At 38.2% G+C, this 144,179-nt stretch overlaps 7 protein-coding genes and 2 pseudogenes across 9 annotated transcripts; 1 reads left to right on the top strand and 8 right to left on the bottom strand.

Annotated features, from left to right (window-relative positions):
* Window positions 1-16,791: 16,791 nt before the first annotated feature.
* LOC308678735 (olfactory receptor 14A16-like) lies at window positions 16,792-17,598 on the bottom strand (the record flags this gene model as incomplete). The annotated part of the gene is made up of 1 exon (XM_081345967.1): window positions 16,792-17,598. The coding sequence occupies one exon, from the start codon at window positions 17,596-17,598 to the stop codon at window positions 16,792-16,794; it is 807 nt and encodes a 268-aa protein (XP_081202093.1).
* Window positions 17,599-25,081: 7,483 nt separating this feature from the next.
* Window positions 25,082-25,888, top strand: LOC308678734 (olfactory receptor 14A16-like; the record flags this gene model as incomplete). Its single annotated transcript, XM_081345966.1, has 1 exon — window positions 25,082-25,888. The coding sequence occupies one exon, from the start codon at window positions 25,082-25,084 to the stop codon at window positions 25,886-25,888; it is 807 nt and encodes a 268-aa protein (XP_081202092.1).
* Window positions 25,889-31,823: 5,935 nt separating this feature from the next.
* On the bottom strand, window positions 31,824-33,504 carry LOC308678733 (olfactory receptor 14A16-like; annotated as a pseudogene). The gene has a single exon. The product of its transcript is annotated as an olfactory receptor 14A16-like (transcript).
* A 3,581-nt stretch (window positions 33,505-37,085) lies between these two features.
* On the bottom strand, window positions 37,086-56,986 carry LOC308678732 (olfactory receptor 14A16-like; the record flags this gene model as incomplete). The annotated part of the gene is made up of 3 exons (XM_081345965.1): window positions 37,086-37,176; window positions 40,840-41,388; window positions 56,628-56,986. The coding sequence occupies 3 exons, from the start codon at window positions 56,984-56,986 to the stop codon at window positions 37,086-37,088; spliced, it is 999 nt and encodes a 332-aa protein (XP_081202091.1).
* Window positions 56,987-66,379: 9,393 nt separating this feature from the next.
* On the bottom strand, window positions 66,380-67,531 carry LOC308678731 (olfactory receptor 14A16-like; annotated as a pseudogene). Its single transcript has one exon. The product of its transcript is annotated as an olfactory receptor 14A16-like (transcript).
* Window positions 67,532-69,455: 1,924 nt separating this feature from the next.
* Window positions 69,456-104,510, bottom strand: LOC308678730 (olfactory receptor 14A16-like; the record flags this gene model as incomplete). The annotated part of the gene is made up of 2 exons (XM_081345964.1): window positions 69,456-70,035; window positions 104,152-104,510. 2 exons carry the CDS (start codon window positions 104,508-104,510, stop codon window positions 69,456-69,458), a joined length of 939 nt encoding a protein of 312 aa, XP_081202090.1.
* Window positions 85,426-86,340, bottom strand: LOC308677216 (olfactory receptor 14A16-like; the record flags this gene model as incomplete). Its single annotated transcript, XM_081343432.1, has 1 exon — window positions 85,426-86,340. One exon carries the CDS (start codon window positions 86,338-86,340, stop codon window positions 85,426-85,428), a length of 915 nt encoding a protein of 304 aa, XP_081199558.1.
* A 12,046-nt stretch (window positions 104,511-116,556) lies between the features above and the next one.
* On the bottom strand, window positions 116,557-117,471 carry LOC308677215 (olfactory receptor 14A16-like; the record flags this gene model as incomplete). Its single annotated transcript, XM_081343431.1, has 1 exon — window positions 116,557-117,471. The coding sequence occupies one exon, from the start codon at window positions 117,469-117,471 to the stop codon at window positions 116,557-116,559; it is 915 nt and encodes a 304-aa protein (XP_081199557.1).
* A 15,948-nt stretch (window positions 117,472-133,419) lies between these two features.
* LOC308677212 (olfactory receptor 14A16-like) lies at window positions 133,420-134,340 on the bottom strand (the record flags this gene model as incomplete). The annotated part of the gene is made up of 1 exon (XM_081343428.1): window positions 133,420-134,340. One exon carries the CDS (start codon window positions 134,338-134,340, stop codon window positions 133,420-133,422), a length of 921 nt encoding a protein of 306 aa, XP_081199554.1.
* Between the last annotated feature and the right edge of the window lie 9,839 nt (window positions 134,341-144,179).

Below are 144,179 nucleotides of genomic sequence, written 5' to 3'. Positions count from 1 at the left end.
TAACTTCCTATCTAATGAGATTTACTTTTTAATGTTCATCATAGCATTATATTAAACTTAATAGAATCATACTACTTTAGCTTATTTGTTTGTACAGATAAGTCAGAGAAAATAATATTCTTGGGATTATCATGTTTTCATTAAATGCTTGTGGTCCCAGGAGCAAAATTATTATTTTTTTCCTATTGATTAATCTGAGAATGCTGAAATGTATAACGATGAAAATCATACCTAAAAAAAGAAAAGTAATACTTTCAATTTATAAAATGTAGAGTAGCTCCAATTTTTTTCAACTAACAAATATCCATTTAATTCCAATTATTTTATCACTGACATAGATTCTTTATATACCATCTGACTTCTAATAATGTCTGTATAATGAAATAACATGCAAGGACTGTGTTAAATTTTTGAAATATTCACTTTGGCGAAGAATCTGGAGATAGTTGGAAAATTTTAAGTAATGTCAGGAGTGTGTGTGTGTGAAAGAAAATGTGTAATCAAGTCATTTCTTGGTGATGGGAGATACAAACACAGTAGATGGATAGATAGATAGATAGATAGATAGATAGATAGATAGATAGATAGATAGATAGATAGATAAATAGATAGATAGATAGATAGATAGATAGATAGATAGACAGATTGACAGATAGAGATAGATACAGATGTTATAGATATATAGCTATATATACATAGATATAGATGATATATAGCTATACATATACACATACACATGCACATAGATGATACGGATATAGTTAGTCTTTACTTAGCATCCTTAATTGGGATCAGGACCTCCATTGTTAAGTGGCATGGTTGTTGAATATGATGCCATGTGATGATACTATTTTACCACATCATTTGCAACATTTTTAGTTGCAGTCCTTAGCAAGGATGGGACAGATCATTAAGGAAGTATTTCATATGACTGCTGTTTTCACTTTCCTTCTGGTTTCCTCACTGACTGCTTGTAGGAAATGGCAAAGAAAGACAAAAATGAAATAAGAGCAGCTATGGATAAAGTGTTCCGTGTTAACTCATGGATTGCCAGACAGAGAAAGTTGCCTAGAGATGTGGTGGTTTACTTTGCAAAAAGAGAAATTAGAGATGAAGTTATACAAGCTGCCTATGATGCTAAAGTTGTGATTGCTGATCAAGAAGTCTTGGTTTTAAAAGAAATCCCTCCAAAGATTTTAAGGAGAAGGAAAGACTTCACATTTCTTGTTCAAGAGCTCAAGCAACGAGATATAAGGTTCAGATGGGAGATTCCAGATGGGCTGATGGTGATGTATGAAGGCAAAAGGTATCGGTTGATTACTGTGAAGCAAGCGCGTGATTTCTACAATACTGTTTTAAAAGCAACCCCATTAACACTTCTGGAAGCTGCAAAGGGATCTGGAGAAGGTGAAGGAGAACATCAAGAGGAGGAAACAGAGGAAAATGGTGCTGGAGGAGATCAAGCTATAACTTCTTTGGATGATCCTAGAGAGCAAAGGGTAACGCGTGCTGCTTTAAAAAGAGCAAAGAAAATAAAAGAACAAGACCAGCAAAAGTCTTCAGAATCTTCACAACGTACTCATAGCCAAGCAGTGGGAGGAGCACGGCCTAAAGAAGATAGTCCTATCAAAGCAGTGCTTCAAGAGCTTTGGGAGGATATGCATGGCAACTAAATTTTTGACTTGGAATGTTAATGGACTAAATTCACCACAGAAGAGAAAGAAAGTTTTTCAATATTTAAAACAATTCAAGATAGATGTTATATGTTTGCAAGAAACGCATATTAGGGCTATGGACCAAAAGTTTTTATTGAACTCAAGACTGGGCACGCACTTTGTTGCCTCTGCAATGAATAAGAAAAATGGAGTGGTTGTTTATGTTAAAAGTGCCATAACAGCGGACTTAATTGAAGCAGACAAGCATGGAAGATACGTATTGATAGATTTGTTGCTAGAAGGCAAAAAGACGCTTTTAGTTGGACTGTATGCCCCTAATAAACAACAACAACAGGCTGACTTTTTTAGTTTACTTCATACAAAACTTACCCAGTTGGATTATAAATCTTTTATTTTTATGGGGGACTGGAATGGTGTTTTGGATGTACAGATGGATAAGGCTGGAGCTTTTAAGCGCATTCCAAGTCATGCTAGACTGCCTAAATCTTTTTTTGAAATGAAGGATGACTTGGAATTGCGAGATATTTGGCGTGAGAGACACTTGCGGGAAAAGGATTATACTTTTTATTCTGATAGACATCAATCTTTTTCGAGGATTGATTTTATTTTGGTGACTAATGACTTTTTTTTGAGGACTAAAAAGGTGAAGATTTGTGCAAGAACTATCTCTGATCATAGTCCAGTTTGGTTAGAGATTGATAAGGAGAAAAGAGATAGGCGCTCGTGGCGCGTAAATGAGAATTTGTTTAGAAATCAGAGAAATGTGGAAGAATGCAAACAGCGGATGAAGGATTTTTTTGTAACTAATATGAACAAAGGTACTTCTATGGATATGGTGTGGGATGCTAGCAAGGCATACATGAGAGGGGTGTTGATATATATGAATAACAGACATAGACGTGTTGTGGAAGCTAGGAGGAAAGAACTGGAGAACGAAATAAAGGAAAAAGAAAAGGCTTTGATTTTGAACTCAGAGGATGTGAAGACTAAGGAGGCTATTAAATTGTTAAGAGGACAATTTGATAAATTAATGGCTGACCAAGTGGCAACCAATCTGCGGTTTGCCAGGCATAATACTTTTTGCAACGCTAACAAACCAGGTAGGTGGTTAGCTTATAGATTGAGGAAAAAACAAAGGGCTTCTAATATAGACAAGATTGAGCATAAAGGAAGGGTTGTGTTTCAACAGGACCTTATCAAGGACGCTTTTGTGGATTTTTATTCTAAATTATATGCTAAGGAGAAAATTAATGAAAAAGACATTGATATATATCTGGAAAATGCTAGCATCCCGGTTCTTACGCAAGTACAAAAAGAAGGGATTAATCAACTGATCACAGAAGAAGAAATTTTTACAGCAATTAAGGAATTGAAGGTGGATAAAGCACCAGGTACGGATGGCTTGACTGCGGCCTATTACAAAAATTTACAATTAGAAATGATAAAACCGTTAAAGGAACTGTTCCAGACAATTCAGAGGGGGGGAAAGGTGCCACCGTCTTGGAGAACTGCTTTTATTTCTTTGATTCCGAAGAAAGACCAAGATGCTACTCAAGTTAAAAATTATAGACCGATATCGCTTTTAAACACGGATTACAAGATATTTGCTAAGGTTTTGGCTAATAGACTGATGAGGGTTCTGCAACAGGTGATTCATGGGGATCAAATGGGGTTTATTAGTGGTAGGCAAATGAAAAATAATGTGAGGCATATAGTTGATGTGTTAGAGTTTTTGGAAAGGAACAACCAGATTGCTGCGGTGCTAATTTTTTTAGATGCTGAAAAAGCTTTTGATCAATTGAATTGGAAATTTTTGTTGAAAGTTTTAGAAAAAATGGATTTTGGGGAAAAAATTTTACAACCGATTAGGGCATTATATCAAAAACAAACTGCCCGAATTATAGTTAATAATAGCTTGACAGAAGCATGTAATATTGAGAAGGGCACAAGGCAAGGGTGTCCGTTATCGCCCTTGTTATTTGTGTTGACATTAGAGATATTATTGGTTAAAATTCGGAATTCGGAAAAAATTAAGGGGATTCAAATTGGAGATCAGGACTACAGATTGAGAGCATTCGCAGACGATCTGGTTGTTACAGTGACCCAGCCAGAGAACTCTGTTGTGGACCTGATGGAGATAATAACACAATATGGGAAGGTTTCTGGATTTAAGGTTGTTGTTGTTGTTAGTTGCGAAGTCGTGTCCGACCCATCGCGACCCTATGGACAATGTTCCTCCAGGCTTTCCTGTCCTCTACCATCTTCTGGAGTCCATTTAGGCTCACGCCTACTGCTTCAGTGACTCCATCCAGCCACCTCATTCTCTGTCGTCCCCTTCTTCTATTGCCCTCAATCTTTCCCAGCATTAGGCTCTTCTCCAGCGAGTCCTTCCTCCTCATTAGGTGGCCAAAGTATTTGAGTTTTAGCTTCAGGATCTGGCCTTCTAAAGAGCAGTCAGGATTGATCTCTTCTAGGACTGACCGGTTTGATCGCCTTGCAGTCCAAGGGACTCGCAGGAGTCTTCTCCAGCACCAGAGTTCAAAGGCCTCAATTCTTTTGCGCTCAGCCTTTCTTATGGTCCAACTTTCACTGCCATACATTGCAACTGGGAAGACCATAGCCTTGACTATACGCACTTTTGTTGACAGGGTGATGTCTCTGCTTTTTAGTGTGCTGTCTAGATTTGCCATGGCTTTCCTCCCGAGGAGCAAGCGTCTTTTAATTTCTTGACTACAGTCCCCATCTGCAGTGATCTTGGAGCCCAGGAAAATAAAATCTGTCACTACCTCCATTTCTTCCCCATCTATTTGCCAGGAATTGAGAGGGCCGGATGCCATGATCTTGGTTTTCTTAATGTTTAGTTTCAATCCAACTTTTGCACTCTCCTTCTTCACTCGCAACAAGAGACTCTTCAGTTCCTCTTCACTTTCTGCCATTAGAGTGGTATCATCTGCATATCTTAGGTTGTTGATATTTCTTCCAGCAATCTTAATTCCAACTTTTGACTCCTCTAGCCCTGCCTTTCTCATGATGTGCTCTGCATATAAGTTAAATAGGCAAGGCGACAGTATACAGCCTTGCCGGACACCTTTCCCAATTTGGAACCAATCAGTGGTTCCGTGTCCAGTTCTCACTGTTGCTTCTTGGCCTGCATATAGGTTTCTCAAGAGACAAATAAGATGTTCTGGTACTCCCATCTCTTTAAGAACTTGCCACAGTTTGTTGTGATCCACACAATCAAAGGCTTTAGCATAGTCAATGAAGCAGAAGTAGATGTTTTTCTGGAACTCTCTAGCTTTCTCCATGATCCAGCGTATGTTGGCTATTTGATCTCTAGTTCCTCTGCCTCTTCGAAATCCTGCCTGTACTTCTGGTAGTTCTCGATCCACATACTGCTGAAGTCTAGCTTGTAGGATTTTAAGCATAACTTTACTAGCATGAGAAATGAGTGCAATGGTGCGATAGTTTGAACATTCTTTGGCACTGCCTTTCTTTGGAATTGGAATGTAAACTGATCTTTTCCAATCCTGTGGCCACTGTTGAGTTTTCCAAATTTGCTGGCAAATTGAGTGTAGCACTTTTACTGCATCGTCTTTTAAGATTTTGAATAGCTCAGCTGGAATACTGTCACCTCCACTAGCTTTGTTGTTGCTCAGCTTTTCTAAGGCCCACTTCACTTCACATTCTAGGATGTCTGGCTCGAGGTCAGTGACCACCTCATTGTGATTATCAGGGACGTTAAGCTCATTCTTGTATAGTTCTTCTGTGTAATTTTGCCATCTCTTCTTAATCTCTTCTGCCTCTGTTAGGTCCCTGCCATTTTGGTCCTTTATCATGCCCATTTTTGCATTGAACGTTCCCTTCATCTCTCCAATTTTCTTGAAAAGATCTCTGGTCCTCCCTATTCTATTGTTTTCTTCTATTTCTTTGCACTGTTCATTTAAGAAGGCATTCTTATCTCTTCTAGCTATTCTCTGGAATTCTGCATTCAATTGGGCGTATCTTTCTTTTTCTCCCTTGCCTTTTGCTTCCCTCCTTTCCTCAGCTATTTGCAAAGCTTCCTCAGACAGCCATTTTGCTTTCTTGCATTTCTTTTTCTTTGGGATGGTTTTGGTTGCTACCTCTTGTACAATGTTGCGAACCTCTGTCCATAGTTCTTCAGGCACCCTGTCTATCAGATCTAATTCCATAAATCTATTTGTCACCTCTACTGTATATTCAACGGGGATATGATTTAATTCATACCTGACTGGCCTGGTGCTTTTCCCTACTTTCTTCAGTTTAAGCTTAAACTTTGCAACAAGAAGCTCATGGTCTGAGCCACAGTCAGCTCCTGGTCTTGTTTTTACTGACTGTATAGAGCTTTTCCATCTTTGGCTGCAGAGCATATAGTCAATCTGATTTCTGTGTTGACCGTCTGGTGATGTCCATGTGTAGAGCCGTCTCTTGGGTTGTTGGAAAAGAGTGTTTGCTATGACCATCGTATTCTCTTGACAAAATTCTATCAGCCTGTGCCCTGCTTCATTTTGTACTCCAAGGCCAAACTTGCCTGTTATTCCAGTTATCTTTTGGCTTCCTACTTTAGCATTCCAATCCCCCATGATGATAAGGACATCGTTTTTTGGTGTTAGTTCTATAAGGTGCTGTAGGGCTTCATAGAACCGGTCAATTTCATCCTCTTCAGCAATGGTGGTTGGGGCATAGACTTGGACTACTGTGATATTGAATGGTTTGCCTTGGATTCGAACTGAGATCATTCTGTCATTTTGAGGATTGTATCCCAGTATTGATTTTCCTACTCTTTTATTGACTATGAAGGCTACTCCATTTCTTCTGAGGGATTCTTGCCCGCAGTAGTATACCTGATGGTCATCTGAATTAAATTCACCCATTCCTGTCCATTTTAGTTCGCTGATACCTAAGATGTCGATGTTCAGTCTTGTCATCTCTTGTTTGACCACGTCCAGCTTTCCTTGATTCATGGATCTTACATTCCAGGTTCCTATGGAGAAAAAATCTTTACAGCATCGGACTTTCCTTTCACCACCAGACATATCCACAGCTGAGCGTCCTTTCGGCTTTGGCCCAGTCGCTTCATTCTTTCTGGCGCTACTAGTACTAGCCTTCTGCTCTTCCCCAGTAGCATATTGGACGCCTTCCGACCTGAGGGGCTCATCTTCCAGCGTCATATCATTTTGCCTTTTGGTACTGTCCATAGGGTTTTCATGGCAAAGATACTGGAGTGGGTTGCCATTTCCTTCTCCAGTGGATCACGTTTTGTCAGAACTCTCTGCTATGACCTGTCCGTCTTGGGTGGCCCTGCACGGCATAGCTCATAGCTTCATTGAATTACGCAAGCCCCTTCGCCACGACAAGGCAGTAATCCATGAAGGGGGGATTTAAGGTTAATGTACAAAAAAAAACAAAAACAAAAATTTTGGCCAAAAATATGACATCACCGCAAAAGGCCCTCTTAGAAGGATTAACTGGATTTGAGATTGTTAAAAGGGTTAAATATCTGGGGGTGATTTTGTCGCCCTCTAATACAAAGCTATATAAAAATAATTATGAAAAGCTATGGGGGAAAATTCAAAAAGAATTGGAGAGTTGGGAAAAATTGCAATTGTCTTTGTTGGGACGGATTGCAGCAGTAAAAATGAATGTCCTGCCTAAATTTTTATTTCTGTTTCAAATGATACCGATTCTTAAGAAAGATTCTAATCTGGAGGAATGGCAGCGAGGTATCAATAAATTTGTGTGGGCAGGGAAAAAACCACGAGTTAAACTTAAGATTATGCAGGATACTCGTGAGAGAGGTGGCCTTAAATTGCCTAATTTTAAATTATATTATGAAGCTGCTGCATTAGTAGGAATAAGTGACTGGATTAATTTGACGCAAGGGAGGTTATTAAATCTTGAGGGCCATGATTTGTTGTTTGGCTGGCATGCATATTTGTTGTATGATAAGAAGGTAGACAACGTGTTTAGGGTGCATATTTTAAGGCAGGCATTGCTGAGAGTTTGGAAGAAGTATAGACATAAGTTAAGTTGCAAGATACCATTGTGGGCAATTCCAAAACACGCAATAGAAAATATACATGCTGGCTTTAAACATGATGTGACTACGTATAAGGAGATCCTCAGTTTGGAAAGAAATGTTTGGTGTTTGAAATCATATAGCCTCTTGCGAGAAGAGAAGGTTGTTCAAAATTGGTTTCAATATACTCAGTTACGGGCCAGGTGGAAAGAAGACCAGAAAAATGGATTTACAATGACTGATGAAAATTTGATAAAGCAAATTAGAAATCAGGGACCAGCACATATCAAACGGATATATCTTGCATTGATAGAGATTGACTCAGAAACAGAGCTTGTTAAGGATTGTATGATAAAATGGGCCCAAAACATCCAGGAAGTTATCACAATGGACACGTGGGAAAAGATTTGGGTGAGGAACGTGAAATTTACTCAAGCTCAAAATCTAAGAGAGAACTTTTACAAAATGTTTTATAGATGGCATTTAGATCCTAAAAAGCTTGCAAGTATGTATCCGAATTATCAGCCTAAATGTTGGAGGTGTGGTGATGAAGATGCAACATATTTTCACATATGGTGGACATGTAAGAAGGTTAAGGCTTTTTGGATAAAAGTCTGGTGGAATATGCAGAAGATTTTTAAACAGAGGATAAAGTTTTGTCCGCAACTTTTTTTGTTGGGAATAATTGCAGACGCTACAGTTGTGGACACCAAGTTGATGTTGAACTTAATCACGGCGGCAAGACTTTTGATAGGCCAATATTGGAAGAAAGAGGAACTGCCAACCATAGAAGAGTGGACTTTAAAGGTTTCAGACCTGGCAGAGATGGCGAAGATTTCGGCCTATTTGAAAGATCATTCTCAAGAACGCTATATTATGGAATGGACAAAATGGATTGAGTTTATCCAGAACAAGTATAGGGTTAAGAAGTTTTATGTAGCATTTGAATAAGTCTTCTTTCGTTTTTTTTTCTTTTCTTATCTTAGTTTCTTTTTATACATATTCAATATTATTAAGGCTTGTTTTATCCTTTATAAGCTAGAGAGTGATGGATTTTAGAGTTTATAGTTGTTAGTATATGATTGTTTATGATTGCTTTTTATATATATACCTTGTATTTAGCTCTGGGAAGTCGGGTGGGGGGAGGGGGGGAGGTAGGGGGGGGAGGAGGGAGGGGGAAGGGGGGATTCTTAAAGGAAAATTGTATTTTAAAACTTTTCAATAAAAAAAAAAGAAAGACAAAAATGGCAATCATATGACTGAAGAATACTATGACAATCAGGAATGCATCCTGGTAGCTAAGGACCAAAAGCATGATCTTGTGGTCATGGGCATTCTGCAAAGGTTTTAAATCCGGGGCCAGTTGTAACTACCATTAATTCAGCATCATTGTAGCTTCAAACAATCACTGAATGAGTGGTTGTTAAGTGAGAACTACCTGTATAGATATATAGAAACAGATACACATACCCATACAGCTATGCATACAGATATACCTACAGATAGGATCTGTGAAAGTTATCTTATTTATATTCTTCATATGATTTAAAGTTATGACATGATTGAACAAGTCATTCTGCAGATTGTTGTTTTTATTTTAAATGTTACTGCTCTTCATAGCTTTAAATATGATCTAATATAGATTTTCCTCACAATTTAGAATCTTCAAACTATTATAATAGGTTCTAATTCACACATCAGTAGATCAAGATGATTCTGTGGTCTCTGTCTTGTCTCTGGTATTTCATGAAAAGTTCTTGAATTGTAAATATAATAGAGAAAGAGTTCAGGAGATAAACAATATTTTTTGCTTCATGGAGTTTTTTAAAGTCACTTTAAAAAGGGGAAAAATAGGAATTATTTTTTTAAAAAAAATCTTTTTAACATTATTGAAATGTCATTATACAGATGTGTCTGTGCTCATGCATGTGTGTGCGATTGGGTGTGCATACATACACAGATATACATGAAGGAAAATGATCTAAAATAATAAAATTATTTAATTATGTAATTTTATAAGAACTGGGCCTCACTGTTAGCAATGAATTGTATTAAAAGAATATTTTTAATTAAGAAATTTATTTATTTATTATCATTTAAAAATTTATTTATTTATTACTTAATTGGTGAAACTCTCTTCTTCTTATTCCTAGTGTTTAACTGAAAGTGCAGGATCCACTTTTTTGTGCTCAGCTAACTGTTGCTCCATTGGTTATGACAGAAATTGACCAATGGCTGTCATCTGAGCTTGACATTGTGGACTGAGAGAGAATGACTGGCTCAAAGTCACCCAACCAGCTTTCATCCCTAAGGTGGAACTAAAACTCACAGTCTCCTAATTTATAGTCTGGTACCTTAACTTCTTTTTGAAAACAAACATGTGGAACTAATTCTGTTGGTATTCTTCCCAGTCAGTGGGTTGTCTTATGAGAGTTAGATTTGGGTTAATCTTTACATTATTCTCCATGAGACCTTGAAATGAGAATTGAGGGAAGAATTAAAAGACATTATTGGCAGGCTTGATGAAGTTATTCAAACAGTCTGAATTCTAAGTCCAGACCTAGTTCTAACAGATAAAGGAGTTCTAGAAATATTTTGAGTCTCATAACATGCATTTATTCCCACCATTATAATATTGTTTGTTTGTTTAAGTTAAGTTGTGAGCTCTGGGGAACAGGAATGATGACATGAAGTTGAGTACAGGAAAACTCATTCTTTTATTCTTGCTGGAACTGTACTGGGGCTTGGGCCGCAACCAGCCACAATATATAGCCTAGCCCCTAGGTGGCAGCCAATAGGTTTGAAACTATGCTTGATGCCTGGGGCTGACCAATTGCAGGACCAGAGACAGCCTGTCTGGGTTGCTGGAGAGCCATTAGCTCCTTCAGCAACACACGTGGTGTAACACCACAAACGCAATACATAACACCTTAGATCGGACTATGACAACTTTTAAATAGCCTTAACTGTCAAGACTTATTACTCACTCCCAACAACCATAATGAAATAATAAATAAATAATACTTATAAATTTGTTGTGGCTACAATGACATAAAACAACGTCTGAACAAGCTTACAAATGCAGTAAGGACTACAATGAGATTAAACAACATCTCATGAACATGCTTACAAAACAGTACTGGCAGTTTCAAAATGCCCAAGTTTCTGTAGGTAGTGGTACAAGTTCCACAACCCTATACATTATTTCACAATATAGTCTTTGAGGTACACAGGAGGCTTGTGTGGCCTAGAGGAATGTCTTGGAGTTCCCCTCACTTTGTGGTTCACCCGCTTACCCAGTGGGCTGGGTGGACCCATGACCCCTTGTGCTCCAGTGTCCAAGGGAATCGCAACACTCTGGCTGGCCTCACCAGGTTGGCCCACCCCAGAGTCAGTCTGTTCTGCAGAGTAGACACAGCGGTTGCTGAGGTTCAGCTGGCTCGCTTGGTCAGGGGTTCCATGTTGCTCTTCCGTGCTTCCCAGTTCTTCCTCAGAGTCCACTTCTACTGAGAGGTGAAAACTCTGGTGGTTCTAGTGTGGGCTGGCTTGGCTACCAGTTTGAGGACCTTGGGAGGGACTTACGCCACAGTCTTCACTTAGTGACCATTCAGGAAACCTTTTCCTGAGTTGGTCGATGTGTCTTCTGACCAGTCACCCTCCCTCCAACCCCACTTCATAAGATAGGGGTCCGGATGCCTTGGTTATTTGACCAGGAACCCATAAATTTCCTGGCCCATAGTTTCTGGCCCAAACCCAATCACCCATGTGCAGTCCCCTCGGGGGTTTTGGTCAAGAGGCTTCTGCTGCCACTCTGTCTGGATGCAACCTGTCCAGTTTAGTAATTAAAAGCCTTCCCCAACATAGTTCAGCAGGACTTTTACCTGTAGCAGTGCAGGACGTAGAATGCTGGCAGAGTAAAAAATCTGCCAATCTGTGATGCCAGTCACCTGTGACAATACACTTGAGTGCCTCCTGTGTTGTCCTCACCATGCGTTCGGTTTGTCCATTCAAAGAAGGATGAAATGGTGCAGACGTTGCATGTCTGATGAGGTTAGCTCTAAGAAAAGCCTGAAATTCAGCAGCAGTGAATTGGGCCCCATTATCAAAAACTAAGACATCAGGCAACCCATGAGTTGCAAAGAGTTTTCTCAGCACCTGGATGGTCCTAGCAGTAGTCACATTAGGAACTGGAATTACTTCCAGCCATTTTGAGTGGCTATCCACTACTATCAGGAAAAGCTGTCCCTGAAAAGGCCCAGCGTAGTCTATGTGAATCCTAGACCAGGGAGTGTGTGTTTCCTCCCACCTGAGAACTGGGGCCTGAGGCATTTCAGGCCTAGATTGCTGGCATGTATAACAACCATGAACTTGATCCTCTATAGTGTTATCAAGGCCAGGCCACCAAAAGTAGCTTCTAGCTAAAGCTTTCATTCTGACAATGCCTGGATGGCCTTCATGTAAGGAGTGTAAGACCCTGTTTCTTAATGAAGTGGGAATTATGGCTCTGTTCCCCCATAAAATGCAGTCCTTATGTGCAGCTCATGTCTCCTGACAAAATAACTTTGAAATTCAGAGCCTGGACTTTTATCCAACTAGCCCATGTATACCCATGACAACACTCTACTCAGAATTTTATCTGTGGCAGTTTCAGCAGCAATATCCCCTGTTTGGAGGGGAAACTCAGGTAAGTCCTGTATGGACAGTATTCTAGCAGCAGGAGCTGGATCAGGATACATTAGTGGCAGTGGTAGACTGCTGAGGCCATCTGCATGGCCCATTTCCTTCCCTGGTTTATGAATTAACTTAAAATTGTATGCAGACAAAAAATAGACCATCTCAACATTCTTGAAGATAGTATGTGGGGGGTTTGTTTGTCTGTTGTGAACAATCCCAGCAGAGGTTTGTGGTCAGTGTAGACAGTGAAATCCCTGCCATATAAATAATCATGAAATTTCTTAACTCCCACAACTATGGCCAAGGCTGCTTTATAAATCTGTGCATAGTTGCGCTCAGCAGAGGATAGGGTCCAAGAGTAAAATGCTATAGGAACCTGTTTCCCATTTTTCTCTATGTGACTTAAGACTGCCCCCACCCCATAGGGAGATGCATCACATGCAAGACATACAGGTTTAGACTCTATGTAATGTGTTACTGTGGACTTTTCTGATAGAAGGCTTTTCAAATACTGGAAACTTTTTTGTGTAAGTTAGTCAATTTCCAAGGGGCTTTTTTTTTAATCAAGCAGCCTTTGGAGAGGCTCTGCTATTGCTGACTTATGGGGTAGGAATGTGTGATAAAAATTTAGGAGGCCCAAAAATGCTTGCAGCTCTCCTTTTGATTTTGGCCTAGGAGCCATTTTGATGGCCTTCACTTTAGAATCAGTGGGGTGAATCCTGCTAGCACCGATGCAGAACCCCAAAAATTCTGTTAATGAGACCCCAATACTACATTTGTTCTTCTTTAATTTGAGGGCCGCTTCACGAAGCCTCTGCAAAACAGCCCTGACCCTCCTGGCCAAAACTTCTGGGGATTTCCCAGTAATAAGAACATCATCAAAATAAGGGCAGATGCCCTGAATACCCTTAAGTGTACATTCCATAATCCCTTGGAAAATACCCGCTGTAACACTGAGTCCAAACTGTAAGCGTTTGACTTTGAATGCCCCTCTGTGAGTCATGATTGTTTGAGCCACGGCTGTGGCCTTGTCAACCAGCAATTGCTGATAAGCCTGTGCTAAATCAAGTTTAGCAAAAATGGTTCCCCCTTGCAAGTAGGCTAAAATATGGTCGACTACAGGAACCGGGTAAGCATGCTGCTTGAGGACCTTATTCAATGTGCATTTATAATCAGCACAAATGCGAATTTCCCCATTGGACTTCTGTGGGGTGACAATAGGAATTTCCTATTCCCCCCCCCCCATCAACAGGCTGTAACACTCCCTGTTCTACAAGCTTATCGATTTTGGAATCAATTTTGTGCTTTAAGGCAAAGTGAACCCTGTGAGGTTTACCCTAATTGTAACAATGTTAGGATCTAACTTAAAAGAAATTGATGGACTAGTGTATGTCCCCAGGGTTGAATCAAAAACATCTGCGTATTCTTCGCAGTCATGAGGTCTGTAGTTTGTGTCCGGTTAATGCCAGTAATCTGAATACCTAAAGCATCAAACCAATCAAGTCCAATAAGACTCGTTCTTTGGCCCCCTACTACTATTACATCCAGGTGCCCCAAAAACCCTTTAAATTTTACCAATAATGTGACTTCACCCTTAACGTTAACATTTGTGTTCTGAAAATCCGTTAAAATGATATCTGAGGGTCTTAGTTTAGCCCAATTTTTACTGCGCCTACACAAAGTCAAATGTGTCTTGCGAAATGATCGATACTGCAGAGCCAGAGTCAAACTCCATCTTACATGGAACTCCTTGTAGCTCTACCAAGAGCTTAAGTTTAGGTTTGAGGGGATGTCGAGCCCCGGTGTGGCAAACGCTTCTCCGGCTTCTGAAGAACCCCACACTGACTGGACCCTGGGCCCCAGTACCTCTCTTAGTCGGTTCCTCTGACTGGTGTTTGGGTGGCCTGTCTCTCTGGCGAGCTCTGCAAACCACCGTGATGTGGCCTGTCCTTCCGCAAGCTCTACACGTGGCCGAGCAAAATCTGCAATTGGTGCAAAGATGGTTACCTCCGCACCCCTTGCATCTAGGTAAGAGGCCTGCCTTATAATCATTCTCGTGCTGGTGGTTGCCGTGGTTTTGAGCATTTGTTTGCCTTTGGAGCTTGTTGATTTCTGGTTCTTCATCTTCTGACAATTCTCCAACGTATTTGGCGACCTCAAAATGCATGGAATCTTCAACCTTTGAAGGTTTGGTGGGCTGCACTGTCTGCACTGCACCCCCGGCGGCTTCATCTGCCATGACCTTGTCCTGTGCCTCAGAGAATGTGAGATTGGGTCTAGCAAACAGTCTCTGCTGAAGGGTTCTATCCTGAAGGCCACAGTCGAGCTGGTCTCTTAGACATTCTTCTAAATTTGAGAACTTGCAAAGGCGTGCAGACTGCTTTAGGCCTGTGATAAACTCCAAAGCTGTCTCCCCGGGTAGCTGCACTCTTTGGTCAAATTTGAAATGCCACGCCATCTCCAACATCTTGGGCTGGAAGTGCCCAGTCAGCTTCTTCTTAAGGTCTGCATATGATAGCACTTCGATGGGCGTCAGTGTGAAAAGGTTCTGTGCTAGGTCGAAAGTTGCTGGGCCGCACATGCAAAGCAACGTGGTGGCCTTTAGGCCTTCCTCTGCAATTTGATTTGCTCTTAGGTAGTTCTCTACTTGCGAGAGGTAAGACGGCCATTCTTCTGGATGCTTCACATCAAACTCTCTTAGTTTGCTGACCTTCGGCATCTTCCTTAGATTCCTGCATTCTTCAGATCCTGCTTCGAGGCTCAGGGAATGCGTCCTCTGAGCATGTGGCAGCTAGCGTGGCTTACTAGCTGGCCTAGAGAGGGGGGGAATGCCTCTTCCCTCCAGCGTGTACTGCCAACCCCTCATTGACTTCAGCCCTTTAAATGGCGAAGCAGGATCCCACCCTTGTCACCACTGTTAAGTCATGAGCTCTGGTGAGGAGGAATGATGACATGAAGTTGAGTACAGGAAAACTCATTCTTTTATTCTTGCAGGAACTGTACTGGGGCTTGGGCCGCAACCAGCCACAATATATAGCCTAGCCCCTAGGTGGCAGCCAATAGGTTTGAACCTATGCTTGCCGCCTGGGGCTGACCAATTGCAGAACCGGAGATGGCCTGTCTGGGTTGCTGGAGAGCCATTTGCTCCTTCAGCAACGCACATGGTGTAATACCACAAACCCAATACATAACAGCTTAAGTTTCAAAAATTAATTTGAATTAGGAAATGGAACTTACTGTAATTTTTTGAGAATACTCCATAAAATTATATTGTCCTTCCCATGTTCACTGGAGGGACATTATAATTACTATCATTTAAATGGCTTGAAACCTAATACATTTAGCACAATTCATTATATATATATATTCTTAATAATCTTAAAAATATGAATCCCAGGCATATTTACTTAAAGTATAAAATCTTTGAATACTGGGATGGATAAAAAACAGTCATTTATTGCTAAAAGATCATAATAAGCAATAAAAAGTAACCGTTTAAAGCATATGTACCTAATCTAAGCTTTCGCTGGTCCTCTGCCAGCGTCAACAGAGAAAGCATTAAAGGTTTGAAAAACCGTTGTTAAGCCTGTTTGGTTCTGTGCTCTGCTCATTGGCCACATGATGGACCTTGCTCTAGCCAATCATGATTTGTATGTATGTATGTATGTATGTATATGTATATGTATGTGTGTGTGTTTGTGTGCATATATACTTGGTTGAGACTCACATTTCCTTTTTTCTCATAATTAAAAACAACATTTTAAGTATTATTATTTTTGTTTAAAAAACAAAACAACCCTTTAGCATCTCTTATTTTTTTAATTAATCTTTTAAGAGACAGTTCAAATTAATTCAATTTTTAATATTTCATAGTGGAGCCTAACTAACACAGTATGAATGCACTAGACAGACTTTGAAGATTTACCTCTGGCATGTCTGAATATGCCCAAAGCATTCAATTTCCTTGTTTATATTAAGAACATAGCAACATTCATTTTCAAATGTCAAAGCAAATGTGACACATAAGTTCAGATACGTTTAGTGTTTTTTTTAAAAAATTGTGAAAAAGGAAGAATAATTATAAATATCACATAAGACTACCAAAACTACATGTGAACAAGGTCATCAAAGAAATCCATATCTAGCAGAATCATATACAGGCTATACAGTTCTGAAGCAGACTCTCATTATATTAGAACACTTATTTATAGAGTTGCATTAATACAATTCTAATACAGAACTGAACTCCTTGCAGATTTTCATCTAACACATTTCATTGCCTTAAATGGATTACACTCTTACTGAAACAATATTGGGATGTTTCTTTTAGCCTTTAAATATATACATAACTATGCACATGCTATCAGTAAACTGCATTTAAACAAACTCTTTAAAAATGTCCCATTATCTCCAGGCAATGAGTTTGCACAGTCCCTGCTTGATATCTGTATTCTTCATGCTATATATCACTGGATTCATGCATGGTGGCACCACACAGTAGGCTATAGCAGCCACTAAATCCATCTGGGATGGAGTCCTGTTGATTGGCCGTAAGTAAGCAAAGATGCCAAAGAAAAAGAACATGGAAACCACAACAAGGTGAGGCAAACAGGTAGACAAGGCCTTCTGCCTACCTTGTACAGAGAGAATTCTTACTGTGGCTTTGAAGATCTGTCCATAAGAATTAACAATGAAAACAAAACAGGCAAAATGTAAGCAGCCAGTGAGAACAATAGCCCCAATTTCAATGAGATACATATCAGAACACGAGAGCCTGAGCAGTTGTGGGATTTCACAAAAGAACTGGTTGATCACATTGGAGCAAAAGGTGCTTGCAAATGTGGCACCAGTGTGCAATGTTGCTGTTAGAATGCCAACCATCCATGCACAGCTTGCCATTTGGATACATCTGTGTGTGTCCATTAAAGTTTCATATTGAAGTGGATGACAAATAGCAACATAACGATCATAGGCCATAACTGTCAGTAGAAGGAATTCAGATGCTGCAAAGAGGACAAAGGAGAACATTTGGGCAGCGCAGTGAGAATAGAGGATTATCCTTGTTCTCATTAAGGAATTGGCTATGGCTTTGGGGATGGTGACTGTGATATATCCCAGGTCAATAATTGATAGATTTAGGATAAAAAAATACATTGGGGTATGAAGATGAATATTGAGAATTACTATGATCACGATAAGTAGATTCCCCATCACACCTGAAATATAAATTAGAAAAAAATACCAAAGCATAGAAATTCTGCCACTCTGGAACATCAAAGAAACCAACCAATACAAAATATGTTACCATGCTTTCATTGGACATTATTTAGGCAAAAGGATATATTGTGATTTTTAGAAAGCAAGTGAAAAGAAAATTGCTACTAAGTTTTACAGAAAAAAAATATCTTCAGAAAAGAAAGTTTGCAGTAAAATATTATCATAATATAGTTCAAAGACGTTCAGGTGTCTTTTTCTGTTTATTCCAAGATATAAAGTACAGATGTAACTTTAGTACATAGATTTAAGTATAGTGGTAAGCTGTAGTAGATGGATTTAACAAGCATAACATAATGTCAGACAGTTTGTTAAGTTCATCTATTACATTTTTTAAAAAAAGATTCTTATGAAAAAGAAATATTTTATTTACAATATATGATCCCTATTTATTCCTTTGTTCATCAAAACTAATATAATCATAAATATCTTAATCATTAATTTGACTAACTACAAGTCCAGAATCTTAATATAATCAATCCTGCTACCCCTGAAAAATCTTTATAATTATGACTGGAAATTCATATTTGTAATTTTTGAGCTCTATATTCTAGTTTTTATTTGTTGTCCATAGCTTTCAATATTTTAGTTTGGCACTGGTAGAGAATAATTTTCATTAAATTGACAAAGACTAGTTTTCAGTCATGTTGCAATTGTATAATATTTTTATTGTTATTTTTCTTATTGTTTCAATGGGTTGGTTTCTTCTCAAAAATCCATTCCAGAGAAGAGGATCAACTGACCTTATTAAAGTAGGAAAAAAAGGATGATGCGGAAAGGACTGAAAGAAGGAAAGCAGTACTATGGAATCTGGCTGCTATTTAATACCCATTTAGCTGAGAACAAGCTGACTGACCTTAAACAAATTTAATTGTTAGTGGAAATGCATAAGAAGTAGAAGAAGTTTCATCCATATCCTTTAGATTGAGATGTTTGGAGTTTCTTCCTTGGAGAACTGCATCACGTTGATCATATACATACACATATGCTCAATAAATAAAATAGAATAGAATAGAATCAGATGTGCGTGAAAGCTGTAATGTCCAGAGGGCAATAAAAATAAAATATCAAAAAAAGATTTAAAGGTTTGTTTTTTCCTGATGCATCTAGATAAACTGCAGGCAAGCATGGAAACCAAGTTTGGCTATTGGATATCTGGTTCTGTAACATTTGACTATGTAAGATGATTGACGAAAAATCACATGAAAAGTTTATAGAGCACATCAGCTACAACAAGAATGCTTTCTTAAGATAATGAAATCTGTTTTCCCTTCTGTAAGGGATTACATAAAGTCATGCATAGTGTAATGCAGAAGCAGAAATCTTTTGCATGTTATACATTTTGCAGGTAAAGAAGGTAGATTTTAAAGAATTACAGGTATAGAGTTTATGTCAGTTCTGTGTTAATATCCCTGGAGGGCACTTTATGACCCATCCCTGATGTAGTTCAATTTCTCTGAAGGACTTTAGGTAGATTGTTGAACTGTGAACTTAATTCCAATTCCCTGCTCAGGTACAATGCTCAGTGGTAACATGAATTTATAAATTTCAGTATAAACTATTTGGCAAGTTGGTTATGCTAGTGAGCAACAAAGATGATTGGGGGACTGGAGGCTAAAACATATAGGGAACGGTTGCTGGAATTGAGTATGTGTAGTTTAATGAGGAGAAGAGTGAGGGGTGACATGATAGCAGTGTTCCAATATCTCAGGGGCCGCCACAAAGAAGAGGGAGCCACGCTATTCTCCAAAGCACCTGAAAGCAGGACAAGAAGCAATGAATGGAAACTAGTCAAGGAGAGAAGCAACCTAGAACTAAGGAGAAACTTCCTGACAATTAACCAGTGAAACAACCTGCCTCCAGAAGTGGTGAATGCTCCAACACTGGAAGTTTTTATGAAGAGACTGGACAGCCATTTGTCTGAAATGGTATAGGGTTTCCTGCCTGAGCAGGGGGTTGGACTAGATGGCCTCCAAGGTCCCTTCCAACTTCTTCTTCTTCTTCTTCTTCTTCTTCTTCTTCTTCTTCTTCTTCTTCTTCTTCTTCTTCTTCTTCTTCTTCTTCTTGTTATTATTATTATTATTATTATTATTATTATTATTATTATTATTATTATTATTATTATTATTATTATTATTATTATTATTATTATTATTATATTGTTTGCAGATCTGTTTTTTTGATTATTTTTTTGAGGATTTTCCCAGGTATTGATGTTAAACTAATTGGTGTGTAGTTCCCTGGGTCTTTCCCCCCACCTTTTTTGAAGATGGGAACCACACCAGCCTCTTTCCACTCCTCCAGTACTTCTCCAGTGCTGCAGGATTTATGAAAGATGTGGTGTAATAGTTCTGAGATAACCAGTGCTTTTTTTGTAAAAGAAAAAGGTGCCGGAACTCACACATGTCATACAACCCGCCTTGCCTACCCTACAAGGTTCCATCCAAAAAAGGTGCTGGAACTCCGTTCTGAACATTCTATATAGAAAAAAAGCCCTGGAGATAACATCGTCAAGGTTGGATAGGTATTATCTTACCATTTTTTGGTTTATTTTAAATTTTTTTCTACTTTGTCTTTTGCAGTGGTTTTTTGTATGGTTTTTTTAGTATAGTTTCTTTTTGTGTGAAGACTGATGCAAAATATGAGCTAAGCAGCTCTGCTTTCTCCCTTTTGCCTGTTAATTCCTTGCCATCTTGTCTCTTTAGTGGACCTACAGTTTCCTTGACTTTTTTCTTGTTATTAATACATTGGAAGAAACTTTTTTTATTCTCCTTGATTTCTGTTGCAAGTCTTTGTTCATGCTGAGACATTGCTTTCCTGATTTTATCTTTGCATGTTCTGGCTGTCTGTTGAAAATCTGCTTTAGTTATGTGCCCCTCATTCCATTTTTTTGTATTTTTTCTTTTTGTCTTTTAGTTTGTCAGAGAGATCTTTGTGCAGCCATGCTGGTTTCTTCTTGAATTTCTTTCTTTCTTTCTTTTTCAGTGGTATTGTGCTGGTCTGTGCTTTTATGACCACATTTTTCAGAGTTTTCCATGCTTCTTGATTGTTTTCCCCTTTAGGATTTTTATCCATGGTATCTTTCCTAGGTTCTCTCTGAGTTTGTTAAAGTCAGCTCTTTTGAAGTTTAAGGCACTGGTTGGATTGTTTTCTATTCCTAGAGTTGCATTATATTAAATTTCAGTATGACATTGTCATTTTCAACCAAGGTTTGGGCAATTCCCTCTATAACTTCTTCTCTATTAGTAAGAATTAAGTCCAGTATAGCTTTACACCTAGTTAACACCTACACCTGGAGCCGAGGAGTTTAGTCGATTTCTGTTGGACAAAATCGCTCGGATCCGGACCGGTCTGGACTCCGACTGGGCAGAGTCTGACGATGAGGATACGGGCAGTCTTGTCGATGTTATCTGGGAGGAGTTCGATCCTGTGACTCCTGATGAAGTGGACAGGATCATGGGGAAGCTGAGCTCCACCACGTGTTTGTTGGACCTGTGTCCCTCCTGGCTGATTTATGCGGCCCGGGATGGGACACGAGGCTGGCTCCAGGCAGTGATCACTGCCTCTTTGAGTGAGGGTAGCTTTCCCGCCGCCTTGAAGGAGGCAGTGGTGAGACCCCTCCTCAAGAAGCCTGCCTTGGACCCAGCATTATTAACCAACTTTCATCCGGTCTCCAACCTTCGCTTCCTGGTGAAGGTTGTTGAGAGCGTGGTGGCGCAGCAGCTCCCTTTGTTCTTGGATGAAGCTGATTATCTAAACCTGTACCAATCGGGTTTCAGCCCCGGGTACAGCACGGAGATGGCATTGGTCGTGCTGGTGAATGATCTCTGGCGGGCTCAGGACAGAGGTTGCTCCTCTGTCCTAGTCCTTTTAGAGCTCTCAGCGGCTTTTGATACCATCGACCATGGTATCCTGCTGCGACATCTCAGGGGGTTGGGAGTGGGAGGCACAGTCTTTCAGTGGTTCTCCTCCTACCTTCTGGGATGTTCGCAGTCGGTGTTGGCAGGGGGCAGAGGTCGACCTTGAGGCCTCTCATCTGTGGAGTCCCTCAGGGATTGGTCCTCTCGCCTCTCCTGTTCAACATCTATATGAAGCCGCTGGGTGAGATCATTCATGGTTTTGGAGTTGGGTATCATCAGTATGCTGATGATACCCAGCTTTTTATTTTGACCCCAAACCACCCGTGATGCACTCAATGTGATGTCCCATTGCCTGGAGGCGGTCCGGGTCTGGATGGGGAAGAACAGGCTTCGGCTCAACCCTGACAAGACTGAGTGGCTGTTCGTGCCGGCATCCCGGGAAATTTTGATTATTCCATCTCTTGCCATGGGGGGTGAGTTATTACCCCCCGTAGATAGGGTGCGCAACTTGGGGGTCCTTCTAGACTCACAGCTCTCTTTAGAAGAGCATATTGGAGCTGTGACTAGGGGGCCTTTGCCCAGGTTCGCCTGGTGTGCCAGTTGCGACCCTATCTGGACCGGGATGCCTTGCGTACAGTCACTCATGCGCTCGTGACCTCTCGTCTAGACTACTGTAATGCTCTCTACATGGGGCTGCCCTTGAAGTCCACTCGGAGGCTCCAACTGGTGCAGAATGCAGCTGCGCGGGTTGTGCTGGGAGTCTCCCGATACTCCCATGTTACACCTTTGCTCCGCAAGCTGCATTGGCTGCCGGTTGTCCTCCGGGTGAGATTCAAGGTGTTGGTAATGACTTACAAAGCCCTACATGGCATGGGTCCGGATTGCCTACGGCAACACCTGCGGCCGGCATCAACTTCCCTCCGTCCAGTGCGCTCCCACAGAGAGGGCCTCCAAAGGGTGCCTCCAATCAAAGAATGTCGATTGGTGGCCCCCAGGGGGAGGGCGTTCTCTGTGGGCACACCAGACCTGTGGAACTGCTTGCCGGTTGAGCTCCGGATGGCCCCCGACCTTCGTTCCTTCCGGCGCGATCTAAAAACTTATTTATTTGAGCAATCTGACCTGGTTTGATGGGTTAGGGTTGGGGTTTTAATATGTTTTTAATTACTGTTTTAAACTTGGGCATAATATTTAATCGTTTTTTTAACTTTTGTATTTTGTTTTTATATTTTTTGCCCTGTACACCTCCCTGAGTCCTTCGGGAGAAGGGCGGTATAAAAATATAATAAATAAATAAATAAATAAATAAATAAATAAATAAATAAATAAATAAATAAATAAATAAATAAATAAATAAATAAATAAATAAATAAATAAATAGTTCCCTCCTCCACCTTTTGAGTGACAAAGTTGTTGGCTAGGTTGGTGAGGAATCTGTTTGATTTCCCACTCATTGCAGAGTTTGTTTTCCAGTTGATATCTGGATAACTGAAGTCTCCTATTACTACTGTGGTATGCTTCCTACATATATTTGTTAACTGGTTGGCAAAGAGTTCATCTATTTCTTCTGATTGGTTGGGTGGCCTGTAAGATACACCTATGGCAATGTCACTTTTTATTTCTTTTATATTGACCTATTTCTTTTGAACAATTTGTATCCATCCATCAGTCTGTTCCATTCATGAGTTTTATCCTACCAGGTTCCTGTAATGCCTACTATGTCGTACGCTCCCTTGTGTACCATTGCTTCTAGTTTGCTCATTATTATTTATTTATAGTTCGCCCATACATTGTTACACAACTCCTAGCTATACCTAAAATGGTATAGGGTCTTCTGCTTGAACATGGGGTTGGACTAGAAGACCTCCAACGTCCTTTCCAGCTCTATTCTGATTGATTAATTACTCCTTATTTCACTAGCATAACCAACTTGCCAAATAGTTTATACTGAAATTTATAAATTCATGTTACCACTGAGCATTGTACCTGAACAGGGAATTGGAATTAAGTTCACAGTTCAACAATCTACCTAAAGTCCTTCAGAGAAATTGAACTACATCAGGGATGGGTCATAAAGTGCCCTCCAGGGATATTAACACAGAACTGACATAAACTCTATACCTGTAATTCTTTAAAATCTACCTTCTTTACCTGCAAAATGTATAACATGCAAAAGATTTCTGCTTCTGCATTACACTATGCATGACTTTATGTAATCCCTTACAGAAGGGAAAACAGATTTCATTATCTTAAGAAAGCATTCTTGTTGTAGCTGATGTGCTCTATAAACTTTTCATGTGATTTTTCGTCAATCATCTTACATAGTCAAATGTTACAGAACCAGATATCCAATAGCCAAACTTGGTTTCCATGCTTGCCTGCAGTTTATCTAGATGCATCAGGAAAAAAACAAACCTTTAAATCTTTTTTTGATATTTTATTTTTATTGCCCTCTGGACATTACAGCTTTCACGCACATCTGATTCTATTCTATTCTATTTTATTTATTGAGCATATGTGTATGTATATGATCAACGTGATGCAGTTCTCCAAGGAAGAAACTCCAAACATCTCAATCTAAAGGATATGGATGAAACTTCTTCTACTTCTTATGCATTTCCACTAACAATTAAATTTGTTTAAGGTCAGTCAGCTTGTTCTCAGCTAAATGGGTATTAAATAGCAGCCAGATTCCATAGTACTGCTTTCCTTCTTTCAGTCCTTTCCGCATCATCCTTTTTTTCCTACTTTAATAAGGTCAGTTGATCCTCTTCTCTGGAATGGATTTTTGAGAAGAAACCAACCCATTGAAACAATAAGAAAAATAACAATAAAAATATTATACAATTGCAACATGACTGAAAACTAGTCTTTGTCAATTTAATGAAAATTATTCTCTACCAGTGCCAAACTAAAATATTGAAAGCTATGGACAACAAATAAAAACTAGAATATAGAGCTCAAAAATTACAAATATGAATTTCCAGTCATAATTATAAAGATTTTTCAGGGGTAGCAGGATTGATTATATTAAGATTCTGGACTTGTAGTTAGTCAAATTAATGATTAAGATATTTATGATTATATTAGTTTTGATGAACAAAGGAATAAATAGGGATCATATATTGTAAATAAAATATTTCTTTTTCATAAGAATCTTTTTTTAAAAAATGTAATAGATGAACTTAACAAACTGTCTGACATTATGTTATGCTTGTTAAATCCATCTACTACAGCTTACCACTATACTTAAATCTATGTACTAAAGTTACATCTGTACTTTATATCTTGGAATAAACAGAAAAAGACACCTGAACGTCTTTGAACTATATTATGATAATATTTTACTGCAAACTTTCTTTTCTGAAGATATTTTTTTTCTGTAAAACTTAGTAGCAATTTTCTTTTCACTTGCTTTCTAAAAATCACAATATATCCTTTTGCCTAAATAATGTCCAATGAAAGCATGGTAACATATTTTGTATTGGTTGGTTTCTTTGATGTTCCAGAGTGGCAGAATTTCTATGCTTTGGTATTTTTTTCTAATTTATATTTCAGGTGTGATGGGGAATCTACTTATCGTGATCATAGTAATTCTCAATATTCATCTTCATACCCCAATGTATTTTTTTATCCTAAATCTATCAATTATTGACCTGGGATATATCACAGTCACCATCCCCAAAGCCATAGCCAATTCCTTAATGAGAACAAGGATAATCCTCTATTCTCACTGCGCTGCCCAAATGTTCTCCTTTGTCCTCTTTGCAGCATCTGAATTCCTTCTACTGACAGTTATGGCCTATGATCGTTATGTTGCTATTTGTCATCCACTTCAATATGAAACTTTAATGGACACACACAGATGTATCCAAATGGCAAGCTGTGCATGGATGGTTGGCATTCTAACAGCAACATTGCACACTGGTGCCACATTTGCAAGCACCTTTTGCTCCAATGTGATCAACCAGTTCTTTTGTGAAATCCCACAACTGCTCAGGCTCTCGTGTTCTGATATGTATCTCATTGAAATTGGGGCTATTGTTCTCACTGGCTGCTTATATTTTGCCTGTTTTGTTTTCATTGTTAATTCTTATGGACAGATCTTCAAAGCCACAGTAAGAATTCTCTCTGTACAAGGTAGGCAGAAGGCCTTGTCTACCTGTTTGCCTCACCTTGTTGTGGTTTCCACGTTCTTTTTCTTTGGCATCTTTGCTTACTTACGGCCAATCAACAGGACTCCATCCCAGATGGATTTAGTGGCTGCTATAGCCTACTGTGTGGTGCCACCATGCATGAATCCAGTGATATATAGCATGAAGAATACAGATATCAAGCAGGGACTGTGCAAACTCATTGCCTGGAGATAATGGGACATTTTTAAAGAGTTTGTTTAAATGCAGTTTACTGATAGCATGTGCATAGTTATGTATATATTTAAAGGCTAAAAGAAACATCCCAATATTGTTTCAGTAAGAGTGTAATCCATTTAAGGCAATGAAATGTGTTAGATGAAAATCTGCAAGGAGTTCAGTTCTGTATTAGAATTGTATTAATGCAACTCTATAAATAAGTGTTCTAATATAATGAGAGTCTGCTTCAGAACTGTATAGCCTGTATATGATTCTGCTAGATATGGATTTCTTTGATGACCTTGTTCACATGTAGTTTTGGTAGTCTTATGTGATATTTATAATTATTCTTCCTTTTTCACAATTTAAAAAAAACACTAAACGTATCTGAACATATGTGTCACATTTGCTTTGACATTTGAAAATGAATGTTGCTATGTTCTTAATATAAACAAAGAAATTGAATGCTTTGGGCATATTCAGACATGCCGGAGGTAAATCTCTAAAGTCTGTCTAGTGCATTCATACTGTATTAGTTAGGCTCCACTATGAAATATTAAAAATTGAAATAATAATAATAATAATAATAATAATAATAATAATAATAATAATAATAATAATAATAATAATAATAATGTTGGAAGGGACCTTGGAAGTCATCTAGTCCAACCCCCTGCTAAGGCAGGATACCCTATACCATTTCAGACAAATGGCTGTCCAGTCTCTTCTTAAAAACTTCCAGTGTTGGAGCATTCACCAGTTCTGGAGGCAGGTTATTCCACTGATTAACTGTTCTGTCAGGAAATTTCTCCTTAGTCCTAGGTTGCTTCTCTCCTTGACTAGTTTCCATCCATTGCTTCTTGTCCTGCTCTCAGGTGCTCTGGAGAACAGCCTGGCTCCCTCTTCTTTGTGGCAGCCCCTGACATATTGGAACACTGCTATCATGTCACCCCTCACCCTTCTCTTTATTAAACTACACATACCCAATTCCAGCAACCGTTCCCTATATGTTTTAGCCTCCAGTCCCCCAATCATCTTTGTTGCTCTTCTCTCTACTCTTTCTAGAGTCTCAACATCTTTTTTACATCGTGGTGACCAAAACTGGATGCAGTATTCCACGTGTGGCCTTACCAAGGCATTGTAAAGTGGTATTAGTACTTCACGTGATCTTGATTCTATCCCTCTGTTAATGCAGCCTAGCACTGTGTTGGCTTTTTTGGCAGCTGCAGCACACTGCTGGCTCATATTTAAGCGATTGTCCACTAGGACTCCGAGATCCCTCTCACACTTACTACTATCGAGCAAGGTACCACCTATACTATACCTGTGCATTTGATTTTTCCTGCCTAAATGCAGAACCTTACTTTTTTCACCACTGAATTTCATTTTGTTAGATAGTGCCCAGTGTTCGAGTCTGTCCAGATCCTCCTGTATCTTAAGCCTATCTTCTGGAGTATTGGCTATTCCTGCCAGCTTGGTGTCATCTGCAAATTTGATGAGTTCCCCATCTATCCCCTCATCCAAATCATTGATGAAGATGTTGAAGAGCACTGGGACCAGAACAGAGCCCTGGGGCACCCCACTACACACTTCCTTCCATGTAGATGCAGTTCCATTGATGACCACACACTGAGTACGGCCTGTCAGCCAGCTACGAATCCATCTGGTGGTGATGCTATCTAACCCACATTTTTCTATCTTATCAAGTAGTAGGTTGTGATCTACTTTATCAAATGCCTTACTGAAATCCAAGTAAATTAAATCTACAGCATTCCTCTGGTCCACTAGTTTTGTCACTTGGTCAAAGAATGCAATAAGGTTTGTCTGGCACGATCTGTTTTTGACAAACCCATGTTGGCTTTTAGTGATAACTTTGTTCACATCAAGGTGTTTGCTGATTTGTTGTTTGATTATCTTTTCCAGAATCTTCCCAGGTATTGAGGTCAGGCTGATAGGTCTGTAGTTTTCTGGATCTGTTTTTTTCCCTTTTTTGAAGATGGGAACTACATCAGCTCTCTTTCAGTCCTCTGGTAGTTCCCCAGTGCTCCAGGATCTTTGAAAAATGTAGTTCAGTGGTTCTGAGATCACGTCTGCCAGTTCCTTGAGAACCTTGGGGTGTAATCCATCTGGTCCTGGTGATTTGAACTCGTCTTGGCTGGACAGGAGCTCACTTACCATTTTCTTGCCTATCTTAACTTGTGTTTCTATTCTGTTTTTTATGGCACTGGTTTGGGTAGGTTGCACTGTTTTTTTCCCTTTGTGTAAAGACACATGCAAAAAACGAATTAAATAGTTCTGCTTTCTCCCTGTTGCTTGTCACCTTCTTCCCACTTTCCCCCACTAATGGACCAATCATTTCCTTAACTTTTTTCTTGTTTCTTATATGTTGAAAGAAGCTGTTTTTGTTATTTTTGACTTTGGTCGCAAGCCTTAGTTCATTTTGCGCCTTAGCTTCCCTCACTTCATCTTTGCAGGCACAGGCTGTTTGCTGATATTCTGCCTTAGTTATGTGCCCCTCTTTCCACTTCCTATACTTGTCCCTTTTATCTTTCAGTTTGTCAGAGAATTCTTTATGCAGCCATGCTGGTTTGCTTTGAAAGCTGTTATTTTTCTTCTTTGTTGGTATTGTGCTAGACTGGGCCTTTATTATCTCAGTTTTCAAAATTTCCCAAGCTTCTTGAGTTGTTTTCCCCTTTAGGATTCTCATCCATGGAATTCTTCCCAAGGTCTCTCTAAGTTTATTGAAATTAGCTCTTTTAAAGTCCAAGACTCTAGTTTGGCTGTATTCTATTGCTTGTGCTTCCAGAATGTTGAATTCCAATATTGCATGATCACTTCCCCCCAAGGTTCCTGTGGCTTTGACACTTTCTATCATTTCATCTCTGTTAGTGAGAATTAAATCCAATATGGCTAATCCCCTAGTTCCCTTCTCTACTTTTTGGGAGAGAAAGTTGTCTGCTAGGTTTGTCAGGAATCTGTTAGATCTTCCACTTGGTGCAGAATTTGTCTCCCAGTTGATATCAGGGTAATTAAAGTCCCCCATTACTATTGTGATGCGCTTCCTACATACCTTAGTTAACTGACTAGCAAAAAGTTCATCTTTTTCCTCTGTTTGGTTGGGCGGCCTATAGTATACACCTATGGCAATGTCATTTTTTCTCCCTTTTATATTGACCCAAATACATTCAGGTTTACAGTTTTCATCATTGTTGTGCTCTATTTCTGTTGAGATAAAATTATTTCTTATATATAGAGCAACTCCACCTCCTCTTTTGTTTAGTCTATTTCTTTTAAATAATTTAAATCCCTTTAGCTGTGTGTTCCATTTGTGGGTTTCATCCCACCATGTTTCTGTAATGGCAACAATATCATATCTGCCCTCATTTACCTGAATTTCTAGTTCACCCTGCTTACTGTTCATACTCTGCGCCTTGGTGTAGAGACATTTGAGTCCTTTATGACTGACCCTGTGTTTACTTGCTACATAACGTGTGGTGCCTAAGTTCCCCTATTTTCTTAGATTGCCGGGGACAGTGATGTTCTGTATCAATTAACTCACTGTCCCCGTTGTTTAGTTTAAATATTCCTTCAGAAAAGCTGTGAATTTATTGCTAAGTAACTCAGTCCCTTTCTTGGATGGATGCAGACCATCTCTTTTGTACATTTTTTCATTGGACCAGCTACAGACATCGTGACTAATATAACCAAAGCCTTCTCCTTTACACCACTCCTTTAGCCACATATTAAATTCTGCTATACGCTGGCCTTTTCCATTTTGCTCCTTATACACTGGTAAGACCTCTGAAAAAGTGATCCTACAGCCTATTCTGCTAAGTTCCTGCCCCAAGCTCTGGAAATCATTCTGCACAGAGAGTACATCATTTTGGGACAGATTGTTAGTGCCAAGATGTACAATGGCATCCACATCACAGTCTTTGCTGGCATTGTTGACTATTTTGAAAATACGCTTCTTGTCCCTACTGGCAGTAGCACCTGGAAGACACCTGACCTCTTTTGAAACCTCTGTATCCTTTCCTAAATTAACATCCCTTATAATTGAGTCACCAACCAGAAGGTGGCTTCTCTTTTTGGGTACCTTTCTTTTCTTGCATGACTGATGTGTAATACCTGATTCGCACTTCTCCCTGTCAGAAAAAAGTTCATCTCGCACCATGGTCCCCTGCTTATTTGAGTTATCATCACAACTACCTTGACCTGTTTCCTTAATGTCCCTGTTAAGGTCAGCAAGGGCACTGTATCTGTTATGCAGGGACACAGCTAAAGCTTTGGGTTTATGATTCACAGCTCTCACTCTGCCAGATCCCACAGTTGTCCACACTGCCCTTCTCCTGCAGGATCTTTGCGGTAGAGGGGGCTGATAGTGTAGAGGCTCAGTAGAGTAGGAGGGCTTTACTGAACACCTAATTTCTGCCTGAAGAGCACAGATTAAAGACCCTAGATGAATAATCTGTCCTTGTTAACTAGTAATTTGTGTACATATAGGACATTTTCCCAGTTTGAAAAGAGTGCTGCGAAAGACAGCTGCAAAACAAGTGTTGCACTGAACTAAGCCAGACATGCTGAGATGAAAGGAATCTCAGATGCACTTGCCCTGAATATACCACCACTATTTTTATTTGTTATATGATCCAATCAAGGACTTAGCTACTGTGCCCCTCCACCCACTTCTCCTTAACTTGCAGTTTTGTAGCTTTTCCCAGCAGCCTCTGGCAGTTTAAAAGCAAAGAGGGTCCAATCAAGTACTAGCTACTGTGCCCCTCCACCCACTTCTCCTTAACTTACAGTTTTGTAGGCTTTCCCAGAAGCCTCTGGCAGTTTAAAAGCAAAGAGGGTCCAATCAAGGACTTAGCTACTGTGCCCCTCCACCCACTTCTCCTTAACTTACAGTTTTGTAGGCTTTCCCAGCAGCCTCTGGCAGTTTAAAAGCAAAGAGGGTCCAATCAAGGACTAGCTACTGTGCCCCTCCACCCACTTCTCCTTAACTTACAGTTTTGTAGGCTTTCCCAGCAGCCTCTGCAGTTTAAAATCAAAGAGGGTCCAATCAAGGACTAGCTACTGTGCCCCTCCACCCACTTCTCCTTAACTTACAGTTTTGTAGGTTTACAAGCAAACAAAGTTATAACTAGCAGCCAGCATGGTTTTTGTTAAAAACAGATCATGCAAAACCAATCTTATTTCATTCTTTGATAAAGTGACTAAACTAATAGAGCAACAAAATGCTGTGGACTCATCAAATTTGCAAATTTGCAGATGGCACCAAAGTGACAGGAGTAGCCAACACTACAGAAGACAAACTCAAACTCAAAAAGATCTTGACAAACTTGAACAATGGGCCCTATACAACAAAATGAGTTTCAATGTGAAGAAAAGCAAAGTTTTACATTTAGGCAGGAAAAATCAAAGGTACAAATACAGACTGGGTGAGACCTGGCTTAAAAACAGTAAATATGAAAGGGACCTTGGAATCCTAGTGGATGATCACTTGACCATGAGTGAGCAGTGTGCAGCAGCAGCCAAAAAAGCTAATACAATCTTGGGTTGTATAAACAGAGGCATAGAATCAAGATCACATGAAGTATTAGTACCGCTTTATAAAACTCTAGTAATACCACACCTGGAATATTGTAGCCAATTTTGGTCACCAGGGTTTTGTTTGTTTGTTTGTTTTTTGAGTGCCAGTGCCATGGTGGGATGACATCCTTTGGAAGCTCCCGAAGGATTGTTGCTTTTCAGCTGGTTGGGGGATCTGTCTGAGTTTCAGACAGAGCAGAGCTGTCCTGTAGGGATGGTGAAGAAGGGAGGCACAGTTTTGGCAGCACAGGAGAGATCGCAATCTCCTGGAGAGCCGACAGAAGCTTCCTGGACCAGCAGCTGTCAGACAGCCATTGTGAACCGTCACAAGCCAGGGCAGCCACTTGGAAGATCCTGAAAGTAAGTTTGGAGGATTGCCTGGGTGAGAAGATTGAGAATCCTTAAATGCTGGAAACTGGGGGGGGGGGAAATAAGAAGAATTTGAAGCCGTGGAGAAGTGGGGGAGGGGAGTGGATTTTTTAAACTGCTCCTCTCCTGGAACTGCAGCAGCGGACAATAATGGAAGGCAAAAAAAGGCAATGAATTAAGTATCTTGGCTGAGAATACTCTTGAAGTTTAAGAAAAAAAAGGGAGAGTAAGTGACCTTGAATGACAGCTGCTGAACTCACTGATAAGAAGTTTACAGAGTCTGGTTTTGTTTTTGTTTTTCTTTCTTAGTTTGCGGAATGGTGAATTGTTTTTTACTTTGATTTTTTTTTCTTTTGGACTAAGGCATAGAGACTCTGAAATGAACAAAGAGCATAACCTGTATGGATTAATTTCTTTCTTTTTTTTAGATATAAGGATATTTGGTTTTTTCCTTCTCTTTTTCTTTCTTTTTTCCTTTGTACTCACCTTTACTTGTTGCTGAAATTTTTTGTACTCTTTTTTTTTTGAAGTACATTTGGATTATAATACCCCATCAACATTTGGATTACAAACTACTGGAGAAAATGAAGAAGACCACCACACACCCAGCAACAGCTGCCCTAATATCACAGAATCTGGTGGCACAGAAATCACTGGACAACACAACGCAGCAAGATACATACAACATGGAATTGAAAAATATGATACTGGCTCTACACACAGACTTCAAAGAAGGGATTGGCAAAATAGAAGAGGACCTAAAAGAGGTCAAAGAACTGATGGAGAAAAATGAACAAACATTGCTTCATCCAGGATGAAACTGATTTGTTTCCATGCATAAATATCACACTTAAACATTTTCCACAATACAATTTTGATCTCTCTATTCCTCCTAGTGTACATAATCAAATTCATTAAAGGAGGAATCACAGAATATAATACAGCAGTTACTACATCCACATCTGAAGGAGAGTCCAAAGTAGGCTTTAAGTAAGCAATAGCTCCAGTGCTGATTGTCAAGGAGATGACAATAAGATTGGGAAAACAAGCTGAGAAGGCCTTATTTTGTCCTTGTGAAGTAGGAATTCTAAGCACAGATTTGAAAATCTGCACGTATGAAATAATTATAAAACCAAAGCAACCCAGGAAAATACATGCATTGAATACAATAACTCCAACGTCAATGAGGTATGCATTATCACAAGATATTTTCAGAAGTTGTGGGATTTCACAGAAGAACTGATTGAGAACATTGGAACAAAAAGTGACTGCAAAGGTGCTACAATTATGCCAGGCAGAGTAAAAAAGACCAGCTATCCATGCAATGGCTGCCAACTGAAGGCAAGCTTTTGTGTTCATTATGCTTTCATAGTGTGGTGGATCACAGATAGCAATGTATCTATCATATGCCATGGCCGTGAGTAGGAAGAAATCTGCTAACATGAAGAAGAATAAAGAAAATACTTGTGTGATGCACCCATAGTAGGAAATCTCCCTGGAATTAAAAAAAACACATTTATATTGGCTTTAGGAATAATGACAGAAATGGACCCAAGATCCATAACTGATAAATTCATTAAGAAAAAGTACATAGGTGTATGGAGTTGATGATGGAAGGACATTGCTGAGATAATAAGAAAATTTGCAATCAAAGCAGCTAAGTAGATCACTAGAAAAAAATGAAAAGTAGTATATTTTGTTCAAACTGCTCAGAAAAATCCAGGAGAAGAAAAATAGTGATGTCACTTAAGTTAGACATATTTTTCCTGGAGAATGTTCACTGCATTTCTGTGGAAACAATACAGATTATTCAATCATATAGCAATGGAGCCTTGGTGGAGCAGTGGGCTAATGCCTCCTTAAGTAACACCAGCTGCCTGCAATTAGTGCAGGTTCGCATCCCACCAGGCTCAAGGTTGACTAAGCCTTCCATCCTTCTGAGGTAGGTAAAATGAGGACCCAGATTGTTGGGGGCAATAAAGCTGACTTTGTAATAATGCCTTTTGGGGGGGGCGAAAGCCCTAATAAGCAGGCATATACATAGAATGAAGGCTATTGCTAAGTACATTGGTTTGTGCTTAAATTGTAAGCCGCCCTGAGTCTTTGGAGAAGGGCGGGATATAAATGGGATTAAAATAAAAATAAAAATAAAAAATAGACTTTCTATTATGAATAGTAATGGATGGGAAATATTCAGGAATTTTTCGGATTCTGAACTACACTAGAAAGTTTGTGGTGAAAGAAAGTAGTGGTTCTGTTTCATATATTTGACAAGAAAATTATTTCTGGTCTCTATCACAAGGCATTAAAAATCTTGTCTTGCCGTCACAAATAGGGTAGGTTGGGTGTATCTGTTTCTTAGTTTTATTGAACGTGAGATGTTAAGAGTATTCTCAGCTGCGATTCTGTAATTGGATGTGAGGGCAATCTGGCTGCGACATCTGTCACCCCATTGATCGCCAGGGTTAATTTGGCTGATCTGGCTGGCTAGGCGGGTGTCCCCTTCCTCCCTCACCACTCCATGTGCATCCCTCCTGAAGCTGCGTGCTCGGTGGAAGAGGATGACCATCCCAGATAGAAGGAGTGTACCGATCTTCGGTCAAGGGTATACAATAGCTATTCTGTAATTTATGTTGTTTCCAGCTTTGGTTGCTTTTATTTTATTTTAATCATTAGCCTCCCAGAATTATATACATAAGATGGATGCCCATATTAAGTAAACAAAGAAACAAACAAAAATAGACATGAACATCAAGTCATCTGGAAATTACTTGATCTTGGAAAACTATATTGTTTTAATCTTACACATTTTAATATATTATTTTTTTTTATTCCATTTATATCCCGCCCTTCTCCGAAGACTCAGGGCGGCTTACAAGCTTAGCAGTAGCCTTCATTCTATGTATATGCCTGCTTATTAATTTGATGAATTAAATATCATATTCCTGCCCCCCAAAATCACCTCTATTCAAAATTTATTTTAATGTTAAAACACTGTTTTACTTACCTTTAGGAGGTTGAATCCCTCTCAAATTTTATAGGAATTAAGGGTTTTTTTCTAAATTATGTGGATGCACATAATTATGCTATACGTCTATAATAAAGAGTAAAATGAAAGATGAAAGAGTTGATACACACAGAGAAAAAGTATGATATATAGAAAAGAGATAAATTACCTCTCAATGCAACATCTTAATTCATCTTAATGGTATTTGCATTAAAGTATCACTGAAGAAAGATTACACAGCCTATAATACATTTCCAAGAAATCCATGCTTTTCTGATTATGAGTTGGATGAGATCACAATACTTTTTTCATTCTGTTGAATTATATTTTATAAGTATGTCTGCAGTACCACAGAGTCCAGTATAGATGAATAATGGATATCCCAAGAGAAATTAGTGTATTAGTAATTTGAAATAACTCTCTCTGAAGAAAAAAAATCCTTAAATGTCACAACATATCTATAAGTATTTGTGTTCATATACCTACTGATAAACAGTATATTTTCCTTGAAATGCTGGGTGTGGCCAACTTGACCCAGCCAACTTGCTATGGCCAATTCACCCCGGGACAACTCGCTGTGGTCCTCTTACCATGATACAACTTGCTGTGGGACAATTCAACAAATAAATTTAAATATGTAAAGTAATTAAAATGTATTTCTTTTTGTCATTCACATTTCATTTTGTCCCCCCCTTTGGCATCCTTTCTTTAATAGCTCTATTCCACCATTTCTTTGATATTAGTGTCATTCTTGTTCTGCAGCTAGTTGTCCTGTGGTGAGTTGGCTGCAGCAAGTAGACCATGGCAAGTTAGTGATGGCAAATTGGCTGTGGCAAGTTGGCCACACCTAGTTGCCCCATTTCAAGGAAAATATACTGTTTATCAGTAGATATATGAACAAAGTACTTATAGATATTTTCCTTCCCATAAAAGCAAATATATGTTTTCAAATACTTGGTGAATACTTTATATGGGAAGAAGGGTGTTTGAAATGATTTATTTATTTATTTTATTTATTTTAATTCCATTTATATCCCGCCCTTCTCCGAAGACTCAGGGCGGCTTACAAGCTTAGCAGTAGCCTTCATTCTATGTATATGCCTGCTTATTAGGGCTTTCACACACACCCCAAGCGGCATTATTACAAAGTCAGCTTATTGCCCCCAACAATCTGGGTCCTCATTTTACCTACCTCGGAAGGATGGAAGGCTGAGTCAACCTTGAGCCTGGTGGAATGCGAACCTGCACTAATTGCAGGCAGCTGGTGTTACTTAAGGAGGTATTAGCCCACTGCTCCACCAAGGCTCTTGGTGGATTTGTACTGGTTTCAATAAATGAATAACTGTTTCTCGTAATGTTCAGTTAAAATCTATTGCCCTATAATGTAAGATTTATTCCTATATTTTAGATCTAATTTGGCAGTGTTTCTCTTTTCTGTGAAAGATAGAAGAGACAATATTTTTGCAGGAAAATCGTGCAACACTCAATGATCAAAAGCCTGCTCTTTTTTAATTTGCACAGCATGGATGCAAAAAGGGATGGCACTTCAATCATCTCCTTGAAGTTGGATCTTGATCGTTTTCAACAAAAGTATTATTTGTACTTTTGCTTACAGAATTAGCATTAAAGGAAGAGTTACAATACAGAATCTTGGAAAATGAATGTGCAATTCTCCAATCCTGATAGATAATTCCTTAAACTAGAGTCTCTATGATTTGTTTGAACTTCTTTTTTCCAGATTATCTAATTAAAGGACTAATATTTTACCAAATAAGATTGGAAGATTCATATGCTTTTTTATTTCCAATGTTTTGAAATACTCTCTGTTCTCCCAGGGCATCTAAAATATCTCTGACATGTGCATGACATGTCACCTCTATAACCCTGAAGGCTTTATGATGTCTTATATTGCACAGAAATATTTGCAAACTCCACTTATTTAATTAGATGCTCAAATGAGCATTGATAATGTCATAATTAAAGTTCTATCCATTACATCAGGGGTGTCAAACTGCCAGCCCACGGGCCAGATGCATCATCTAGAAGCCACGCCCACCCCATTGCACCAATGGCAAAACTCTCCCGATACATTGTGCGATGTCATGTGATGTTGCAAGTTTGACATGTCTGCCTTACATACTCATGTTGTGCAATTTTAAAACATGTATACAATAAGGATACAGTGATGCTCATTTTATTACTCCTTTCCTCTCCTTTGCAGACCATGGGTAAAACTATGAGGATTTGTCACTTGGCTCCTGCTTCACTGATTACGTTGTCAAATGTATTGCTTTCAGCCTTTCTGTAATCTAGCTCAGGAATATCTACATAAAACTGGCTAAGGATGAGGAAAGACAACATTCTCCTATATTTTTAATGTTAATTTTGTTTCTTTAAATACTCAGGATCAGATGATACTGGCTGAGAGAGATGGGAAGGATTTTTACCTAGTTCCTTCACTGGCCTTGTTAAGTCTCATGTATTGTATGGATTCATCAGAATTACTTGCAGATTTTTTCCCCTATGCTTTCACATCTTAATGCTCTTAACTCAGTCATAGCTAACTTTTCTGGTACTGATATGGTGGGCAAGCACTGAAAGTGGACATATGCAAAAGCAAAGATTCCTCAGGAAGATCATCCAGGAAATAACCATTATAAACTTGTCATCACATCCAAAGGGCTGTAACAGTCAAGAATTTTGTTTTGTTTTGCTGCTATTTAGTGTTCAAATAATTTTTCTACTCCTGACCTACTAGCCCTAATTTGAGGATGTTTATTTAAAGAATTTAGAGAACCAATTGGCAGTAGTGATTAAAGCATCAGGCTAGAAATTGGGAGATTATGAGTTCTAGTCCCACCTTAAGAAGAAAACCATCTGGGTATCCTTGGGCCAGTCATTCTCAGTCCTCCAAGGAGACCACAGGAAATCATTTCTGAAAAATCTTGCCAAGAAAACTGCTCCAACCTGTCCAGTCAGTTAATGAATTTACTTTCACCTCATAAGCTGAGTTTCTTGCCTCATATCCTTCATATTGATCATTCCAATCTAAGGCTTCTTATAGCAAGTCTGGTGATTGCTTATCAATTCCATCCATTTCCACTCCCTGAAATAGAACTCGGACACCCAAGAGAAAGGCAAACTCTGTCTATTGCAACACATCCTATGTGTATATGTAAGATTTCCAATTCAATTCTTATATAAATATGGTTCATTATATAAAAAGTCATAGCAAACATAACATCTATAGAAGTCCATTTACTAACTTTAATTTATTCATGCAATCAGAGCAATTTCAAAGGGATTTGAATGTTTACCCATAGCATTTCTAAGAGAAATATATATTTTTAAAAAAGTTCTTAGAACTTTTTAAGTAGTGCATGAGTTTTAATAAGAGAAAATTTGGTTTTTATTCCAGATAAAGCAAATTCGCCACCTGCTTCCCAACACTACATCACTGGTTTTTACATATTCTCACTTAGCCTGATGAAGAGAATTTGCTTCAAAAACTCTTTCAAATGAGAAGAGTGAAGATGAAATTATATAAAGAAAGAATTTCTTAACTAAGTAACAGTTGGAGGATGTTCTCTTCTCCTGAAGAGATTCAAAATAATCTTCCACAAGATTTTTTACAATTTTGTTAGAAAATGTTTAGAAAAAAAATTGTTAGACAATTTTTGCTTAGTTCTATTTCCTATGATTTAATGATGGCATGTGGGGTTTTTGTGTTTGTTGTTTTAGATCTTTATATAGTTCACCATTGTTGAATATTTCCATACTCCATTCTTAGATATTGCATTCTTCTCTTAAACCCCTTTGTACCCTTTTTCTTGCTTACACTTTCTTCCTCTCATATATTAAATATACTATGGATAACCAAGAAAAATAATCAATGGATCATCAAACAAATCAACCCAATAGTCATACGTAAGGCACAAATAATCAAATTCAAATTATCCCAGCTGGACATACTTTTGGAAAGAAAGAAGACTGCTAGCAAGATGGATAGATTCAGTTTATAGTGTTGATTAAGTACACCATTTGAAGACCTGAAAGACCAAGGTAGGGACACGTTGTCACTAAGAAAATCTATGTGGTCGCTAGGAGCTAAAAAAACTTGATGACACAAAATAACCACTCAGATCTATCTGTATAACTACAAATATATAGCAGGGCTCTATAAAATTATGCATATGGAGTTATAGGTAAAGATAAAGGTAAAGGTTCCCCCACACATGTGTGTTAGTTGTTTCCAACTCTAGGGGCCGGTGCTCATCTCCATTTCAAAGCTGAAGAACCAGCGCTTGTCCGAGGAAGTCTCCGTGGTCATGTGTCCAGCATGACTAGAAGCCAAAGGCGCACAGAATGCTTTTACCTTCCCACCGTGGTGGTCCCCATTTTTCTACTTGCATTTTTACGTGCTTTTGAACTGCTAGGTTGGCAGAAACTGTGACGAGTAACAGGCGCTCACTCTGTTACGGGGCACTCGAGATTCGACCCGCCAAACTGCCGACCATCTGATTGACAAGCTCAGTGTCCTAAGCCACAGAGCCACCGCGTCCCTCTGCATATGGAGTTATACGTCAGTCTATATCTATTTCAGTATTGTATATATTCAGCTATGAATCCATTACATTTCTGCACCATTTCAGAAATAATTAAAACAGAACATAAAGATAGTAACTTTTATTTTGGTTTGTATCTTTCCTTATTGTGCTGTACATTTCTGCTGAATATTTACATTCTGGTTTATGATTTTTACAAATATATGTCTGTTTCCATTAAAACTTCATTAACAAACTTGAAGAAATACATCTATTATTGTTCTACATTATACTCCAGGAAGTAAGTGTTAGACTAATTTCCTTAAAGGCTCCAGAAATTCAATGACATTGAATATAAGAGAATAACAGAATACATAAGAGAATAACAGAATACAAAGTTGGGAGGAATTTTGGAACTACTAGTCCAACCCCCTGCTCAAGCCAGGACTTCTACAGTATAACATTTCAGACAAATGATTGTCCAATGTCTTCTTAAAAACCCACAACTTCTGGAGGCAAGTCATTCCAGTGATCAATTATTCCAACTGTCAGAAAATTTCTCCTAAGTTCTATGTTGCTTCTTTACTTGATAAGCTTCCATCCATTGTTTCTTTTCCTGCTTTCAAATACTTTGGAGAACAGGTTGATCTCCTCTTCTTTGTGGCACCAGATATTGGAACACTAATTTTGTGTCATACCTAGTCCTTCATTTCATTAAACTAGACATACTCAATTCCCATACCCAATACTCATACCCAATACCCATAAAGGAGTTCAGTTGCAGGTTGAGGCTCTTGAGCTTGGAACAATTCTTTGGGATGGTCTGAGGATTCCTGTTTTATGTAGGAAGTTGAAATGGAAGGCCTCCAAGCTCATTTCCAATCGTATAAATCAATAATTCTATTTTCTAATGCACTATGAAGATGTTTTTTAAAAAACAGATGTAAGTATATTTATCAGATAGCTAGAGATACTGTATACAGAAATGTAGATATAGACCTACATGGAGATAAGGATATAATATCTGTGCAAAGACAATATAAACTGTCTCTGTATTTCTATTCAAGCATTCTAATCAATGAGATCTGTCTTGCTTTTCAAAGAAAATTAATGGTGGCTACATTTTCCATCTTACAAAGCATGCAGGGAAAGTTGATGTACCTTGACTAGAAGTTCTGTCCCTGCAATTAAAACAGCTAAAATGCCAAAGTGAAATGACATAGTTTTGATCTAGTAACACAAAGTACTAGTACATCTTATGAATTTTCCGGTGGAGTGAATGTATAGAATTGAATTACCAAATTAAAGTTTTATACAGCACAAATAAACATGATATTTATTTTCATTGTGCCATTTGTTAATGAATTTGTTTTTTCTTTCTAAAAGTAAATATCCTAATGTTGAAAAACCATTTGGAAATGAAAAGTAATGATAGATTCCTTGATGTAGTGTCACACTTAAACATTTTCCACAAGGCAACTTTAATTTCTCTGTTCCTCATAGTATAGATAATTGGATTCATTAAAGGAGGAACCACAGAATATAAAACAGTGATTACTGTATCTATATCTGAAGGAGAGTCTGAAGTAGGCTTTAAATAGGCAACACTTCCAGTGCTGATAAACAAGGAGACAACAATGAGATGGGGAATGCAAGTTGAGAAAGCTTTGTTCTGTCCTTGTGAAGTAGGAATTCTAAGCACAGATTTGAAAATCTGAACATATGAAACAATTATGAAACCGAAGCAACCAAAGACAATGCATGCACTGAATAAAATAACTCCAACTTCAATGAGGTATGAATTATCACATGATACCTTCAGAAGTTGTGGGATTTCACAGAAAAACTGATTCAGAACATTGGAACAAAAGGTGACTGCAAAAGTGCTACAAGTGTGCAAGGCTGAGTAAAGAAGACCAGTTATCCAGGCAATGGCTGCCATCTGAAGGCAGGCTTTCCTATCCATTATGGTTTCATAGTGCAGTGGATCACAAATAGCAACATATCTATCGTATGCCATGCCAGTGAGGAGGAATAAATCTGAGATCAGGAAGAAAAATAAAGAAAATACCTGTGTGATGCACCCATAGTATGAGATCTCACTTTTGTTCAAGAATGCATTTATCATGGCTTTTGGAATAGTGACAGAAATAGAACCAAGGTCAACAACTGATAAATTCACTAAAAAAAAGTACATGGGTGTATGAAGTTGTTGGTGAAAAGACACTGCTAAAATGATGAGAGCATTTGCTATCAAAGCTGCTATATAAATCACTAAAAAGAGAGTGAAATATAACATATTTTGCTCAAATTGATCAGAAAAACCCAGGAGAAGAAAAGTAGAGAAGTCACTTACATTAGGCATTTTTCTTGAGAATAATTACTGTATTCTGTGCAAAGAGTAAAAATAATTTCAACAGATCAGATATGAACAATAAAATTTAATGGATGTTGGAATGTAAATGTAAAGTTCTGAAATACAGTGTGGATTTTCCTTTTCTTCTACTTAGGAAACAGAAACCAGGTTTAGCCATTAAGGGTATGGACATGGGTATTCCATAAAGTCACCAGGAATCAAGCTCAATCTGGCAAATATATTACTTTACCCTTTGGAATATTTTCAATTGTTTCATCAACTAAATAACTTCTTCCATGGGATCAAGCCCCCCCCCCACTTTAATTCAGTAGGCATTAACATCAGGTTTTATGAATAATTTGGGTACAAAGTTAATATAGAAATATTTTCAATGTGGTGTATCATGGATTATGCTTCCAAAATAAATATGTGTGAGATTGTTCAAAGAGAATTATTATGTAAAATATAGAGAAGAAGAGAGAAATTACCTTTAAATTCCACATTTTAGATTATCTGAATGGTGTTTTCAATAATCCTGTAATATATTTATGCTTTCTGAATATAACTTTGGTAAGATCAGAATCATTATGCGCCTTTGAAATTGTACTTTATGCATCTGTCTGAAAATACCACAGGGCCCATTTAATCAGTTCCCAAGAGTATTCAGTAGCATTGGAAGTCTGAAATATATTCCCAACAAAAAAAAATGAAGTGCAAGAATATACCTATAGATGTCCTGTGCTTTTTAGAGCTTTGGGAAACAATATGTCTGGCTTCCTTTGAAAGGTATATGTGATTAAATACAGGATGACCACCCTATGGGAAAAAAAAGAATGTATAAAATGATAATGTTTGACTTTGAAATGTCAAGCCAGATTGGGTGATGAAAACTCTGTTTCTTTTTAACAGACATTGCTTAGAAAGGACTAGAACTTCAATAACTGGTCATGTCTGACATGTTTCAAACAGTGTATATCACCAACAGCCAGATAGGAATATATACTTAAAATCCATGGTATAATCCAAATGCCGTATTTATTGATAATAATAATTAGATATTTATTTGAGAGGTTCCTGGATGGAGAGAAATTGGTGTGAAATATATCAAACAGCTCTATATATAAATTAACAAAAAAAACCAACATGGTGTTCCTTAACATTTTTTAAAAAAATATTTGTATTGAATATTTTTATTACAATAGTAAAGCAAACATAAATGAAGCTCAGACAGAGAGGTCAGAAATAAAAGCTGCAAGGAAAGAAAAAAGAGAAAGAAAAAGGGGAAAGTAGAAAAAAGGTGTCTTCTGATCTTTATAACAAAAAATATAAACAAATTTATGACTCTTCACCTCATAAAGTTACAAACAAATGTCTGATCTTCCATTATCCTATCCCTCTTTCCTCCTTTTTTGTTCTCTCTCTCTTTATATACAGTAGCCACCTTGTAACAAATGTGCCTTAAACTACAATCACTAGCCTAATGCTTCCTAGGTTAATATGAGTGCTTACATGGGGCTTTCCCAAACAGGGACACAACCTCTTACCTTTATTCTATCTCAATCACACATTTTCACCAGGCTTTCATTTTTGTCAAGTCAATGACTTGCACTCTACTTTGTTGTTCTAAATACATTAAAGCCATGTGAGGTCAGTCCTAATTGTGGCTGTATGTGCATGTGAAAAAAATACCTTTGAATGATACAATTAAAGGGAATGAGTTTGTAATAATAAAGGAGAATATGCGTAGCTCAGTTGAAATAAGGGGTCTTTGGTGCTCTCTGAGTTTGACTGTTTTCTTGCAGATCTTTCAGATGTTTTATTACACAAAATAGGTAACAGTATCAGTGCTAGTAAGAAGTTGGGTTTGCTCTCAATTTATATTTTAGTTGCTAGCTTTGTCAGTGTTGGTGGGAGTGGTTTGGGGGTTTCTATGGTTGGAAGTTCCTTGATTGGGGTATCTTGATTGTTAGTCTGATATTAATCTTGGTGTTAATCTATGTTCATAGGTGTTTGGATCTTTTTGTTCCTTTTTTGTCTAGTTGATTTTCTCTTTTGCAAAATATATAGATGTTGTTTGTGTCTATGTGTCTACTGATGGTCAATTTTTCTGAGTACCAGGCTTCCAGGATTTGTTTATCACAGTCAAAGTTTTCCAGTTGAAACTATGGTTAAGTCTGTCCATATGTTGTGAAATTAAAGAGTTTTCATCATGTCTTCTGATTGCTAGTTGGTGTTCATGGATGCCTTCTGCTACTCTTCTGCCTGTTTGTTCTATGTAGAAGATATTGCAGACTATATATTGTAGATGACTCCTGTTTTTTCTCCTGGGACTGCTGGGTCTTTGGTTTTCTTAGGATGTTTTTGAGAGCTTTAGTTGGTTTGTTGTGCTACACTGATTCCATGTGGTTGTAATAGTTGGTAGTGTCTGAGATCTATTTAATGTATGACAGTTTTATCCTTTTTATGGTTTGTGTTGGTTGTACTATCTTGGGGTGAGTGGTCAAACACTTTTTGATAAAGTTGTATGGATATCCATTTTGTATAGATTCTCTGTTTCTTTTTTTGCTGTTCAGAGTTGCCTCCATTTAATTGTTGTTGTTGTTGTTCTTGTTGTTGTTGTTGTTTTCCCCAGGAGGACAGGCAGCTCATTCTCAACCTACATGCTGGATGCCTCCAGGGAACATATCAACATATTCAAGGCAGGGATAGAAACTTTGGTGATCTTCCCCAGTTGTAAGAACTACTTTAACCAATTAATTACTGTAAGACATCATCAGATATCTTAGTTTTTCTTTCTGGATTTCTATGCTACGTATATAGAATTGTCAAGATTTTTTTCTGGAAATCCAAGTGAGATATTTAAAAGTGCAGACCTTTTGATTTTCTAATTGTTAACAGCAAAAACTAAGAAGTGGTAAGTAAATTAAAATCAGTTTGTTTTCTTCCTACTTCTACATATTTCTGGGAAGTTAATTAGTTACATCTCTTGATCCATATTTAGAGTAAAATACAATAAAATATTTTATTTTTCTTGCTTGGATTTCTTGACAATATTTGTACTTTTTCTCCACAGAATAAGAAATGTTAAATCAAACAAAGATAACTAAATTTATTCTTCTGGGGATTTCTGATATTCGAGAACTACAATATTTATATTTCGTAGTTTTTCTTGCCATTTACTTAATAGAGCTAACTGGAAATTTTCTCATCATCACAACTGTTGTTCAGAATCCTAAGCTTCACAACCCCATGTATTTCTTTCTAGCCATTTTATCTTTAGTAGATGTTTGCTACATTTCAACGACAGTTCCCAAATCCCTGGACCACAGCTTGAGAAATTATAAAGAGATTTCATTTTGGGGGGGTTTTACCCAAGTTGCTTTGGTGGTGATGCTTGTAACAGCTGAGGTGACTTTGCTCACTGCTATGGCTTATGATCGCTATGTAGCCATATCTTATCCTCTTCAGTATCAGCTGATAATGAACTGGAATGTCTGTTTTCAAATGGTAGCAGCTTCTTGGATCACCAGCATAATCTGTGCACTAATACAAACTACACAGACCTTTAAATTATATTTCTGCCAGTCCAATATTATAAAACAATATTTTTGTGATATCCCTCAGCTACTGAGCCTATCTTGTACTGACACAGCAATCAATAAGAAGTTGATATGTGCTATGACAGTTATTGTAGGGTCCTTCTGCATTTCATCTATCTTCATCTCTTATGGGTTAATCCTCTCTGCTGTGCTCAAAATGAAATCAATTAAAAATAAGCAAAAGGCCATTTCCACCTGCATTCCACACTTGACAATCTTTTCTTTGTTTGCTATTACTGCTACATTCTCTTATGCCAGACCAAGAGCCATGTCCTCTGCCTTCACAGATTTGTTGACAGTCCTTTTGTACACTGTCCTACCACCATTAATGAATCCCATTATCTATACTTTGAGAAACAAGTAGATCCAACTTACTTTGTTGAAATTATTCAAGGTAAGATTAGAAATTTCTATGGGAAGATCCTAATTATTTTCTACAGACACTGAGGACAATGTGCTTTGCAAGAGAGTGAATTTGGCTCTTTCAATATTTAGGATGACGGTTAAAAGAAATATTTGCCATGCTTTTAATTCTTAATTATTTAAATGAATGTCTTGAACTATGTTAATTGAGCTTGTTTTCTTTTAATGCTGCTAAGCTACTTAAACAGACAGAACATTGGAGTATAAATTCAAAATAATAACATTCATAAAATGTCGATATTAAAATATTTCTGTATATGAGTAACTACTATATTAATTGGTAGCAGGTTCACTTGTTATTGTTATTCATGTCCACATGTTTGCCAATTCCCTCCCATAGAAACTTTAATATTTTATAAAAGAAGTAAGATAAAATAAAATTAAAAAATGATTTGTTGATGCCTACAGCTCTGGATTGGTTTTGGTCTTTGGGATCTAATGTGGCAAAATTTCCAGTATCTGTTTTTGGGGATCTCTAGTTATTTGAGTTAGTGAATCAAACATCTACTAAGATCTCAACAATTCTTGTTCCTGGAAGTGAATAAAACACATACCTAGATAGCTTTCCATGAGAGTTATCTTAAAAGTAACTAAATTATCCTATGGAAATAAATTGGACTTATATGTATTCAATGTTGCCTGCATTAGAGAGAGTGAGAGAGGGAGGGAGGGAGGGAGGGAGGGAGAGGGAGAGAGAGAAACTCCCATAAGCCACAAAATTCGAATGTTCTTCTTATAAAAATTGTGAGCAATTTTTTGAAATATGCATAATTCAATAGTCTTTAGTCTTAAAGAAATTCTGCTGCTTTTCATCTGTTAACCTTCATTTCTAAAATCTGTTTTATTGATTTGTGGGATGATTGGTTGGTTTACTATATCCACTGCCAAACTACTACTATGAATAGTTTACAGCAATAGTCAAAAAGAAAGCAAGTAATCTATACTGTTCCATATAAAATCCATCATAAAACAAAAATGCACTCAAAACTAAATCAAATAATCAGAAACAAACAAAAAGTAGCTATGTCCATCAATAGCACTGGAAATTAAATCTAAATCTAAATATTTCTTTCACTTTGCAAACCAGCAAAAAAGAAAAAAAGAAAAAAAATGTGAGATGGGGAAGCAGGATGCAATTGGGTGACAAAGTTTTCCATAATAATGTAAAATACTTTCTCCAGGTGTGTAGCCTTATAAAATTTAGGGCTGAAAGTCTCCTAGAATATACATAAAGGTCGATGTGAGGAGATGCTCACATTCATATAGTTAAAGTTTTTTTCATCCATTCAGAAGCATGTCCACTGCATGTCCATATGGCCTGGGATTCTAATGTGCTACTGGTGATCATAAAGAGACTGTCAATATCTCATTCCAAACCCATGGATGACTTATTTGAGTAGTTTCAGATAGCTGTCAGGTAATAGGGAAGAGAGATAAGTCCTATGACATTCCACATTGGAACAAATGTTGACTCAACTATTGTTTGCCCATGAATACCCCCTCAAATAGGAGAAGAGTCATTGTAGAAGGGTGCTCGTAGGCTTTTATTTCTGCAGATAGTCCAAAAGAAAGTACAATATATATAACACAAATGTTTACAAAGATTAAAAAGATATTGCAATTAAGGTAGTATAAATATTTATAGAAGTATATACTGAGAGGGTCAGATTTATAGAAGTATTAATGTAATAGAAAATTAATGTTATTATACCTAATATAGATATTGGAAATCTAGGGAGAGGAGTTGCTCAGACATTACCCCTGAATTTTTTCTGAAGAGGAATGAGAGGGAAGAAAGAAGAGGAACGAGGGAAAAGAGTAGAGGAGGGGGGAAGGAAGTAGGAAGGTTGGAGGAGAAGAGGAGGAGAATTGGGGAGAATTGGGAGAGGAGCAGTAAAGGGAAGAGGAGAGGAGAGGAAGAAGAGGGAAGTAGGGAAGAAAGAGGAGAAAGGGAGAAAGAAGGTAGAGAAGAGGGAAGAGAGAGAAGGAATGTGGATACAGTGAAAGGGGAAATGGACGAGCAACACCAAAATTTATGTGTACGTAAATTTATGTGTATTTACGTTATTAAGAGTATCTGATAGATAAGATTGTAAAAAGAATGTATGTTAATACTTGATAAAATATTATGGTATATTTGTTGATATGCATGGGGAAGAGTTGGGAAAAATAAAATAAAAAACTTTTTAAAAATAAAATAAATGGCAGATAAATTATTATATTCCTTGAGCATCACTTTGGAGGAAAAGCAGGATAGAAAGGTAATTAATGAATATATTATTATATACACTGAATATATTATGGTATTTCATTACTGTGGACATGGCAATATTGGATTTCTTCATTTAATTTCATTTAAGTTTTCTTTAAACCATTTGCCTTTATTCTTTTTTTAAAAAAAATGCAAGTTTTATTGATTTTTTAGTTTTACATCCAGGTATTTATGAAGCAATACGGTGTTTGGGTAGTTAAAAGTAAACAATAGTAAATAACAAAATCATTTGTAGGTAACTCAAGTTACATCAACAAGAATTCCCTCTCCGATTCCCTTAGTTATGATAACATAGTCAAATTAATAAAATTAATACTTTTCTAATTGTAACCCAATCAATTAGAACAATTTTCAATATATTTTCACATATACATATCCATGTCCTGTTTTTGAGTTTTACCTAATTAGAATAGGATATTCCGAACTAGCCTGTAATATATGAAAGAAAATTTAATTTTTGGGTAGCCCACATTTCCCCCATTTCATTATATAGTAATTATCCTGTCTAAAATACATACATTGTTCAAACCTGGCTGGATATATGAATTTGCCACTGAAGACAGCCAGCTCTACAAGGAAGGCTGTGTTATCCTGGAAAGAGCTTTAGTCCGAGAAAGCGAGGGTTTTGAGGAGCATGTTCCATCTGATAACTCTTGAATGGAAATCTCTTCATCTTCAGGCTTTCTTTGTTGAAACTTTAAAAAAAGAAAAATCAACAAAAAAACCCCAATCCTTACTTTCATACGCTGTCACCTTAGCATCTGCGTTGGATTCATGAACTATATAGAGGGAAAGAGGGAACTACAGAGAAAGAGAGTTCCATATGGAATGTTCCTTTTTCTTTATTATTTTTCTTTTTTTAAAAAAAATCTTTTTTCTTTATTCATAGAGAATATTATCTGGATGCTGTAATACTTTTTGTAGTTTAACGAAGAGAAGAGTGAGGGGTGACATGATAGCAGTGTTCCAATATCTCAGGGGCTGCCACAAAGAAGAGGGAGCCAAGCTCTTCTCCAAAGCACCTGAAAGCAGGACAAGAAGCAACGGATGGAAACTAGTCAAGGAGAGAAGCAACCTAGAACTAAGGAGAAACTTCCTGGCCGTTAGAACAATTAACCAGTGAAACAACCTGCCTCCAGAAGTGGTGAATGCTCTAACACTGGAAGTTTTTAAGAAGAGATTGGACAGCCATTTGCCTGAAATGGTGTAAGGTTTCCTGCCTGAGCAGGGGGTTGGACTAGATGACCTCCAAGGTCCATTCCAACTTATTATTATTATTATTATTATTATTATTATTATTATTATTATTATTATTATTATTATTATTATTATTATTATTATTATTATTATTATTTCAGTGCATTCTTATTTTATACAAGTTTATTCTGTTTAATATCTTAATAATTCACCAATTATTGAAAAAAATCTTTTGTTGTATCCTTCCACATTCTGTAATAGCTAACTTTCCTTTTCTTTAAAGGTCTAAAAATTAAGTATAAAATCAATATGTATCTTTTAAAGATTCCCCTTAGCCTATTAAGAAAAAAAATAGCTCTGTCATTACAACAAATATATTCTATTTATCATAATAGTTCATCAATTTTTAAAACAATATATTTTATTATATCACTGCAAATTCTGTAATATATTTCAAAGTTATGTTCTGATAGCTAATCTATTTCATTGTATAGTAATTATTATATCTGAAATACATACGTATTCTATTTGTCATTCCTACAATTCATCTATAATTAACAAAGTATGTTTTATTGTTTGTGGCTAATTTTCATTCCCTTAAAAATCTAGATCCTAAATATACACTCAGTTTATATCTTTTAACAGTTCTCCTTGGCCCATTAAAAGAAAAAATTGAGCTTTATTATTGCAAGTCCCAACACTTACAACAGAAAAAGAAGAAAAATTCATTTTTTAAAAATCTAACTCTAGCTTTCTTCTTGTGCCTGGCAGGTTTCCATATCATTGCCTTTAGCTTCTCAAATGTCTCTCCTTTCTTCCTACGCAGGTTGTTTGAATCCAGGGAGACCATGCAGTTATCAATTTTTCATAGAGACCCCTTTGTAGTCATTAAATTTTCGTTCCAGTAAATCCAATCTCCATGTTTGGCATAGTGCAGTTGTCATTAATTCAATCTGGTCTTCTTCTCCTTTCAGATCCATCTGGCTTAGGTCATGTCTGGTGTTATAGTTGGAGGCCTTTGGCATCCTCCATCTTAGTATTGCTTTCTTCAGCTTCTGTTGTTTGTTAGATTGTAGGTTTTATAGTTGAAGTCAAGGTTTGGGCATCAAGGCTCTAAGTAGATTGTACTTGTTGTACTTTAAAATCCCTTATTTTATTGTTAGTTTCCTCATCCTCTGTTCATTTTTGGGTTGTCAGTTCGTCAATTGAAGTCAGAGTCTCATTAGGTGAGTTTGTGCTGTCAGATTTGTCATTAAGTCTGGCTTTTATTTTTGCAGTCATTGCCAGAATTGTATCAAGTATGAGTTTATAGTCATGGTGGAATATATTCTTCCATTTCTTTAGTATTTTACAGGTAGGCCTTTAGTGGAGGCTTTTTTTAATAAAAGTCAATAAATGTCCACCTCCACTATTCCTAAAGGTAGTTTTCAGTGCCAGGTGTTCCCAATTTTTATCTTTAAAGATGGTGTCAAGGACAAATCTGTTAGAGCCAGATCTCAGAGTAAAAAAAAAAAAAGCTTTACTTGCTATACCAGGTTTCGCCACAAGATGTCCTCAATAGTATGTACAGTCCTTTTGCAGACTAATATAAGTCTTTTATCCAATTAATTCATTTTTTAGCAGTAAATAGGGTAGTAGGTCCCCATAAAAATAAGCAATAAAAACTTTTGAGTGGCCCAAAAATTCCAGAGGTACAAATAGAGTTGCTTAGTTATATAGCTTAGTCATTTGATTTCTTTTGAGGCTTTAAGATTGTAATTCCCCAAGTAAGCAGTCACCGATCCTTCAAGAAGGGGGAAAAAGATTTTCAGGAAAGTCCCACAGGAAAGTAATTAGGGGGTAAGAAAGGTACGCTTTCACCCAAATCCTCCAGATTGCTTCGTTGTGCTTAATAGTGATTTTCGCTTTCGGCAGGGAACGGCTTAGTGATCAGCCATGTTATTATTATTTATTTATTGATTGATTGATTTTATATACCGCCCTATTCCCGAAGGACTCAGGGCGGTTCACAGGGCAAATTAAAACAATACAAAAAAGGAAAGATAAAATAGAATTAAATTAATACTAGCCCACAGGATTAAGACAAAGTTAAAATTTAAATTTAAAATTAATTTAATTTAAAACCCCTCAGTCCAGGCCAGACAGTTCAAAAAACCAGGTTTTTAGGTCCCAGCGAAACAAGCAAAGGTCTGGGGCAGTCTGAAGTTCCATTGGCAGTTCGTTCCAAAGGGCAGACAATCTTTTCTTTTTTGGGCTAGAGAAGTAACTCCAGATCAAACAGAGGGCTGCCATTCCTCTGTGTTTGCAGAGAGAGAGCCTCCTCATGGTGGTTGCCCCTCCAGGGTGACTTTTAACCCTTTTCAGGGCTCTCCAAGGAAGAAAGACTGGAAGGCAGGGGGGAGCTTCTCCCCGAAGGTCCGCCAGTGCCGTGTATGCAAACTGGAAGCCCATTCTTATGTGTTCTTCAGTGTTCATTTATTTGCTGATTGGGGCAGTCATCTCCCAGTTCCTCAAGCATCTTAGTTGGGCCAGAACCTATGACAATCCAATGTCCTCTACTGATTTGAAATCACTACTGCTGGCTTCAGTATTTGGGAATCAGGTATGAAAGTGGGCATGAATACACATGGATGGTTGTAAATAAAAGTTTGTTAGTTCCAATACTTATAGCATTGGAGAGAACCTATTCAGTTCAGTCATATTCAATCTCCATAGTAATGTTGGACAAAGTGGGCTTTAATGGGATAGATATTGTTTCGACGGAATCCCATCCGTCATCCTCAGGCTGGTGGCTTCAGCTTCCTTCTTCTGGGAAAAGCATGTGGTAGTGGCTGTTTGTTCCTCTTTTTTAAACTGCCAGAGGGGGTGTGTTCTGTGGGTGGAGGTGTGCTCTGATTGGGTGGGGGATTAAGTGTGTTCTGATTGGGTGGAAGTGTGTTTTGAATGGTGGGTGTGTTCTGATTGGGTGGGGGTGTGTTTTGAGTGGATGGGCTGGTCTCAGCTGCCAGCCTTAGACCTGAGCTGGTGAGTTGTGCTGCTTTTGTTCGGCTTCATGTTTGTGGTGGTGTTATGTTTTTATAGTGGGTGTCAGTTTGCTTATTGTGTGGTTTGGAGGGGTTTAAAGTGGCTGATGTTGCAGCTGATTGACCGGCTGATGGACTCGTCTGTCAATCAAGGCGGGTTTCCAAATGGCTGGTAGGCAAGAGATGAGTCCCAACCACCAAGAATGATACCAGACCCAAACTCATGATGACATCACCACCACACAACCATTCAAAAAGCAAATCCAAACCCACAATGATAACGACGCACAACCACAAAACAGAAACCTAACTACAGATGCAACATCAGCCACTTTAAACCCCTCCAAACCACACAATAAGCAAACTGACACCCACTATAAAAACATAGCACCACCACAAACACGATGGGATTCCGTCGAAACGTTGCTCCTACACCTTTAGTTCTACGCGGGGAAAAACCCGAATGACCAAAGATCCATATATATATATATATATATATATATATATATATATATATATATATATATATATATATATATATATATATATATACAGTATATATATATATATACAGTATATATATATACATACAGTATATATATATACATACATACATATTTTTTTTAAAAAGTAAGGTTTTACATTTAGGCAAGAAAAACTACATGTACAGTTATAGTATATGGGGTAACTTGCTCAATAATAGTAACTGTGAGAGGGATCTCAGAGTCCTAGTGGACAATCACTTAAATATGAGCCAGCAGTATGCTGCAGATACCAAAAAAGCCAACACAGTGCTAGGCTGCATTAACAGAGGGATAGAATCAAGATCAAGTGAAGTATTAATACCACTTTACAAGGCCTTGGTAAGGCCACACTTGGAATACTGCATCCAGTTTTGGTCACCATGATGTAAAAAAGATGTTGAGACTCTGGAAAGAGTACAGAGAAGAGCAACAAAGATGATTAGGGGACTGGAGGCTAAAACATATAAGGAATGGCTGCTGGAATTGGGTATGTCTAGTTTAATGAAGGACTAGGGTTGACATGATAGCAGTGCTCCAATATCTCAGGGGCTGACCCAAAGAAGAGGGAGTCAAGCTATTCTCCAAAGTGCCCAAAGGCAGGACAAGAAGCAACAGATGGAAACTAATCAAGGAGATAAGCAACCTAGAACTAAGGAGAAACTTCCTGACAGTTAGAACAATTAACCAGTGGAACAACCTGCCTCCAGAAGCTGCGAATGCTCCAACACAGGAAGTTTTTAAGAGGAGACTGGACAGCCATTTGTCTGAAATGGTATAGGGTTTTCTGCCTGAGCAGGGGCTTGAACTAGATGATATCCAAGGTCCCTTCCAACTTTACTATTATGATTATGATTATATATTATACACACACACACACACACACACACACACACACACACACACACTAGAGAATCCAAACAAAAATCTAGATAGCACAAGCTATTTTTATTCTTAAGCCTGTGATGGTTAAGCATGGCCATGCTGGAGTGGAAACAGGTAACAATTAGTTCATTAAAGAGAAAGTGAATGGCTTGTTAATTCACACTTCATGTTTGGCAAGCAAACAGCAGAACATTCTGGACAATGAGTAGGAAGAGCTAGCTTGGTTATGTAACCTTTTTACTATAAAGGAACTAATTAAAAATAAAACAGAAAACAAGGACTTTTATTTTTGGTTTTTGTCCTTTCTGATTATTCACTTTTGTGCTAAATCTACACATTCTTGTTTATCACTTTCCCAAATATATGCCTCTTGTGTTTTTTCACCTAAGATTTCAGTTGAGACTAAATTACCAAACTAAATAGCACCACTGTAGGAAATGTGCATTAAATTAATTAATTAAATTCCTTAATGTTTCAGAAATCCTGAAATCCAATAAGAATAATATAAGGGAATTCATCTGCAGGTTGAGGCTATTTAGCTTGTTTACCTGAAGGGGATCTCAAGATCTTCTCTCATCCTCAACTAACCAAAAGTTTCCAATTTTTTTCCATTGCTTCTACTTTTCCCTCTTACTGATTAACTATAGGCAAAATACAAAATCTAAATTGTGTATCTCTAATTGTTCTCAGCCAGTGTAGTTGTTTGCATTTGATTACAAAAATTGCTTCAGAGAATGAAGAATGAAGAGAATGAACCCAACATTCTCTGAAATTTCTTAAAACAGTTGTGACATTCTTTAGGTGCAGGTGAAGATTGCAGAGGAGAGATGTGCAAACCTAGAAAAAGATACAGCTGTTTTTAAATAGAAGAAGATAAATGCAATAGTTGATTGGAATGGTATGATGCTTCCTCCTCTATGCAGGTCGTTGATTTGGAACACTTCCATATATCAATTTCAACTCTACAAATCTTTAATTGTATTTTTTTTCTTAATATACATTTTCAGAACAAATTTACTTACATTTACTAGAGAAGCTGAGAACCAATTTAAATGGGTTTTGACTCATTCCTTTTTGCCACACAAAAATGTGAATAGGAGATTGATGGATTAGAAAGCAACACCCATACATTGGGTAAAAGTTGAGTTTATTAAGCAAAGGGGATCAAGCATAATGGAGACAAGAAATATCCACAGAGAAGGCAGGAAAAAAGACAGTGATATTCAACAGAGGAGTATAAATGTACAAGAAAATTTCATTTCCCTTTAGCTTAAAGCTCCTCACTCACATCAAAGGAATATACTGATGTTGCCTAGGTGATTCCATTAAGCATATGGCATCTTTATGAAGTACATTTATACTGAATAGAAGATGGTATAGATAACCCCAAATCTAGATATTGTGTTTGATATACCTTATCAGTAGCTTGGATGAAATTCAATAATTCTCAAGCACATTTCATCCTGATGTACATCTGCTTGTACTTGTTTCTTCATGTGTTAGACCAGGGAGCATATTTGTATGAAGTTGTGAGATTTCTGAAAGCTTATATCATATTTTATTGAATTATGCATCATCCTAATTATACTTCTTGCCTTTGTAATTTCTTGTGATTATCAAATTACATGAGATAGTGCCAGATAGTATCCATCCTACCCACATTGCCAGATATCTAATCTTTCAAAAGAACTTCTAATGAGAACCTGTGAGTGCTAATCCACCCTATGAATGAAGACAGCTGGGTGACTTTATGCCAGCCATTTTCTCTCTCCCCCTCCCTCCCTCTCTCCCTCTCTACTTCTCTCCCTCTGTCCTGGGAAGGAGGCAATGGCCAAGCACTTTGGAAATAGTTTGCCAAGAAAAACACAGGAACTTGTCTAAGTAATCACCAGGAGTTAAGGCTGACTCAAAGGTGAAAAATATCAAAATGTATGAGCAAATGACCATTTAAGGAGAGAATAATATAGAGTCCTGTCTATTTCTGGAAAAAACTAAAGCTTTAACTAGCCATATTATGTGCAAGTGTTAGAGAAGAAGTCAATTCACTCAGGAAAGCATAGGGAATCATAGACCATATTATTTAAACTTTCCTTCTGTCGCAGGTGTTTTCCATAATAACATTGCACCCTGATCCTAACTTCATTAAATCAGGATTGTCAGCTTGTGGTATGTCAGGGGCTGCCAGATATCTACATTCTGCATCTATAAACTGCATTGATAGTAATTAGGGGTGAAGGATATTTACTGAGCAATTACTGGAATTCTACAATTCTTCTGCATGAAGAGGTTGAATCTGTCTCCATAGAAGTATGTCTTCCTTTCTAATGTATTGCTTTATTCGAAAAGGTGAAGAAAATGACAGGAAAATATAATTTTCTGTTGAATACAATATAAACAGCACTAAAAGAATTTTTTAGAATCTCAAGAGTTTAGAAAGGACAAGTTTGATATTCTTATTTCTCATGCTATAGATGATTGGATTGAACAGAGGTGGAAGAAGGGAATACAGAACAGTCAACCCAAAATCTAAGTAAGTTGGGGTGCTAGAGGGGGGCCTCAAATAGGCAAAAAATCCAGTTAATAAAAACATAAACACTACTGTAAGATGAGGAGTACAGGTTGATAAAGCTTTTTGCCTCCCTTGTTGAGAAGGGATTTTTAGCACTGCCTTGAAGATCATAGCGTAAGATATGATAATAAAAGTAAAACAGCCTATTCCTACAATGACACTGACCATAATAACTCCAATCTCAACTAAATTGAAACCAGAACAGGATAGTTTTAGCAGTTGTGGAATTTCACAGAAAAATTGGTTGACAACATTAGAACAAAAAAGGATTGAAAAAGTGCCACTAGTATGCAATGTTCCATAGAGAAGACTGGCAACCGAAACCAGAATCATTATTTCAGTGCAAGCTTTCCAATTCATCACAGTCTCATAGTGCAGTGGATGACAAATGGCAACATACCGATCATATGCCATGACTGTCAGGAGGGAGAGATCAGAAGCCGCAAATGAGACAAAGAGAAAGACTTGAACCACACATCCTAAGTAAGAGATGTGTCTGGTGTCCATGAGGGAATTCACTATGGATTTTGGGACAATAACAGAAACTGAGCCCACATCCTGAACAGCCAAATACATTAGAAACCAGTACATGGGGCTATGAAGTCGATTATCTACAGCTACTGCAGAGATGATGAGAAGATTTGCTGTTATAGTTGACAAATATAACACAAAGAATAAAAAGAAATGTAAAATTTGCAAATCCCATTTTTTTGAGAATTCCAGAAGCAAAAAGTAAGTTACTGCGGTTTGATTATCCATGATTAACTTATGACTTAATTTAATTTAACTCAATTTAATTTACAAACAGAGGTGGAGGAAGTAGTTAGTTAAAAACAGTGAACACATATAATCTGATACAGTCTGAGACTAGAATGGAAAAATAGAGAGAAAACATGCAAATAATGAAAACACAGTTCAGAAAAGGAATGTAATACATTTTGTGTCCAATTACAGCACTATTTATATATTTCAAATTGTCATTGACTATAAACCACAGTTTTCTTCTTCCTTTGATTTCTTTTCCTTGTTGTATATGTTAAAATGTTTGCCTAGACTTGGCAAACATTTTCAAGTTCATTTTAACTGGAGGTTCCCTGGACGTTTGGACCAGTAAGTGTTTCTTATCACTCTTAAAGAATTGTTATAATAATGGAAAACTGAAGACGGGAGTCCCATATAAAGAGAGCACCTTAAGGAAAGCCTGGATGCAAACCTAATACAGAAACAATGGAATTAATTGCTATGTTTTTTTTTACTTTGAAAAATTGAAGGAACAGACTTTTAATTGGCATTTTTCAACCTTGACAGTTTTAAGATGCATTGACTTTAACGAGGGTATTCTGGGAATTCAAGTCCGTCCAGTTTAAAGTTGCTCAGGTTAAGAAACACTGCCTTAAGCAAATAAATATTAGTTGACAAACAAATAGTTCAAAAATATCTATATAATAGTACATTTAAGTATGTTAATGGTAGATTAGAATTTTACAATAGAAAACATTATAATTCACATTGGTATTGACCAGGTGGTCCTTAAAATTACAGCACACGAAGAGGAAAGCATATTCATGCCAAGAGAAATAAAAGCTAAGTAGGACCTCTTCATATTCTAATCAAAATTCTCCAGTTAACATTTCCTTATCTTAAAAATTTGCAAAGGTTTCAAATGTAAGAACAGTTTGATATGGGAACCATATCTGTCAAAGATACTCTAATTTGGGTTCTCTAAGATACTCTATTGAATTCAATATCCTAAATAACCTCTTCCAACTCTTATGATACTATATTATAGTTTTGTGAATCTTGGTTGCCACTAATATTTTTCATATACTGAATTACTGTTAGTTTATTTTTCATTGTTTTCTGTTTTTAATGTAAGCTGGTCAGTCACAGATTTTAATCTATATGTTTAACTAAACCACTACCACCTTTAAACATTCCAAATTAATAGGGAACATTAATAATAATTAATAATTTCTAAATATGAAATGAAATAAGACAAAATCTGAACTTCTCAACATCAGCATCTTTTCAACAATATATGTATTTATACATTTGTAATCCAAAAATGTACAAATGAACCTAAAAATGACTTTTAGTATGCTAATTTACTTACTAGTGATTAGTTCACTCCATCAATTTTATTTCAATATTAAAGATAGGTTTCTAAATTTCTGCTTACTGTAGTTATCTCCATCATTAATCATCAGTATGTTTGAAAAGTATTTGCATGTCTAATGTATACTGCATTTGTTATTTAGGATACAATAACCAACCATAGATATTTTTTTCCTGATTTATAATAATCTAACTTTTAGACCCAAATGACTAAAATAAATTTCTCCTTTTTGTCTTCATTTGTATATTCTGTGATAGAAGAACAGTAAGTTACATATCATTTCAGAGTACTCTTTTCTCAGTGTAAAAATTATAGTACAAACATTTAATGTAGATTTAAATAAATGCCAGTTAATCTCATATAGGAATTGCTTTTTTAGTCAAATGGCAAATATACTCACTATGCTATACTTACTAGTTTTCTTTATTGTTTTTTAGATTGGTAAACATTGGTTCTACAATAGATGCAATCAGATTATTGCTTAGATCTATCTTCAGGGGAGAAAGATTGATTTTATATTCAGCAATCTTATTAATCATTTTGTTTCCCTCAAGAGGCAATTAAATAATTTAAAATATGCAATCAAACTAGACAAAGTAAAAAAAAAAATCAACCTGAGTTCTTATAGATATAATTAGCCATTAAGAGCTGCTACATCTGAGAATATTCTAATATCAGTCATCCCATCGCATGATCTAATTGTCTTCATCTTACTAACAGAACTGGGATTCAAGTTCACCAAACTGCACTTTTCAACTGAAAATTCAAATCTAGATTAAGTCAGAAAACCAACCAAAAACATATCTTGGAATAGTTTCATTCATCTAGAATTTTATTTCATCTTTAGCTTTCTAAAGTGTTGATTGTTTTTTTTATTTATTTAAAAGTTTTAAAATACATTTTCACATACAAGAAAAAAAAACTCACTCCTCCCCCTCCCCTCTCTCCCACCCTCCCCTCCCCTCCCCTCCCCCCTCCCGGACTTCCCAGAGCTAAATACAGGGTATAACAATGCAAACATAAGCTAGAATATGCTAACAACAAAAATAAAACATTAAATTATTTTTCCCCACTTTAACTCTCCATAATCATAATATTAATAAAATAATAACTAACTAATAATACATCATAAAAATCCACTAACTATTCAAATGCTAAATGAAACTTTTTAGTCCCATATTTATTCTGAATATATTCAATCCACCTTCTCCATTCCACAATATATCTCTGTTGCGATTGTTCTTTCAAATATGCAGAAATCTTTGCCATTTCCGCCAAGTTAGAAACTTTCAGAGTCCATTCTTCTATAGTCAGCAATTCCTCCTTCTTCCAATATTGTGCAACTAAAAATCTCGCCGCTATAATTAAATTCAACATCAATTTAATTTCTATAACAGTAAAATCTGTAACAATACCCAATGAAAACAACTGTGGAGAAAACCTTATCTTTTTCTTAAATATCTTTTGCATGTTCCACCAAATTTTAATCCAAAAAACTTGTAACTTTTTTACAAGTCCACCATATATGAAAATATGTTGCATCCTCACAGCCACACCTCCAACATTTAGGCTGGCAGTTCGGATACATACTTGCTAATTTTTTAGGGTCTAAGTGCCACCTATAAAACATTTTATAGAAATTCTCTCTTAAATTTTGGGTCTGGGTAAATTTTACATTTCTAACCCAAATCTTTTCCCAAGTGTCCATTGTTATTACTTCTTGAAAATTCTGGGCCCACTTTATCATGCAATCTTTAACAAGTTCCGTTTCTGAGTCAATTTCTATCAATGCATTATATATCCTTTTAATATGTGCTTGACCTTGATCTCTAATTTGTTTTACCAAATTTTCATCAGTCATCGAAAAGCCAGCTTTCTGGTCCTCTTTCCATCTTGCCTGTAATTGCCCATACTGAAACCAAGTTTGTACAATCTTTTCTTCTTTTAAAATATTATATGGCTTTAATTGCCATACATTCCTTTCTAAATTTAAGATTTCCTTATATGTAATCTCATCATGTTTAAATCCCACATTTATATTTTCTATTGCGTGTTTAGGTATTGCCCAAAGTGGTATCTTATAATTGATTGTTGAAAGCAAGTTAAAAGTGCAAAAAGTAAAGAAGGAAAATAATTATTTCCAATTTTCTATGGTACATATATAGATAAAAAATGCATCAAACACTTACTCTGAAATTAACAATAGAGTACATTATTTCTATAATTCCAAATAATCATCAAATTAAAATTTCATATTTTTCAGTTTCTTAGAAATTGACATAACATCCAACTGGAAAACAATTTCAGTTGGATATTTTTGAGAAGATAAATTGATTTTGGAGAATAGTTTTACTATATTCAACCAGACAATAATTGATAAGAGATGTTATTAAGAAGCAAATGAAGATATTTGATCTGGGATGGATCAGAGTTAATTGTGATGATTTTGGATAGATAAAAAGCTGTGGTAAATTGTTAACAGAGGGTTTTGAAACTTGAATTTTACTGTTGGTCTACCTGTTAACTATCCTATTATTAATATAGTGGATAAATGACAGGTCAATAAATTGCAAATAGAGTTAGAAGTTTAAAAAAATGGGAATGCTTTGCAAGGGGAGGGGAAGTAATATTGTTGCAATATATTTATTAGGATTCAACTAGGGAGGTTAATGCATGTGTGTGTTTTTAATGCACATTTTAATGTTATATTTATTTTTTCATTCTGTTTTTGTAAATTAATATTATAATTTTTTTGAGTCTGTATTTTAATTTTTTGAATAAAAATAAAATGTTGCAAGGGAAACCGCATTCAGAAGTGAGACTTCTGTGGAACAAATGGAAAACTGGCAGAGCTGACAACTGTGACAAAATGAAGACCCAACGTGTAACCCTGCTCTTTAATTCTTCTCTGGACAAGGAGTGGAGTTGATATCATCCTGGCAGTTCTTTGTCATGAGCAATTGTTATTGTCATAAGTTGCAACATTTAATAAAACTACTATAAAAGAGAAATTTCTCCTCACCTTTGCATTACAAAGTTCCTCAAGCATCTTAGGTGAGGTAGAATTTATAATATGCAATATTTTCTAATTGATTTGAATGGGAAGCCTCAGGGCTTTTTTTCTAAAAAAAAAAAAGGTGCCAGAACTCTCATCTTGGCAGGTGCAGGAGGCGGGGGGCAGCGCTGCTGTGGTCACAGGTGTGAGGGGTGTTGGCGGGCTGCCCCCCAGGGCAGGAGCCAGCACGGCTGGTGCTGTAGGAGCAGTGGGGCCCGCTCTATATGGTGGGACTGCATGGGGCAGGCGGCGGAGACGGTGCAGACCAGGTGATGCAGGGCAGCCACTTAGGCACACAGGGCAAGGTGACAGTGGCTGACACGGGTGAGCACCAGGAAGGAATGCACATGGACTCCGCAGAACCCACTTCCCACTCCTTGTCCTCTCTTACTTACCTAGTTAAGATGGTGTAGTTGGGCAGCAGGGAGGGGTGCAAAGAATCTGCCTTCACTGCAGACAACTTGCCTGTGCAACGTTTGTCAGCCAGGTCTTTTGGCACACTCAGCAGCAAGCCAATAGGCCAGGCGTAGGCAACCTTGGCTTTTTTATGACTCGTGGACTTCAACCCCAGAAGATGTTACATAACATAACATCAACTGGAAGATGTTAAACTGTCCTTCTGTTTCTTTCCTTCCCAGAAATTGTGCTAATGAGTCCACCTAAGCTCTGCTGATCAGCTTGTCCTGGATTGTTTTGCCACAAAACGGAACAGTTTTCAAGTTGCAGTTGAGACATCTCATTTTAGATATATCACATATAATTGAAGATTGTAATTAGTTGCATGTGCACGTTCAACAAGTGTGATGTGTTTGTGCTAGCATTTCTAGGCCTCTTTCCAATCACATCCAGAAAAAATTGTAACAAACATTGGAATTCTTAAGGCCATGTTTGATATTTCCCAGCAATCTGTTACTGGAAGGAAAAAGCAATCCCTGCTGCATTACTGATCCCAGAGAAGCATTTGCATGTATGCAGGTATCCTTAGGATGCCATAGTTATGGATGAGAAATATTGGTTGCAAAGTTGGCATTTCTGGATGTAATACAGATATTTTGGACTTATTTTTGTTTCTTTGCATTTGATATTTTTAAAAAGGCATATGCTACTGATTACGCTAATGCACATATGTAACATCTTTTGCTAGGATACATGACCACTGCTTTTCCAGAATGTGAAAAGTGAAAGACTGTGACTAAACAAAATTTTAATGCACAGATAATATCACCAGAAATTATTTTAGCCTTTTAAATAAATGTTGTTATTGATGTTAAGCTCACCATGGAAAACATCATATATTGTTATGTATATACTAGGTTAATTAGTTAAAGACTGAAGTGCAACATAACTAGATTCTAAATAATCTATTTTTCAAAACACACAACAGCCCAAACAGTAAAAGTAAAGTCCAAATTAAGAATATTTCATTCTTAAGAATTGTTTAATTTAAAGTGGTTTAGTTGTAATAGATGGTTAGATTTAAAATGGTTTTCAAGAGTATGTACAAAAGATACTATTTTTTTTCTAGCATCAGCTAAATTAGACATATTACATTGATAAAAATGTTTCTCATTTCTTTCCTGTTACCTTGATTTCATTGCAGAGATGTTAACATAGGAAATAGATTATTTTGTTATCTAATTTTACCTTCCAAAAGACAGAAGCAGATGAAAAATGTGAGGTTCTTTCCTGTTGGCTTTTTTGAATTAGCTGTTTTAGATTCTAAGTTTAGTTCCTAAAGAAGTAATCCTGTAAATAATTTTAATGTCCTCCTCTAGTGCAGGCTCTTTTATGATTCAAGGACTTCAACTCCCAGAATTTCTGAACCAGCATGGCTCAGCTTGGAAACCTCTCCCTTTTCCCTCAGCATGGCTGGCTCAGGATCTCTGGGAGTTGAAGTCCACGAGTCATAAAGAAGGGCCAAGATTGCCTAGCCCTGCAATAGGCTTTCAGAGGGAGCTTTTTTTTTTTCCCAAAAAAAAAAAAAAGGTGGTGGGACGCCGTTCTGAGTGTTCTATGAGAAAAAAAGCCCTGGGAAGCCTTAATGTTGGTAGGTATGATACCAAGGAAAGTGAAAGTGAAAGAAAATGCCAGAATGATTAGAATTAATAAAATTTTGAAAATAAATTCTATATAATTGGATAGATCCTAATTCAGTCATCCATGGTAAACCCGAATAGAAGTGAGAAATAAATTTCAATAGAATTGATTTACAAAATGGATTTTTATGGGGCAGATCTTGTATTCCCTTTCTCCCTCCCCTGCCCCTTGGAATTGTCCTTATGATATGAGGAAAATAACAAAGAGAAAATTGAACACCATTCATATTTAATGTTTATAATTAAAGAATAAGAGAAAAGCACATTTACAGAAAATTGAAATTCCATACAGAGAGCTACAAAGTAACACTAGCTACTTCCCTTGATAAGCTTCTGACAATTAATTACATTCAAAATAGGTTTGCTTTTTCATATCTAATGCTTGGCAAGCAAACAGTATACTATTCTAGAAAATGGAAGAAGAGCTAACTTGTTTAAGCAGGTTTTTTTTAACATTTTGGAAATGATTATGAAGAGAAAAACATTTATTTATTTTTCTCTCTGGTATGCAAAATTTCCTGTCATTCATTTTTCTGCTGAAATGGCACATTCTCATTTATAACTTTCATAACTGCATATAAAACTGCAGATATTTGCATCTTGTACTTTTTTCTACCCACTCTTTCAGTTGAAACTGAATTACCAAACCTAGAGAAATACATAAGTCAAAGAATGATTGTTCTATATTTTAGTATGAGATGGATACATTAGATCACTTTCCATAAATATTCACAACTCCTGAAATCCAGTGGCAATAGAAATGTAAGTCAGTAGCAGGCTGAGGCTGAAGGGGATCTCAGGATCTTCTGACATCTTCCATTATGCAGTTTTTCATTGTTTCCACTTTTCTGTCTTGCTGCTTGGAAGTTATGCTTGCGGAGGCTATCTTTAAAGTTCTTGTGTTTCCATTTCACTAACTACATGGAAATATTTCCTCAAACCTATCAGAGTAGTGGAGATAGCATATCCTGGAGAATGTGCATTCTAATGTTACAGACCCCAAATACACACAGCACAGAAAAATTGCATCCCATTTCTCCATGACAGCTTATACAATCTATAAACTTGTGGAAAATAATTAGGATTCCACTACCCTAAAATATGTCCCTTAACTTAAATGTGCATTCTATCTATCCCACTATTTCTTGTCATTATAATCATAGTTGACTATAGGAAAAAATACATTTCAGGTCTCTGTACAGAATTTGGTCTGATTCCAAAAAGAGCTTTAGAGAACATAGGAGAGTGAACACAGCATTCTCTGAAATGCCTTAAAACAGTTGTGACATTCTACAGGTGTAGGTGAAAATTATAGAGGACAAATTTGCAATTCTAGGAAAAGCTACAGATGAAGATGGATGTAAAAGTTAATTGGGATGGTCTGAGGATTCCTCTTCCATGCTGGAATGGAGATGGAAGATGTCAAATGCATTTCTATATATCTGTGATTCTATTTTATTCCAACACACTCTGAAGCACCTTTCTGAAAATAGTTATACTTGTAATTGCTAGACAAATTGAGCACCAATTTGGTGTAGTGGTTAAGTCATCAGGCCAGAAACTAGGAGACCATGAGTTTAACCCCTGTTTTAAGTACAAAGCTAGATGGGAGACTTTGGGCTACTCACTTTCACTCTGCTATAGGAAGGAGACAATTGAAATTTGAAAAATCCTGTGATGAAAATTGCATAGACTTGTCCATACAATCTCCAAGAATCAGATATATCACACACAACATCTGAAGGCAAGCTGTTCCACTGGTTAATTTTTCTCACCATTATGAAGTTTCTCCTTGGCTCACAGCTGCTTCTCTTCTTGATTAGTTTGAAATTAGCCTTTCCTTTCAAGGAGAATCAATAAAGGCTACACAACCCAGATTGGTGTAGTGGTTAAGGCATCAGGGTTAAACTGGGAGACCATGAGTTCAATTCCTATCTTAGCATAAAGCCAGATGAGTGACTTTGGGCTAGTTACTTTCTCTCTGCCATAGCAAGGAAGCAATAGCAAACCATTTCTGGGGGGGGGGGGAAACTTGCATGGAGTTTTCCATAGAGCAGGGGTGTCAAACTGCTGGCCCGCAGGCTGGATGTGTCATGCTGAAACTGCACCCACCTCATTAACGGCAATGGAAAAAAAAGTGATACATCATGACACACCATGTGACATTGCAAGTTTGACACCCCTGCCATAGAGTCTCCAAGAATCAAACATGATTGAAACAAAAATTAGATAGAGAGATAGATACAAATATATTTATTTATTTATTTATTTTAATTCCATTTATATCCCGCCCTTCTCCGAAGACTCAGGGCGGCTTACAAGCTTAGCAATATAGATATAAAACTTCATGAAGATAAGGATATAACACACAAATCAAATACAATCTGGCTAAGTATTGCACTTTAAGGACTGGAATCAGAATAAGAGAATAACAGACCAACAGAGTTGCAAGGGACCATGGAGGTCTTCTAGTCCAACCCCTGCTCAATCAGGAGACCTTATAGCATTTCAGACAAATGGCTGTCTAGTCTCTTCTTAAAAGCTTCCAGTGATGGGGCAGCCATGACTTCTGAAGGCAAGCTGTTCCTCTGATTAACTTTTCTGTGCCTTAGGAGGTTTTTTCCTTGGTTCACAGTTGTTCCTCTCTTTGATTAGTTTGAAATTAGCCTTGCCTTTCAAGCAGAATCAATAAAGGCTGCACATCCCAGCTTTCAAAGCATGGAGGAAAAACTGAGTTTCATTGACTAGCTACATACTCTAATGCACATGCAGTTAAAACAATTAAAATAGTGAAGTAAAATAACATAATTTTGATTCAGTACCATAAATCACTTGTTCACATTATGATTTTTTCAGTTAAGTGAATGTACTAAATTACCGTCACACTATGATTGATTCCTAGAAGTAATAGTAGATTTAAACATATTACACAATGCAACTTGGATCTCCTTGTTCCTCATAGTATAAACAATGGGATTAATCAAAGAACAAACCACAGAGTATAATACAGTGATTGCTACTTCTACATTTGAAAGGGAGAAAGGAGGAGGGTTTAGTAAATTAACACTTGCAGTACTGACAAACAAGGAGACAACAATAAGATGTGGAATGCAAGTTGAAAACACCTTATTTTGTCTTTGCAAAGTAGGTATTCTAAACACATATTTGAAAATCTGCACATATGAAACAATTATGAAACCAAAACAAGGAAAGCCAATACCAGCTATACTAAATAGGATAAATCCAACTTCAATGAGATATGAATTGTCACAGGATATTTTCAGAAGTTGTGAGACATCACAGAAGAAATCATTGAGCACATTGGAACAAAAGTTGATTGCAAAGGTGCCACAGGTGTGCAAGGTTTAATAAAGAGATCCTATCCATGCAATGGCTGCCAACTGAAAACATGTCTTCCTGCCCATTGTGATTTCATAGTGCAATGGGTCACAGATAGCAATGTATCTATCATATGCCATTCCTGTGAGAAGGAAGAAATCTGACATCGCAAAGAACAATAAAGAAAATACTTGTGCGACGCACCCAGAGTATGAGATCTCTCTGCTGCTCAAGAAAGCATTTATCATGGCTTTTGGAATAGTTACAGAAATAGAGCCAAGGTCTGTAACAGATAAATTCACTAAGAAAAAGTACATGGGTGTATGGAATGGAGGATGTATGGACACTGCTAATATGATGAGGATATTTGATATTAAGGATACTGTATAGATCACTAAATACAAAATGAAGCATACCATATTTTTCTCTACTTGAGCAGAAAAACCCAAAAGAATAAAAGTAGAGATGTCACTTGCATTAAGCATTTTTTCTGGAGTATGTGTATTGCATTGCTGTGGAAACAATAAAAATAATTTCAACTGATCAGATAGTAATTATGAACAACACTAATATTAATGAAAGTTGCAAAAAAAAAAATCAGAAAAAAACAGACGGATCTTCCTTTTCTCATACCTAAGACATAGAACAAAAATATGGTTTAAAATTTTCACATGTTTATAGGGCTTTTGTAAGAAATTGCCAACAATCAATCTCAGTTTGGAGAATATAATGTGTTACTATGTTAACATTATAACGATAATTTCAATCAACTGTTTAATGATAATTTTAACACATTTCTGTTGTAAAATACATTACAATGTACTGCAACATTTTTCCTTCTTTCAATTTAGTAGGATTTAACAGCATGTTTTCCAAACGTGGGAGCAATTTTATACACAAATATTTCCATTATGCTAGATTTTTTATCATTTTTTTTACTGAAATGGATCTCAGAACCTATTATATTCACCTGTCTAAAAGTTTCTATTTTTATTTCACTGTTTCCATTTTTCTCTCTTGCTGCTTATTGTGTTTGAAGGGTTCTGGTTCCCCTTTCCAATAAACTACAACCTTCTTCCCAAACCATTTGCCATGTTTATTCCCTGCTTGGATGAACCATGATGAAGACTTTTCTTCCTACAGACTGTACAGTGTATATTAACAAAGACTGAAACCTTAACATTGAAGTTTACAGAAATCACAAACACAGAGATCAGTATTTATATTTTGATTCTCACCACCCACTGGAACACAAAATGGGAGAGATGAGAACCCTATGCCACCTAGCTGAGAGTTTACTTACCAGTAAAGAGGGAAAAGAAAAAGAACTAAAACACATCAAGAAATTCCTCAGAACTTGTGGTTACCCTAGCTGGGTCTTCACCCCCACCCCCAACCCCCCAAAAAAATCCCAGCAAGAGCTCCTTGTAGCAATGTTGTTGTTCCATATGATGTAGGAATAACTGAAAAGTTCAGGAGAATTTTCAATTAGCACAACATACATCTGCACTTTAAACCAAGAATAGACTAAGGCAGATGTTTGTCCACCCCAAGATAAAACATCCAGTCACAAAGTAAGCAATGTGATATATGCAATACAAAGCAAGGAGAAGTGCAGATCTCTACATAGATGAAACAAAGCAACCCACTTCAAAAGCTCATGGCACAACATAAGAAATCAAACTCATCAAGACAAGTTTCAGTGGTCAATCTGCAATTGAAAGACAAAAGCCACTCTTTTGAAGACAGCAAAGTCACATTTTGGATAGAGAGGACCATTGGTCTGAAAGAGGGCTAAAAAAATATCCATTTATGTTAGAATGAACAGCACTCCCTCAATAGAGGGGGAAGAATAAGACAACAGCTATCTCCAGTTTACAACACAGTCCTTAGAGCAGTTCCAAGAAGATTCCACAACTAATTGCACCCTGATTCAGGTGACCCTGAGGGCACAGACAAATGCCTGTGGCCTCAACAGCTGTCACAGAGAGTGCTAATGACCACATCAATGCTAATACAATCCTTCCACCCCCATCACTATGTCCTATCAGAATCTAGCCTTCCATCTCCTACCATCCAGATTCAACTGTCAGTAACTATCTTTCTATCTCCCAGCAATTTGAACCTATGAAGCTTCTTGGGTGAGAAGAAAAATGTTCTTTCCTTCTTTCTTTCTTTCTTTCTTTCTTTCTTTCTTTCTTTCTTTCTTTCTTTCTTTCTTTCTTTCTTTCTTTCTTTCTTTCTTTCTTTCTTTCTCTCTCTCTCTCTCTCTCTCTTTCTTCCTTTCCTTCCTCCCTCCTCCTCTTCCTCTTCCTCCTCCTCCTCCTCCTCCTCCTCCTCCTCCTCCTCCTTCTTCTTCTGGAAAAAAAATCCAGTTGCCTTTTGAAGAAACAAAAGGATCTTTGAGGCACTGGAATTAATATTTATCTTGCATTTTAAAAATAATCAATGGAAGCTACACCTTCCATCTTGCAAATCATAAAATGTGGAGGTCCATAATTCATGGCAAATGAGTTAAAATAGCAAAACAAATGACAGACCTTTGTTTGGATACAGTTCAATAAATCACTAGTTCATATTATGGATTTTTGAATGGAGTGAATGAATTAAACTATCTTCATATTATGATTGATTCCTAGATGTAACACCAGATTTAAACATATTACACAATGCAGCCTGGATCTCTCTATTTCTCATGGTATAAACAATTGGATTCATCAGAGGAGGAACCAAAGAATAGAATACAGTAATTACCATTTCCACATTTGAAGGGGAATCAGAAGGAAGTTTTAGGTAATTAATACTTCCAGTGCTGATAAACAAGATGACAACAATAAGGTGGGGAATGCAGGTGGAGAAAGCCTTATTTTGTCTTTGCAAATTAGAAATTCTAAAAACAGACTTGAAAATTTGCACATATGAAACAATTATGGAACCAAAGCAAGGAAAGACAATACATGTACTGAACATAATAATTCCAACTTCAATGAGGTATGAATTATCACATGATACTTTAAGAAGTTGTGGAATTTCACAAAAGAACTGATTGAGGACATTGGAACAAAAAGTGATTGCGAAGGTGCCACAAGTGTGCAAGGCTGAATAAAGAAGACTGGTTATCCATGTCATGGCTGCCAGCTGAAGACAGGATTTCCTGTCCATTATGGTTTCATAGTGCAGTGGGTCACAGATAGCAATGTATCTATCATATGCCATTCCTGTGAGAAGGAAGAAATTTGACGCTGCAAAGAACAAGAAAGAATATACTTGTGTGACGCACCCAGAGTATGAGATCTCTCTGCTGTTCAAGAAAGCATTTATCATGGCTTTGGGAATAATGACAGACATAGAGCCAAGATCACTAACTGATAAATTTACTAAGAAAAAGTACATAGGTTTATGGAGTTGGTGATGGATGGACACTGCTAAAATGATGAGAACGTTTTCTATCAGAGATGCTATGTAGATCACTAAAAATAAAAGGGAAAATAGTATATTTTGCTCAGATTGGTCAGAAAAATGCTGAAGAACAAATGTAGAGAAGTCACTTCCATTAGGCATTTTTATAGAATGTTTACTGCATTGCTATGGAAAAAATAAAATTAGTTTCAACTGATTGGATACTAATTATCATCATTTATAAAATTTATGAGTGTTGCAATAAAAAATGTAAAAATTTGCAAAACTGATGTATCTTCCTTTTCTCATTCCTAAGACACAGAAAGAAAACATGCTTTAGCAATTTTGATATGGACATTCCATGACATAACCATTAATCAAGCTCATCTTGGAAAATATATTGCTTTTAAAAATTTTGTAATTTTTGTCATCAACTTTAAAAGTTTTCTGTCTCAAAAATATGCTACATTTCCCCCTTAATTCATGAGATCAACCCCTTTTTTAATTTAATATGAATTAACTATCTGTTTTCTAAATGTGGGTGCCAATGTTAATACATAAATGTTTCTGTTACATCACAATTTTGTCCATCAAACCTCAAAAATAATGAATATGAAAATGCATGTGAATGACAGAGTAGAGCAGACATGTCAAACTCGTGACATCATGTGATGTCAGGCGACATATCAGAGCTTTTTCCCCATTGCTGGCAATGGGGTGGATGCGGTTTCCTGATGATGTGTCCGGCCCATGGGCCAGCAGTTTGACACCCCTGGAGTAGAGATAATGACTTTGTGAGATATAGAGAAAAAGAGAGACATTACCTTTCAATGCCAAACCTCAATTCATTTCAACATTGTCTTCAGTCATTCTGTAAAACACTTCAAACCACATATTTTTCATATATGAGCTGGTTGAGATAAGAATAATTATGTATCCTTTTGAAACTGCACTTTTATAAGTCTGTCTGCACATACCACAGAGCCAAGCATTATTGAATCAGTTTCCAAAAATAATTATTAGCCTGAAATAGATCTAGATCAAGAAAGAAAGAAAGAAAGAAAGAAAGAAAGAAAGAAAGAAAGAAAGAAAGAAAGAAAGAAAGAAAGAAAGAAAGAAAGAAAGAAAGACTTATAGTTAGCAATGGCAACACCACTTAGACCGATATACTACTTCAAAGTACTTCACAGCACTCTCTAAGAAGTTTACAGTGTCAGCATATTACCCCCAACAATCTGGATCCTCAATTTACTAAATTTGGAAGGATATAAGAATCAACCTTGAGCCAATCAGGATCTAATTCCTGACAGTGAGCAGAATTATACTGCATTCTAATCACTGCACCACTAGAGCTCTTAATACCTTGTGTTTTATAACTCTGACAAACACTAATTTTGCCTTCCCTTGAAATGTCTATGTCCTTACACTAAGTACAAGATGACCCCTTTAAAGAAAAGAGAAACATCTGAAATGATAATCTTTGCCTTAGAATTGCCAAGCTAGATGGGGTACAACAGACTCTGGCTGAGCCCTGGTAAGACTGAGCTGTATGGAGCTCCAGGTTCTGGAACTTTAATTTCTTTAATTCTGGCTGAAGTTCTACTGCCTCAGACAGACCTGGTGCTCATTTGGGGGTTCTCATGTCTCCTGCTCAATAAGAAGATGACATTTGTAGCTAAGAGAGTATTTTGGCAACTATGTGTTATGTAGCAATGGCACCTTTTACTGAATCAAGAGTTGTTGTCCTCAGTCACTCAAGTGCTAGGTCATCTCTCAATTGGACTATTTCAATGCACTTTGCATGGCACAACCATTGAAGAGTTTCCAGAAGCTTCAGCAGGTACAGAATGTAGCTGTGTGGACTAGGGTGCCTCTTCTTATAACACTGTTCCACAAGGTTCATTGGTTGCCAGCTTGCTTCTTGGTCCAATTCAAGCTGCTGGTTATCACCTAGAAAATCTTTCATGGCATGGGTTCAGGTTGTCTAAGGAAATGGCTCATCAGCCGATCCATGCCAACAGAAGAGGCATGTGGTGGATCCCTTCAGTCAAGGAATTTCAGTTGGCAGGGTCCAGAAGTGCTTTTCCTGCACTAAAGTCTGCCTTGTGGAACATTTTGCCCACCAAGGTGAGTTCCACATCCATCCTTTTGGCCTTTCAAAAGGGCTTGAAGACTTGGCTCTTCCAGTTAGCCTGGAGCCTAATGAGAGAGTGTTATCTTGGAGGTGGTTAATGGATTACTCAGACCCCACCTCCACCCTATGCACACTTTGCTCCCTTGCATTCCATTGCAGTTAATATAATTTTATTGGAATTTTATCTGAATTTTAAATATATGGTTCTTATTTTTTCTTTTAATGTTTTATATGGATTTTTTATATGGAAATATACATTTTTCACTAAAGAAAAAGTACATGAGTTTATGGAGTTGGTGGCTGACGGACTCTGCTAAAATAATGAGAAGATTTGCTAACAAGGATTCTGTAGATCAGTTAAAGCAAAAGGGAATATAGTTTATTTTGCTCATATTGGTCAGAGAAACATGGAAGAATAAAAGTAGAGAAATGACTTACATTGGGCATTTTTTCCTGCATTGCTGTGGAAAAGGTAAAAGCAATTTCAACTAATAATAATTATGAATGCCAATGAAATTAATGAGAATTGCAATAAAAATGTAAAAGTCTGAAAAAAACAGGGATTCTTTTTCTCATATCTAATACATGGAAAGAAAACATGTTTTACCAATTTTGAACATAGACATGAATATTCCCTGAAATCACTATCAATTAAAGCCAACTTGGAGAATATATTGCTTTATGCTTTCAAAATTTTACCAATTCTTTCATCAATTAAATAACTTTAAAAGATCTCTGGTTCTAGAAATTATTTTAATGCCAATTTTTATTTCATTCCTAATATAAACCCCCTTTTTAATCTAGTAGGAATTAACAGCATTTTTTAAAAAATAATAATAATACAGGTGCAATAGTAATGCACAAATATTTCCATGGTGATTTATCATTGATCATACTTCAAAAAATAATGAATATAAGGATGTAAGCACAGAGAGAATGTTGATGTGAAATATAGAGAAGAAAAATAACAGTACTTTTCAATGTCTCACCTCAATTCATCTTAACAGTCTCAACAATAAGTCTGCAAAACATTAACAAACCCAAATGTTCTGTATATATATTGTATGACCATCACAATAATTATGTATCCTGTTGACATTGCACTTTGTAGATATGTGTAAGCTCATTATTGTGAAATATGTTCCCAAGAGAAATTAATTGCATTAGAAATCTAAAATACATCTCTAAAAAAATGAAGTGCTAGAATATGGTTATAGATAAGTTGTATTTTTATAACTCTGACCAAAAAAGTATGTGGCCTTCCTCAAAAAGTATATGTCCTTAAGTACAAAATGACTCTTTTATTGGAAAAGAGAAACATCTGAAATTATAATTTTTGGCTTTGAAATGACAAGCAAGAGTGAGTGATGAAAGCTTCTTTTTAACAGATACTTACATAAAAAGATTGCAGTTGCAATGCCTATTCATCCTTGTTATCCACAGGCATAGGGTAGTCTAACAGATGGACAGGCAAACAGACATGTTAAAAATCAATGATATAATATATATTCCAAAGTCTTCTGGTGATAACTAATTATTTAAATGATAGATTCCCATTCAGGGAAAAAAACTGAGTATTGATGTAAAATTGTACAACTCTCTGTACAAATTTAAAAGAAGCGAGAATTTCTTAGCATCCTGGATAATAACTTACAGTGTGAAACTAATCAAGGAGCCCTCCAATTACTTTCATTGGGTTGTATGATCTACAGCATGGTAGAGGGGAGGGAAATGTTACTTTTAGTGACATTGAATCTCTAGGGAAATTTCAGAGTTGGTTTTACTTTTGACCATGCCGATATTATACATCCAATAAACATGTGCTTTGAGGAAACTTCAAACTTCAGAGTTCTGATTTATTTGGTTTCATTAGTTGGAATCTTACATTATAATGTAATACATATATATGTATGTCTGTGGAAATGGATCAATGATAGATAGATAGATAGATAGATAGATAGATAGATAGATAGATAGATAGATAGATAGATAGAATTTGCACAAATTCTGCAAATGAAAAGTTAGCAAGTAGACCTGTTCTTCATAATTCTTCTCTAGACAAGAAGAGGGCTGGAATCACCCACAAGTGCTCCAGGAAGTTGCTCCTCATGAGATTTTAAGACAGTATTTCCTTATAGATTTATGACTGACATAAATCAGATTTTAGACTGATTGCAAGAATTCTGTAACTGCCAACACAAGGCTGTCATCACCTTTCCATTCCACATAATTGCAGGTCCGAGAAGACTTGGGCCTGCTCCCCACTCCATCACACCTTGTTCCACTTACCTTTTCCAAATATCACATTTCTGAAAAAGCTCCCAGCTGATGCAATGTGTGGCCTTCCTACAGAGGCCACTTTGTACCATTCAGAAGTGGGTAATAATCTGGAAGTCCATGTCATTCTCACAGTCTGTCAGAAGAGTGGAATTGTGTAAATTAAACACTTATTACAGTTCACAAAAATGATTTCTGCCTCCAGAAAGACACAAAATTTTAAGATATGGTGGGGCAAGAAACAGTGACACGGGTGTCTGAAGAGGAGAGGGATACACTGGGAGGGCTGGCACAGACCACATATGAGTTAGGAAAGTGCTGAATGGACTGCACTGTCCCATTATCACTTAATGTGTGCAGTGGTAGAAACCACAATTGCAGTTGTTCAATAAGGCATCGACTTCCCTCCGCCCTGTGCGTTCCCACAGAGAGGGCCTCCTCAGGGTGCCACCGGTCAGAGAATGTCGACTGGTGGCCCCCAGGGGGAGATCCTTCTCTGTGGGCGCCCCGGAGCTATGGAATCAGCTACCGGTTGAGCTCCGGACGGCGCCCGATCTTCGCTCCTTTCGCCGCGAGCTAAAAACATATTTTTTTGAACAAGCTGGCCTGGCCTGATGAGGGGATTGGGGGGAGGTTGTTATTGTTATTTTATTGGGTTTTTAATATGTATTTTAGTATGGGCATTTATTTAATCTTGTTTTAACTTTTGTAATCTTGTATTTTTATTCTTGCCCTGTTCACCGCCCTGAGTCCTTCGGGAGAAGGGCGGTATAGAAATATTATTAAATTAAATTAAATTAAATTAAATGGTGCCTCACTAAAATACTGCAATAATTTACAAATATTATTCTAGGGTCTATTGTGGTCATAAGTTGAGGACTATCTTTAGCCACCTTGCTCAAAATACATTTGGCATATTTTAAAGGACAGTGGTTTGCATACCTTCTTGGATTGCATTGGCAATTTATTGTTAATTGCTTTTCAGTTATTAGGTTTTTTTAATCTTTTGTAAAATATTTTTTAAATACAAGGACTTCATATTTTTTCAGAGATGATTGAAACAGTTACAAATGGGCTTAAGATCTAGATAAATATGAAAAAAGATTTTGGAATGAATGATAAAGAATCTTTCCCTGGAAAATTGCTTTTGTTTTGAATTTGTGAGAAAGGACAACAGAAAATGGAATAAACCAAGTTCTGAGTTGTTATTTGAAGGGACAAGATTGTTAGAAGAAAATGGAAGAATTATAAAGCTGATTTATTTCATCAAGGTTAAAATAGTTAAAAGTAGTCTCTGGTAACCTTTAATGACTTCTGCTGACATCAGGACTGAAATGATAAAGTTTTAAGGATTGTTTATTTAGACAAGAGATGGCATATAGGAAGATGAGATCATTTTTTTGTATTGTAAACATGGTTTTGCTGCTGCCTAGAATATGGAGTTGACTGAAGCCCTGGACAGGTCTGAGCCTGAAGGATCTCCCCTGGCTCATCAGCCCTATTAATCGTTATGATTCATGAAGAAGTTAAGGGATCTGGTAGGGGTCAAGAAAAGCTAAGAGGATTACTGGAGGAAAATGAAGAATGAACTCAACTGAACATGAGTTAATACTTTTTCACTATTATTGCATCTGCAGAATGCTATGCATCAGCCAAGTTTAGGGTCATTCAGACTCTCCCTGGGAAGGGAAGACCAGAGGTGCACCTATAGAGTTCTATGGAGGAATTCTTCATGCATCTTGCTGATAAAAGTGCTCAGATTCATTCCCAGTTGGATGCCAAGTATGATTCTAGTCCTTTAGAGGTATCCAGGAAACAGAATTATCTAGTTATCTGGAAATAGTTTAATTCCATTGGACATGAGGATGTGGACAATGCCACCATGTGTGTTATATCCATGCCCTGGTCAGTTGTTTAGGGCCACCTGGGGGGTTCTAGTAAATCCCCTACTCAAGAAACTATTGATGGACCCTGACATTCTGGACAACTTTTGTCCAGTTTCCCATTATCCCTTTTTAGAGAAAGTAGTTGAGAAGTGGTGGCTTGGAACTCCTAGAAGAAACAGATTATCTAGGCACTTTTCAGGCCCAGTTATGGGAGAGAAACAGCAATGGTCACACTCACGAATGATGTCTGGTGGGAGCCAATACATCCATCCTTGCTAGTCTTGAATTCTAAGTGACTTTCAATAACTTCATCCCATTTTGGACTGACTTAGTAGGGAGTGAGTGCAAAGGCATTAATGCCCTGATCATTTCTAATTTGGACTATAGGAATGCACTGCACATGGGATATCCCTGAAAAGTATCTGGAAGCTTCAACTGACACAATATGCATCTGTGCAAGCAATCTTGGGTGCCCAAAGAATGATATGCATAACATCTCTGCTGTATGACCTATATTGGGTGCTTACAATTCCAATTCAAGGTGTTGATTATGATCTTTAAAGCTCTAGTAGGTTACCCAGTGAACCATCTTCATCCCATTACAACAGTCCATTCTAGCCAGTCAGACAAAGAAAGTACATTGTGTACCACAGAGAGGGCCTGAGCCTGCATCTGGTCACCTCATCCAGTGAGGCATCCCATTCATCTCTTAACAATCCACACAGTCACTTAACAATCACAACACGGAGTGCTGGAATTGGAGTCATTGAGCAAGGTGGTCATGTAGGCACCTTGCTAAATGACTGCAATGACTTACTACAGGTGAAACTCGAAAAATTAGAATATCATGCAAAAGTTCATTTATTTCAGTAATGCAACTTAAAAGGGGAAACTAATATATGAGATAGACTCATTACATGCAAAGCAAGATAGTTCAAGCCATGATTTGTCATAATTGTGATGATTATGACGTACAGCTCATGAAAACCCCAAATCAGCAATCTCAGAAAATTAGAATATTACATGCATTCAATAAAACAAGGAGTGTACATAGAACAATATCGGACCTGAAAAGTATAAGCATGCATATGTACTCAGTACTTGATTTGGGCCCCTTTTGTAGCAATTACTGCCTCAATGTGGTGTGGCATGGAAGCTATCAGCCTGTGGCACTGCTGAGGTGTTATGGAAGACCAGGATGCTTCAATAGCGGCCTTCAGCTCTTCTGCATTGTTCGGTCTCATGTCTCTCATCTTTCTCTTGGCAATGCCCCATAAATTCTCTATGGGGCTCAGGTCAGGCGAGTTTGCTGGCCAGTCAAGCATAGTAATCCCATGGTCATTGAACCAGGTTTTGGTGCTTTTGGCAGTGGGGCAGGTGCCAGGTCCTGCTGGAAAATGAAGTGAGCATCCCCATAAAGCTCATCTGCGGAAGGAAGCATGAAGTGCTCCAAAATCTCCTGGTAGACGGCTGCGTTGACCCTGGACTTAATGAAGCACAGTGGACCAACACCAGCAGATAACATGGCTCCCCAAATCAACACAGACTGTGGAAAATTCACACTGGACTTCAAGCATCTTGCAGTGTGTGCCTCTCCATTCTTCCTCCAGACTCTGGGTCCTTGGTTTCCAAATGAGATGCAAAAGTTGCTCTCATCAGAAAAGATGACTTTGGACCACTGAGCAACAGACCAGGTCTGTTTTTCTTTAGCCCAGGTAAGATGCTTCTGATGTTGTTTGTTGTTCAGGAGCGGCTTGACAAGAGGAATACGACATTTGAAGCCCATGTCCATGATCCATCTCTGTGTGGTGGCTCTTGATGCACTGACTCCAGCCTCAGTCCACTCCTTGTAAAAGTCCCCAACACTTTGGAATGGCCTTTTCCTAACAATCCTCTCCAGGCTGCAGTCATTCCTGCTGCTTGTGCACCTTTTTCTTCCACACTTTTCCCTTCCACATAACTTTCTATTAATGTGCTTTGATACAGCACTTTGGGAACATCCAACTTGATTGAATTCAAGATGGCGGACGTGCTTGCCTGAGCTCCGTAAGCTCCAGCTGTTGGGCGTCCCTTAGGAGCCCCTCAGGGGTCCTCTCAGGCCCCCTGGGCAGGGATTTGGATTGTTAAGATCACGAGGCAAACAATGAGGTAGACAATGAGCTTTCTTACTGTCCTGTTTGCTCCCGTCTGCGAGTTGTCTGCTTTCGTCTGCTCGCTGTGCTCAGCTTTTCCGGCCTGCCGGTTTCTGCTGCCTCGGCGTCTCCGGGCTGCTCCTGGGAGGTTGTGGCCGGCGGCGATGGCGTTCTCCGTGTTCTCCGATGCTTTGGGCCGCCGTGGGCTGCTGGAACAGCGACGTTGTTTTTGAGCAGCTTTGGCTGTTTTCGGCGGTGTCCTCCGAGCGTCCTCGGAGCATGAAGGAGACGCCTGTGGGCCATTTTGGCAGTGGTGGCAGTGGCGGCGACACTTTCGTACTGCTTGGCTTGCCTTGGGCCGCTTTTGGCGACTGTGGCGTCTTCGGGCCGTTTCGGCGGCGGAGAAGACGACCGCTGGTTAGCTCGTTGGCAAGGATGTCTCCTGTGCTGTTTTCGGGCCGCTGCCGGCGGCGGAGGCGGCGACGGCGACGGCGTCCTCAGGCTGCTTTGGGCGGTGGAGAGGATGACCGCGGCGATGGCGGCAATGTTTTTGCTTCGTTCGCTTCATTCCGGGCCGCTTGCGATGATGGCGACGACGGCGTTTTCAAGGCCCGCTGGCCCGTTCCATTGGCAGCGACGATGTTTATGGCGATGGCAGCAGCGACATGGCGGCGGCTGGCATCTTTGTCCGGTCAGCGGTGGCCGTAGCAGTTCGGGCGGACTATCAACTTATTAATTTTCCATCTACCTCCTTTCTCCCCTTTGGACTGGGATGGACCTGGGCACAAGCCACAGTGGGAGAGTGGCTTGTTTTACATCGGCAGCCCCATAGAGGTGGGAGCTCTATGGGTCATGCCCCACCCAGGGTGTATATTTTGGACCATCCCCGGGAGCAGATTCGTGACCCGTCGTGAGAGGACGGGTTGTGGTCTGCCCCTGGGAGCACCCAATGAGTGGCAGTAAGTTGGTTGATGGGCCAAATGTTCACTCCCTACCCTTCGATCCTCCTATTGGACTTTTAAACTATGGGACTGCCTTCTCTGGACTTTTTTGGACTTCATGTATCGATACTCCAGCACCGATTTTTTTGCCCTCAGGGGTGCCCCCCTCTCCTGGGTGCATCCCGCCTTCTTTGCCACTCCTAGTCTCGATGAAGGGCCCAATTATTGGGACCCCGAGAGATTGCCGGGCAAGGGCAGGGGCCTTCGATATAAATTTAATAGAAGGCCCCTGGTTAACTTTTTAGTGGAATTTTTTATGGGGTTAGGGAGAGGGGTGGGGGGTAGTGGTTGTTTGACTATGGGGGGTGGTCATACAACCATGGTTCAGGCCAGGCCAGGGTCTGACTGCGTAGGGAGAGAGCGGGGTGTGGTTACATCCGGGGCTCGGGAGCGGGTCATGGGACTACCGATTCCCACGACATTGGGGTATGGCAGCAGGCGCATGGACAGAGGGCCGTATCGTTACCGGGAGAGCCGTCTCCGCTATTTACAAGCGGTGAGGCGCTCCGACCCTCTGTTTCTTCCCCGAGGTTCCAGGAGCGAGGATGTGCAGCCTCCTGAGCTCCGGCTGGTGTATCTGAATGCCAGGTCCGTGATTAATAAGGCTCCCCTTGTGCGGGATTTGGTTGAGAGTGAGCATGCAGACCTGGCTTGTATTACCGAGACCTGGTTAGGTCCAGAGGGTGGGGTCCCTTTGGTTGATCTTTGCCCACCAGGTTTCCGAGTGCTACACCAGCCTCGGGCTCAAGGTAGGGGCGGGGGAGTGGCGGTAGCTATTAGGGAGACCTTATGTCCGCGGGAGACCACCGTTCCTCAGATAGTCGGGTGTGAGTCTCTCTTTTTGAGGTTTGGTCCGGGGGCGCAGTTCGGCTTGCTGCTGGTGTATGTTTCGCCTAGTCGCACAGCGGCAGCCCTGCCTGAGCTACTCGATGTCCTCTCTGGGTTGGTGATTGAGTTCCCCAAACTTATAGTTTTGGGTGACTTCAATCTACCATCCCTGGGAGGGTCATCTGAGTTAGCTCGGGAGTTCATGGCTTCCATGATGGCCATGGACCTGACGCAGGTAATTTCTGAACCAACTCATGAGGGAGGCCACACCCTTGACCTGGTTTTTTTATCTGGACGGTGGTTTGATGATCTTGGTGGGGGCTCTCCATTTATTATGCCCCTGTCATGGACCGATCATTACCTCATGCGGCTGGTCTTCCGTCTTGCCGCCCCCCGCCGTGGGGATGCGGAACCAACTAGATGGTACCACCCCAGGCGCTTAATGGACCCTGATGGGTTCCAGGCAGCGCTGGGATCCCCACCTGCCTCCGTTGCTCACAACTCGGTGGATGCCTTAGTGGAAGCCTGGGAAAGGGCAGCCACTGAGGCACTTGACCGAGTTGTACCCTTGCGGCCCCTGACCCGGTGCAGATCCCAACGAGCTCCATGGTTCTCCGCAGAGCTCTGGGAGATGAAGCGTCGGAAACGGGGCCTAGAGAGCTGTTGGAGGTCCAGCCGATCCAAATCCGACCGGTTGCGACTAAGAACCTATATTAGGTCTTATCTCGCAGCGATGAGGGCGGCGAGGTGTAATTACTTCTCTGCCCTCATCGCGTCCGCAGATAATCGCCCGGCCGCCCTGTTTAGGGTGACTCGCTCCCTCCTTAATCAGGAGGTGAGGGAGGATCCCTTGCAGGGTCGTGCTGAGGAGTTTGGTCAACATCTGTCAGATAAAATCACTCGGATTCGGACAGGTTTGGACTCCAGCTGGGCAGAGTCTGACGATCAGGACACGGGCGGTCCTGTCAATGTTATCTGGGAGGAGTTTGATTCTGTGACCCCTGATGAAGTGGACAGGATTATGGGGTGGTTGAGCTCCACCACATGTTTATTGGACCCGTGCCCTTCTTGGCTGGCTTATGCAGCTAGGGAGAGGACACGAGGCTGGTTCCAGGCAGTTATATCTGCTTCTTTGAGTGAGGGTAATTTCCCCACCGTCTTGAAGGAGGCGGTGGTGAGACCTCTCCTGAAGAAGCCTACCTTGGACCCAGCTGTGTTAAACAACTTTCGTCCAGTCTCCAACCTTCGCTTTCTTGCGAAGGTTGTTGAGAGTGTGGTGGCGCATCAGCTACCTCTGGTCCTGGATGAAGCGGATTATCTAGACCCGTACCAATCGGGTTTCAGGCCCGGGTACAGCACGGAGACGGCATTGGTCGCTCTGGTGAATGATCTCTGGAGGGCCCGGGACAGGGGATATTCCTCTGTCCTAGTCCTATTAGACCTCTCGGCGGCTTTCGATACCATCGACCATGGTATCCTGCTGCGGCGTCTCAGGGGATTGGGAGTGGGAGGCACAGTTCTTCTGTGGTTCTCCTCCTATCTCCTGGGACGCTCGCAGTCGGTGTTGGCAGGGGGGCAGAGGTCGACCCCTAGGTCTCTCGTTTGTGGAGTTCCTCAGGGGTCGGTCCTCTTGCCTCTCCTGTTCAACATCTACATGAAACCGTTGGGTGAGATCATTCGTGGTTTTGGAGTTGGGTATCATCAATATGCCGATGATACCCAACTTTTCATTTCGACCCCAAACCACCCCAGGGATGCCCTCGCTGTGATGTCCCGTTGCCTGGAGGCGGTTCGGGTCTGGATGGGGAGGAACAGACTTCAGCTCAACCCTGACAAGACTGAGTGGCTGTACATTCCGGCATCCCGGGACATTCAAAATGTTCCATCTCTTTCTATGGGGGGTGAGTTTTTACCTCCCGTGGATAGGGCTCGCAACTTGGGAGTCCTCCTAGATTCACGGCTTACTCTAGAAGATCACATAGTAGCCGTGACTAGGGGGGCTTTTGCTCAGGTTCGCCTGGTGCATCAGTTGCGGCCCTATTTGGACCGGGATGCCCTGTGTACGGTCACTCATGCGCTCGTGACCTCTCGTCTGGACTACTGCAACGCTCTTTACATGGGGCTTCCCTTGAAGACCACTCGGAGGCTCCAACTGGTACAGAATGTGGCCGCGAGAGTTGTCTTGGGAGTTTCCCGGTACTCCCATGTTACACCTTTGCTCCGCAAGCTGCATTGGTTACCAGTTGTCTTCCGGGTGAGGTTCAAGGTCTTGGTGATGGTTTTTAAGTCCTTACATGGCATGGGTCCGGAATACCTCGGGGACCACCTGCTGCCGGCGTCGACTCCCCTCCGCCCTGTGTGTTCCCACAGAGAGGGCCTCCTCAGGGTGCCTCCGGTCAGAGAATGCCGGCTGGTGGCCCCCAGGGGGAGGGCCTTCTCTGTGGGCGCCCCGGCTTTATGGAACCAACTGCCGTTTGAGCTCCGGATGGCACCGGATCTTCGCTCCTTCCGGCGCGGGTTAAAGACCCATCTATTCGAACAAGCTGGCCTGGCCTGATGGGGGAATTTTAGGGTTTTAATGTTTTTTATACTTTGATTGTTTTAATTCGGGCAATAATTTAATCCTTTTTAACTTTTGTATTTTTATTTATATGCCCTGTTCACCGCCCTGAGTCCTTCGGGAGAAGGGCGGTATAGAAATTCAATAAAACATAAACAAACAAAACAAACAACTTCTTTTGCAATTACCTTTTGAGGCTTTCCCTCCTTGTGGAGGGTGTCAGTGATGGTTTTTTGCACAACTGTCAGGTCAGCAGTCTTCCCCATGATTGTGATTCCTACTGAACCAGCCTGAGAGACCATTTAAAGGCTCAGGAACCCTTTGCAGGTGTTATGGCTTAATTAGCTGATTACAGTGGGACACTTTGAGCCTAGAATATTGCACCTTTTCACAATATTCTAATTTTCTGAGATTGAGGATTTGGGGTTTTCATGAGCTGTATGCCATAATCGTCACAATTATGACAAATCACGGCTTGAACTATCTTGCTTTACATGTAATGAGTCTATCTCATATATTAGTTTCCCCTTTTAAGTTGTATTACTGAAATAAATGAACTTTTGCACGATATTCTAATTTTTTGAGTTTCACCTGTATTATCATTTGAAATTTGGAAACATTTTGAGAACTAACAAATAGGCTAAAGGTTCAGAGAAATTTGAAATGAGATTTTGGAATTAATTATAAAGAATCCTTTCCATATTTTCTATTTGGGGAAAAATACCATCCTATGAATATATCAAAAACTCAGTATAAAAGAAAAACCATTTGCTGAAATTTCTTTTTTCTAAAAGGTAAATATAAATTAAAAAATTACTTTGTAAATTATTATTTCCTTGTTTACACAACTTGCTAAGTCATATTATTTCTTGAGTTTGGAGGCTAGCATGATATTGTGAACCTAGTTAATATTTTTATAACCACCATTTATGACATAGTTTATTTTGAGATTCCAACAATCATTATTTATCATCATATATGATACCATTTCTGAGAATAAAATATATAGACAGGAATTAGAAAATATTTTGCAAATATATGGGCTAACTCATTTTTTTCACACAAAAATGTGAATAGGAGATTCATGAAAGCAATAGTCATACAAATTAGGCAAATAACATGATTTTATTAAGCAAAGCAGAGAAAAATAATTTTAAATGCAAAGTATAATGTAGACAAGATATATTCATAGATAAAGCAGGAGAACAAGACAGCAATATTAAATAGAGGACTAAAATGTCATATCCCTTTAGCTGGAAATCCCTCGCCTTTATCAAAAGAAGCTACTGAGCTTGGCTAGATAAATCCAGTAAGTACTTGGCACCTTCCAAAGTACACTTATAAAGAACCCCAAAGTATTTAACCAAATCTTCCCTCTTTTCAAGATCTCCTTCATTGTGTATTTTTTTATCTATCAGCCCTTCTCCAGGTATTAGACCAGGAATCATAAGTTATCTTTTCCCCTTTGTATCAAGTTTTAAGATTTCTGAAACACATATGATATTCTGTTACTATTATCCATCATCCTAATTACTCTCCTTGCCCTTTTTATTTCTTGTGGTTATCGACATGCTACATGCTCACCCATCCTGCCCTTCCTGCCAAGTGTCTGGTTTTGTCAGAACATTTTTAAGGAAAAGAAATAATACACTTCAACTAAATTGTGTGAGAATAATTTAGCATAACAGGCTAAAAATTGGAGGGCTGCAAACTCTAGTATGCCTTATGAACAAAGCCAGCTGCATTTCTTTGGGCCAGTCTCTCTCTTTTTCTCTCTTTCTGCCCTAGGAAGGAGATAATGGTAACCCTCTCTTAAAAAACAAACAAACAACAACAACAAAAAACATTGCCAACAGAACTGCAGGGACTTCTCCAGATAGTTGTCAGGAGTCCATTTTGATTTGAAGGAGCAAAATATTAAACTGTGTAATCATTTAAAGAGAGAGGAGCCCTGTGTACTTTTGGATTTAACTAGCTTTAATTGACTATATTATTATGCAAGCATTAGAGGAGAAGCCATTTTATACCTAAAGAACAGAGAAAAATAGGAAATATTGTTTAAACCTCCTTTCAATTACAGATGTTTTTCATAATCACATTACACCATGATCCTATTTCACTAAAGACCAGGGGATGTTAGCCTGTGGCATGCTAGAAGCTGCCAAATATTTACATTTAGCCTCTGTAAACTGCATTGACAGTAATCAGGAACTCAGCAATTTTTGAAGTTCTATCATTCTGGATTGAAAGATTGGATTTGCCTGAATTTCAATTGTGCTTCCTTTTTAATTTACCCTTAATTCAAATATGTAAGGAAAAGATAGGAAAACACAAAACTGTGATGAACAGAATAGAAACAACATTAAAGGTAATTTTTAGAATTTCCAGAGTTTTGAAAGGACAAGTTTGATATTCATATTTCTCCTGCTGTAGATTATTGGATTGAACAGGGGTGGAAGGAGGGAATACAGAACAGTCAACCCAAAATCTAAATAAGATGGAGTATTAGAGGGAGGCCTCAGGTAAGCAAAACATCCAGTTAATAAAAACATAGATACTACTATAAGGTGAGGAACACAAGTGGATAAAGCTTTTTGCCTTCCTTTTTCAGAACGAATTCTAAGCACTGCCTTGAATATCATGACATAAGATGCAATAATAAAATTAAAACAACCAATTCCTGCAATGACACTGGCCATAAGAACTGCAAGTTCAACTAGATTGAAGCCAGAGCAGGATAGCTTTAGCAAGTGCGGAATTTCACAGAAGAACTGGTTGACAATATTAGAACAAAAAGGAATTAAAAAAGTGCCAGTAGTATGCAGTGTTCCATAGAGAACACTGGTGACCCAAACCAGAATCATCATTTCAGTGCAGGATTTCCAATTCATCACCATCTCATAGTGCAATGGATGGCAAATGGCAACATATCGATCATATGCCATGACAGTCAGGAGGGATAAATCAGAAGCTGCAAAGGAGATAAATATGAAGACTTGAGCAGCACATCCTGAGTAAGAGATATACCTAGTCTCCATGAGGGAATTCACCATGGCTTTTGGGACTATAACAGAAACTGAGCCTAAATCCTGTATAGCCAAGTTCATCAGAAACCAGTACATAGGGCTATGCAATTGATTATCTAAAGTTACTGCCATGATAATTAGAAAATTAGCTGTTATAGTTGTCAGATATAACACAAAGAACACAAAGAAATGTAAAAGCTGAAAATGTCGATTCTTTGAGAATTCCAGGAGTAAAAAATAAGGCACTGTTGTGTGATTATTCATGTTTATGATTTAATTTAATTAATTTATAAACATAGATGCGATATACAATTAAATGAAATAGTGAACTATTATCATGATAAAAATGTGAACAGAATAAAAAGTAGACTGAAAAAATGTAAAGAATTAAAAGAGAATTACATAATTAAAAGAATGGATGCAGTTCATTCCTGTGCCTAATCACAGAGTTATCCCTATACATCAGTCCATGATAAACCTATTGATCACAAGTTATTTCCTTCCACTCCATTCTTTTCCTGGTTGCACTGTTTGTATAGGACTTGCAAGACCTTTTGGAAATTTCCTGAATTTTTGGAACAGTAATTATTTCTTATCCTCCTTGCAGAATTGCTACAGTGATGAAAAATTGGAGACAAATCTCCAATATATAGAGTGAGCTCTTGAAGGAAAGGCAGGATACAAATCTACAAGAGAAAGTAACATCTTAACTTGAGGGAACAGATTTCCAAGTGCTTGAATTTGTGTAAATCATACACACATATGCACACACGCACAAACAAACAGGGACATACAAACAGGCACACATGCACACGAGAGAGAGATTCGTTTTATCAGTAGTTCTGGGAATGTTGTGGCTGAAAAAATAATAGCATTAATATTGGTTGACAAATACCCATATAAAAGTACATTAAAATACAGTAATAGTACACTGAAATTTTACAAAAATAAAAATAATTCTCATATCATATTTACCAGGTGATACCTAAAATTACAATACATGAAGAAAGCATACTTTTATCAAGAAAAATGACAACTCAGGATGACATTCTCACATTCTGCTCAAAATTCTCCAGTTAACATTTTCTTTGTTAACATTAAACTTTTATATTTAATATGCACTTGATTTTCTATTTAGGATGCAATCACCAGCTATAGATTCTCTTTTTTTCTGATTCACAATATGATTGTATATAGATTTAATTATCTTTAATCTAGTCTGTCTTTAGGACCAAATGTCTGAAAATAAATCTCTCCTTGAAATCTTCCTTCCCTTGACATTCTAGAAGAACACTAGCACATAATATCATTTTATTAAATCCTTTTCTCAGTGTGAAAATTACCTTAAGAAACAAATGCACAGTCATGTAATTTTAATTTAAATAAATGCCAGTTTATCTCAATAAGAGGGGAATTGCTTTTCTGTTGAATGGCTAATATGCACACTATGAGTACTTACTGTACGATTTTTCTTCACAGAATTATTGTAGCTTTATAGACTGTTAAATATTGGCCCTATAATACATGCATAAAAGTATGCTCAGATCTATCTTCAGAGAAAAAGGCTGCCTTTATATTCAGCAAGCTTATTAATTATTTTGTTTCTCTCAAGAGGCAATTGCATATCAAAAATACACAATGAAAACTAGACAAAATAAAACTATCATTGTGAGTTTTTTTATGAATGCAATTAGCCATTAACAGGTAATGCATTTGAGAATATTCTAATATCAATCATCCCATTTCATCAGACAATCATAGATGATGTTGCCAATAGGATTAGGATTGAAACTTACAATTCTTACTTTCCAAACTGAAAACTCAAATATAGATTATTTGAGGAAACCTGCCAAAAGTTCAGAAACATATTTAATAACCTGGGATTTTATTTTATTATTGCTTTCTAAATTGTTGGTTGTTATATTATTTTGTAATATCAAGGATAATATAAATTCTACATACTGGATATTGGAACTTCTATCCATTTAATTAGTCTCAATTTCCAATATTGTGCTATTTACATAAATTATCTAATTTTGCTACATCGTGGGAAATTTCATTAATATTTATCGTATCCATCTTTAGTCAAATTTAAAAAATACATGATCTCAAAAATTGTATGCTTTACTACAAGGACAGAGAAATTGACAGTGAATTTAAAAATTCGTCTTTGAGATCTGCAGATCTACCAAAACAAAAATTTGGATGATAATACTTCACTGGCATTTTTATTGACATCCCATTCATAAAGCCTAATATTTTCTCTTTTCCATTTTTTATTAGTTCTATTCATTTATAACATAAAATGTGAAAATACAAAAGCAAATATTAGGGGACAACAGTAGAAAAAGGGAAAGATGTAACAATTATTGAGAGCTGACCTTACCTCCAAGAGAAGAAAATTCCAAAGGGTGTCCCCTATTTTGCTTCAGTTCTAACTTTTCAAAGTTTTTAAAGGAAAAACCCAAGAAGGTCCAGCTGCTTTTTGGAGGAAAAAAAACCCATCTTTGGAACAATCATGATCTGGATGATTGAGAATCTCCATAGGCATTCCAAAGGATGAGGGCCACAGCAGTCTCTTTTCCTGGAACCCACAAGCCAATTTTTTCTGGCAGAAGGGGTCCAAAGTACATCCCTTCCATTGGAATAAGTGGGATCAGCCCCATGTAGAAGATGTTCTATATTATTTATTTATTTATTTATTTATTTATTTATTTATTTATTCCCTCAGATATGATGCACTGATGCCATAAAAGCTAATACCGTGAAATGGATCCACAAGCAAACTGGCAACCAGTGCAGCTCATGCAGAAACTTTTTGTATATGCTCTCCAAGGGGCCATGAGAACTGTCCATAGCTCTGCATTCTTTACTAGTTCTAGCTTCCAAATATTCTTCAAGGGTAACCCCATGTAGAGGATGTTCTATATTGTTTGTTTGTTTGTTTACTCAATTCAAACTATATTGCACCCATCTCACTTAGAAAAGTTGCAGGACACATGCAGGACCTCACGTTTCAGGAAAAGATTCTACTGGTACACAATATGAATTTGTGCAAAAACTATCCTAGACATGACTGCCACCTGGCCTTTGAAAAGGAGTCATGAGATTAGGACAAAGGCCCCAAAACCTTTCTGCACCTGACTGGAATGCAGTTTTTCCATGGACAAGAGAGGAATGACTTTGTATACTACCCGGATCCCATGCATGCATGGATGGGGCTTTACTTGCTTCTGTGGCCTGGTTCCTGGTAGGCTGTAGACTGGTACAATCCACAGCCCAGAGGTTGGAGACCTTTGGTCTAGGAGAACATGCAGATTGTGCATGGGGTATTTGTAATATAATAGTTGCTTGAAACTGTGTGACACTGTTCTTGTTTCTTTGTGATGTTTTTAGTGATGTAAATAAAAGCTATAAGAAGTTCACATATGCCAGTGGGATAATTTCATAATTAGATGTTCCAGAAGGAAAGGGAAATAAACTAAGTAACTGACCCTGACTGGTTGAGCATTTGTTAGTTGACATTGTTAACATAAATGACATCAGAAGAGAAAAAGATCCTGTTGGACTGGATCTTTAGAAGAAATAATTTCTATGCTAAAGTAGGAGCTTCAAGACCATCACTTTACAATGTATTATAATCTTTTAACATTTAAATTTATAATTTATTTATTACAATTTGTATACAATGCAATTTATCCCTTTCCTCAAAAATTGTTGATGATTTATGACCTAAATTGAGACGCTTATAAAACCTATGCTTCTGCTACCAAAGCCAAACGCTCAAATTATCTCCAAATAGACTCCTATTCACAATATTTTTTGTGAGAGTGAGAATACCTAATTTCCTCTGATAGTGCTTTGCTAATGTCTGAAGCAAGAGTCATTTTGGGAATCAGATGCCACTAACTTCATTTCCAAGATGGCTAATGATTAAGGATGCCAGATTTGGCTCAGCAACTTTCAGTTACAATAGATTTAGCTTGCATCTCAGCTTTACTTCTTTCTACAACTTCTTCCTTTTAGCAGGAATATGAAAGTAAAAGATACAGGTACAGTTACATCAAACAGATGAGAAAGCATAAATAAATAAATTTTAAATTTTCCCCAGTTTAGACAGAATATGCTTATTTCTCATACTATAGATGATTGGGTTGAGCAGGGGTGGAAGAATGGAATATAGGACAGTTAATACTAAATCTAAGTAAGATGTGGAATTTGAGGCAGGCCTCAAATAGGCAAAGCTTACAGTTATTGTAATCATAGAAACAACTATAAGATGGGGAACACAAGTAGAAAAGGCCTTTTGCCTTCCCTGTACAGATGGGATTCTCCACACTGTGCTGAAGATCATGACATAGCTAAAATAATAAAAATAACCCACCAAAGGCACTTGCCACAAGTACTCCAACTTCAACTAGATTAAAGCCAGAGCAAGATAGATTTAGTAAATATGGAATTTCACAGAAAAACTGGTTGACAGTATTAGAACAATAATGGACTGAAAAGGTGCCACTGGTATGCATCATTCCATAGAGAAGACTGGCGACCCAAACCAGAATCATTATTTCAGTGCAGGTTTTCCAGTTCAGCATCATCTCATAGTGCAGTGGATGGCAAATGGCAACATACCAATCATATGCCATGACTGTGAGAAGGAAGAAATCAGAAGCTACAAAAGAAACAAAGAGGAAGACTTGAGCAACACAACCAACGTAAGAGATGCATCTGGAATCCTTGAGGGAATTTATCATGGATTTGGGAACAATATCAGAAATCAACCCCAGATCTTGCATAGCCAAATTCATCAGAAAGAAGTACATGAGCGTGTGCAGTCAATAGTCAAAAGTTATTGCAAAAATGATTAGAAGGTTTACTATTATGGTTGCCAAGTAGAATACTAAAAATGAGAAGAAGTGTAGAAGTTGCAGCTGTCAAGTTTTTGAGAATTCCAGAAGCAGAAAATAAGAAGGTACTGTGGTCACATTAACCATTTTCATGTATGGCCAGACCATTTTCATGTATGATCTGCAAAGAAGCAGAGAGGGTAGATAAAATGAAATAAAATCTTCAAAGCTTTAACTTAATATTTAGTTAGACTAAAAGAAAAATATAAAAGTGGATACATGACAAAAAATAACTGCATTTCTCTATATTTCTATCCATGTGGAGGAAAATGATTCACCAAACTTGAGTTACCTTTTCACATTATCCCTCCCAATCCTGTTCCTTGTTGTCATAGTCAAATGTTTGTCTAGGATTTGGTAGACTTGATTCAGTTCACCTTCCATTATGGAGTTTTAGTGTTCAGCTTTTTATTATTCCTAAAGAGTTATTATGATGGTGAAAAAAGGAATGATATGGATGGTACCTTGAGGTCCTACAGAATAAACAGGACCCAATTTTAGTAAACCAGTGCATAAAAGAAAATGTTTTTATATTGAAAGCTTAAGAGCCAAGATTCTCCAGTAGCATGTATCAGTTTGACAGAAATAGTGATTAAGAGAGGGAGAGGTTTTGTCAGGGGTTCTGGGAGCATGAACTCAGATTCTGGCTGAAAAAAAACCCCAATGCTTTGAATAAATAAATAAATATTAAATTCCAATGGAAGAGAATCAAAGGCCTAAAAATAGAAAATGAAATTATGATTTTACAGCTTCAAAAAAAGCAAAGGTGAAGACTTGGGCAAAGCAACCAAAGTAAGAGATGTGTCTGGTGTCCATGAGAGAATTTATCATGGATTTGGGGACTGTCAGAATCCATTTATATCACATTTCATAATTGTATAGGTAGAACAACGTACTATTTCTGGGGATTCTGCCATCTCTCCGAGGGGGGGGGGAGGATGGTTACTAAAGTGATTTTCAAACAACAGGGGATGTTTTAACTGGGGGAGGGAGGGGGACAGACAGGTCTGGATTGTATCTTCATTTACAACTGAAAAGGAAAGCAATAACCATAAAACCAAGGAGAGTTCCCTTTCCCATGGAAGGACCTGACACCTAGCAACTGATGAGAGCCTGACCAAATGGATGAGGGGAGGGGCTGAAATGGGAATGTTTTATATAGGATTGAAATGTAACTTTGTTAGATTCCGTCTTGTATTCCCACAATCGATTCCATCCTAGTAAACATTTTCCTTTTTGGACTAAACTTGCATCCAAGAGTTCTTATTTCCTAAGATGTGGATTGAGGTGGGTCCTCACAGTAGACGGAATCTGCTTTAAGAGTCAACCTGGAAGGGAAAACCTTACCAGGGGACTTTGCAACAAATACAATGTCTGGCGACGAAGCAAGAGAGGAGGGAAGCCCCATGGAGGGGGAGTCTTCCCCCCAAATGGAATCCCAGAGACGATGGGAAGCTGAAGCAGCATATTCCCCCGGGGAAGAAGCAGTGGAGCAGTACGACCAAAAACCCCGGTGGTCGATGGGCGTTGGAAGGAAAAGTGAGTGGGAAAAGGCTTCAGGAGAAACTACCCTGAGGCGTAGTAACCACCAACCGGAATGGAGGCAAGAGATGGAGAGTTCCCTGCACACCAGCGAGGAGGAGCGGATCCTGGAAAAGGCCATTGATCTGATGAAAGCAACCCTGAGTTCACTGAGGGAGGAGAGAGCTGAGAATCGCAACCGAGGCAGCGCCTGGGGATGCAACTGGAAAGGTAACGGAGGGGATCCAACACCTGAAACCCCGGGGCCGTCCAATGGAACAGGAATTGCTGCCTCAGCAGTACCCACCCCCCCAGAACCACAGATGGGGACCAGGATGAGGAGCGATACTGGCCACGGCGCAGACAACGCTCCAACCAAAGACTCCCGCCCCTGGAAGTCAAATTCAAGGGGGAGCCATCACGACTGGGATTTTTCCTAACCCAAGTCCTCAGCTACATGGAAGAGTACGGACGGGACATCCCCAGTGATAAAACACGCATCCGAATTGTGCAATCTGCCTTGGACGGGACGGCTGCAGACTGGGTGGTGAACTTGCATGACTACAACGCCCCAGAACTCAACGACTTCAACCGATTCATGTCATCTTTGAGGCGGCGGTTCGAGGATCCTTTGGCTGACCGTAAGGCCCGGAAGAGAATCAAAACGGTGAGGCAGGGCAGGTGAGCAGTGGCTGATTATACCCAAGAATTCCGAGCCATTGCCAGCAAGCTGAACTGGCCAGAGGACATCCTCCTTAGCCACTTCAAAGACGGTCTGAACTACGACCTGTATGACGCTTGCCTGCCTCGAGGAGACCCACCCCACCTCGACGACTGGTACATCCTGGCGGAGGAAGTGGAAATAGACCTACTGAAGAGACACCACAGAGGAAAACCATGGGGCCACCTGCCACCCGAGCAAACACGCGAGGGGGAAAAACCACCAGCCACAGCCAAAAAATCAACAGGTTGCTTCAACTGCGGGAGAGAGGGCCACCGTGCTGCAGAATGTCGTTCAAAAGCCCCCCCACGAAAACCAGAGGCATCATCCTCCAAGAAGCCGGGGAAGCCCCAAGGCAACACGAAAGAATCTTCCATGAAGGGGACAGAGGCTGTAGAGTCCACAATTCCTGCCAGGAACTGGGACTGGACTCCGGCCTGCACCGCAGGGACGGTGGACACCTCGGAAGACAGCTCAGAGGGAGAACCATTGGTAAGTGGACCCCTTCCACCCATACTTAAGACAGTGACTATATTAGCTTCCCCTATGCCTGAAGCAGCCAAAATAAAAGCTCTGATAGACTCTGGGTGCATCCGCTGCCTTATCAGCCCAACGCTGGTGGAGAGATTGAGCATCCCAGTGAGGAGGCTAAAACAACCAATCTCTTTTAGTCAATTAGATGGGACAATAGCAGGGGGAGGACCAGCCACCCTAGCCACTTTACCAATCCACCTATCACTGGGGCCCCATGAGGAGGACATAACGTTTATAGTGGCCCCAGGCATGGAATGCCCAATGATCCTAGGACTGGAATGGCTGAAGAAATGGAACCCCGGGATAAACTGGAGGACAGCAGAACTCAATTTCCCAAAGGGGGGCAGAAGAACTTAGACCCCAAAAGCACCCCCCCAACCCAGAGGGAGGAGACAGCAGCAGTGGGGAAAGAGAAGGGATTACCAGAGATACCGGAGGAATACAGGGACCTGGCTGAGGTTTTCAGTGAGGAAAGAGCAGATGAGCTTCCCCCCCACCGCCCCACAGACTGCACCATAGAATTCAAACCTGGGGCAAAACTCCCAAAACCCAGGATGTATGCCATGAGCCCAAGGGAAATGGCAGAAATGCTATATTAATTTTCAGCAGTCCGACTGGACGGACCTACTGCCTTTTGCAGAAGTAGCATATAATAATGCAGTCCACTCAAGCACAGGTTACACTCCTTTTCAAGTAGCTACAGGCCAGAGTTTCAACCCAATACCAGAACTAACCCCAAAAGAACCGGTTATCCCTGATCTGAAGGAATGGATTGCTCAATTACAAAATACATGGCCAATCGTTAGGAAAGCGTTGGAAGATGCCAGAAAAGCATACAAGACACAGGCAGACAAAAAAAGAACCGATCCCACACCATTTAGGGTAGGAGAGATGGTATATTTATCCACAAAATACCTGAAATCACTCCAACCCTGTAAAAAACTAGGACCAAAATATATTGGACCCTTTCCAATTAAAAGAATCATAAACCCAGTAACAGTTGAATTAGAACTACCCAAAAATCTTAGACGAATACACCCAACCTTCCACTGCAGTCTATTAAAGAGAGAACAACAATCACCACTACGAGCAAAAATCCCACCACCACCACCCCCCATCATGGTGGAAGGAGAACAACATTTTGAAGTGAAAGAAATCTTAGATTCCAGAAAACACCATGGAACGATACAATATTTAGTGGCATGGAAACACCTCCCCTCCTCAGAAAATGAGTGGGTTAACAAACTCCATGTTAAAGCACCTAAGTTGCTTAAGAGGTTTCATACAGAATATCCAAACAAACCAGGCTAACATTTATATGTTTTCTTATCCCACAGATGGACTCATCTTTTTTCTGAAAGGAGAGCCGAATGTCAGAATCCATTTATATCACATTTCATAATTGTATAGGTAGAACAACGTGCTATTTCTGGGGATTCTGCCATCTCTCCGAGGGGGGGGGGGAGAGGATGGTTACTAAAGCGATTTTCAAACAACAGGGGATGTTTTAACTGGGGGAGGGAGGGGGACAGACAGGTCTGGATTGTATCTTCATTTACAACTGAAAAGGAAAGCAATAACCATAAAACCAAGGAGAGTTCCCTTTCCCATGGAAGGACCTGACACCTAGCAACTGATGAGAGCCTGACCAAATGGATGAGGGGAGGGGCTGAAATGGGAATGTTTTATATAGGATTGAAATGTAACTTTGTTAGATTCCGTCTTGTATTCCCACAATCAATTTCATCCTAGTAAACATTTTCCTTTTTGGACTAAACTTGCATCCAAGAGTTCTTATTTCCTAAGATGTGGATTGAGGTGGGTCCAGGGACAATCACTGAAACAGAGCCTATATCCTATACAGGTGAAACTCGAAAAATTAGAATATCGTGCAAAAGTTCATTTATTTCAGTAATGCAACTTAAAAGGGGAAACTAATATATGAGATAGACTCATTACATGCAAAGCAAGATAGTTCAAGCCGTGATTTGTCATAATTGTGATGATTATGTCTCATGAAAACCTCAAATCCACAATCTCAGAAAATTAGAATATTACATGCAATCAATAAAACATGGAGTGTACATAGAACAATATCGGACCTCTGAAAAGTATAAGCATGCATATGTACTCAGTACTTGGTTTGGGACCCTTTTGCAGCAATTACTGCCTCAATGCGGCGTGGCATGGAAGCTATCACCCTGTGGCACTGCTGAGGTGTTATGGAAGACCAGGATGCTTCAATAGCGGCCTTCAGCTCTTCTGCATTGTTCGGTCTCATGTCTCTCATCTTTCAACAATGCCCCATAGATTCTCTATGGGGTTCAGGTCAGGCGAGTTTGCTGGCCAATCAAGCACAGTAATCCCATGGTCATTGAACCAGGTTTTGGTGCTTTTGGCAGTGGGGCAGGTGCCAGGTCCTGCTGGAAAATGAAGTGAACATCCCCATAAAGCTCATCTGCGGAAGGAAGCATGAAGTGCTCCAAAATCTCCTGGTAGATGGCTGCGTTGACCCTGGACTTAATGAAACACAGTGGACCAACACCAGCAGATGACATGGCTCCCCAAATCAACACAGACTGTGGAAACTTCACACTGGACTTCAAGCATCTTGCAGTGTGTGCCTCTCCATTCTTCCTCCAGACTCTGGGTCCTTGGTTTCCAAATGAGATGCAAAAGTTGCTCTCATCAGAAAAGAGGACTTTGGACCACTAAGCAACAGACCAGGTCTGTTTTTCTTTAGCCCAGGTAAGATGCTTCTGAGGTTTTTTGTTGTTCAGGAGCGGCTTGACAAGAGGAATACGACATTTGAAGCCCATGTCCAGGATCCATCTGTGTGTGGTGGCTCTTGATGAACTGACTCCAGCCTCAGTCCACTCCTTGTGAAAGTCCCCAACACTTTTGAATGGCCTTTTCCTGACAATCCTCTCCAGGCTGCGGTCATCCCTGCTGCTTGTGCACCTTTTTCTTCCACACTTTTCCCTTCCACTTAACTTTCTATTAATGTGCTTTGATACAGCACTTTGGGAACATCCAACTTCTTTTGCAATTACCTTTTGAGGCTTTCCCTCCTTATGGAGGGTGTCAGTGATGGTTTTCTGCACAACTGTCAGGTCAGCAGTCTTCCCCATGATTGTGATTCCTACTGAACCAGACTAAGAGACCATTTAAAGGCTCAGGAACCCTTTGCAGGTGTTATGGCTTAATTAGCTGATTAGAGTGGGACACTTTGAGCCTAGAATATTGCACCTTTTCACAATATTCTAATTTACTGAGATTGAGAATTTGGGGTTTTCATGAGCTGTACGCCATAATCATCACAATTATGACAAATCATGGCTTGAACTATCTTGCTTTGCATGTAATGAGTCTATCTCATATATTAGTTTCCCCTTTTAAGTTGCATTACTGAAATAAATGAACTTTTGCACGATATTCTAATTTTTTGAATTTCACCTGTAGAGCCAAATTCATTAGAAAGAGGTACATGGGGCTGTGCAGTTAATGATCAAAAACTACTGCACAGATGATTAGAAGATTTGTTGCTACAGTTGCCAGATATAACACAAAGAACAAGAAGAAATGTAAAAGCTGCATAGGGTGTTTTTTTGATATTTCCAGCAGCAAAAAGTAAGGCACTGTGGTTTGATTCTCCATGTTTACTCAGAAAGCTGCAGAGCATAACTGCAAGGAAAAAGATGAGGGAGATGCAGTTAAATAAAATTTGGGAAGTGATATTTCGATATGTGGTGAGAACAGTAAAGAAAACAAAGTGTAAAGCATGAACAGGAAAAAAAAGAGAGAGAGACAGACAGACAGAAAGAATAAATATAGGATGGGTACATTAGCTTAGAAAAGCTCTCCCTTGTTAATTTCTATCAATTTGTAATCCACACACACTAAACAATCAAGCACCAACCTTATGCTTTCCTTTCTTTCCTACTTCCAGTTTGGTTATTTCATATCCTGATCAAAAGGGTTGTGTACAACTAGGAAAACCTAGCTGAAGTCTACTTTCAGTTATATGAGATTACTGGGAATCTTTGGACCAGTTACAATCTGTTGCTACTCATATAATATTGTTATTGTGTTGAAAAATTGGTGGATGTGCTATGTATGGTGCTTTGTGCTTCTGGAAGAACAACGGTGTAAATATAGCAAATAAATATAACAGTATGTTGCTGTATCTTTTACTTGGAAAGCTTGAGAGTAGATATTGCCCCCTGGTGCAATGTGTGCTTGTGTGTGTGTGTGAGTATGTTCCTGTGTTTGTTTGTGTGTGTTTTATGTGATAGATGGAAGTATTCATCTCAGTTGCCTTTGCATCTACTAAAGAAAAAAAAGTAGAAAATAGTATAATCAGCTCTAAATCTAATATATAAATAGTAGATTCCTAAACATGCATTTAATGACATATAATTAAACAGAAGAAAAAGAAAACTTTACCTACAACATCACTCTTATTTAACATTCACTAGCTAGTATTATATGTAATAAATACAATACACTGGAAAATATTAAAAAAAACATATCATATATTAACAAAATGACTAAATAAATCCCCATCTCCAACAATGAAAAAGAAAATGATAGCTCAATCTGAAAAAAACAAAAAAACAAAAACAGTTTCCCCATCAAGTAAAAACCTTTATTCTCTCCAGGACAGTTTGGCTACAAAATGAGATGCAGCCTATTACAATTATGAACTCTGACATCTCAATATTTCTTTCAATTTCAATATTTTAAATAATAATAGTTTAATATTGAAAAATAAAACAATATTTACAAATATTATCATTTTTTATTCATATCCAGGGAGATTTGAAATTTGCTAAGGCTAATTTTCCTACAATTGATCTAATTTTCAGGTTTTTATTCTCCATGTTTCATTTATAAAAAAAAGTTTGTTTAACTGCAAGGAAACAGATGGCGTGCCTTATGAGGTTTGCCCTCAAGAAGGCCTGGAACTCTGTTGCTGTGAATTGGGCCCCGTTATCCAAAACTATGACATCTGGCAGCCCATGTGTTGCAAAAAGCTTTCTAAGCACCTGGATGGTGCTAGCAGTAGTCATAGTTGATGTGGGAATTACTTTCAACCATTTGGAGTAGCTGTCAACCACTATCAGAAATAGTTGCCCTTGGAAAGGGCCAACAAAGTCAATGTGGATCCTTGACCATGGTGTATGAGTCTCCTCCCATCTGTGAACTGGAGCCTGCATCATTTCTGGTCTGGACTGTTGACAACGTGTAACACCCATGTACCTGGGCCTCCATAGCCTTATCTAACCCAGGCCACCAAAGGTAGCTCCATGCCAATGCCTTCATCTGGATCAGACATGTCAAACACAAGGCCTGGGGGCCGGATCTGGCCCGTGAAGTGGTTTCATGTGGCCCGTGAAGCCATCCTGGAAACAGTGAGGGAACGGCCCCCACTGCCTTGGCCCTGGCCCAGAGACCCTCCTTCTGCCAGACACCCTCAGATTTGTCCCACTCCTGCCTAGGCCCCCATAGGCACCCTTGATGCGAACGATGTAGAGCTGGCCACGCCCACCCAGTAGGCCATACGCACTCTAGCCATGCCCACCCAGTAGGCCATGCCCACTTTGACCACACCCACCTGCCCCCCTGAGGGCAACCACAATGCTGATGCGGCCCTCAATGAAATTGAGTTTGACACCCCTGATCTGGACAATGCCCGGATGACCCTCATGGAGAGACTGCAATATCTGCTGCCTTAATGAAGTGGGGACAATTACCCCGATCCCCCACAGGATGCACCTTATGAGCTGAAAGCTCATGTCTGCGAGTAAAATAACTCTGGAATTAGGATCCACAGCTATTTTCTAGCCACCCTGTGTGAACACATGCCAGAAACCTGCTCAGAACTTTGTCTGCAGCAGTTTCTGCAGCCACATCCTCCATATGCAGAGGGAACTCAGGCAAATCTGGGATTGACAAGATGTGAGAGGCTGGAGTCGGATCTGGCTCCACATATGGTAATGGTAGCCTGCTTAGGCCATCAGCATGGCCCATGTCTTTTCCAGGTTTAAATGTCAGCCTATATCTGTAGGTAGACAGGAAAATGGACCACCTTAGCATTCTGGGTGAAAGAATTTGGGGGGGGTCTGTCTGTCAGTAGTGAACAGCCCCAATAATGGTTTGTGATCAGTGAATATTGTGAATTCCCTGCCATACAAGTAATTGTGGAATTTTTTCACCCCGGCCACGATGGCCAGAGCCTCTTTGTCAATTTGAGCGTAATTTTGCTCAGCAGCTGACAGGGTGCGTGAGTAGTATGGAATTGGGACTTGAGTCCCATCTCTAGACAAATGGCTTAGAACAGCCCCCACCCCATAAGCGGATGCATCACAGGCCAGGCAGACTGGCAATTTCTCATTGAAATTCATGAGCACTGAATTAGAAGACAGTAGTGCCTTTACTGCCTTGAAACTGCTTTCGTGAACCTTGGTCCACTTCCATGGGACGTTCTTATCCAAGAGCTGGTGTAATGGCTCTGCCACAGTGGCCTTGTTAGGTAGGAAGCTCTCCTTTTGACTTGGGGGAAAGTGCCATCTGAATGGCTCTCAATTTGGAGTTGACGGGGTGGATGCCATTGGCATCAATGTGGAAACCCAGGTACTCAGTAGAAGGGACCCCAATTTTACATTTGGCCCTTCTAAGTTTAAGTCCCGTGGAGCAGAACCATTGGAGAACAGCCTTAAGCCTTCCGGCAAGCACCTCAGTGGACTCACCGGCAATGAGCACATCGCCAAAATAGGAGCAAACCCCCAGAATGCCCTTTAACATGCGCTCCATTACTCCCTGGAATATTCCTGGGGCCACGCTAACCCCAAACTGGAGGCATTTGATTTTAAACACACCCCCTGTGTGTTACGATTGTTTGCGCAGCTGCGGTGGCCTCATCAACTGGTAGCTGTTGATAAGCCTGAGCCAAATCTAATTTTGTGAACATGGTACCCCCTTGCAGTGATGCCAGGATGTGGCTCACAACTGGCACCAGGTACGCATGTGGCTGCAAGGCCCTATTAAGGGTACATTTATAATCAGCACAAATTCTGATTTTCCCATTGGCCTTAAGTGGCTTGACAATGGGAGTTTCCCACTCCCCCCCATCTACGGGCTGTAATATTCCCTGGTTTACTAGCTTGTCCAGCTCTGCATCGATTTTATGCTTAAGCGTGAATGGCACTCTGCTGGGCTTGATCCTTATGGGCATTACAGCAGGATCAAGCTTGAAGGCTGTTGGAGGACCCTGGTAATGACCCAGGCTAGTGTCAAACATGTCTGTGAACTCCTTGCATACTGACACCAAGTTCGCCGCTTGTGTCCAGTTAATCCCTGTAACTTGGATTCCCAGGGTATCAAACCAATCAAGGCCTATGAGACTTGCTCTCTGGCCCTCTACCATAACCACATCCAGGGCCCCCAAAAACTCCTTGAACTTGATGGCCAATGTAGCCTCACCCTTGATGGTGACCAGGGAATTCTGAAAGTCGGTAAGGCGTTTGTCAGATGGCCTGAGCTTGGCCCACCTCTTGCTGCAACTGCAGACTTGTCTGAAGGTATTCAGTTAAATAATTAACACTGCCGAGCCGGTATCCAGATCCATCCTGCAAGGAATGCCTTGCAGTTTGACCTGAAGTCAGAATTTGGGTTTGAGGGGCCTTCGAGCTCCCGTGCAGCAGACACTTCTGCAACTGGAGCAGAACCCTACTCTGAATTGCCCTGGGGCCCCGGTACCTCTCCTTGAACTGTCATGCTGCTTGTGGTCCTGTTGGCGACCCCAACAGACAGATGCAATGTGGCCTGTCTTCCCACAGGCCCGACACGTGGCTGTTTGGAATTTGCAGTCTGCTCAAAGTTGGTGGCCTCCACAGCCCAAGCACCAAAGAGAGGGAACTACCTTATCAAGAGTGCTCGTGTCCTTGCTGTGGTGCTTCTGGACCTTGTTGACTTCTTGGTTGAGGTCGTCTTCTTCCAGTAGTTTGGTGTCCTCGTGGTGGACTGCTTCCTCATGCATTGTCCTTTTGGTGGGCCACATGGCCTTCACAGCTCCTCCGGTGGCTTCATCCGGCATGATTCTTTGACAGCTTCTTGGAGCGAGAGAGTTTATTTGGCAAATAGTTTCTGTTGCAACTCTCTGCTCTGAATGCCGCAAACAAGCCTGTCCCAAAGCCTCTCGTCCAGGTCCGAAAACTGGCACAAATGCAAAGCTTATCTCAACGCCGCAATGAATTCAGTGGCTGTTTCACCTGGTTGCTGAAAATGCTGTTTGAACACGTGTCACCATGCTATCACTGATAGCTTTGGCTGGAAGTGCTCACTGAGTCTTTTCTTCAAGTCCATGAATGCTACAGACTCTATCTGGGCCAGCGGGACGAGATTCTCTGCAATATTGAATGTAGCTTGGCCACAGACGCAAAGGAGGGTTGTGGCCTTAAGGCCATCTTCAGAAACCTGATTTGCTCTCAAGTAATTCTTGACCCATGCGATGTATGATGACCATCTCTCTGGGTGAGTGACATCAAATTCTTCTAGTTTTCCGACCTTGGCCATTCCAGAAGGTCTTCATGACTAGAGAGTTGTTTCTTCTGTCCTGCTTCCCAGCTGGCCCTGGAGCTGGTTCACAGGGTCGCGTGGTCGCTAGCATGGGGACTAGCTGACCAGAGGGTGGGGAACACGTTCCCAGCCAGGCGCGTCGCTGGCCTCACCCTAGTGACTCGTTGCAGCTCTTCATGGGAAGCAGGATCCCACCCTCATCGCCAGTGTTATGTATTGAGTTGGTTCAAAGCATGAGGTGAGACGAGCAGGTGAAACAGGAATATACTTTATTGAGCTGCTGGAACAGAAGTGAAGTGCGCATGTGTCTGCACGCTATTTATCCAGTTGGCCACTAGGTGGCAGCCAATAGATTTTAAGTAATACAGTTCCCGCATAAATTAGCCAATGGCTGAACAGGAGACTTTAAGTCTGGCTAAAACCCCAAGCTGTTACACAGGCAACCGTTAGCAGCAATTACAGATACGTGAACTTTGCACACAAGAAAACCCCAATACATTACACTTACTATGCATTTCTTTTTCCTATAGAGATAGATTATGAGATGGATTTGCCAATGCTAATTCATCTGTTAGTGATCAGCTAATGCATGAAGGTTTGGTCCAAGTGTCTGCAAATTATAACTGTTTTTTATTCTTCATAATTATTTTTTTTAATTTTTTTATTTTAATTCTATTTATATCCCGCCCTTCTCCGAAGACTCAGGGCGGCTTACAAGCTTAGCAGTAGCCTTCATTCTATGTATATGCCTGCTTATTAGGGCTTTCACACACACCCCAAGCGGCATTATTACAAAGTCAGCTTATTGCCCCCAACAATCTGGGTCCTCATTTTACCTACCTCGGAAGGATGGAAGGCTGAGTCAACCTTGAGCCTGGTGGGATGCGAACCTGCACTAATTGCAGGCAGCTGGTGTTACTTAAGGAGGCATTAGCCCACTGCTCCACCAAGGCTCTATGTGAAAAAGGCACCAATTTTAACTATGTAGTTAATTCATTAGTAAAAGTCTACACAGAAATATTTCCAAATTGCTCTTTACCATTAAGTAAATGTCATCCCACTATTTGTCATTTAGTGAAGCATCTATCTGCAGTCATAGTTATTTCTACTCTCAGTGTTTATTAATCTTTTATTTCCCTCAAGAGACTTGTACACCAAAATGAAACCAGTAAAAGAATAGAACCTGGTGGCATTTTATTCACAGAACTAGGGAAAAACTATGGTGAAGAGAGTATAAACAATAATAAAAGAATTGATCAAAATCTCCACAGTTGAGAAAGGACAAATTTGATATTTTTATTTCTCAGGCTATAAATGATTGGATTGAATAGAGGTGGAAGAAGTGAATATAGAACAGTCAACCCAAAATCTATGTAAGACGGAGTGTTAGAGGCAGGTCTCAGATAGGCAATGCATGCACTTAATAATAACATAGACACTATTGTGAGGTGTGGAATACAGGTGGATAAAGCTTTTTGCCTTCCTGTTTCAGAAGGGATTCTTAACACTGCCTTGAAGATCACTGCATAAGATACAACTATAAATGTAAAACAACCTAGTCCAGCAATAATACTGGCTACAAGAATTCCAACCTCAAGTAGATTTAATCCAGAGCAGGATAGTTTTAGTAATTGTGGAAGTTCACAGAAGAATTGATTAACAACATTAGAACAAAAAAGGATGGAAAAAGTGCCAGTGGTATGTAACATTCCATAGAGGAGACCTGTAACCCACACTAGAATTATGATCTCAGTACAGTATTTCCAGTTCATCACCATCTCATAGTGCAGTGGGTGGCAAATGGCTACATACCGATCATATGCCATGACTGTCAGGAGAGAGAAATCAGAAGCTTCAAAGGAGAGAAAGAAAAAATATTGAGCAACACAACCAAAGTAAGAAATGTGTCCGGTGTCCAAGAGAGAATTTATCATGGATTTGGGGACAATGACTGAAACAATGCCCAGGTCTTGCAGAGATAAATTCATGAGAAAGAAGTACATGGGGCTATGCAGTCGATGGTCAAAAGCAACTACAGAGATGATGAGAAGATTTGTTGTTACAGTTGCAAGATATAACACAAAGAAAAAAAAGAAATGCAAAAGCTGCAGTTGCCGATTTTTTGAAAATTCTAGAAGCAGAAAATAAGGCACTGTAGTTTGATTCTCCATGTTCATTTATGTCAAAGCTGGCATAACTACAAGGAAAGAAAGGAGGAAAACTCAGTTAGAGAAAATTTTGGTGGTGGCATTTTGATATATGGAGAGAAGAGAAAACATCAAGAAATGTAAATCATGGACTGAATGAACAGAGGATCGGAGCACGGAAAACAAAGTTGAACGGTGGGGATATTAGAGCACACTGTTTTCCATTTTTACCCATTATTTTATCTCTACTAAAGGATCAATGACCAACTTCACATTTTTTCTTCTTTCCTCTTTTCAGTTGTGTTATCTCATGTAGTGATCAAAAGCATTGGCATTGAAGCATTGAACAAAGTTGGTTCACGTCTATTTCCATCAATGAAAGATTTTTGGAATAATTGGACCCATCATAATGAATCTGCACTCCTACAGGAATCCAGTAGTGTTGGAAAGTTGGAGAATTCCAATATATGGTGCGTTGTGCTTCTAGAAACAGGCAATGCAAATCTAGCCAATAAATCTAACAGTAATTTGCTGTATCTCTTACATGGAAATCTTGAGAACACACATCTTGAGAACTTAAGTTACAACATTTGCTATTTTGATATTCACTTGGTGATAAACACACATATATACCACTGTTAAATACATTTAATCAAAGGACCTCATATATTAGCAAAATAAATTAATAAATCCATTTATGCAGCAATCAGAAGGAAATGAACATTCAGTAGGAAAAGGGAGTCTCCCATCCAATAAAAACCAAAAATGTCTATTGTAGAGTTTGGGAAGAAAGTGAGACACAAACTACAGTACTGTACATTTGAAGTCGGACATCTCAGCATTTTTTTAAAGTATGTCGAATGCCATGAAAGCACATTTTCAACAATAATACTTAACTTATTTAAAAACAGAGAATTAAAAAGATTTAGGAATCTTACCATGCATTTCTTTTTCCTATAGAGATAGATTATGAGATGAATTTGCCAATGCTAATTCACCTGTTAGTGGTCAGTTCATATATGAAGGCTTAGTCCAAATTTCTGCATATTATAACTACTTTTTTGTTCTTCATAATTAACATGTGCAAAAGGTGCCAATGTTAAATATGTAGTTAATTCATTAAGAAAAAGAAAACTTTACTTACAGCCTCTTATTTTACATTCATTAGGTAGTATTATAGGTAATAAATACAATACACTGGAAAATATTTTTAAAAGAAATCACATATAGACCAAATGAATAAATAAATCCTCTTCTCCAACAATGGAAAGGAAAATGATAGTCCAACTTTTTTTGGGGGGGAAAACAAAACAGTTTCCCCTGAAGTGGAAACCTCTATTCACTCCAAGAGAGTTTGGCCACAAAATGAGATGCAGCCTATTAGAACTATGACCTCTGACATCTCAGTATTTCTTTCAGCAATGTGGATCCACATTTTCAGTAATAATACTTTAATGTTTAACAATAAAACAACATTTAGAAATATTATCATTTCTTTTATTCATATCCAGGGAGATTTGAAATTTCTTTGGTAAGGCTAATTTTTCTATAATTGATCTAATTTTCAGGTTTGGTTCTCCATATTTCATTTATAAAAAACTAGTATAACTGTAAGGAAACAAATGAGGGAGAAGTAGTTAGATAACATTTGGGAACTGTCATTTTGATATGTAAAAAACATCAAGAAATGTAAAAGTGGACAGAATGATCAGAGGAATCTGAGCATGAACCACAAACATGCAGTGGGAATTGACACTTTTAATCCAACTGTACTAAAGAACCAACCACCTTCACATCTTTTCTTCTTTCCTTTTTTTCAGTTCTGTTACTTCATGTACTGATCAATTGCCTAGGAGTAGAAAAACCTTCTTCAGGTCTATTTTCATCAGTGACAGATTACTCAAAATCATTGGACCATAATCATAATGTCTCACTTTTCCTACAGAATTGTGATACCGTTGAAAAATTGGACAATTTAGAAGAAAGGCAATGTAAATCTAGCAAATGAATAATAAATTAATTTGCCAAGTCTTTTACTTGGAAATCCTGAGAGCAGAAATTTCCTCTTTGTATAATGGCTCTTTGAGTTTGCATTTGTCTGCATTTGTAAGTCTTTATGTAAATGATACAGACATCTTTTTCTCAATTTCCCTAGCAGATTTTAGGCTAAAAAATAGAATACAAAGCCTTTAAACTAATAAACTAATATACAACATTCTTGAACATGTATTTAATGGCATATTGTTAAATAAAAAATGATAGAACTTTACTTACCACCTAACTGCTGATTTGATATTTCTGCAAATTATAACTGTGTTTTATTCTTTATAATTATCATCTGGAAAGGTACCAACATATGTAATTAATTCATTGTTTACTAGCTACATAGAGATCTCTCCAAATTGTCTTCTGTTTCATCATGTCTTTAAATCTATACTGGTTGAAGTTCAATTTCTGAAAAATTATATTAAAACCATTTGTTCTCATCCTTAAAACAACTTAACTTATTCCATTATATCAAAAAACCCTGTCTTATGCAATTATTCTCTTAAATTATCTTCCTGCAAAAAAGTTATAAAGCCAACCCTGAGATACAAAACATAAGGCATTTTAAAATAAATACCAATTTGCTACATAAAAGAGGGAAATATATTTTCTGTTAAATTTTCAATTTACAACTGACTTATTTGTCTCTATAGATAATGTCTTCTATGCTGTTAAGAATGTTAAATATCTTACTGTCAATGCTGTCCCACTAATTTTCATGGAGTGAAACATCTATCTGCAGTCATAGTTATTTCTACTCTCAGTGTTTATTAATCTTTTATTTCCCTCAAGAGACTTGTAGACCAAAATGAAACTGACTTGTGTGCTTATTAATATACTTAACAAATCTAAATAATACTGACTTTTGTGTGTTCATTAACATAATTTGCCATTAAGAATACAATACCTTCCTCCAGGACCATGTATCATATCACATAGAATAATAATAATATTTCAGATAATTAACATAATGTGGGATGCAGTGTAAATAGTGATCGGTGAAGCAAAATGCCTGAGCACATATTTCTTCATTTGTGATACATTTTTACTTCCAGCTTTTAAAAAATGTCTATTCTGCATGCCACATGTAGGGGAAAAACTGGATAATGGTTAATAATTCTGCCAATTATAAGCAGGGAAAGCCAAAACTATATATATCAGGAAGCCCATAAAAACCTAGTAGAATGCCAATAGTTATCCAGTAAAAGAATAGAACCTGGTAGCATTTGTGTGGGAATACCCCCCCACACACAAAAACAAAAAAACAAAACATGATTATAGTACTTTTGTATTATAAGCCACACTACTTTGTAGGGAATACATGGCTGGCTGATGAGACTACTGATAGAGACCTAAAAGAAGGCTCAGAGAATGAGATGCAGTGTAAGCCCACAGAGACTTATAAAAGCTACGTATAATAGAATAAATAATAAAATAAATTATAGAAATCACTACAAAATCTCACAGATCAAGATACTTAGTGGTTAGAAAAAGGAGTTATACAAATACTTGTTTTAGAAAATCAGTATACATAAAATAGATAGATAGATAGATAGATAGATAGATAGATAGATAGATAGATAGATAGATAGATAGATAGATAGATAGATATAGACAGACAGACAGACAGACAGAGTTGTGTCCGACCCATCGCGACCCCATGGACAATGTTCCTCCAGGTCTTCTTGTCCTCTACCATCTTCTGGAGTCCATTTAAGCTCATGCCTACTGCTAGGAAAGGAGGTTTTATTTAGGAAGCCAGAAACTGCATGACAACAGCAGCGAGTTCTGGGTCAGCTGGCTGATTGGAAGGGTGAGTAGAATGATTTTTATACTTTTCTAAACCTTTGTGGTTGAGACACCTGAAGGCATATTTGATTAGTTTAATAATGTATCTTTTGATATTTTGATTGTCCGTATCTGGTTTCCTGGGTGGCGGATGGTCTCAAGGCTAGCCTTGGGGAAAGGTAGGGAATGCAATTTCTGTGGGATCCTGTGTTTGTAGAATTTAATCCTGTCAATTTAATCTGTCTCAGTCTAAACAAGTGAGTCAATTCTTACCCATTTTGTTTCCCACCAATGGATACAATCAATCCATTTGCAGAATGTTCTTTTGGGGTTGCCTAAGGCTAATCCACTTGGCTGGGGAGGAGGTTTTTTTTTTTAACCTCTAAGGGTGGTTCTTTTCCTTTTTTCCAAGGGTCATCGAATGGGGAAAGTTGTTAAAATTCTTTTTACAATTCCCTCATTTTGTACTAATATGTATATTTTTCAAATACATGTATTTTGTACAACTTAGATTCTGTCTGAATAAATATGGTATCTGTTGTCTATTTGGCTCATCATTAAAGAGACTTGGTTTGCAATAATAATAATAATAATAATAATAATAATAATAATAATAATAATAATAATAATAATGATGATGATGATGATGATGATGATGATGATGATGATGATGATGATGATGTTGGAAGGGACCTTGGAGGTCATCTACTCCAACTATCATGTCACCCCTCACTCTTCTCTTTGTTAAACTACACATACCCAATTCCAGCAACCGTTCCCTATATGTTTTAGCCTCCAGCCCCCTAATCATCTTTCTTGCTCTTCTCTGTACCCTTTCTAGAGTCTCGACATCTTTTTTACATCGTGGTGACCAAAACTGGATGCAGTATTCCAGGTGTGGCCTTACCAAAGCATTGTAAAGTGGTATTAGTACTTCACTTGATCTTGATTCTATCCCTCTGTTAATGCAGCCTAGCACTGTGTTGGCTTTTTTGCCAGCTGCAGCAGACTGCTGGCTCATATTGAAGTGATTGTCTACTAGGACTCCGAGATCCCTCTCACAGTTACTACTATTGAGCAAGGTACCACCTATACTATACCTGTGCATTTGATTTTTCCTGCCTAAATGTAGAACCTTACTTTTTTCACCATTGAATTTCATTTTCTTCTTCTTCTTTGGTTTTGGAGTAGTTGAGAGGCCAGTTCTTTGACAGCTGAGGCATAGAGGAATAAGAAGAGACAGCAGAGGAAAAGTCATGTAATGGTTTCTGTGGCTGCCCCTAAGATGAGAATTTTTAGCCAATGGAGGTCTAGTAGCCATAAGCAAAGCCCAAAGAAGTTGAAGGGAAATTTAGCATAGGCAATGTCTTGTGCTAATTCTTCTAGGTTCCTGATGTCATTTTCTATGAGTTCCTAGGTTTCAGTCATGTTGATACAACACATATCACAAAATACTTTGCAGCCATAATTATGTCTTAACAATAAATTATCAATGGTTACTCGATTTTCAAGTGTTGCTAACTCTGACCTGTCCAGGTTCTCTGTTTAGGGTATCCAATGCTTGAGAAGTGGAATTTAGACTCTTGGCCAGGGTAGATGCTAGGCTGTTAGCTAGTGCCACGTACTCTGTTTTGGATAGCAGCACAGTTCACAAGTCACATTCTGGTGTCAGGGACTGGAGATCTCTCTTCCACTGCCTTTGTAGTGCATACATTAGTATGGTCAGTCACTCTAGGATGCATGGTCACCCAGTGGAGTTTGCTGATAGGTAGGAATAGGCTTTGACCTACACAACAGAAAGCAACCTAGAGGGAGTCTTACATGGCTATAGGAGAAAGGGATAGTTTTGGTATGATTGCAGACTACCTTGGAATTGCTAAGGTTCTGCCATAGGGAGACTCTGTGGTCTTGATAGACTGTCATTCTGAAAGAAGCAGCTGTGCTGGTGACTGTTGCCATGCATAGTGTGCACACGTTCTCATCTGTGAGGTTAGTGCTGGTTTCCCCAGTCAAAGATGGTGCAGTAAGGGCTTCCGGTTTGCACATGCGGCGCTTGTGGACATGCAGGAAGAGCCATCTCCCTGCCGTCCGATCTTACTTCCTTGAAAGACCCTTCAAGTCCTTCAAGTTGCCCTGGAGAGGGGGCACTGTGAGTAGGCCCACCCTGTGATTGTGGAAGGACAGCAGCCCTCCATTTGATCCAGAGCAGCTCCTCTGGCCCAAAGAAGAAGAGATCGGCCATTAAGATGGCCGATCATTAAGCCGTTGCCTGCTGAAACCCAAAAGCACCATCAAGCACAATGAAGCAATCTGGAGGATTTGGGTGAGACCTTACCTTTCTTATTCCCCTAACTACCTTCCTGTGGGACCTTTTTGAAAATCTCCTCCCCCTCTTTTGAAAGATTGCTGACTGCTTACCTGGGGATTTACAATTTTAAAGCCTCAAAAGAAATTAACTGACTAAGCTAAATAACTAAGCAACCCTTTCTGTACCTCTGAAATCTCTGGGCTACTAAAAAGTTTTTATTGCTTATTTCTATGGGGACCTAATACCCTGTTTACTACTACAAATGAATTAATTGGATAAAAGACTTATATTATATTAGTCTGCAAAAGGATTGTACATCCTATTGAGGAAATGTTGTGGTGAAACCTGGTATAGCAAGTAAACCTTTTTTTTTATTCTGAGATCTGGCTCTAACAGATTTGTCCTTGACATTATCTTTAAAGATAAAATTTGGGAACACCTGGAACTGAAAATAACCCCTAGGAATAGTGGAGGTGGACATTTATTGACTTTTATTAAAATAGCCTCCACTTAAGGCCTAACTGTAAAATACTAAAGAAATGGAAGAATATATCTCACCACTTGACTATAAACTCATACTTGATACAATTTTGACAATGGCCACAGAAATAAAAGCCAGACTTAAAGACAAATATGACAGCACAAACTCACCAAATGAGACTTCTATTTCATTTGATGAACTGATAATCCAAAAATGAATAGAGGATGAGGAATCCCACAACAAAACAGGGGACTCTAAAGTACAACAAGTACAATCTACTGAGAGCGTTGATGCCCGAACTTCGATTTCAACTATAAAACCGACAATCCAAGAAGCAACAGAAGCTGAAGAAAGCAATACTAAGATGAAGGTTGCCAAAGACCTTCAAATACTATACACTAAGACTTCAATCAACCAAACAACAACTACAACACCACCAGATATGACCTCCTATCTAAGCCAGATGGATTTGAAAGAAGAAGACCAGACTGAATTAACAACAACTGCACTCTGCCAAACATGGAGACTGGATTTACTGGAATGAAAATTTAATGACTACAAAGGGGTCAGTCCCTATGAAAAATTGACAACTGGATGGTCTCCCTGGATTCAAACAATGTGCGTAGGAAGAAAGGGAGACACACTTGATAACCTAAATGATATGGAAGCCAGCCTGGCATAAGAAGAAACCTAGAATTAGATTTTTTTTTTAAAAAAATGTGTTTTTCTGTTGTAAGTGTTGGGACTTGCCATGATATAGCTTCAATTTCTCTCTCAACTGCAGAAGGAGGACTGTTAAAAAACATAAACTGAGTCTATATTTACCATCTACATTTCTAAGGGGATGAAAACTAGCTACAAACAATAAAACATACTTTGTTAACTATAGATGAATTGTAAGGATGACAAATATAATATGTATGTATGTTACATATGATAATTACTATATAATGAAATAGAATAGCTATCAGAACATAACTTTGAATTATATCATAGAACTTGCAATGATATAGTAAGAGATATTATTTTAAAAATTGATGAACTACTAAAATGATAAATAGAATACATTTGTTCTAATGATAGAGCTAAAATTATTTTTAATGGACTAAGGGGAATCTTTAAAAGATACATATTGAATTTATATTTAACTTTTAGCTATTAGAACTCAGTGGGTTAGGACGCTGAGCTTGTCGATCAGAAGGTTGGCAGTTTGGTGGGTCAAATCCCGAGTGCTGCATAACAGAGTGAGCGCCTGTTACTTGTCCCAGCATCTGCCAACCTAGCAGTTCAAAAGCACATAAAAATGCAAGTAGAAAAATAGGGACCACTACGGTGGGAAGGTAACAGCATTCCGTGCGCCTTTGTTGTCTAGTCATGCCGGCCACATGACCACGGAGACGTCCTCGGACAAGCGCTGGCTCTTCGGCTTTAAAACAGAGATGAGCACCGGCCCCTAGAGTTGGAAATGACTAGCACGCATGTGCGGGGGAACCTTACCTTTTACCTTACATTACAGAATTTGGAAGGAAACAACAAAAGATTTTTTTTTCAATAATTGGTGAACTATTAAGATATTAAATAGAATAAATTTGTATATAATATAAGAACACACTGAAATGAATTATATATGTATTCTAGACAGGGTAATTAATATATAAAAAAATGGGGGAAATGGGGGCTACCTGAAAGTTAAGCTTTCTTTTATATATTATAGGCTAGTTCGGAATTTTGCATTCCAATTAGGTATAACTTAAAAACAGGACATGGATATGTATATGTGAAAATATATTGAAAATTGTTCTAATTGATTGTGGTATAATTAGAAATGTATCAATTTGATAAATTTGACTATGTTACCATAACTAAGGGAATCAGAGAGGGAATTCTTGTTGATGTAAATTGACCTGTCTACAAATGACTTTGCTATTGTTTACTTTTAACTACCCAACCACCGTATTGCTTCATAAACACCAGGATGTAAAACCAAAAAATCAATAAAACTTGTATTTAAAAAAATGATGGTGCTGTATGTGGCTGGAAGTGGGAAATCCCTAAGACTAGTGTGGTTTAGTATGGCTTGTTGTCTCAAAGCTACCCCCATCAGGCATGTGATCAGAAAGTCCTTTACAAATTTACCCCCATCAAGCAGAAGTGAGAGTTAAAACATGAATCATGTGAGAAGACCTCCCTGAAGCATGTGTCACCACTTGGTATTCTCTTTCACTTCCACCTTTTAAGAAATCCCATCCACTATTCTGCCCAGCACAGTGAGGGAAACAGCTATTAATTAGTTAATTAAGGGGCAGAATATTCAGGCCTTTTGGGGAAAAAAAGGGAATATGATGAAAAGAATGGCAAGAAACTCATAGAAACCTAGTGGGTTATCAATAGAATAAGGTGCACAATAAAATCATATAAACCAGAGGCATTTTTGGTGAGAGTGTAATCAAGCAAGTTGATAGTTCATTGTTGCAATCAAACTATACCTCTTTATAGGGTGCATTTCACTGCCTGCGTAGACTGCAAATACAGACCTGACACAAGACTCATAAAATGAGTTATAAATCCATAGAAACCTATAAAATACCTATAGTAGAATAATTAATACAGTAAATCTATAGAAATCAATTGCCTGCAATGGTAATGATAGAATTTCTTCCAGAGTAGTCATTGCTACCACTTCTCCAGAAGAATCCATTACAGCCCCTGTGGCCAAGCACAAAAAAACAGATTTCAGCCTTTTCATATTTCACTATTTTTTACTCAAGTAAAAAAAATAGTAAAGTGCAAAGTGATCCTGAAAGTTTTAAAGAACATACAGAATAAGATACAGGAATAGGTACATCCTAGAGGCAGATTGTAGGATGGCTGACTTTTTTTTAATCTGATAATTCTGCAGCTTTGACTGGGACAAATGGAAAAATAGCTAGAAAATGAAGAAAAACAGAACCTCCCAGTGAGAGGGAAGTCCATGTATTAGGAAGTACAGGACACATAAGCTCTGCTAAAGTAGGAGGGAGAGTGGCTAAGCCAGGAGAAGAAGTCAAATGGGGGATTAGCATGGAATCCCAAAGTCTGATATTCCCCCTCCAATGCTGTCGGACCTTATCTAGTCTCACCCAAATGCTAACCATCAGCCTGAGAAGATTTCTTTGTATCATGTTTCCCTGAAAGTAAGAATTGTCCCTCCCAGACAATTGGTTGTTTTCTGGGAACTTTCTAGTAGGTTTAGATTAGAGATTTGCTCATTTATGTTAATTAAATTGTTTTTAATCTCATCATAGTTTCTTGTTGTGTCTTCTTTATGTGAAAGAATTGTCCCTCCCAGACAGACGTAGCCAAAAGTCAAGTTCTTCCTTCTCTTCAAATAGTTCTTAAGATTAAAAATAAAAGCTCAATAGATGTTTATTGTCCAAAAAGGTCATGGTAGTAAGTATGCCAAAATATTTTTCTCTGTTGCCAGCTGTTCTCTGTTAAGCTAAGAGTCACCAACAACAAAGAAACTAAGTTGTTATCTACTTATAAACTTCTTGCCAGGTCAGCATCAGTCATTGCAGCTATGTTGCTATACCCTAATCCACCACTAGATGACACTCCATACCCATTTTCCAACTCTTAAAACAGAAGGTTGATTTTCACCCCAATATTCTTTCAAAGAGAAAATCTTAACAGTTTTCTCAGTTCTCAGATTTGTCAAAATGGTAGTTTTATATTGCTTCTACTTCAGTATTATGTATATCTGTCCCCCATAAAAAATTAAAACACTGCTTCTGTTCCTTGGAAGGGTGGGGCTGCAGTCCCCTTACTTCTTATGTTTGGAGGTTTTAACTTTTAACTTTTGGGGATTTTTTCCAGGAAATCCAGTTGTAAAATAGTAAAGAAAGAATCAATATTCTCACCCAGATCCAAAAATGCTGTTTACGATCTGTTAGCTAATTAGTGTTTTGTTTCTTTGGTTGTCAGAAGCTGGAAGCTGGTCACTGGAATACAGCCAGCCTTTCCCCTGACAGTTTGTAGGGCTTTATTCAGATCAAATGGATTGAATGCCATCTCTCCATGATCAGCCAGGAACCACCTATTTCATCATTACCTCTCCAGGATGACTTTAGACGCTTTTTAGGGACCCCAGCAGGGCAAAATCGGACATGGAAAACCAATCTGATGCAGAAATTAAGGCAACAGGCTAGAAACCAGAAGACTGGGACTTCTATTCCCCCTTAGGAATGTTGCCAGCTGTGTGACTTTGGGCCAATCCCATTTTAAAAGCCCTTGAAAGGAAGCAATGGAAAACCTCTTTTAAAATTAAAGTTGCCTGGAATATATATATAGAGACTTATATACTTTTAGAAATGCTGAAGCTTTAGCTAACAACATTATGGACCAGCATTAAAGAGAAGACATTTCATTATCTTTTAATTTTTGTAAATTTCTGTGTTTTATTCTTGCCCTGTACACCGCCCTGAGTCCTTCGGGAGAAGGGCGGTATAGAAATGATAATAATAAATAAATAAATAAATATAGGAAAGCACAGGGAAAAATAGACCACATTATTTAAACCTCCTCTGTATTTCAGTTTTTCCCCTGTCAGAAGCATAATTTGGAGTTCAGACTTGAGCCAGTTTTGCTCAAGAATAAATAAAAATGACATCCAGACATCTTTGAAGAAAGGAGAAATATTTATTTCTAAAAACAAAGAGTTTGACTGTAAGAGCAGCTGCAGAGAAATGGGGTACAATGACATACTTTTATAGGAGAGTTTGTCTCAGGCGTAGAAATGTGTATATGCTGATTCTAGGGTGACACTTGAGGCTTGTGTGTGATTGTGTGTGTGTGTGTGTGTGTGTGTGTGTGTGTGTGTGTGTGTGTGTAGGTATATAATCTATGATGTTTATTCTTATGAACATGTAAATCTGCTGGGAGACCTACCGGTAATTTAATTAATTCTCTTTGTGCTTATAGACATTGTCCTTTGATTTGTGGATTTGGTTGGGGGAACTTATTCAGTGGTTTGAAGAAGTTTGAATAAAAGTTTGTCCCTCCCTCCAAAAAATCAAAATATTTTTGTTATAATTTTTATTTAGTTTCAACTGTCACTTATCTGTCAATTATCTAGTGGAGACACTGATTCTCAAACCATTCTTTTAATGTTTTAAGGGAATATGTAAATAGTATAAAGAATAAAATATATTTTGACATAAAACTTCTCATACCACCAATTGTACACGCTGTATCTCACTTCACTAAACAACAGCAATTGTCAGCCTGTGGAATGCCAAACCTGCCCAATATCCATATTTAGAAACTGTAAAAAGTATTGATAGTAATTAGGGACATTTGCTAAGCAACATATATAGTGCTAGGTTTTTCTTGTTCTACCATATTCTTTTATTCACAGAACTAGGGAAAAACTATGGTAAAGACAGTATAAACAATATTAGAAGAATTGATCAAAATCTCCACAGTTGAGAAAGGACAAATTTGATATTTTTATTTCTCAGGCTATAAATGATTGGATTGAATAGAGGTGGAAGAAGTGAATACAGAACAGTCAACCCGAAATCTATGTAAGACGGAGTGTTAGAGGCAGGTCTCAGATAGGCAATGCATGCACTTAATAATAACATAGACACTATTGTGAGGTGTGGAATACAGGTGGATAAAGCTTTTTGTCTTCCTGTTTCAGAAGGGATTCTTAACACTGCCCTGAAGATCACTGCATAAGATACAACTATAAATGTAAAACAACCTAGTACAGCAATAATACTGGCTACAAGAATTCCAACCTCAAGTAGATTTAATCCAGAGCAGGATAGTTTTAGTAATTGTGGAATTTCACAGAAGAATTGATTAACAACATTAGAACAAAAAAGGATGGAAAAAGTGCCAGTGGTATGTAACATTCCATAGAGGAGACCTGTAACCCACACTAGAATTATGATCTCAGTACAGTATTTCCAGTTCATCACCATCTCATAGTGCAGTGGGTGGCAAATGGCTACATACCGATCATATGCCATGACTGTCAGGAGGGATAAATCAGAAGCTTCAAAGGATAGAAAGAGAAAATATTGAGCAACACAACCAAAGTAAGAAATGTGTCTGGTGTCCAAGAGAGAATTTATCATGGATTTGGGGACAATGACTGAAACAATGCCCAGGTCTTGCAGAGCTAAATTCATGAGAAAGAAGTACATGGGGCTATGCAGTCGATGGTCAAAAGCAACTACAGAGATGATGAGAAGATTTGTTGTTACAGTTGCAAGATATAACACAAAGAAAAAAAAGAAATGCAAAAGCTGCAGTTGCCTATTTTTTGAAAATTCTAGAAGCAGAAAATAAGGCACTGTAGTTTGATTCTCCATGTTCATTTATGTCAAAGCTGGCATAACTACAAGGAAAGAAAGGAGGAAAATTCAGTTAGACAAAAATTTGGCGGTGGCATTTTGATATATGGAGAGAAGAGAAAACATCAAGAAATGTAAATCATGGACTGAATGAACAGAGGATCGGAGCACAGAAAACAAAGTTGTAGGGTGGGGTTATTAGAGCACACTGTTTTCCATTTTTACCCATTTTTTTATCTCTACTAAAGGATCAATGACCAACTTCACATTTTTTCTTCTTTCCTCTTTTCAGTTGTGTTATCTCATGTAGTGATCAAAAGCATTGGCATTGAAGCATTGAACAAAGTTGGTTCACGTCTATTTCCATCAATGAAAGATTTTTGGAATAATTGGACCCATCATAATGAATCTGCACTCCTACAGGATTCCAGTAGTGTTGGAAAATTCCAATATATGGTGCGTTGTGCTTCTAGAAACAGGCAATGTAAATCTAGCCAATATATATATATAACAGTAATTTGCTGTATCTCTTACATGGAAATCTTGAGAGCACACATCTTGAGAACTTAAGTTACAACATTTGCTATTTTGATATTCACTTGGTGATAAACACACATATATACCACTGTTAAATACATTTAATCAAAGGACCTCATATATTAGCAAAATAAATTAATAAATCCATTTATGCAGCAATCAGAAGGAAATGAACATTCAGTAGGAAAAGGGAGTCTCCCATCCAATAAAAACCAAAAATGTCTATTGTAGAGTTTGGGAAGAAAGTGAGACACAAACTACTGTACATTTGAAGTCGGACATCTCAGCATTTTTTTAAAGTATGTCGAATGCCATGAAAGCACATTTTCAACAATAATACTTAACTTATTTAAAAACAGAGAATTAAAAAGATTTAGGAATCTTACCATGCATTTCTTTTTCCTATAGAGATAGATTATGAGATGAATTTGCCAATGCTAATTCACCTGTTAGTGGTCAGTTCATATATGAAGGCTTAGTCCAAATTTCTGCATATTATAACTACTTTTTTGTTCTTCATAATTAACATGTGCAAAAGGTGCCAATGTTAAATATGTAGTTAATTCATTAAGAAAAATAAAACTTTACTTGCAGCCTCTTATTTTACATTAGGTAGTATTATAGGTAATAAATACAATACACTGGAAAATATTTTTTTTAAAAGAAATCACATATAGACCAAATGAATAAATAAATCCTCTTCTCCAACAATGGAAAGGAAAATGATAGTCCAACTTTTTTTGGGGGGAAAACAAAACAGTTTCCCCTGAAGTGCAAACCTCTATTCACTCCAAGAGAGTTTGGCCACAAAATGAGATGCAGCCTATTAGAACTATGACCTCTGACATCTCAGTATTTCTTTCAGCAATGTGGATCCACATTTTCAGTAATAATACTTTAATGTTTAACAATAAAACAACATTTAGAAATATTATCATTTCTTTTATTCATATCCAGGGAGATTTGAAATTTCTTTGGTAAGGCTAATTTTTCTATAATTGATCTAATTTTCAGGTTTGGTTCTCCATATTTCATTTATAAAAAAACTAGTATAACTGTAAGGAAACAAATGAGGGAGAAGTAGTTAGATAACATTTGGGAACTGTCATTTTGATATGTAAAAAACATCAAGAAATGTAAAAATGGACAGAATGATCAGAGGAATCTGAGCATGAACCACAAACATGCAGTGGGAATTGCCACTTTTAATCCAACTGTACTAAAGAACCAACCACCTTCACATCTTTTCTTCTTTCCTTTTTTTCAGTTCTGTTACTTCATGTACTGATCAATTGCCTAGGAGTAGAAAAACCTTCTTCAGGTCTATTTTCATCAGTGATAGATTACTCAAAATAATTGGACCATAATCATAATGTCTCACTTTTCCTACAGAATTGTGGTACTGTTGAAAAATTGGACAATTTAGAAGAAAGGCAATGTAAATCTAGCAAATGAATAATGAATTAATTTGCCAAGTCTTTTACTTGGAAATTTTGAGAGCAGAAATTTCCTCTTTGTATAATGGCTCTTTGAGTTTGCATTTGTCTGCTTTGTAAGTCTTTATGTGAATGATACAGACATCTTTTTCTCAATTTCCCTAGCAGATTTTAGGCTAAAAAATAGAATACAAAGCCTTTAAACTAATAAACTAATATACAACATTCTTGAACATGTATTTAATGGCATATTGTTAAATAAAAAATGATAGAACTTTACTTACCACCTAACTGCTGATTTGATATTTCTGCAAATTATAACTGTGTTTTATTCTTTATAATTATCATCTGGAAAGGTACCAACATATGTAATTAATTCATTGTTTACTAGCTACATAGAGATCTCTCCAAATTGTCTTCTGTTTCATCATGTCTTTAAATCTATACTGTTTGAAGTTCAATTTCTGAAAAAATATATTAAAACCATTTGTTCTCATCCTTAAAACAACTTAACTTATTCCATTATATCAAAAAACCCTGTCTTATGCAATTATTCTCTTAAATTATCTTCCTGCAAAAAAGTTATAAAGCCAACCCTGAGATACAAAACATAAGGCATTTTAAAATAAATGCCAATTTGCTCCATAAAAGAGGGAAATATATTTTCTGTTAAATTTTCAATTTACAACTGACTTATTTGTCTCTACAGATAATGTCTTCTATGCTGTTAAGAGTGTTAAATATCTTACTGTCAATGCTGTCCCACTAATTTTCATGGAGTGAAACATCTATCTGCAGTCATAGTTATTTCTACTCTCAGTGTTTATTAATCTTTTATTTCCCTCAAGAGACTTGTAGACCAAAATGAAACTGACTTGTGTGCTTATTAATATACTTAACAAATGTAAATAATACTGACCTCTGTGTGTTCATTAACATAATTTACCATTAAGAATACAATAGCTTCCTCCAGGACCATGTATCATATCACATAGAATAATAATAATATTTCAGATAATTAACAGAATGTGGGATGCAGTGTAAATAGTGATAGGTGAAACAAAATGCCTGGCACATATTTCTTCATTTGTGATTCATTTTTACTTCCAGCTTTTAAAAAATGTCTATTCTGCATGCCACATGTAGGGGAAAAACTGGATAATGGTTAATAATTCTGCCAATTATAAGCAGGGAAAGCCAAAACTATATATATCAGGAAGCCCATAAAAACCTAGTAGAATGCCAATAGTTATCCAGTAAAAGAATAGAACCTGGTGGCATTTGTGTGTGAATACCCCCCCACACACAAAAACAAAAAAACAAAACATGATTATAGTACTTTTGTATTATAAGCCACACTACTTTGTAGGGAATATGTGGCTGGCTGATGAGACTACTGATAGAGACCTAAAAGAAGGCTCAGAGAATGAAATGCAGTGTAAGCCCACAGAGACTTATAAAAGCTACGTATAATAGAATAAATAATAAAATAAATTATAGAAATCACTACAAAATCTCACAGATCAAGATACTTAGTGGTTAGAAAAAGGAGTTATACAAATACTTGTTTTAGAAAATCAGTATACATAAGATAGATAGATAGATAGATAGATAGATAGATAGATAGATAGATAGATAGATAGATAGATAGATAGATAGATAGAGGTAAGGTAAAGGTTCCCCCGCACATGCGTGCTAGTCGTTTCCGACTCTAGGGGCCAGTGCTCATCTCCGTTTCAAAGCCGAAGAGCCAGCGCTTGTCCGAGGACATCTCCGTGGTCATGTGGCCGGCATGACTAGACGCCAAAGGCGCACGGAACGCTGTTACCTTCCCACCGGAGTGGTCCCTATTTTTCTACTTGCATTTTTACGTGCTTTTGAACTGCTAGGTGGGCAGAAGCTGGGATAGATAGATAGATAGATAGATAGATAGATAGATAGATAGATAGATAGATAGATAGATAGATAGACTGTTGTTGTTGTTAGCTGTAAAGTTGTGTCCGACCCATCGCGACCCCATGGACAATGTTCCTCCAGGTCTTCTTGTCCTCTACCATCTTCTGGAGTCCATTTAAGCTCATGCCTACTGCTTCAGTGACTCCATCCAGCCACTTCATTCTCTGTTGTCTAGATAGATAGATAGATAGATAGATAGATAGATAGATAGATAGATAGATAGATAGATAGATAGATAGATAGATAGACAGATAATGGATGGATAGATAGATGAATAAATGGATAGACAGACAGACAGAAGTAGAATTTATCTCTCCCACCCCAATGCCCAGTACACTTGCTCAGAATAGCATTTCTCATATTTGCATCACTTATAAATTATAATCACAAAACGTCTAAGAAAAAGGGACAGTAAGAATATTTCTAGAGGCAGATCGGTTGGATGACCAATCCCCCTCTCCAATTGTATCTAGTAATTCAGTACCTTTGGCTGGGTTCAAAGAACAAAAGCCATCGCTGGAAAATTCAAAAAAGAATAAACATCCATTTGGGTGGGTAAAACATGTAATAGAAAGTATAAGATGCTTATGTTATTAATGCTGTTATCTCCTGTAAGTCAGTAGAAAGAAAGGCTACACTATTATTACGGGGAGGGGGCAAGGACAATCATTTTGATAAAGCCAGTACATCAGTATTTTGATTCCATGCTCAATTGTTATATGCACTAAAATCTTACACTGATATATGAAAAAGATATAAGGTAGCTTTTCATGGCACTGCAAGTGTCCTTTTGTTGGACAGTTAGATCTTTCATAGAAATCTTGATTACCTCAAGAGGGCTACCAGTTCTTAATGGTTTTGATCAACCTATTTTCTTACTTGTTGCCATTGTGGCAACACAACCTGCCTTAACATGATACCTGAAATCAGCTGAAACATTTGCAAAGATTGCAAAGTAATCCTAAAAAAACTTAAGGAACATACACAGCAAGATACAAGGATCAGAAGATCCATAGAGGTAGATAGTAGGCTTGTTGACTCTTTCTCTGTATCTGACAGTTCTGCAGTTTGAATGGATCAGCATCAATTCTGAGATGAATGAAAAAACAGCTTGAAAATATAGAAAAACTGAACATACCAGTGGAAGGGAAGGGCATGTATTGGAAGGTACAAAGTAATGTTGGAAGAATAATATTTGGTTCATTCTGTCCAGCTGGAACAATGAGGTTGGTGCAATGAACAAACTAAAAAGATGGGAAAGTGACTGCTAGGAAAGGAGGTTTTATTTAGGAAGCCAGAAACTGCATGGCAACAGCAGCGAGTTCTGGGTCAGCTGGCTGATTGGAAGGGTGAGTAGAATGATTTTTATACTTTTCGTTTATACTTTGCTTCTTGTCCTGCTTTCAGGTGCTTTGGAGAATAGCTTGACTCCCTCTTCTTTGTGGTAGCTCCTGAGATAATGGAACACTGCTATCATGTCACCCCTCACTCTTCTCTTCGTTAAACTACACATACTCAATTCCAGCAACCGTTCCCTATATGTTTTAGCCTCCAGCCCCCTAATCATCTTTCTTGCTCTTCTCTGTACCCTTTCTAGAGTCTCGACATCTTTTTTACATCGTGGTGACCAAAACTGGATGCAGTATTCCAGGTGTGGCCTTACCAAAGCATTGTAAAGTGGTATTAGTACTTCACTTGATCTTGATTCTATCCCTCTGTTAATGCAGCCTAGCACTGTGTTGGCTTTTTTGCCAGCTGCAGCAGACTGCTGGCTCATATTGAAGTGATTGTCTACTAGGACTCCGAGATCCCTCTCACAGTTACTACTATTGAGCAAGGTACCACCTATACTATACCTGTGCATTTGATTTTTCCTGCCTAAATGTAGAACCTTACTTTTTTCACCATTGAATTTCATTTTCTTCTTCTTCTTTGGTTTTGGAGTAGTTGAGAGGCCAGTTCTTTGACAGCTGAGGCATAGAGGAATAAACAGAGACAGCAGAGGAAAATTCCTGTTATGGTTTCTGTGGCTGCCCCTAAGATGAGAATTTTTAGCCAATGGAGGTCTAGTAGCCATAAGCAAAGCCGAAAGAAGTTGAAGGGAAATTTAGCATAAGCAATGTCTTGTGCTAATTCTTCTAGGTTCCTGATGTCACTTTCTATGAGTTCCTAGGTTTCAGTCATGTAGATACAACACATATCACAAAATACTTTGCAGCCATAATTATGTCTTAACAATAAATAATCAATGGTTACTCGATTTTCAAGTGTTGCTAACTCTGACCTGTCCAAGTTTTCTGTTTAGGGTATCCAATGCTTGGGAGGTGGAATTTAGACTCTTGGCCAGGGTAGATGCTAGGCTGTTAGCTAGTGCCACGTACTCTGTTTTGGATAGCAGCACAGTTCACAAGTCACATTCTGGTGTCAGGGACCGGAGATCTCTCTTCCACTGCCTCTGTAGTGCATACATTAGTATGGTCAGTCACTCTAGGATGCATGGTCACCCAGTGGAGTTTGCTGATAGGTAGGAATAGGCTTTGACCTACACAACAGAAAGCAACCTAGAGGGAGTCTTACATGGCTATAGGAGAAAGGGATAGTTTTGGTATGATTGCAGACTACCTTGGAATTGCTAAGGTTCTGCCATATGGAGACTCTGAGGTCTTGATAGACTGTCATTCTGAAAGAAGCAGCTGTGCTGGTGACTTGCCATGCATAGTGTGCACATGTTCTCATCTGTGAGGTTAGTGCTGGTTTCCCCAGTCAAAGATGGTGCAGTAAGGGCTTCCAGTTTGCACACGCGGCGCTTGTGGACATGCAGGAAGAGCCCTCTCCCTGCTGTCCGATCTTACTTCCTTTTTTTAAAAAAATGAATCTTTATTTACATTTTGTGTTAAAAACACACCATACACCAACAAAGACAAAAAAAACATTTACAATATACAAAAAATGAAGAAATCAAAAAATTGAAAACCATTTCAACAATTTCACATTATATCTACTTCTAAACTAACAATTATATTCCACTCATTAAGTCTCTTATAACTATTCAACTCCAAAGCTTATTCATTAACAAAGACTATATCACTTCATTTTTGACCAACCTCCAAGCTACCCTCATTTCTTTAATCTTTTATCCATCCAAATATACCATTTATTCCATGATAGAAATGTTGGTGTCTCTTCTTTACCCTTCAACTTCTTGGTCAATGTGTCTGCTTCTGCACAATCAAATATTCTCCTAATTATAACTTCATCCGTCGGGGTCTGATTTGCCTTCCAAAATTGAGCATACCCCATCCTTGCCGCCGTTAAGATATGTAAAACCAAATACCATATTTCCTTCTTAATATTTCCAGGCCTGGAGCCAAGCAGATACGTCTCTGGTTTAAGATCAACTAAATACCCTGTGATTTCCTCTATCCATTTTTGGATCCTCATCCAATATCTAATCACTTCTGGACATGTCCACCAAAAGTGATAGTATGTGCCAATCCCTTTACCACACTTCCAACAATCGGCTGACAATCCGGGAAACATTTTGGAAAGTCTAGCCGGAGGGAGATGCCATCTATAAAGCATTTTGTATATGTACTCCTTATATGACGTGGAAACCACCAGCCTCATATTAGTCCACCAAATCTCTTCCCATTTCTCAAGTGGAAGTGCATAACCAAAATTCTTCCCCCAGGCAATCATCGCATCTTTTACCACCTCCTCCCCTACTACCCTAGTTAGCAACAATTTATAGCACTTAGATATCATCCCTTTCTCCGGACCCAGCAGAATCTTATCTAATTCCTGCAGATTCAGATAAATACCCCTTCCTTCCTTATCCTTCTTATACCTTGACTGGATCTGCAGGTAGGCCCACCACTCCAATTGAAACCCTTGCTGAGCCAGATCTTGTCGTCTTTTGAGTTCTCCCCTGCTATCTAAAAGTTCTTTATAAGTTGGTCTTCTTCCCTTCTTAAGTAGGGTCGGATGGGTCAAGGCTTCCAAAGTTGATAACCAACACGGAATTTGCACATAGTACGTAGCCCTTATCTTATCCCAATTCCGAATCAGTATATCCCTTATGTAGTGGCGAGTAAACTGTTTACTTGGAGGAGTACCTTCCCGCCAAAGAGCTGCATGCCATCCCTGCAGCAAATCAAATCCTTCCAAACTCAACAATTGATTATTCCTTAGACTTATCCATTCCTTGCCCCAAACTAAGAGGGCAGTCTGATAGTAAAGTTCCCAGTTCGGTAGGCCAAGGCCCCCTCTTTCCTTAATTTCTTGCATCATTTTTTTCCCAATCCTGGGCCATTTCCCCTGCCAAACAAATCTAGAAACTACCAACTCTAACTCTTTTAAAAATTTCAGTGAAAGTTTAACTGGTGCTGTCTGAAAAAAAAAATTCCATTTCGGCAAAACATAAGATTTCACTGTGGCTACCCTTCCTAATAATGACAACTGTATCCTACCCCATTTTCCCAGGTCCATTTTTGTTTGTATCAGTAATTTAGAATAATTATCCTCCCTAATACTTGAACATCTTCCGGTCAACCAGATTCCTAAATATTTCACCTTCTTCACGATTTTAAACCCTGTAGTGTCCTCTAACATCTGTTTACTTCTATTTGAAAGATTTTTCGTCAATATATTTGTCTTATCTTTATTTACTTTCAGACCAGCCACGTTTCCAAATTCCTCAATCCTTTTTAGTAATGCCGTGCTGGATTCCAGAGGGTTTTCCAAAACGAAGACCATATCATCTGCAAATGCCTGCAGTTTATAAATTTGGTCTCTTATCTGAAGCCCAGTAATCTCCTCATCTTTCCTTATTATTCTCAGTAGGGGTTCTAAGGTTAGGATAAATAAAAGTGGGGAGAGTGGACAACCCTGCCTAGTGCCCTTACAGATATCAAATTTGTCAGTTAAATTCCCATTTTTCAACAATCTTGCTTCCTGCTTAGTATAGATTGCTTTAATCATATTACAGAATTTAGCCCCAAACTCCATATGTTCCAACTGACATATCATGAAATCCCAATTAAACCTATCAAATGCTTTTAGAGCATCGATAAATATTAAAGCTAATTGTTTATCTGGTCGGCTTTCATAATACTCCAGAACATTTAATACAATTCTGAGATTATCTTTTATTTGTCTAGTGGGAAGGAACCCATTCTGGTCTGTATGTATGAATTGGTTTAAGTAAATTTTTAATCTATCTGCAATTATTGTTGCAAATATTTTATAATCTGAATTAAGAAGGGATATTGGCCTATAATTTTTAATATGTTTCGAAGGGAAGTCATCCTTAGGAATCAAACTAATATTTGCCTCCAACCAAGTTTGCGGGACTATAGCCTTATCCAAAATTTCATTAAATAGATCTTTCATATGTTCTCCCAATGATTCCACTAATACCTTATACAATTCTGCAGGAATTCCGTCAGTGCCTGGGGTTTTCTGACATTTCTGTTGTCTGACCGCTTTTTCAATTTCTGCTATTGTTATCTCCTGATCTAAAGCCTCTTTCTCATTAGGAAATAACTTAGGAAGGTCTGACTCCGTCAGGTCTTGTTTAATCCTCTCCTCAGGAACCTTTTCTTCCTGATATAATTCTGTAAAAAACTCAATCGCTATCTTTTCTATCCCTTCTTTATCCCCTATCAGTGTCCCCCTCTTATCCTCTAACTGCTCAATTCTTCTACTTTCCTTCTCTTTCCTTATTCTATAGCTAAGCCATCTCCCTGGTTTATTGGCATATTCAAAATAGTTCTGCCTCGCCACCCTAATTTAACGCACTATTTTCTCTTGGTCCACAAGGTTGAGTTTATGCCTCCAAAAATCCACCTGCTCCTTCCCGTAAACTTTCTGTGGGTTTACCTGAAGAGCCTTCTCTGCCTTAGTAAGTTGCTCAACAATTTCCCTCCTACTTTCCTCTTCCTTCCTACATTTAACTGCCATCTGTTTTATTATCAAGCCTCTCAAATAAGCTTTAGCCGTATCCCAAACTATTCGTAGGGGCATCCCTTCCATCCTATTTTCTAAAAAAACCCAGACTCATCTCTTGTTTAATTTTTTGTACAAAAACCGTATCCTTCAGGATCTCCAGGCTCATCATCCATCTACTCCTCACTCTACTCCCCCTTATCAATGTAATAGCCACCGGGTTGTGGTCCGCCCATTCGTTCGTCAAAATCATGGCATCTTTTGCATAAGATATCAGCCCATCCGACAACCATACCATATCCAACCTAGACCATGAGTTATGCCTGGGGGAGTAGTAGGTATAACGTTGAGAGGCTGGGTTAATCACACGCCATATAGCCCTAAGGCCAAATTCTTCACACATATCCCTAAATACTTTGGGTAAGACCCTCCTATCTTTCCCTTTTTTCTTCTTCAAATCAACCCTCCCTGTTTTGTAATCCTTAGCCCTATCTACCACCGCATTAAAGTCCCCCAAGAGACACATCTGCTCATACTCCAGATCTAATATTTTCCGATATATTTTCTGGAAAAAGTCTCCCTGATTATTATTAGGTGCATATATGCCTACCAGTAACACTTTGCTTCCCACCATTTCTATCTCCAGCATCAGGCTTCTCCCCTCCGGGTCCGCCCATAATTCTTTAGGACACAAATACTCCTTAACATACATTGCTACACCTTTCTTTTTCTCCTCAGCAGATGCTACAAATAATTTCCCTAGTTTAGAGTAACTCAACAAATTAATTTGGCTTTTCTTAATATGAGTTTCCTGAAGGCATAATACATCAGCTTCACATTTCCTTAATCTAGTTAAGATATTTTTTCTCTTAACAGGAGCATTGAGACCATTAACATTGAGTGTCAAAAAATTCACCCCTTGACACATCCTTACTTACGTGGGGCCTTAGATATGGTAGTCTGTCTAGTTACCCTCTTATATTCTTCTCCCTTTCCCTCTCCACCCCCCTCCCCCCTCCACTCCCCCAAGCTTCCTCTCCTCCCTCTGACTTCTACTCTTCACTTCTCCATCACTCTCCTGATCACTAGTCCCACAAAAAATTTATAGAAATCTTGTGCGTTGTGTAGACTTTCAATCTTTATCTTTCGGTCTTCCCACATCACCAGGAGCCCCTCTGGAAGCAGCCATTTATATGTCACACCTTTTTTCCTCAATTGGAAAGTAACAAATTGATAGTGTTGACGTTGCTCTCGGACCCTTCTTGGCAGTTGCTTAAGAATTGTAACCGGACGGCCTTTATACTGAATTGGTTGATCTCTAGCTCTATGAAGCACTTCATCTCTAAGCGCCTTTTTGGTAAACCTAACATGCACTTCCCTAGGGAGGCTGTATCGCCAGGCATAATTGGTATAAACTCAAAAAGCCTCATCAATATCGCACTGAACCTCTTTTTTCTCTTACCACTCCTACCACTTCTTCCAGCTGTTCTTCTCTGTCTTCCATAACATTTTGGAAGCACAAAAAAAGGCCGCTTTCTCCATCTCCAGGTACACCATATCATCTTCCAGCTTCTTGGATGCTTGCATGCACCTGTGCTCCCATTTCTCCATCCGCTTCTCCATATTCTCAGAGTCCTTTTCTACTGTTTTAATTCGCTCTTCATGCGTATCCAGAGTCACCTGGACTGCACCCAATTTTCCTTTAATTTCCTTCATCTCCTCTCTCATGTCCCCCAACTCAGCCTTCAAGCTGTCAAAATTCCTCTCCATTATGTCCTGCATATTTTGTAACATAGTATAAATCCCTTGAATTGTAGCAGATTTTTCTGTCACTGGTAGGTTCTCCATCGACTTCCTAACCCCTGGTGGCGTCGTAACCGGAGAGGCCGCTGCTATCAAGGTAGGGGCCTTCCATAAGGTTTTAATTGACGTTGTCGTTAAAGACATTTCAGTTTGTCCCAGGAGGTTTCTCCACACTACTGTACATCACAGGTTGACTCCTTCCCAGAAACTTTATCACAAACCCCGTACTTCCTTCTAATAATTTCACTTCCACTCTTTAGGTAGAAGAAAAAAAAAGAAAGAAGTAGTCACATCAATATCCGTCAGTTTCTATAAGTCCGCAAAGCAATACACTAACTTTTTCAGGGAAGAGAAAGCTTCCACCAATCATGTCATATTCGTAGACAAGTCCATTTAAGCCTCTAATCAGCATTCACGGCAGCAAAAAACAAAAGGGGTAACAAAAAAAGAAAAAAGAAAAAAGAAAAGAAAAGAAGGGAAAAAAATATTTGTTGCCAAAACCACCCCCGATAACTGGCTGCCGCTCCTTTCACTTCTGCTTAGCACCCCGCCGGCGCGCTCGCTCAGAAAGTCTTTAAACTCACTTCCACTCTTTCTCACTTCCCTGCTTTTTCTCAAACTGCTGAGTCATTGGCTTCGGGGCTGCCAAACTGCAGCCCTCTTTCAAGCCTCTGGATCCTCAGGGTGTTTTCCTTTTTCCAGTGAGGTGATTGCATCACACCTCGCCTCCAAAGATACCCCCTCCGCTTCTCCCAGCCTCTCCAGGGCTGGAAACGGCAGAATAACACCGCAGGAGGCCTGAAAAACAAAAAAAGGCTCAGCCGTCTATCGCCTCTCCTCCCAAGACCCTTCAAGTCCTTCAAGTTGCCCTGGAGATGGGGCAATGTGATTAGGCCCACCCTGTGATTGTGGAAGGACAGCAGCCCTCCATTTGATCCAGAGCAACTCCTCTGGCCCAAAGAAGCCGTTGCCTGCTGAAAGCCAAAAGCACCATCAAGCACAATGAAGCAATCTGGAGGATTTGGGTGAGACCTTACCTTTCTTATTCCCCTAACTACCTTCCTGTGGGACCTTTTTGAAAATCTCCTCCCCCTCTTTTGAAAGATTGGCGACTGCTTACCTGGGGATTTACAATTTTAAAGCCTCAAAAGAAATTAACTGACTAAGCTAAATAACTAAGCAACCCTTTCTGTACCTCTGAAATCTTTGGGCTACTAAAAAGTTTTTATTGCTTATTTCTATGGGGACCTAATACCCTGTTTACTACTACAAATGAATTAATTGGATAAAAGACTTATATTATATTAGTCTGCAAAAGGATTGTACATGCTATTGAGGACATGTTGTGGTGAAACCTGGTATAGCAAGTAAACCTTTTTTTTTATTCTGAGATCTGGCTCTAACAGATTTGTCCTTGACATTATCTTTAAAGATAGTAGTAGAATAATTAATAATTATTAATATAGTAGATAATTAATAATAATTAATATAGTAGAATAATTAATACAGTAAATCTATAGAAATCAATTGCCTGCAATAGTAATGATAGAATTTATTCCAGAGTAGTCATTGCTACCACTTCTCCAAAAGAATCCATTACAGCCCCTGTGGCCAAGCACCAAAAAAACAGATTTCAGCCTTTTCATATTTCACTATTTTTTACTTAAGTAAAAAAAAAGTAAAGTGCAAAGTGATCCTGAAAGTTTTAAAGAACATACAGAATAAGATACAGGAATAGGTACATCCTAGAGGCAGATTGTAGGATGGCTGACTTTTTTTTAATCTGATAATTCTGCAGCTTTGACTGGGACAAATGGAAAAATAGCTAGAAAATAAAGAAAAACAGAACCTCCCAGTGAGAGGGAAGTCCATGTATTAGGAAGTACAGGACACATAAGCTCTGCTAAAGTAGGAGGGAGAGTGGCTAAGCCAGGAGAAGAAGTCAAATGGGGGATTAGCATGGAATCCCAAAGTCTTATATTCCCCCTCCAATGCTGTCGGACCTTATCTAGTCTCACCCAAATGCTAACCATCAGCCTGAGAAGATTTATTTGTATCATGTTTCCCTGAAAGTAAGAATTGTCCCTTCCAGACAATTGGTTGTTTTCTGGGAACTTTCTAGTAGGTTTAGATTAGAGATTTGCTCATTTATGTTAATTAAATTGTTTTTAATCTCATCATAGTTTCTTGTTGTGTCTTCTTTATGTGAAAGAATTGTCCCTCCCAGACAGACGTAGCCAAAAGTCACGTTTTTCCTTCTCTTCAAATAGTTCTCAAGATTAAAAATAAAAGCTCAATAGATGTTTATTGTCCAAGAAGGTCATGGTAGTAAGTATGCCAAAATATTTTTCTCTGTTGCCAGCTGTTCTCTGTTAAGCTAAGAGTCACCAACAACAAAGAAACTAAGTTGTTATCTACTTATAAACTTCTTGCCAGGTCAGCATCAGTCATTGCAGCTTGTTGCTATACCCTAATCCACCACTAGATGACACTCCATACCCATTTTCCAACTCTTAAAACAGAAGGTTGATTTCTTATATTTCACCCCAATATTCTTTCAAAGAGAAAATCTTAACAGTTTTCTCAGTTCTCAGATTTGTCAAAATGGTAGTTTTATATTGCTTCTACTTCAGTATCATGTATTTCTGTCCCCCATAAAAAAATTAAAACACTGCTTCTGTTCCTTGGAAGGGTGGGGCTGCAGTTACCTTACTTCTTATGTTTGGAGGTTTTAACTTCTTGGGATATTTTCCCAGGAAATCCAGTTGTAAAATAGTAAAGAAAGAATCAATATTCTCACCCAGATCCAAAAATGCTGTTTACGATCTGTTAGCTAATTAGTGTTTTGTTTCTTTGGTTGTCAGCAGCTGGAAGCTGGTCACTGGAATACAGCCGGCTTTTCCCCTGACAGTTTGTAGGGATTTATTCAGATCAAATGGATTGAATGCCATCTCTCCATGATCAGCTAGGAACCACCTATTTCATCATCACCTCTCCAGGATGACTTTAGACCCTTTTAGGGCCCCCAGCAGGGCAAAATCGGACATGGAAAACCAATCTGATGCAGAAGTTAAGGCAACAGGCTAGAAACCAGAAGACTGGGACTTCTATTGCCCCTTAGGAATGTTGCCTGCTGTGTGACTTTGGGCCAATCCCATTCTAAAAGCCCTTCAAAGGAAGCAATGGCAAACCTCTTTTAAAATTAAAGTTGCCAGGAAAAAAATATGTATATATAGGAACTTTTTGAGGCAGTTGCCAGGAATTGAGATTGACTGAAAAGAGCAAAATATCAAAGTTTGTGAGGAAATGACCATTTCAGGTAAGAAGTGTTATAGAGACTTATATACTTTTAGAAATGCTGAAGCTTTAGCTAACAACATTATGGACCAGCATTAAAGAGAAGACATTTCATATAGGAAAGCACAGGGAAAAATAGACCACATTATTTAAACCTCCTTTGTATTTCAGTTTTCCCCTGTCAGAAGCATAATTTGGAGTTCAGACTTGAGCCAGTTTTGCTCAAGAATAAATAAAAATGAAATCCAGACATCTTTGAAGAAAGGAGAAATATTTATTTCTAAAAACAAAGAGTTTGGCTGTAAGGGCAGCTGCAGAGAAATGGGGTACAATGACATACTTTTATAGGAGAGTTTGTCTCAAGCGTAGAAATGTGTATATGCTGATTCTAGGGTGACACTTGAGGCTTGTGTGTGATTGTTTGTGTGTGTGTAGGTATATAATCTATGATGTTTATTCTTATGAACATGTAATTCTGCTGGGAGACCTAATTTAATTAATTCTCTTTATGCTTATAGACATTGTCCTTTGATTTGTGGATTTGGTTGGGGGAACTTATTCAGTGGTTTGAAGAAGTTTGAATAAAAGTTTGTCCCTCCCTCCAAAAAAATCAAAATATTTTTGTTATAATTTTTATTTAGTTTCAACTGTCACTTATCTGTCAATTATCTAGTGGAGACACTGATTCTCAAACCATTCTGTTCATGTTTCAAGGGAAGATGTAAATAGTATAAAGAATAAAATATATTTTGACATAAAACTTCTCATACCACCAATTGTACACGCTGTATCTCACTTCACTAAACAACAGGAGTTGTCAGCCTGTGGAATGCCAAAGCTGCCCAATATCCATATTTAGAAACTGTAAAAAGTATTGATAGTAATTAGGGACATTTGCTAAGCAACATATATAGTGCTACCATATTCTTTTATTCACAGAACTAGGGAAAAACTATGGTGAAGACAGTATAAACAATATTAGAAGAATTGATCAAAATCTCCACAGTTGAGAAAGGACAAATTTGATATTTTTATTTCTCAGGCTATAAATGATTGGATTGAATAGAGGTGGAAGAAGTGAATACAGAACAGTCAAACCAAAATCTATGTAAGACGGAGTGTTAGAGGCAGGTCTCAGATAGGCAATGCATACACTTAATAATAACATAGACACTATTATGAGGTGTGGAATACAGGTGGATAAAGCTTTTTGTCTTCCTTTTTCAGAAGGGATTCTTAACACTGCCTTGAAGATCACTGCATAAGATACAACTATAAATGTAAAACAACCTAGTCCAGCAATAATACTGGCTACAAGAATTCCAACCTCAAGTAGATTTAATCCAGAGCAGGATAGTTTTAGTAATTGTGGAATTTCACAGAAGAATTGATTAACAACATTAGAACAAAAAAGGATGGAAAAAGTGCCAGTGGTATGTAACATTCCATAGAGGAGACCTGTAACCCACACTATAATTATGATTTCAGTACAGCATTTCCAGTTCATCACCATCTCATAGTGCAGTGGGTGGCAAATGGCTACATACCGATCATATGCCATGACTGTCAGGAGGGAGAAATCAGAAGCTTCAAAGGAGAGAAAGAAAAAATATTGAGCAACACAACCAAAGTAAGAAATGTGTCTGGTGTCCAAGAGAGAATTTATCATGGATTTGGGGACAATGACGGAAACAATGCCCAGGTCTTGGAGAGCTAAATTCATGAGAAAGAAGTACATGGGGCTGTGCAGTCGATGGTCAAAAGCAACTGCAAAGATGATGAGAAGATTTGTTGTTACAGTTGCAAGATATAACACAAAGGAAAAAAAGAAATGCAAAAGCTGCAGTTGCCGATTTTTTGAAAATTCTAGAAGCAGAAAATAAGGCACTGTAGTTTGATTCTCCATGTTCATTTATGTCAAAGCTGGCATAACTACAAGGAAAGAAAGGAGGAAAATTCAGTTAGACAAAATTTTGGTCATGGCATTTTGATATACGGAGAGAAGAGAAAACATCAAGAAATGTAAATCATGGACTGAATGAACAGAGGATCGGAGCACGGAAAACAGAGTTGTAGGGTGGGGATATCAGAGCACACTGTTTTCCATTTTTACCCATTTTTTTTATTTCTACTAAAGGACAAATGACCAACTTCACATTTTTTCTTCTTTCCTCTTTTCAGCTGTGTTATCTCATGTAGTGATCAAAAGCATTGGCATTGAAGCATTGAACAAAGTTGGTTCAGGTCTATTTCCATCAATGAAAGATTTTTGGAATAATTGGACCCATCATAATGAATCTGCACTCCTACAGGATTCTAGTAGTGTTGGAAAATTGGAAAATTCCAATATATGGTGCATTGTGCTTCTAGAAACAGGCAATGTAAATCTAGCCAATAAATATAACAGTAATTTGCTGTATCTCTTACATGGAAATCTTGAGAACACACATCTTGAGAACTTAAGTTACAACATTTGCTATTTCGATCTTCCCTTGGTGATAAACACACATATATACCATTGTTAAAAACATTTAATCAAAGGACCTCATATATTAGCAAAATAAATTAATAAATCCCTTTATGCAGCAATCAGAAGGAAATGAACATTCAGTTTGAAAAGGGAGTCTCCCATCCAATAAAAACCAAAAATGTCTATTGTAGATTTTGGGCAGAAAGTGAGACACAAACTACTGTACCTTTGAAGTCTGACATCTCAGCATTTTTTAAAAGAATGTCGAATGCCATGCAAGCACATTTTCAACAAAAATACTTAACTTATTTAAAAACAGAGAAATAAAAAGATTTAGAAATCTTACCATGCATTTCTTTTTTCCTATAGAGATAGATTATGAGATGAATTTGCCAATGCTAATTCACCTGTTAGTGGTCAGTTCATATATGACGGCTTGGTCCAAATTTCTGCATATTATAACTACTTTTTTGTTCTTCATAATTATCATGTGCAAAAGCTGCCAATGTTAAATATGTAGTTAATTCAGTAAGAAAAAGAAAACTTTACTTACAGCCTCTTATTTGACATTCATTAGGTAGTATTATAGGTGATAAATACAATACACTGGAAAATATTTTTTAAAAGAAATCACATATAGACCAAATGAATAAATAAATCCTCTTCTCTAACAATGGAAAGGAAAATGATAGTCCAACTTTTTTGGGGGGAAAACAAAACAGTTTCCCCTGAAGTGGAAACCTCTATTCACTCCAAGAGAGTTTGGCCACAAAATGAGATGCAGCCTATTAGAACTATGACCTCTGACATCTCAGTATTTCTTTCAGCAATGTGGATCCACATTTTCAATAATAATACTTTAATGTTTAACAATAAACATTTTCATATGTGTTAAGAGTAAAAAAAACATCAAGAAATGTAAAAATGGACAGAATGATCAGAGGAATCTGAGCATGAACCACAAACATGCAGTGGGAATTGCCACTTTTAATCCAACTGTACTAAAGAACCAACCACCTTCACATCTTTTCTTCTTTCCTTTTTTCAGTTCTGTTACTTCATGTACTGATCAATTGCCTAGGAGTAGAAAAACCTTCTTCAGGTCTATTTGCATCAGTGATAGATTACTCAAAATAATTGGACCATAATCATAATGTCTCACTTTTCCTACAGAATTGTGGTACCTTTGAAAAATTGGACAATTTAGAAGAAAGGCAATGTAAATCTAGCAAATGAATAATGAATTAATTTGCCAAGTCTTTTACTTGGAAATCCTGAGAGCAGAAATTTCCTCTTTGTATAATGGCTCTTTGAGTTTGCATTTGTCTGCATTTGTAAGTCTTTATGTAAATGATACAGACATCTTTTTCTCAATTTCCCTAGCAGATTTTAGGCTAAAAAATAGAATACAAAGCCTTTAAACTAATAAACTAATATACAACATTCTTGAACATGTATTTAATGGCATATTGTTAAATAGAAAATGATAGAACTTTACTTACCACCTAACTGCTGATTTGATATTTCTGCAAATTATAACTGTGTTTTATTCTTTATAATTATCATGTGGAAAGGTACCAACATATGTAATTAATTCATTGTTTACTAGCTACATAGAGATCTCTCCAAATTGTCTTCTGTTTCATAATGTCTTTAAATCTATACTGTTTGAAGTTCAATTTCTGAAACATTATATTAAAACCATTTGTTCTCATCCTTAAAACAACTTAACTTATTCCATTATATCAAAAAACCCTGTCTTATGCAATTATTCTCTTAAATTATCTTCCTGCAAAAAAGATATAATGCCAACCCTGAGATACAAAACATAAGGCATTTTAAAATAAATACCAATTTGCTCCATAAAAGAGGGAAATATATTTTCTGTTAAATTTTCAATTTACAACTGACTTATTTGTCTCTATAGATAATGTCTTCTATGCTGTTAAGAGTGTTAAATATCTTACTGTCAATGCTGTCCCACTAATTTTCATGGAGTGAAACATCTATCTGCAGTCATAGTTATTTCTACACTCAGTGTTTATTAATCTTTTATTTCCCTCAAGAGACTTGTAGACCAAAATGAAACTGACTTGTGTGCTTATTAATATACTTAACAAATGTAAATAATACTGACCTCTGTGTGTTCATTAACATAATTTGTCATTAAGAATACAATAGCTTCCTCCAGGACCATGTATCATATCACATAGAATAATAATAATATTTCAGATAATTAACAGAATGTGGGATGCAGTGTAAATAGTGATAGGTGAAACAAAATGCCTGGCACATATTTCTTCATTTGTGATTCTCTTTTACTTCCAGCTTTTAAAAAATGTCTATTCTGTATGCCACATGCAGGGGAAAAGCTGGATAATGGTTAATAATTCTGCCAATTATAAGCAGGGAAAGCCAAAACTATATATATCAGGAAGCCCATAAAAACCTAGTAGAATGCCAATAGTTATCCAGTAAAAGAATAGAACCTGGTGGCATTTGTGTGGGAATCCCCCCCCCAAAAAAAAAACATGATTATAGTACTTTTTTATTATAAGCCACACTCCTTTGTAGGGAATATATGGCTGGCTGATGAGACTACTGATAGAGACCTAAAAGAAGGCTCAGAGAACGAGATGCAGTGTAAGCCCACAGAGACTTATAAAAGCTACGTATAATAGAATAAATAATAAAATAAATTATAGAAATCACTACAAAATCTCACAGATCAAGATACTTAGTGGTTAGAAAAAGGAGTTATACAAATACTTGTTTTAGAAAATCAGTATACATAAAATAGATAGATAGATAGATAGATAGATAGATAGATAGATAGATAGATAGATAGATAGACAGACAGACAGACAGACAGACAGACAGACAGACAGACAGACAGACTGTTGTTGATGTTAGGTGTAAAGTTGTGTCCGACCCATCACGACCCCATGGACAATGTTCTTCCAGGTCTTCTTGTCCTCTACCATCTTCTGGAGTGCATTTAAGCTCATGCCTACTGCCTCAGTGACTCCATCCAGCCACTTCATTCTCTGTTGTCTAGATACATAGATAGATAGATAGATAGATAGATAGATAGATAGATAGATAGATAGATAGATAGATAGATAGATAAGTAGGTAGGTAGATAGATAGATAGATAGATAGATAGATAGATAGATAGATAGATAGATAGATAGATAGATAGATAGATAGATAGATGGATGGATGGATGATAGATAGATAGATAGATAGATAGATAGATAGATAGATAGATAGATAGATAGATGATAGATAGATAGATAATGGATGGATAGATAGATGAATAAATGGATAGACAGACAGAAGTAGAATTTATCTCTCCCACCCCAATGCCCAGTACACTTGCTCAGAATAGCATTTCTCATATTTGCATCACTTATAAATTATAATCACAAAACGTCTAAGAAAAAGGGACAGTAACAATATATCTAGAGGCAGATCGGTAGGATGACCAATCCCCCTCTCCAATTGTATCTAGTAATTCAGTACCTTTGGCTGGGTTCAAAGAATAAAAGCCATCGCTGGAAAATTCAAAAAAGAATAAACATCCATTTGGGTGGGTAAAACATGTAATAGAAATTATAAGATGCTTATGTTATTAATGCTGTTATCTCCTGTAAGTCAGTAGAAAGAAAGGCTACACTATTATTATGGGGGGGGGGGGGCAAGGACAACCATTTTGATAAAGCCAGTACATCAGTATTTTGATTCCACGCTCAATTGTTATATGCACTAAAATCTTATACTGATATATGAAAAGGATATAAGGTAGCTTTTCATGGCACTGCAAGTCTCCTTTTGTTGGACAGTTAGATCTTTCATAGAAATCTTGATTACCTCAAGAGGGCTACCAGTTCTTAATGGTTTTGATCAACCTATTTTCTTACTTGTTGCCATTTTGGCAACACAACCTGCCTTAACATGATACCTGAAATCAGCTGAAACATTTGCAAAGATTGCAAAGTAATCCTAAAAAAACTTAAGGAACATACACAGCAAGATACAAGGATCAGAAGATCTATAGAGGTAGGTAGTAGGCTGGTTGACTCTTTCTCTGTATCTGACAGTTCTGCAGTTTGAATGGATCAGCATCAATTCTGAGATGAATGAAAAAACAGCTTGTAAATATAGAAAAACTGAACATACCAGTGGAAGGGAAGGACATGTATTGGAAGGTACAAAGTAATGTTGGAAGAATAATATTTGGTTCATTCTGTCCAGCTGGAACAATGAGGTTGGTGCAATGAACAAACTAAAAAGATGGGAAAGTGACTGGTTTTATTTAGGAAGCCAGAAACTGCATGACAACAGCAGCGAGTTCTGGGTCAGCTGGCTGATTGGAAGGGTGAGTAGAATGATTTTTATACTTTTCTAAACCTTTGTGGTTGAGACACCTGAAGGCATATTTGATTAGTTTAATAATGTATATTTTGATATTTTGATTGTCCATATCTGGTTTCCTGGGTGGCGGATGGTCTCAAGGCTAGCCTTGGGGAAAGGTAGGGAATGCAATTTCTGTGGGATCCTGTGTTTGTAGAATTTAATCCTCTCAATTTAATCTGTCTCAGTCTAAACAAGTGAGTCAATTCTTACCCATTTTGTTTCCCACCAATGGATACAATCAATCCATTTGCAGAATGTTCTTTTGGGGTTGCCTAAGGCTAATCCACTTGGCTGGGGAGGAGGTTTTTTTTTACCTCTAAGGGTGGTTCTTTTCCTTTTTTCCAAGGGTCATCAAATGGAGAAAGTTGTTATAAAATTCTTTTTACAATTCCCTCATTTTGTGCTAATATGCATTTTTTTTTTCAAATATATGTATTTTGTACAACTTAGATTCTGTCTGAATAAATATGGTATCTGTTGTCTATTTGGCTCATCATTAAAGAGACTTGGTTTGCCATCATCATCATCATCATCATCATCATCATCATCATCATCATCATCATCATAAAGTTGGAAGGGACCTTGGAGGTCATCTAGTCCAGCCCCCTGCTCAGGCAGGAAACCTTATACCATTTCAGGCAAATGGCTGTCCAGTCTCTTCTTAAAAACCTCCAGTATTACCTCCTTAGCCTTCACATCCAATGGGTTCAAGATCAAGGCCTTAAGGAGGTTATTAAGCTATTAAGAGGACAATTTGACAAATTAATGGCTGACCAAGTGGCAACCAATTTGCGGTTTGCTAGGCATAATACTTTTTGCAATGCTAATAAGCCAGGTAGATGGCTAGCTTATAGACTTAGGAAAAAGCAAAGGGCTTCTAATATAGATAAAATTGAACATAAGGGAAAGGTGGTGTTTCAACAGGATCTCATTAAGGAAGCCTTTCTGGACTTTTATTCTAAGTTATATGCTAAGGAGAAGATTAATGAAAAGGATATTGATGTATATTTGGAGAATGCTAGCATCCCGGTTCTTACGCAGGCACAAAAAGAGGAGATTAACCAATTAATAACAGAAGAAGAAATTCTTACAGCAATTAAGGAATTGAAGTTGGATAAAGCGCCAGGTACGGATGGTTTGACTGCGGTTTATTACAGAAATTTACAAATGGAGTTGATAAAGCCATTAAAGGAACTGTTTCAGATAATTCAGAGAGGGGGAAAGGTGCCTCCGTCTTGGAGAACTGCTTTTATTTCTCTGATTCCGAAGGAAGATCAAGATGCTACTCAAGTAAAAAATTATAGACCGATATCGCTTTTAAATACAGATTATAAGATATTTGCTAAGGTGTTGGCTAATAGACTGATGAGGGTTCTGCAACAGGTGATTCATGGGGATCAAACTGGGTTTATCAGTGGTAGGCAAATGAAAAATAATGTGAGGCATATAGTTGATGTGTTAGAGTTTTTGGAAAGGAACAACCAGATCCCTGCGGCGCTAATTTTTTTAGATGTGGAAAAAGCTTTTGATCAACTGAATTGGCAATTTTTGATGAAAGTTTTAGATAAAATGAATTTTGGGGATAAATTTTTGCAACCAATTAGGGCATTATATCAAAAACAAACTGCCCGAATAATAGTTAACAATAGTTTGACTGAAGTTTGTAATATTGAGAAGGGCACAAGGCAAGGGTGTCCGTTATCGCCTTTGTTATTTGTGTTAACATTGGAGATATTATTGGTAAAAATACGGAGTTCGGAAAGAATTAAGGGGATACAAATTAGAGATCAGGATTATAGATTGAGAGCGTTCGCAGATGATCTGGTTGTTACAGTGACCCAGCCAGAGAACTCTGTTGTGGACCTGATGGAGATAATAATGCAATATGGGAAGGTTTCTGGATTTAAAGTTAATGCACAAAAAACTAAAATTCTAGCCAAAAATATGACAGTATCGCAAAAGGCTCTTTTAGAAGGACTAACTGGATTTGAGATTGTAAAGAGGGTCAAATACTTGGGGGTGTTTTTGTCACCCTCTAATACAAAGTTATATAAAAATAACTATGAAAGATTATGGGGAAAAATCCAAAAAGAAATGGAGAGTTGGGAAAAATTGCAATTGTCTTTGTTGGGGCGAATCGCAGCAGTGAAAATGAATGTCCTGCCTAAATTTTTATTCTTATTTCAAATGATACCGGTTCTTAAGAAAGATTCTAATCTGGAGGAATGGCAGCGAGGTATCAATAAATTTGTTTGGGCAGGGAAAAGGCCACGAGTTAAACTTAAGATTATGCAGGATACTCGTGAAAGAGGTGGTCTTAAAATGCCCAATCTTAAATTATATTATGAAGCTGCTGCGTTAGCAGGAATAAGTGATTGGATTAATTTGACACAAGAGAGATTATTAAATCTTGAGGGCCATGACTTGTTATTTGGCTGGCATGCATATTTGTTGTATGATAAGAAGGTAGATAATGTGTTTAAAGTGCATATTTTAAGACAGGCATTGTTGAGAGTTTGGAAGAAGTACAGACATAAGTTAGATTGTAAGATACCATTGTGGGCAATTCCAAAACACGCAATAGAAAATATAAATGTTGGTTTTAAACATGATGTGACTACGTATAAGGAGATTTTAAGTTTGGAAAGAAATGTCTGGTGCCTGAAACCGTACAGCCTCTTGCGAGATGAGGAGATTGTTCAAACTTGGTTTCAATATATTCAGCTACGGGCCAGGTGGAAAGAAGATCAGAAAACTGGTTTTACAATGACTGATGAAAATCTGATAAAGCAAATTAGAAATCAGGGTCCAGCACATATCAAACGGATATATCTTGCATTGATAGAAATTGACTCAGAAGCAGAACTTGTTAAAGATTGTATGATAAAATGGGCCCAAAACATCCAAGAAGTTATTACAATGGACACGTGGGAAAAGATCTGGGTGAGGAACGTAAAATTTACACAAACTCAAAACTTAAGAGAGAACTTTTATAAAATGTTTTATAGATGGCATTTAGATCCTAAAAAACTCGCAAGTATGTATCAGAATTATCAGCCCAAATGCTGGAGGTGTGGCGATGAAGATGCAACATATTTTCACATATGGTGGACTTGTAAAAAGGTTAAGGCCTTTTGGATAAAAATTTGGTGGAACATGCAGAAGATTTTCAAGCAAAGGATAAAGTTTTGTCCGCAACTTTTTTTGTTGGGCATAATTACAGATGTTACGGTTGTGGACACTAAGTTGATGTTGAACCTAATCACAGCAGCAAGACTCTTAATAGGTCAATATTGAAAGAAGGAGGAACTGCCGACTATAGAAGAATGGACTTTAAAGGTTTCTGACCTGGCAGAGATGGCAAAGATCTCGGCTTACTTGAAAGATCACTCGCAAGAACGTTATATTATGGAGTGGAGAAAATGGATTGAGTATATCCAGAACAAATATGGGACTAAAAAGTTTCATGTAGCATTTGAATAAGTCTTCCTTTCTTTTCTTTTTTCTTTTTTTTATATTTAATAGTAATAGTGTTTGTAGTTATCCTATATGAGCTAGAGAGTGATAGATTTTAGAGTTTATGGTTGTTAGCATTTGGATGTTTATGAGTGGTGTTTTTTTTTGTTTTTATACCCTGTACTTAGCTCTGGGAAGTCGGGGGGGAGGGGGGAGGGGTAGGGAGGGATGGGTATGGGAGGGGGAGGGGGGATTGTTAAAGATAAAATGTATGTTAAAACTTTTTAATAAAAAAAAAACCTCCAGTATTGGAGCATTCACCACCTCTGGAGGCAGGGTGTTCCACTGGTTAATTGTTCTAACTGTCAGGAAGTTTCTCCTTAGTTCTAGGTTGCTTCTCTCCTTGACTAGTTTCCATCCGTTGCTTCTTGTCCTGCTTTCAGGTGCTTTGGAGAATAGCTTGACTCTCTCTTCTTTGTGGCAGCCCCTGAGATATTGGAACACTACTATCATGTCACCCCTCACCCTTCTCTTCATTAAACTACACATACCCAATTCCAGCAACCGTTCCCTATATGTTTTAGCCTCCAGCCCCCTAATCATCTTTGTTGCTCTTCTCTGTACCCTTTCTAGAGTCTCGACATCTTTTTTACATCGTGGTGACCAAAACTGGATGCAGTATTCCAGGTGTGGCCTTACCAAAGCATTGTAAAGTGGTATTAGTACTTCACTTGATCTTGATTCTATCCCTCTGTTAATGCAGCCTAGCACTGTGTTGGCTTTTTTGCCAGCTGCAGCAGACTGCTGGCTCATATTGAAGTGATTGTCTACTAGGACTCCAAGATCCCTCTCACAGTTACTACTATTGAGCAAGGTACCACCTATACTATACCTGTGCATTTGATTTTTCCTGCCTAAATGTAGAACCTTACTTTTTTCACCATTGAATTTCATTTTCTTCTTCTTCTTCGGTTTTGGAATAGTTGAGAGGCCAGTTCTTTGACAGCTGAGGCATAGAGGAATAAACAGAGACAGGAGAGGAAAAGTCATGTAATGGTTTCTGTGGCTGCCCTTAAGATGAGAATTTTTAGCCAATGGAGGTCTAGTAGCCATAAGCAAAGCCCAAAGAAGTTGAAGGGAAATTTAGCATAGGCAATGTCTTGTGCTAATTCTTTTAGGTTCCTGATGTCACTTTCTATGAGTTCCTAGGTTTCAGTCACGTTGATACAACACATATCACAAAATACTTTGCAGCCATAATTATGTCTTAACAATAAATAATCAATGGTTACTCAATTTTCAAGTGTTGCTAACTCTGACCTGTCCAAGTTCTCTGTTTAGGGTATCCAATGCTTGGGAGGTGGAATTTAGATTCTTGGCCAGGGTAGATGCTAGGCTGTTAGCTA

Source organism: Vipera berus, assembly GCF_964194415.1.
Source record: "Vipera berus genome assembly, chromosome: Z".
Lineage (NCBI taxonomy): Eukaryota > Metazoa > Chordata > Lepidosauria > Squamata > Viperidae > Vipera > Vipera berus.
This window is presented reverse-complemented; position numbering and strand designations above follow the sequence as displayed.